This window comes from Coturnix japonica, chromosome 2 (assembly GCF_054131305.1).
Source record: "Coturnix japonica strain WE chromosome 2, WE-NBRP24, whole genome shotgun sequence".
In the NCBI taxonomy this organism is placed as follows: Eukaryota; Metazoa; Chordata; class Aves; order Galliformes; family Phasianidae; genus Coturnix; species Coturnix japonica.
The window spans coordinates 101,285,500-101,404,067 of NC_140664.1; the positions used below are offsets into that span (position 1 = coordinate 101,285,500).

The window sequence follows — 118,568 nt, forward strand, 5'->3', positions numbered from 1 at the left end:
ATTTATTTACTATTTATTTACTATTCTGCATCACCACATGAAGATTTCAAAGAATGAAAAGCTCAGTGTCCCACGCATGGAGGTCTGAAGCAAAGGATTTCATGAAGACTGAAATCAAAATGAAGATCCGGAGTGTGCTTCACAGATGTTATGTGCACAAAAATGTTGAGTCCTTCTGGCAGTAAATCATAGAAACTTATAAAAGGCTTGGGTTGGAAGGGATCTTAAAGATAATCTAGTTACAAACTCCCTGCCATTAAATTCTGGTGAGCTTCACTTTCCCCTAACTATAAAGGTAAGAATTTTTAGATCAAAAAACTCTATCTGTGAAAAACCCAAGGGAGTTAGTATCACCAGGCTTCTGGTACTACACACAAACTGTAGTTGCCGTTTTAGCAAGGAGCTTGATTTTCCTCTGTGAAGCAACAATTTTAGTTTTGTACCGCAGTCTCCATCTTACTGTTTCACAGTAAGAGACACATTTTCTGCCTTCATTTTCTCCTGACCTTAGTGTTCATGATGGTCCCCTTTTCATAGGGTCCATGCCTTAAATGCTTCTCTCACTCTACCTAAACAATGAGAGCAGAAGGGAACCAGCTTCCCACTTGCCCTTTATTTTCCCCTTCAGTAGCTCATACTGACATCACACTTCAGGTAGCTTCCTTAAATGCAGAGACACTGCAATTTAAAAAGACATACAGATGAATTTCCCTAATTTCACCATTTATTTTGCATAATTTTCATGAAACCACATGAACTTTCAGTCATACATTGCATACAGTATTTACGAAAGTACTTTATTCCTCCTTTATGCATTCTTCAACATTTGCTAAACAAGCAAAGAAGTATTAAAGCTCAGATACTACAGATCAAATCCTACATTACTCAGATACAGTGCCATGGAGCATTATCAGTTCTGCATACTAAATTAGCAATGATAATATGGAAATTTAGTTAATATAACACTGCAGATATGAAGCCCTATTGCAAGATACCTAATACACATATCAGTAGTTAATTACATAAAGATATATATAGATATAATATATGTGAATGCTAAGACAGCAATTCAAAAGGAAAAAAAAAAACCATATACTTTTAACTTTAAATTTTATTTTATTTTATGCTATTTTATGAAAATCTACTAATATTAAAGTTTTTAGAAACCAGTATAAAAAATACACATATTTTGTAGCACATTTCACCATTATTTTTTCTACTTGTTTGTTCCTAGAGACCCACCATTATATATACGCAAGAAATCTCAAATGAAGAAGCAAGAGCACTCCTGAATTCTTTAAACTCTTCATAGAGATTACTTGCAGTTATATTTTATTTCTCTTTCTGATGAGCTATTGTCCCAGTTTTATGTACTTCAACGTTTTGTGTTCTAAAGGAAAGCTATTCAGTAGATCCTTGCTAATACAGAAATGTCCAGAGTTAAATGCCAATGCTTCTGAAGTGCATTATAAAAAGCATAGGTAATTTGACACAACACTTATTTTACACCTATCATTTATAAGCATGCGGCGTGCAGAATTTCCCTTCACAACTTTGGGTGGGAACATTTTCCTGCTTCTTTATCCATATATTAAGAGAAAGAACACAATCTTTTTTGTGGCAAATTCCCATCTCCAACAGTGTGAAGTATGTGGTCATGCAGCTTTTTCTTACCTAATGAAGTACCTCAGTTAGATTTCTTCAGCTTTTACATCCTGATTTCATTTCTTCTGAAGTCTTTTGGGAAAACGAAAAAAAAGAGAGAGAAAATAAAAGAAAAAGCCCACAAAACTGAGTTCTGGCTCACAGAAAGGCTCGCCTCGCATGCCCTGGTTAGTTACTCCTTCCTCCCCATTCCTTTTCTCTCACTAAGGAGAATTTAAAGCCTAGATTCCATGTACGCAGGTTCGCAGTTTCACCAAACAGTGAAACTAGAATAAATCCATTCCGCCCCCGCACCTAACTACTGTCCTCATATGTTCAGATGCTGAACTTTCACCACTGAGACAGGAATGCCAAAAAAAGAATAAATGTGGCTGTAGAAGTTATGCAAAATATTTACAGTGAGCTGACATTCAGAAAACAAAGAAGTCCTTTTATCAATGATCTCCTCCCTACAGACTTTTTTTTCTTCAATTAGCACATTGTCTTTTGGTTATCACTGAAATGTCTCAGGAAGAAAGTTGCAGCTTCACCTTCTTCAGGTTTCTTAAAAGCAAGCAGACTCCTCTAATGACTGCAGGTATAATCACATGGCTAGACACTGAATCAAGCAAGGACACATTTAGTGACTTACCTGACTTTGGAGGTGAGTGTGATCAACAAAGTATTGCAGATATTCCAAAAGGTGCTTTCCAAAGGAAAAACCTAAGGGACCAGAAAACACACTTGCTACTGTGTTTTGTCTGTCTTCTCTACCTGTTCTGACTTTAGACTCACTTTTCCTGCGATACACAGTAGCATGGTAATACCAAGAGTCAAGTTTTCTTGCTTGCCAGGAAGAACATAATGGTTACCAATAAAAAACCAATAAAGCAGGAAACAAAACCCATTTGACAGGTATTGTAAGATAGAGCAGCTAAACACTGAGGATGACACAAATAATTTGTAATATCCTTACCAGTTCCTTTGAGTGGAAATCAGACAAAAGTGAAGAGCATAAATGCTGAAAATATCAACTTTTACCTACATGTGCTTCGCTGACTCGTTTAGTAAAGGATATCAAGCAACCTAAGCACAAACATTTCATTCATGAGAGCAGCTTCTCAGTGCCAAGAGTGCTAAAGAGAGCTAGCAGATGTGATTCACCAGTTCCTAGGAGTACTGAGTGGAAAAGCATCTTGTACACAAAACTAAGGATTCAAATCCAGATTCAGTTGAAAACAAACAACAAATTTACTTAAAAAATAAAAAAGAAGAAGAAGAAGAAGAAGAAGAAGAAAATCGTGCTTCAGAATAGCAATAATGCAAGTCACCTCACACTTAGCCATCACAAAGTGGGAAGTTCATTAGCTCAGTTTTAATTACAAACTGGATACAGAAGACTTTGAACTACTAGTATATCTAGTATAATCTTGTAAACTCAAAGGAAAAGAAAGGAACATAATTTCTTGAAGTATTCTTATTTCAAAGGAAATAAAGTTCTGCCTTGCTTTCTCCACTCAGGTCTAGTAATACTGTCTCAGTACTAGATATCCCTGACGCTGTGCAAGCTACTCTCTAAGAGTAATACAACAAAGACAACACAGTATTAGATCACTGTTTCTTAAAAGTAATACAGTGAGTCAGGGAAACAGAGAAAGCTCAAGTGCTGTCAAAGTTTCTGAAAGAGATGAACTGATATGCCTGGAAGTAAAAATCCTCGGGAAAGAGCATACCCCACCATTTTCTTCTGGAGATACAACCTCTGCACTTCTCTCTGCATGACCTCACACAGACTCACAGCTGTCAAAGTTAGAAAACTAAAGAAATAACAGATCCCTCCACAGATTTCATGAGTAAAGATATGTTCTGTTCAGGTTTGTTCCATTGACGTATACTTGGCAGACTCTGACTGCACCATAGGATCTGACCCCAAATCTTGTAAATAAGAAGAAAAAGTAGAGAAAGTCATAGCCAAGAAGCTGCTGGTAGACCTCAGCAGAAGGTCAGAGTCAGTAGGAGCAAGAGTGCAACTTAAAGCAGAGATGCACACCAAATTTCAGTTGCTTGGAACTCCCTCTGACTTCTTTTCAAAGTTCAAAAGAGTTTTAAAACTGGCTTCCAGGAAGCAGGAAAAGGCCTTTTCAGTGCTCAGGCAAACCTGAGCCAGGCCTTCTGACTTCAGAAATAAACTGATATGTGAAGTGGCCTAAAGTTGCAGCAGGGGAGGTTTAGGCTGAATATAAGGAAAAACAACTTTACAGAAAGGGTTGTCAGGCACTGCAATAGCATTCCTGGGAGGTGGTTGAGTCACCATCCCTGGATGCGTCTAAAAACCACTTGGATGTGGTGATCAGGAACAGAATTGAGAGGAGGAATGTTAGAGTTAGTGTAGCATGGTTAGGTTGCAGTTGGACTTGATGATGTCTAAGGCCTTTTCCAACCTGAGAAATTTCATGATTCTATAATTCCCATGACAGCATTTCCTTGATGATGCAGTACTCTGCTAATGATATGGGGATTAGTTAGACAACACTCCAGGCTTGCTATAACTGCAAATAAAGAAACAATACAGTACTAATGTAACTGAGTTTTGTCATGGTTGGAAATTCCCACTGGCTGTCACAAATGTGAGGGTCTGAACAGCAAATAGTAAAATTATTCTAATGACTGAACGTTACATAAGGAAGCTAACTTGCGGAAATGTGTGATGTAGGTAATTTATGAGCTGTTCTAATCTGTTGTAGTTTCACAGTGCCTGATTACTTAACACTGAAAGCTTAATTCAGTATCTCTCTGCTATTTTGTTTAGAATCTAATGGCTCTGCACTAAACTTTTTCATTAAAATATTTAGGCTTTCATTTGACAGAGCACTTCATTGCTTGGGACTATCTACCCAGCTCATATGCAATAGACCTCCCTATTTGTATGTTATAAACTGCATTCCAGAACCCTGAACACAATTTTCCTTGCGCTGTAGTTGAGGTGCAGACTCCTCTAAGGTCAAAGGTTTTGGACATGCAATTGCAAGACTGCCATAGAGTTTTGTTAACACCAAACCATATATCTAGATATTTCTGTTCTTGTCATACTCAAGAAGGATTCTTCCGCATGACTTAGACATAAAGAATACACTGTAAAATATAATATGCACACAGAATTTGCCAGACTGAATTGTACTTTTTTCAGAGGTTATAACACAGAAGCCTATACAGGATGTCTCCTAGCTGGAAGATAATACATAATACAGAAAGACTGATGCAAAATCTTTTCTTGCAAGTAATTTACAATAAACATCTGAACAACTAACCAAAGACTGCTTCACCTTACACTGACAACAAAACACAGCAAATAAGTCCCAAACTCTTCTCAAGGAATAAGCATTTTCTGTATGCCAGCCCCATTTTATTTAATTTACTTTTATTCTAAGAATTCTTCGTACTCCTAGTTTTGGTTAGGGAATACTTACATCTAGGATATAGAAGGACCATGGGTACAGAAGTCTTATGTGTGAGAGTAGATGAATGCCTATTCCAAAATATATATATATATTATATATATATATATATTCAAAAAGCACCTCGAGCTTTTCAAAAATTTGAGGAAAGTTGTGTTTACTTAAGAGAACAATCAGATGAGGTTGCTTCAGTTGGCTTGTGGAGAGAAAAGTTATTAACTAGTATTTGTTACAATGCTCATAAAGAAGCATTTTCTCTTCACACAGTCCTTACTTAATTCAAGAAAGCTCACATAGCTTATGCAGAGTTGCCCAGCATGAACTTTACATTTATGTATCATTTCCATCTATGCCAGTTTTGAACCTTTTCTGTATGGCACTTCCAGGTGTTTTTCCTTAAAACTATACTATGTATAAGGGATCATACCAACCACAGCATTACATCAGATTCCAGAATGATTATTTGTAGGAAGCAATATTCTTTTTATTGAAGTAAGGCTGGCAGAAGAAGAACAAAATATGCTAATGCAATCAGAACTTCAGCTAGATCACACAGTGGTGTCTCATATTTCCGAAGAGGCTGATCTGACTAGAATTAGTATTAGATAAAACATATTGGTTATAAACATGTATGTGTTTGTATTGTAGGGAATAAGGGGGAGGAAGGGACTTGCATTCTGCAGTATACAATAGCCAACATGATGGTGTTTTCTCTGCGTGTCTTCTTGCTTCTAGCCATTAGTGTCATTAACAAAACTAACCAATATGAGCACATTCTTAATCCAATTGTTTTAATTAACAATTCATGGAAGTATAGAAAGTATCTGAAGGTGATCATGTCTGTAGCCAGTTTCAAATGCATATCTAGAAAGCATTAAACTGATTACTCTTACACTCTCTCCTTCTCTCATTTAGTCTTACCAAAATCTTTAAACTGACAATTGGATAAAAGCTTGGGTGACAAACTTGCCAAGTACCTCTCCTACCATTACTGCAATAACAACATTCATAATTGTACTATCATCTTCTGAAGTTTGGGGCTCTTATACGGTCCTTTAGAAGTATCTTAATTCAATTATGACATCAACTGGTGACAGAATTTCTTGTCAATAATTTTTAAGTTCCCCACTTTTGAACATAACTGAATGTGCTGCTGTATTACTCCTAAGGGGTAGTAATTTCCTTTATCACTACTTGCCTTCCCCAGACAACTTAGTTTCTAGATCTTTCATTGTCTCCTACCCTATTCACTTCTTTCAACCCTCAGCATCCCTTCACTGAAAACTTCCCTTCATCTTTGCCAAACCTTTCCCTGATGCTTTTATATTACTCAATGATTACATGCCAATGAATCTACAAAAGCTTTAAATGAGAACAAGACATATTTCTAGATAATGAAAAGAGAATGGCGTAAAAAAGGTAATGGTTACTGTTGAGCAAAGCAAAATAATTAATTCAGCTCAAAAGGTAACAAAGTAACAGGAGGGATGTTACTTTTAAACTAGATTGATCTCTTATCAGACAGAATCTAATGAATACTTTAAGGAAGGTGAGGGGAAATGTATCAAATACAGGCCATGTCAGCTGCTCCATATCAGCAAAACACTTTTGTGATTCTAAGAAACTGGTTGTTTACCTCAGCTAAAGCTATACATAAACACTGACTCATACCTCCTCTGCAGCAGGATCAGGAGGTCGCAACTTTAATATTGTCCAGGAAAATCACATCTTCTGTAGGTAGAAACATTCATATAAAAAAATTATCATTAGTTCTGCACTATATTGACTACTTGGTATCTGTCCTTACTAGCAACACAATTCTGACATGTACTAGTTCTTTCATGGAAAATACGTGCTGCCATGATGGGGAAAATGGTAGAGATGGAGTGGAGAAGCCTCTCTTAGTCCACCTGGACCTCTGTCTAAACTTGTGAAGTTAGTTAATTTGTGATAGTCTCTTTAATGGCTTGATCACTAGTTCTGCAAGATCCTTGATCTCACTGTGTACTTACAAAAGGCAAAACTAGATTTTTCAGAAGTTTTTCAAAATTTTACCTTCATTCTCCAGTGGCTTTAGACACCTAGAACACAATTGATGACTACCTGAGAAATCTGTCATATGATTTGTCAGTGTTTCACAGGAATAACTTTGTGTACAGAAGAACATTATTTTAGTCACTAAATTAGCATCCAAGATGCTGAACTCTGCTTTACAGTCCCTTCTCTATCAGCAAAATAAATGCAGCAAGAATAAGCACATAACTCCTTTTTACTACATTTTTCTGTAAATCCACAAAGAAAAACGTTTATGCGCAGTGAAATACCTATGTATGAAAAATACTTTGACATTGTAGTGAGCAATTAAATGCTACATTTGCAATTCATACTGCATATGTACAGGGAGTCAGTCATGGAATTTGGCCTCTATAACACCATCTAAAAAAAAACCAAACTTTTTCTTAGGACCACACAAAAGAGTACAACAAATTTAGCATCACAATTTTCCCCTGAGCCCTATTAAGTTTTTCTGGTTTAAATTTACCATTTGTCTTTGTTTATTTACTGATTAGATCTCTTAAATTTTTAGCACCACTGCAAGCATGTTTATTCCAGAGTCAAGGAAACCCTGATTTGAAGCATCTGTTCTAAGGAACAATCTGGGGAAGATCTGTTCATCTTGCTCCTGGAATAATAGGCAGCAAGGATAAACTGCCCCTATAGCATCTCTCAGTAATAAACATACACAATCCTTTTGAAACTACTTACTGAATGCAAAGAACAGACAAATCTCACTGCAGACCTTTCCTTCATACTCCCAGGCTGCTCTGTACCATAAAATGTAAAAATACAACACGTTTACAGCTTTCACATTAGCTGAAGAAAACCCTTGCAAACAGAATGTTCTCTGAAACTCCTTTTCAACACTTAACAGTTCTAAGAACACAAGAAACACTTTGCACAGCTAAGGAACAAACCAACTGTGGTAGCTATGCTATTGCTTATAGTTTTCTTGAGCATTTATGATTCCACTAACTCATGATGAATCATAAGCCTGATTATCAGGGCCAAAGGAACACAAAGATTTGTGTTCATTCAGTGTCCTGAGTCTCAGACCACCACATCTGTATCCACTGGAGCCCAGTGTTAGGCTCAGTATTGGAAACTGTAATGTTATATAGGATGATTGAAGAGTGAACTTTCAGCCTCAGATCTGCATTTACTAAGCTACAAAAACTGAGTTTAATCTAACACCGTCATATATAAAGATCTAGTTGATTTTTATTAATGGAATGTATTTTCTACTCCACTATGACACACATATATGTTTATTATAATAACTATGCAAATATTCACACTATTTACTTGTAAAATAAGTTGTTGCCAAAATACAGTGCAGATATCAAAAACGCAATGCTAAGACAATCAAGCCTTTCCATATACTTTTCCAATGTAGTTTATCTTTGTGTTCTCCCTGGTACCTATGAAGCTCAGAAAGAATAGGGACAGCTTTAACTTTCAGCTCTCTTGAATTACTATTCACATACTGGCAGAATCGTAGGGGTTAGAGGGGACCTCTGTAGATTAACCTCTGTGCTAAAGCAGGTTTACTAGAGTATGTTACAAAAGGAAAGCATCCAAGCAGGTTTTGGGTATCTCCAGAGGAGACTCCACAACTTTTCTGGGTAGCCCATAACATTCCAGAGGATTACAAATTCTAGAAGATTATCAATGAAATCATGTTTTCAAGGAAGCATCATGAAACATCATCAAGAAAATCAGAGTTTCCATGGCCTCTGACATCAATGATGCTCTCATTTCAACTAACAACCTGCCAGACCTTAGGCCTGTCAACTTTGACTTGAAAGGATGGGAGTGTAGAGCTGTATCACAGTAGTTTTGCAATGAAAAATCACCTGCTTTTTTTCCTGTGCAAGTATTTCTCAGCTTTGTTTCCTCTTTAAGACAGTTCATCTCTGTGGTGAAAAATGTGTTTGTATCTGATAGGGACAACCTACAGAACAAAAGCAGACTGACAAAGGCAATCAGGCTTGGTGAAAAGAGCCTACTTAAAACAGCAAAAAGAGAAAACATGATACTACTAACAACTCACAGCCCCTGGAAGGAAGAAAAGGAAAAGGAAAAGGAAAAGGAAAAGGAAAAGGAAAAGGAAAAGGAAAAGGAAGAGGAAGAGGAAGAGGAAGAGGAAGAGGAAGAGGAAGAGGAAGAGGAAGAGGAAGAGGAAGAGGAAGAGGAAGAGGAAGAGGAAGAGGAAGAGGAAGAGGAAGAGGAAAAGGGAAAGGGAAAGGAAAAGGAAAAGGAAAAGGAAAAGGAAAAGGAAAAGGAAAAGGAAAAGGAAAAGGAAAAGGAAAAGGAAAAGGAAAAGGAAAAGGAAAAGGAAAAGGAAAAGGAAAAGGAAAAGGAAAAGGAAAAGGAAAAGGAAAAAGAACTATATATTTTGAGTAAGGCAGAGTTCTACATGCACTCACAGAGCTCTTCCCCTACCTCCCTCATTCACTGAACTATCTGGGGTATGGCTTGCAACTCTCTCCAAAACTAAAATCCTATCAACTGATCTTATAGTTGTAATGACACTTTCCAGTCACACAGGTATTTTCATTTTGCTCTAAGTACAAATCAATATACTTATCACTGCCCCAGAGACAAAGAAGAAGGGAACCATGGGCACTTATGAAGAAAAGGAAGCTTTTTTTATAAAACATAATCCTGCCAAAAGTATCTCCCTCTAAAGTAAAATAGTCTGCAGCAAAAACTATCAAAGCTTTACTTATGTGGAACTTCCTACTTGTCACCATAAGACTGAGACAGACTTTTTGAAAGAACACTGTAAAATCTTGCAACAGTTTGACAACAAGATCGTTTACACTTTGCAACTCTTTAGAAGGAAATAGCCCTTCCATACCCTTTTATATGTTCCACTTCCTGAACAAATACATACATCAAGTTGCTTGTGGTAAAGGTTCTCAAATCTGACAAATCTAGTGTTTTTACCACTATATGTTTTGAAGGATGTAATACTTTTCTGTGCTGAGATATAAAGCTATTTGAATGCCATAAATAAGCTTGACTAATACATTCATAAGACTGCTTATCTGAGAACTCTGATTTTGAAATTGCACCAAAAATCAGACTATGCTGTCTGAACATAGCTTTTATATAATGTATGGAAGAAGGCTGGAAGAACTTTGGCTTTATCTCTGTGGTTTTTCTTTTTATTTTCAACTTGTTTTAACCTACAGCTGTATCATCTTTTTTTCCAGGAAGCATCTTCTGTGTATCATACAATCTCAAAACCCACACACATCTTGTTCTATTCTATTTTATGGCAATCAGCTGTCTGGGGAAAGATCAGCAGCAATTTATTAGTTTTTTCCCCCTGCAATTTATTCCTTATCCAACATATCCATGGGGATATGAATCAGCAAAGCACCATTGACTTTTATACCACAGTTTATAGATGAGGATCTGGTTTTCAGATGGGGCTTTAATTCTTTCCTTTCCAGTAATCCTTTCTTGGAATGTCAAAGAACTATTGTACTTTGTACTGCCTGGCCACTGACAATGAGCAACTACTGCACAAGGGACTCTGCTGCTCACAGTTCTTCAAGGTATGAGAGAGAACTTAGTTCATTTCCAATGTAAGAGAGATTTATTAGAGCAGTCCATCCCTGCTGAATGCAGTAAATGAAAAAGGTGTAATTTTAAGAATGCAGAGAGAGGAGTAACTGACAGCAAGCAGACAATATGTTTGACTGAAACATCCTTCTCATGGCTGCACAATGCTGGACACCTGTTTTTTCGTTAGGCTGAGCAGTACTCAAATGAAAACAGCTTTTGAGGTAAATGTGCAAAGACTTGCACACATACTCAAGGAAGTATATTTAAGCTTTTTTTATGTGTGTGTGTGTGTGTGTGCTTTCTGCATGGTGTTTGTTTGTTTTATAATGAAAAATAGGTCACCAAAAACAAGGTACAGGAAAGAGCAAAGAAATGAAATTTTAGATTTAAGGAACACTGAAGTTGTCCAACACTGTTTGAGATGTGCATGAAAAAGTTTAGTCCTAGAGTATCCTTCTAAAGGCATTCTTTCTTTTCTAATCAAGGTACAGAATGAAAGCAGCAATCCAGTGGCTGGAGGCAACAAATCAGGAAAAAATCAAGTCCAATAGAAATTGTCTCCAATTGTCTGACAAGAAGTACAGACTTAAAACAAAATTTCTGTTGTTTATTAACTACATTTGTCTGTTAAGGCAGCTTTTTTGCATGCATATGTACCACATACAGTGCAAGTGCATGAAAAGTGCCATACTTGCTTTTTTTAAGACAGCTCAACCTGAACTTAACCTGAATTCAAAATATCTCAAAGAACATTGGCTTAATAGTCAGATTTGAATCATTAAGCTTGCCTAATAAATTCTGTGTTATATAGCTCCTTCTATAGTTTCATATCATTTCAGAAATTCCATATACGAAAGAGAGAAAATTAAGAATAAACTAATGGATAACTGAAAAAAACTCCTTATTTTTCCCCTCCTCTTAAGATTACAAGATACCGGTGTATCAGAGGTGCCCGTCCATGGAGGTGTTCAAGGCCAGGTTGAATGGGGCCCTGGGTAGCCTGGTGTAGCATTAAATGGGGAGGTTAGTGGCTCTGCCTGTGGCAAGGTGGTTGGAGACTCATGATCCTTGACGTCCCTTCCAACCTGGGCCGTTCTGTGATTCTGTAAGAAGCAAACCTATATGAAAGACATTAAATGCTGTATTAGTTTCTAGAAAACTGTGGTCCTCTGGTACAAACACAGTGTGACAATACACAGCTTATGCCTCAAGCACCCACACGCAAGAAATTCTCAATCCTTATGCAAATGGCATATAATAAGTTAGCAAGGGAAGGTGAGATTTCTTTGTAAAAACATAACTGTAAACATCTAAAAGTGAGGCATTTAAAATGTCACTGTTTCAGTTTTCAACCCTGCAGTGACATCTCATGGCCCAATGGCAGTGCCAGCTGTGAATACATGTCAAAGAGCAGGGAGAAAACAGGGGAACATGTAGAACATCAGGTAGTGTAGTATATGTAGAACACCACTGACGTGAGATGAAGTAACTTCATTTGCAAATTAAATGCAATACATTTATCCTCCCAAATAAAGCTACTACAATACAAAACCCCTGTTACAAGGCAGTTAAGGCTGTGCATAGACACAGGTCAAGAATGAAAGTTTGCAATTAAAAAAGAGGATTGGTGGGGAGAATGAAAATCATTTCACTGTACCTTGTCCACTTACTTCTAAGGATTAGGGCCAGAGGATCAGCATTAGCTGAAAAGCTGATTCCCACCTTTTCTAACATGAACAAGCTGCCATGCCAACAGTTTGGCTACCTAATTCAAGCAGAGGAAATGATACATGTCTTAGTTTTAGAGGACTGAATCCATCGTGAGTGTCATAACAGGGAGCTTTATATCTGCTTCATTTTTTTTTCAGCAAAAAGTAAAATAAAATTCTATTTTAATAGTTAACACGTTCTCTCCAAACAACTTGTCTAAATGCTCAGACAAAACTGAGTTCTAGGACTGAAACCATTCCAGCCTAACAAATCACTGCATCTGTATATCTTCCACAGCTAAATGCAAGATAAGTTTTTCTTCCATAATTTAATGAAACCTCAACATCCTGTTATAGGTCAGAAGTAAATAAATGTGTAATTGATTTTCTTATGAAGAGTAGCAAAGCTTCTAACTATCTAGGTATCTTGGGAGCCTGCTTTCCTTTTGCTCACATTGCTGCAAACATTATGACTCTTCATAAATAAAAGTAAACCAGGGAGAAAAGAAATAGGTAGGCTTAATTTTTTTTGTTGTTGTTGAGATTAGGTTCTGAGCCCAGTACAATTTTGTCTGATTATTTAGGAAGGAATCAAACTCATACTTAGGTGAAATCTCAACTGCCCATACCTGTGCACTGTCATACCACCCAAGTCCACAGAGGTCAATCTGCTGTAGTACATTTTCACTTTAGAGTCTTGGTCTGAATGTTGGCACACTGACTACAAGAATATAGTTTGGGAAAACAGTTTACTAGCTCATTTGACTAATTCTGAATTCTATTATATGTGTTGAAAAGAGAGTATTTCAAACCAGGATACGTAATAAGTAAATTTTACCTCAGTACAGAAAGGACATCGAGGTGCTGGAGCAGGTCCACAGAAGAGCAACAAGGATTGTGAAGGGCTTAGAGAATATGCCCTATGAAGAGTGACAAAGGTTGTTAAGTACTGGAATAGGTTCCCCAGGGAGGTGGTTGAGTCACCATCCCTGGATGCATTTAAAAAACTCTTGGATGTGGTGCTCAGGGACATGACTGAGTGAAGGGCTGTTAGAGTTAGGGTAACTTTGGTTAGATTGTGGTTGGACTTAATGGTCTTTTCCAACCTGAGCAATTCTATGATTCTATGATTAAAACCTCTACAGCTTCAATTGGGAGGAAATATGCTAATATTTAGTACTATACATTTTGTTTTATCTCTAAACTCTTCAAATGGAAGTAAGTAATTACTGACGCCAAACCTTGCTATAGCCACTTTCAGCATTTACTGAATGTCGTAGGGATTTTAACTGGAGGAGAAAAAAAATATATATCCTTAGAGATACCCCCATCTTTTATAGAAATATATTTTCCTCCTTTGTCAGTCACTAGTTTTAGTAGAAAAGAAAGGAAATTAGAACATCTGGAAGAATGACCTTTGCAACATTCCGAAGAATAGTGGATTTACTGAGCTTTCTTACATAAATAGAGTATTTCCCACTTGACTGCCACATAATGATGAGATCAGACCAAGTTAATATAACATTCAAAATTGCATATCCTTACTTGTATTTTTTTATTTCTGTTACTGCTGATATAACCCATATCAATCCAATTTATTTATTTATTTATTTATAACTCTTTCTTGTGATCAAATCCCCACATCTCTAGTGAAGTAAAGTAACAGTCGTTCAGGAGTACAGCAATAGTTCAGCAGATTCATTCATTCAATTAATCAAAATCTCCAATTCTAACCAAAATCTCTAATAGCTAATCAAAAGTAAGAAAAGATTCAAAGTGACTGTTCAACCCACTGGTAAAAAGCTCATAAGGCTGTGAACAATTTACAGACACTGCCTAATCCAAAAAAGAATAGGAATTAAGTAAAACTAGATGCTGGCAGATTGGCAGCAACCAGAATGGATAAGTACCATGTACTTAAGTTATGGAATACTTTGCACCATGATGTTGTTCAAATTGGCACAAAGGAAGAGAAGAAAAATTGAAAGTAAAATGTATCAGAGGTCATTAAATATAGAGATGTCTCCTTTTAGCTCTAGTAGTCCCTGTTCCTTGAGCTGCTGGAGGATGGGAAAAATCTGGAAGGGTATTACTACACTTCTCCTTTGTTCCTGTACTATTTATACAGCTGCATTTGTGCATTGTCAGACAACACAGTAGCTCAGAGGGAGATTGGTCTGATCAACTGTTGCCATTCATACTTCTGTGGCCAGTTATCCAAATTCTAAAAGTAAAGCGCTATGTAAGTAAAAGCAAGCCATCCAACTCTACAGATGATGTGTAGGTCTGTTGTAGCTTTGTTCAATTTATTCCCTCTGAGAAACAAGAGATTATTAAAAAGCAATTCTAAATTTTAACCAAAAAGTGTAACCACCTATAGTTATACCTACCTAAGGACAAGAGTTCTTATAACAGCTTTTATCCCACATAGACTTCCAGGGATAGGAAAAATAATTTTAAAAGGTTTTTGCTCAGCCTTAGATCTTAGACAGATCTTAGACATTTGTCATCATGAAGAACATGTGGATTCCTCCTAAAACTCAGGCTAAAGAAGATTGCTACAAAGAGACTGAAGTTAAGCTCTCTCCAGCATTAGGATCCACTTTATAAAAGCTCGTGTAGGCAAGTCACTTAAAAAAAGCAGAGCAGAGAGACAATTTCCTGTAATGAACACTGGGGGATTTTGTCCTTAAGTTATAACTTCCAGACTGCTCTGGTTCCAGTTCTAAACTGATCCTTCGACTGTTTCTAAGCAGGAAAAGAAAGAACAGGCAAAAAAAAATGTTCATCTACCAATACTGCTGGGGGTTCTAGTTCTGGTTTTCAGACCACAGTCAGAGCTACCTTCTTGCCTGCCGTGTAAAAAGAACCCCAAAATTTAAGAATTGTCTGAGTCTAGAAGGACATTTTCAGATCCCTGTTTTGTTCATTCAGTCTTCCAAGGTAGACTTACTTCTCTGAAAATGAAACAGATGTCCTCTCGGGTTCAAACTTTAAAACATTCAATGCATAAAGGATGTCATTTGCAAAGCCACTTCCTGGTAAAAAGTTCATAGAGTGATGACAGCCTCACTGGAAATAACATTTCCAGGAAATATTTTTGTGTCATTGACTCCTTCAGACAGAATTCATCCATTTCACATTGAAGAGACAAAACATCTATAACTCAAGAGTCGATATGAATTTTTTTTTCATAGGTCAGAGTAAATAACTTGTAATGACAAGGAAGATAAAATCCACTCCATACTAGATTCTACCTACCTAGTGTTACTTTACCTTTTACTTTATACGGCACAATGGTCCCACAGGACTAAAGGGAGACTCTGGCTACTTACTTCTGGGAAGAATAATAACTAGCTTTTCATTTGAAGTAAGGAGGGTGTTGGGTGTTTTTTTTTCATGCTTGTTTTAGCAACAGCTGGAAAATTAGGGGAAATACATGGTGCACAAATAATTTTTTTTTTCCAGCTGTGTAAACTCTTATGCACATGAACAACTTTATCCTTGAAGACATCAGTGATAGGACTAAAGGGAATGACCTCAAGCTCTGCCAGGGGAGATTCAGGTTGGATGTTAGGAAAAACTTCTTCGAAAGAGTGGTCAGGTGCTGGAATAGGCTGCCCACAGAGGTGGTGGAGTCACTGTCCCTGGAGGTGTTCAAGGAACTTTTAGATGTTGCACTGAGGGACACAGCTTAGTGTGAAACATCGGTAACAGGAGGATGGTTGGACCGGGTGATCTTTTGAAGCCTTGGTAATTCTATGATTCTATGATCATCGGGATTAAGTAAAAATGTAGAATATACAATAAATATCTGCAGCACAAGCAGCTGACTGTTCTTTTCTACTGCACTCTTATGCAGTGCAAGTGGCATTCTTTTAGTGGACATTGTGAGGTCCACCTGCTGCCTATCTACTAACTTGCTAACAAATGTGCAGTTACTCAGTGTGTTTTCATTGCAGGTATTCTGGGCAGTTTCTTTCCTCATTCCTTTACATACATTTGTTCTTCCCACTTATTTGTTCTTCCCACTCAGATCTTACAGTGCAAGGACTTTGATGAACCTAGCAAACAAGATGTGTCAGAAGAATACAAAAAAAAAGGGGTCAAGAAAAATAGTCATACATCTGAAGGGCTCTCATTTAACCGTACTATATGCAAACAAAATTACTGTTTGGGAAGGTCTAGTATAAACTCAGTTAGCAGCTGCCTCAACCACATTACATTCCTGAAGACAGCATGCACAAAACAATTTTTCTTTCTCACTGATCTCACTATTTAGTATTGTGGAGCAAAAGCATTCACACTGTACTTGGAACAGAGCAGCAGAAGCTCACATCACAGCTTTGCTGGTGAAAACACATTATAACTGGAACACCCTTCCAACAGCAGAAGTCAACACTTGTAATATCAAAACCTTCACAGGAGCATGCAGCCTCTATGGGAGGGGCAAAGAAATGGAGGGTTCCAGTGGTTCTAACTTATGCCTTCTTGATAAACAATAGGTTTCAACTGGGTCTTCTACAGGGGCCACCTATATATGATTCAGCAACATCAGATTCTGCTGTGTAAATTCTTTCTGCAATTATGGTTTTATTTATTTAGTTTAATCCACAAATTTCACTTTGAGGCATGCCTGTTTACAGTAGTATAAGGTAACCCCAGGCTATAACCTGACCTCCATGTTCCATGTCTACCCTCCAAGGAGTACCTCATCTTCAGTCATGCCTTAAGTGCATAATATATTCTGGGATACAAAATTCTGATTGTTTAGTTTGGAGAAGAGGAGGCACAGCAGGAGATCTTATCACTCTCTACGGCTACCTGAATGGAGGCTGTGATGAGGTAGGGAAAAGGTGGAGGGCAGGGACAGGGCAAATGCTTAAACTTCCCATCAGTCTGGACACTGGATATTTGATCATGAAAACAAAGTCTAAATCTCTTTAAGTCCAATAAAATATCAACATCAAAATGAACCAAAGTAACTTAAGACACATCTGTATTTGTAAAATCTGTTACAGATGTGTCTAAAGTTCTTTTGGCTGTTTTTTTTAACCATGTAATAACTTCTATCTCCAATCTAATAGTAGATGGACATCTAGTGGTACAATGTAGCTGACTTCTTTTATCAAACAGTTTTGTATATTCAAAGATCTATCAATAGTAATGCTTTCTAGCAGTGCTTTCCAGCATACTAATAATTATAATACTATACGGTCATGTAAAGGTTTCATGTTCAGCTATGTTTTACTTGGCTTCTTAACTTCATAAAGGTACCAATAAGTAAAAATAGAAGGTTTACTTTCTGGTTCTGAAGCTCCCAATCAAGAAAAATTTCCTTTTAAAGTGGAAAGTATTCAGTGGAACAGATAAGGCTTCAGCCCTTAAAATGCAGTACTCAGGCCTATGTTCCAATAATTTGGTGGTTGCTTACAATAAAAATAAGTCAACAGATATTCTACTTAAAATGACAGTTTATACATCAGAGGAACATAAACTCATCCCTTCCACGTACAGGAGATGCACCAGGCCCCTAGTCATCTCTGTGGCACTCCACTGGGCTCTCCCTAGAAGTTCTCTATCTTTCTTGAACTGAGGAGCCCAAAACTGGACACAGTACTTCAGATGTGGCCTCACCAGGGCAGAGTAGAAAGGTTTTTAATGCACCCTAGGATACCATTGGCCTAAAAAGAGAAAAAAGAAAAAAAAGAAAAAAAAAAAAAAAATGGCCTCCAAAATTAGTCAAAGCCTACTACAGAAAGATGTATAAGGATTTCATATCACTGTGCTTGTGAGATTCAACGCTGATGAAACACCAGGGAGAAACACCACATTAAATACATAATAGCTGAAGCAAAACTACCTATTCCTTCTCAGGAAAGATGAGTCATTTGGAGAGGTTTTTGAAATTCAGTCAATGCTCAGCAGTGGCTAAAAAGGCAAGTACAACATTTGGAGTGATTATGGAAAAAAAGAGAATAGTACAGAAAACAGTACATCAGGATACAAAAATCAGTGCCTCATTTACTACTTCAATACTGCACACCACTCTGGTCACACCATCTCAAAGGAAACATAGGGGAAATACAAAATAAAGTCCATAAAGATAAATCAAAAACACTAAGAGGATTCTGTTCAAGGTGAGATTAAATGTATGAAGAGCTATCAAAGAATACCAAGTTGGTAGGAGCCATCGCCAACATGCAAATGTCTATCCCATCAGTGTATGCATGGAAGACGAGGAAGAGGCAGAGAGACAAGGAAGCCAGAAGGAGAGCTGGGGGACAGCAAATCACAGCATTATGAAGATGAAAGAAAAGAGGGATGAAAGCATCTCAAAGAGCAAGGACATATGAGAATTATCTGATTCTGTCTAACCAGCAGCAAAGGAGTATTAAAGGAAAAATGACACCTTAATTCCTTCATGTGATGTTGCTTCTGCAAAAGGACAAGACCCAGAGGGAACAAGATCAAGAAAATAGACACAGCTATGATCTTCTCAGAGCACATTAATGGGAAAGAGAAAAAGAAGTAAAAAAAGACAGTAAGCAGAGATAAAACATCAAAAAGGATATAGCAAGAAAGGGTGTCAGGAGGCCTACAAGGATGTTGGAACAGCAACTGTCACAACAGGGAAATGGAATAAATGTGTGTGGTGGACACTACACTGCAGAAATGGAGTTTTGAGAAGGACTAGCAGGTTTAAATGCATACAAACTGAATGAAACACAATGTTCCTCACTATCTGTACAGCAAGCCCTTGTCAGGTAGCTGGAAGATGACTCCTGAAGAAAGAAATCAGAGAGAGCAGTAAGTGTCACTGGCAATTATCAGATTTTCCTTCTCCCAAGGGATACTTTTAGAAAATATTGCTCCTGCTTAAGGCTGAAAAGAAAGAAGAGCCAATTACAGTATGTGGCTCCAAAATTAAAATAAAACAAAAATGAAACAAACAAAAGGCAACCATCAATACCTATAAAGTCTTAGCTATAGACAAGACATCACTGTCGTACTCTACTTTTTTATACTAAAAACAGCTTCTTATTTAATTTTACAGTGGATGAAAATTAAACACACAGGCTGTTGTAGAACGGCGGGAGAAAAGCAAACGACCACACCTGTCATTGACATATGATCAGCTAATCTCATTTATTCCTTGGCTACGTGTACATTTATAATACGGATAATTAGCTCATACATATTGCAAAAGCGGAGCTCATCATTGGTTCCCAATTACATACCATCCCCAAGTATCTTTGCAACTTGTTGTTATCATCCTGAAAGTAACTCCCTTGCTGAGTTCACAAAACCATGGCTAGTTTCTCACCATCACAGGGCATCCCGTTGTTCTTGCTGTCCTTGCAGGTGGTATGGCTGCTTGCTTGGCTGCACTGTGTTTACAACCCTTCTCAGCTAACCAGCTGTAAATAATACTCTCTACAGAGCTCTGCGCAAATCACAAATGCCGCCCTTACACATACAGGAAAAAATGCACATCTCTTTCAGCATTTATTTCTCTAAGGAAAAAAAAAAGAAAAACGTAAAAAGTCCTCAAAAAATGTATATCCAAGTAGAACCCCAGATTTACTGTGTTAGTAAGGAAAGCAGTGCCAAGACTTGCAGAAAACCGGTGTTTAACAAGATGCTTTAATGACTGCTAGTCACGTAATGCCAAAGCAGATGATTCAAATTGGTTATTTACAAGAAAGCCTCCTGAGCACTAAAACAAGCAGCATAAACTCAGGGGTGCTGGGGGTGGGAAATGGGATTGCTGGGAGCCTTGTGGTACCGCAGAGCTCCCATGCTCTTCTGGTGCCAATGTCAGCCCTTCCCAGTTCCCAAGAAACTTGGGCTTGCTGCAGCTCCCACCTACATGCACCTTGTACCCCACCAGCCCCAGGAGGAGCATCTCAACCAAAATGTTGCTAACGATGGGTTTGAGGTCTTACGACTCTCTGTCTCATCAGTTCGGGGTTAAATGTCTTTTGTCGTCGTTGCAAAGGTACCAGCTCATAATTGATGGTTTCTTGAATCGTCGGTTTGGGGTTTGGGTGCTCAGGGACAGAAAACTCAGAGCATCCAATGGCCTTGAATTCTTACATCAAAGAGCTAAAATACAGGAGAAGGATTTAATTCTGTAGCGAGTACAGAATATTAGCTTTCCTTTGCCTGTCCCACAAAGCAGCATCGTGTCCATGTGTGCAGGGAACAGCCTTCACTTTCTGAAACCAGGCAATGGCCAAAAATTGAGTTATTGTGGAGCCGGCCTGCAGCAAGGGCCCAGCTCCTTCTCACTGCTCCCCATGGATGGGAAGATGGCTCATCCTTGCATGCTGCTCATGGATTTCCTGAGAGGTTTGCTTTTTGGGCTGTATTTTGAGCCATGGATGGTTTCGAAGAGCTGCCTCAGAGATAGCTCTTATCCTTCATCAGCTTGGCTCACAACATGCCTGGCTCCATTTTGCTGCGTGGTGCTGAAGGTTTCACTTCCCTACGTGAGCGAGGCCTGGTCTGGCTTGGCAGGGCACAAAGAAGGCACAGGTAGGACCCTCAGTGTCCCTGCTTAGTCCTGGACACAACCACGGAGGCCAGCCCTCCTCCAAGGCAATCTTCAGGGTGCAGGAACGACGTCTGAAAGGACATACTAGATACTCCTCAGGAGACACTGGCTTATACAAGGATTTGGGACGAGGCAGGAACAACAGAGGAGACCAAATGGGTGCTGAGTGTGAGTGAGTTCCTCACCCGCCGCCGCCCCAGCATGGCAAAGGACCAGTTGGAGCTGTGGTCCTGGCTGTCACCCAAGGAGGAGCACTGCTCCTGGCCTCCAAGCCAGTAGCAGCCAGTGCTCCGCACCATCCTGGCCAGTGCCATCCTGAAGCGCTCCCCAGCAAAGACATAGAGGAAGGGGTTGAGGCAGCTGTGGAGGAAGGCGATGCTCTGGGTGACCTGCAGCCCAATGTCCAGCCCGTTGATGGTCTGGCAACTGTACACTGCCCCGGTGTACATGTTGATGGTCTTGATTTGCAAAACAATGTTGTATGGGCACTGAGAGAGGAGAAAGGCAGTGATGATCATGATGATGATCTTTAATGACTTCTGCTGTTGGCATCTTTTGGCTTGGAGGAGGGTGTGGATGATCAGGGTGTAGTAAATAACCATGACCAGAAGCGGGAGGAAGAAGCCTATAGTGACTTTCAGAGCCAGAACGGCAACTCTGAAGGCCATGCCAACGTTGGGCGGGTACGTCATTTTGCAGACCGTCACAGCACTGATCTGCTTGCTCTGGCTGTACATGATCTCAGGGAGGCACAGGCTGACAGATGCCAGCCAGGCAGCCATGCACACGAGTTTGCTGTGCAGGATCCGCCTTTTCTTGGAAGATTTAGCTTTTGTTGCTTGAACAATGGTGACGTACCTGTCAAAACTGATGCGTGTTAGAAACAAGATGCAGCTGTAGAAGTTGATCTTATACATGCTATTGACGACTTTGCACACTCCTTCCATATTCTGAACTGTTCTACAGAGCTGGCATGCACTAGAACATGCACTGAATTTTAGTTGCACTTGGGAAGTACTTAACAGTCCCTTAACTTCAGTTCCATCAGATGTAAACAGGGTTTCTGTGTACTTTTGTGATGAATTAGCTCTAAACACCTGCAACCCCTCAGAGAAGGCAGCTTCGCCAAAGGATCCCTTTGGCTGAGTTTCTTCTTTTATAAGACAAGGGCTTGTTGAATTCTGGTCCTTACTCCACAGTTTGCAGCGAGGCAGTATTTACTTCTGGCATTGCACTGCACCTGCTTAGCACGGAGCCTCCAACCTTTTGACCTCCCAAAGGCTTTGCAGATCCCATACAGTTTAGGAACTGAGAAGTACGTTCCAATTTATATCGCCTTCCAAGTGATCTCGGTTGCCTTTAATTTCTCAGCATCATTTGGTACCATTTTGGTACCTTATGGGAAAAGACGCAGTTCATTTCATATTCTGTACTGTGCTGTTGGCTCCTGTGAGCACCATCTTAAATCAATTTGTTAGGGAGAGCTCATCTTGCTCCATTTACAAAAAAGAAAATAAAAATAGTTAAGCTTCTGTTTTCTAAACATTTAAGACTCCATGGTGACAAGACAGATCTCAGACTTTCAATTCTGGTTGCATTTCTGATGACTTTGTACATACAGATGTATGGCTGTACTTTCTGTACTGGATGTTTGGTCCTTTCCTTTGTCTCTCGTACCTAAAACGATCAAGACACCAACCAGATGAAACGGACCTACTGTACACATCCAGAAAAGGAAATTTCAAGGACCATCTGATTAGTTAATATGAAAACTACTCTTGGATGCCCTCAGTTTGAGTCTCCTTCCTTGTAAAAAGTACATGAAAATCCCTGCACTTGCAGAAAAGACATCGGTATCAGCGTTAACTGCCAGATCAGTTATTCAGATGTCACTGGTTCCACTGTTAACATCACTTTAAAATGGAAAAAGTGGTTTATTACCTGGCTGGAGACCTACCTACACCATTAACTACTGCATTTCTACAGCAATGACAGCCTCTACTTCTCAGTGTTACCATGTTTTTGTTTACTTATTCACAAGCCATTAAGGAAACTTCATGGGATGATAACCAGCCGACTCATGTACAGCTTTCAAATGGGTGAGTCCAGGGTATTTCCTTAAGAGTCGACCACCAGGAACGAGCTGGGCTACGCGGCCTTCCAGGTGCTAGGGAAGTACTGACAGGACTTCCAGAAACACAAGGAGAGAATCTGCCTTCTTGGCCTTGTTAAATCACCATGGAGCAGAGCGAAAACTGTGGAAGAATGGTTAACAGATTTAAAGTGCCAGTTTCTTAGGTTTCATTTAAAGCACTAGTGGATTTTATTTTTTTTTTTAATATATTCTAGCAAGTCTGTGATGTACTTTCACTGGCTCTGTTTGTACATTGAGATTGTTTAACAATGCTTTCTATGTTCATATACTGTTTACCTTTTTCCATGGAGTCTCCTGGCAAAGAATAAAATATATTTATTTTAAAAAAGCACCCATGTGGCAGTCGGTCCCTCCGCCACAACGTTACACACACACACACAAGATGGAGACTTTTCCATTTTTTAATGATTAAACTTTATTTCAAAAAGCAAGTTTTTGGTGGTGATTTAGGTGCCTTCTTCCCATAGTTGTATTCACCTTCATTTTCTGTGTCAGAAACTTTCCTTTTCCTTGCCCCTCTCCCTTTTCCTAGGGGAGAGAACATAATTTCAATAAAACATCAGAGTTCGGCACGCTGGAAAAAACAGCAGGGACACTGCTACATCTTATCATATCTGCGTGTAAAGTTGAAGTTCATTTACAGCTCAAGCTTCTTCTCAACAGGCAGAAAATACAACAGAACAGTTGATTTTCTCAGTTTTATCTCTCTCTTTTATACTATTTCTGGAGTTACCATTCTCTCTAGCAATCTTTAAGCAATCTAAACTAAAAGGCTGAAATCTCTACATAGTAAGTATTGACATTATGGTAGAAAGAAGGAAATTAATATCATTAAGAAGCTGGAAGAAACTCACACCTTCTCCTGCAGTGCAACTGAATTAGAAATACATGAATGCTATTCCCACTTTTAAGATGATGATGGTGAAGAGATGATGCAAAGATGGAATTGAAGAACTTGAAAAAAAGGCTTGATTTAGAAGGTAATCCTACACTTACCTTTTTTAGCAGCTACTGCTTGACTTCGAATTTTCTCTGTTGGTTCTGTGTTGAAAAATGATGATAAGGGAGGAAGAGAATCCTCCTCGTCACTGTAGAATTCTGTTGTATCTAGAACCACAGAGAATGTTCAGAATAAGATTTGTTCACTGCATATTTTAAATCATCCTTATCGGTTACAGTCCAGATCAATCTCACAGATACACCTTTCTGATACTACAGCTAGGCTAAGCTTTTACCATGTGCCTACTATACAAGCCATGTTCCTCTAAGCATCAGAATCTATTATTTCTTTTCCCCTGCATAAATCTCAATTACATTACTCTTAAGACTACTGCATTTAGTTTCTATTTACGACATAAGACCCCATACATATTCTGTAGAAATTGCTAACGGTAATCAGATCAGTGAATACTATACATTTTTACACATTTCAGATTAGTTATGTTACTGCATAAATATAAGAAAGGGGTAGTTACTCAGCAGGGCCTGCCTCAGATTACAAAGGAACTTGAGAAAAGTCTTATTTGAGTCTAGAAGAATGGAGGCACATAATTGAAACTGCTACCAAACATCAGAAGTTGTGCGACCAGCAGGAGCAGGGAGGTGATGCCCCTGTACTCAGCTCTGGCCAGGCCACATCTTGAACACCATGTTCAGTTTTGGGTCTTTCACTACATGAAAGAATCCAGGCCCTGAAGCACGTCCAGAGAAGGACAACAATGCTGTAAGGAGACTGGGGCACAAATCTTATGGTTGGGAGAACTGGGATTGTACGCTGTAAGTAATACAGAATTGTTTTGAAGTATTTCTACACATCTCTTTAAGGAAGAAAATCAGATGAAATACTTATTGTGGTATATTTCCTTTCTCATTATGTGTTAAAAATACAATTAATGCAAAATTAGTTCTCATTCAAGCTTAATGATGACTGTGTAAGGATATCTCACCAGGCTCCTCTTTCTCTTTCTTCACTTTAGCAATGTTAACTGCTAATGCTGCTGTATTCAGTGCATTATCCCCACCACTCTCAGCTTGTATATCAAATTCTTCATCAAATTCCATTTTTATTACGACATTATCAGCATCATCCTAAAAATATTAGAAAATTGGTCAAAATAAAATTATACCTTTATATTTCAACAATAAACTGCAATACAATTTTTAGAAGAGAATAAATTAAAGTAGACTATTATATTGACAATTTTAATAGTATTGGAAAGGAAAAAAGAAAAAAAAAATCAACGAAAACACTCCAGCAATAAGTAGTCTTAATAGGCTTTCAAATATAAAATAAGTCCAGCATTAATTTCTTTACACAGTGAGTTAGCAAAACAGCATACATACATACAGTACTAATGGGGTCTAGTGGGGTCTAGTCTTTGGATCAGCATTATCAGCACAGAAAAATACAGCAGTTAAATAATGTAACTGTAGCAACAGTTGGTTTACCTTTTCCCTTTTCAGCGGTTTCCTGCTGGCATCACCAAATGGTGATGACATGGTCTCTTCCAACTGAACCTTCTTCATCTTGGGTTTAACAACTTCACTTTTTATTTGTTTGTCAATCATAGCAGCCAGAATGTCATCTCTTTCCTGCGCTTCTACTTTCTAACAAACAACCAGGGGCGGGAGGGAAACATGTTCATTTTCAGTAAAGGCAAAGTGGAACATGGTGCTTTTTCAGTATTTATTAACATGGAGCAGAAGACTGCCCTTAATTGACAGCTGAATTATAACGCACATTTTACTAATGGAAAATCTGTCACTTAATCTTGGTGAGTTCTCCCCTACTTCATGTGGTTAAAAACTACACTTTTTTTCAAGCTCAAACAAATGGAAACTTTTGGACACTTTGGAATATTTTCCTTTCATCAAGTTTCTCTTCCTCACTTGTATCCCCAGGTACTGATAGAACTTTTCAGTCCTTCAGTGTTTAAAGCAAGCAGTGAGCTTTAAGAGTAAGTTTTATAAGGCACTTTTTCCAGTCCTTTCCAGTTTTTTATTACAGAAGTTGAGGTTTCAGCACAGAATACTTCCAATTGCATCTTCACCATGAACATGCAGAGGAATAAACATTTGTATTATCCTGTGTTACTCCAAAAGATTACATCAGCCATTTTCAGGAAACTCTGAAGGTTGAGGCTCAGCAAGTTACCCACCAATACGCCTTTACCTTTTTGCCAGAGATACTAATGAGGCAAGGTAAAAGCCTTTTGTCTAGCACTTCTGGTCTACATGCTTTGTTCCCAGATTTGTGGCTTTAAATTTGATAATGCTTACTGCTTCCCAACTGGTTAGATCACTTAGAATTGCTAGTTCCTACTCCCAGTTCTTTTGTCATTTGAAAACAAATTTGTTCCTGGTAGTTTTTCTTTCACTGACTTGGAAAAAGAACTGTACTGTACAGATGCAAGAGACAGTCCCTGAGGACAACAAATAGGAAGTCAACTACCCAAAACAGATTTCCATCTGGCCCCTATATTTGGAGATCAATCTGGTTGGGTTTTTTGGGTTTTTTTTTCCTTCTTTTCTTCCTTTTTTGTTTGTTTGTTTATTTTGCTTATTTTTGATATATATTTTTAGAAAGATTTGTGAAACATACTTCAAGCTCCTCAACAAATGCTTCTAAGTCTTCTTTCCAGAGATCCGATGCAGATTTCCTTTTAAGGTCATTTAGTTCTCTCTCCTAAAATGTGAAAGTAGCGTAGAAATATAAGTTGATAAGTTACGTGTCAGCTGAATCATCAGTTACAAGTAACTTAGTACAGACTATCTGAACAGAACATTCACAATTGGGCACATCAGTAATTATTAAATCATTTCAGAATAAGCCTCTCACAGCACACCAACCTTTGAATCTCTCTGCTTCATGAGCTCTTCCACTTTCTCTTTTGTGAGTGACCACAGAGACATGTTTAAGATATAGTTAAAATCAGGGCCAGAAGCCGATCCAGAAGCAGAGGAAGCATCATCATTGGCATTTTGTGGCTCCTCCTCTTCCGCTGCCTGGAGTGAAATATTCAGAATTAGACATATGATTAATCTTAGCTCTGTAAATGAACAACAACAGTTCCCCAAAATACCCTGATGGAATACTAAGGTGTTTCCTCATGGATTCAGTAACAAGAAATTTTTACTTGTCTTTTCCAAAAAGCCATGTTCCTGTCAAAGTGCTAGAAAAACCCTGAACGTATGAACTTCTCATTCTCAACCTTTATATTATCTGGTTGTCTTTTTAGAATTATCTATGTGGAATACCACCATTATGCAACAATATTTGTATGAAAATTTGTGTTTGTATGAATGATAGCCGATGAAACGTAGCAATGAGTAATCTTGTTAAAGTGTCGTGTCATAAATTAATCAGACTACTATAAAAACATACATCTTGATAAATGAATATCATTTATAACAACAGCATCAAACGTATCCAGAGATTTCTGATCATCACCTTTTCCTGCGCTTCTTTCCAAGCTTTAACTGGATCGGATTCATAGCCCCTCTGAACCAACATTTGAATCACATCTCTTTTGGATCTATTCTCTACAACACAAACAAACAAACAAAATCAATGCTGTGAAAGTCCATGTCTTACATACAAATGCATTTTACTACATTTAAATCACTTCCAGATTTCCTCCCAGTTCTATTTTAGAGAGTGTTACTCACCTATGGTAATTTCCCCTAGCATCTTCTCTAGAATGAAGCGAGCCTGGTTGTTTAGCTTTGTAGATTCAGCACCCAACATTCCCGCAAGCCATTTCTTACGTAAACTATAATAATGTAATCGCAAATCAAAGAACTCCTTCAAAATGTCTTGAACAGTTTCATACTTATTTAAACATCCCATATGATCAAAAAGCACCTATAAAAGAGATAACATATGGCTTGAAAGAGATTTCATAACTCAAGATTTTTAATCTTTGTGTATGAGTTTATTTCTATTGCTCTCACATGCACACTATATGAAGAATAGCATTTTGAAGACTGACAGCTCAAACCTTCCTCAAGGACTATACAGCACATAGCTAGATAGGTTATATTTTTATTCACAAGTAAACTTAACATAAGATTTATGATTATATCTTCAAGCAAGAAAGCCAGTATATGGAGAGGACACCAACATTCAGTTGAAACGATAATTTTATCTAAATTCACAATAATATTAATAATAATAATAACAACAACAACAACAACAACAATAATAATAATAATAATCGTATAGCAGTTGAAGAGTATTTTTTATAATCTCTAACCTCCAATGTGAAAACTGCCACTTTAAACATCTCAGAAATCCTTCAAGTACAAAGAAATAAATCATTTTTACATCACAGGCAAAATCAGTTCTGCCTGACTTCTGACACGTCCAGTTCAGACGTTTATAGGTGGACTAGTCACGCTGGGCACCCCTTTCTAGTCAGCTGAAAGAAATAAATCCCTCTCTAGGGGAACTGATCTGTCTAAAGTATCTGTTTGGTAGGTGGATGCATAATAGACTCACATAGGTATCTAACTTTTTCACATGTTTACACTAGGACAGATTGCTTCCTACACAAATACAAGCCTTACAGAAAGATTCTAGCAGTAGTCCCTACGCTTATTCAAACCTGTGAAAATTACATTCACCTTGATATGGTGCATTTGCTTTTCAAAAATAATCTACACAATAGATTGAGCAAGGCCATTTTCAACACACGCATGTGTGTATTTTTGCTTTGTGACAATGTTTGAAAGTAGTACCTGCCATAAAAAGACTAGAATTCTAGACAGTTACAGTGAAGATTCAAAATTCAAGGAGCCCAACATGATCAAAAAAGCAAGACTTGCATTATCTCCAAGACAACTGAATTCAAACAGTTCAAAATTACTTTTTGTCAGCAGCAAATACGAAGATGAGATTTGTTCAGTCGTGCCAAATTCGCTACAAAAACATTCAAGTTTACAACAAGCAACTGTACGTATTCTAATAGTCAAACAGAAAAAAAAGTTACCATAGAATTACAAGTAAGACTTGTTTGAAGCTTAAAGACTTTGTGCAATCCAGCAGCTTCTGCCTGTGTCAGTTTTTCTTCTGTCATCTTCACAACAAATTTCACAGTCGTATCAGTGTGGTATTCCTTGTAGTCAGTAATTAATGCTGGAGTTTTTTTAGTTCCATTCAACATAGGTTCCAGAACCTGTTCTTTGTACAACTATTAAGAAGAAGATAGCAAAAAAACAGAAACACTTATTCCAACTTCTTTAAATTCCTAATTCTTTAAACCAAGCTCACAACCAAGCTAAGATTTCAACTTGTGTATCACAGCTGAAACCAGTGATAATTTACAAAATCAATATAACCTGTAAAATGAAAGCTGGGATTAGAAAAAACGTAAGAGCCATTCTACAAGGTCAAGAAAGTCTACTTAAAAAAAGGGTGGGGAAAGTGGGGTGTGGAGTTTGGGGGGAAGGGGATTATGTATTAACTCAGCAGAAGAAGCAGTTGTTCTTTGTAGTATGGACAGTAGATGAGATAGTACAAGTAGAACCCTCTTCTACAAAGGCAAAGAAAAGAATGAAACCATGTTTCTTTCCATGCATATAAAACCATCAGAAGTGGACTAAAATGTTCTCCTGCATGTAGGATAAAACTGTTTAATATAGAGCTTTTTATCTTCACTGTAACTTACCTGGGTCCATGTCCTTACAGGTAGCTCTGTAATTTCTACAGTGTTTCTGTCCACCACAGATATTTCACCACTGACCACATACTGCTTCTGACCAAGTTCCTGAATGGATCCTTTGAAGTTTTTGTAGTTTGGAAGCTGAAATTGTAACAGAAATCAGTGGAATGCTAAGAAACTCTGTAGTATGATAGAGAAGATTTTTTTATTATTATTTTTTTTCCCATGCACCCTACAGTTATCACTTTATACTGTGCTAATCTCAGTGACAGTACCTTCTCCTATTCTTACAGATGTGTTGAAGAGTACAATTTGGATAAGACGTTGGAAATTGCATATTTGGCTGAAGATAAATACTCGCACCCCATATAAGAAATAGCACAACTTTCTACTCTACTCCCATGCAAAATGACTATCTTTAGGACTTGAAACTTCAAAGTCTTACTGTCAACAGAGAACAGAAAGTCCTCTGAAATAACTGGAAATACACAAATTGTACTGTTTCTTTTCTTCAAGATGAGCTTCTCCACATCACTTTCCAACAGTCAAGTAAGGCTCCCATGCAAAATTACAAGGACAGTTCAACCTAGATACTTCAATAATCAAGCATTCATGGAGTTATATGACTACATTTCCTAAGCACAAAATTAGATTTGATTACCAAATGTATAAAACACTTGTGTATAATATTATTTTTACCATGGGATGGGGATCTAAGCCATCCAGCATTCGTCTGATGTTGTTTACAATCTCTCTGGTATCATAGCTTGGAAGTTTGCAAGCCCATCCAGTACCGATTCCTTCAGCTCCGTTTACTAAAACCATAGGAATGATGGGCAGATACCATTCAGGTTCTACACGCTGGTTGTTATCATAACGGAATTTCAGCAAGTTGTCATCCACTGGTGGAAAAAGAAGCCTGGCTAAAGGGCTTTAAAAAAGAAAGAAAATAAAAATCTGTTTAACTGGAGTCCCACTAGTTTCGCGTCTAAGTGCTTTAACCCTCAGTGTGCCCAAATATGACCTATTTTTTTCATGTCTTCTATTCTTTGCCATTCTGAAGCTGAAATTACAGTGTACACACCTCCTGAGAAAACAAAGTTCTTCCCAATGGAATGGCATACTAATAACAGATGATGTCTGCTTCCTTCCCAATTATACATGTATATAACACACTAACAACTGATCACACAGCACACAGACCTAAGTCTACAGCATTTTCAGTCTTCATCTTTATAATTCAGAGTTTAATTCCCTGAAAGCTACATTTTATACAGCAGTTCTATGCAGAGAAAATCTCTGCAGAAAACTCAAGATGAAAAACCACACTTACAAACATAAGGCCAAAATTGATCACTAACAGCTATCAAAACAGACTAATCCTCTCCTATTCCTTTCACATACAAAAATAAAAATAAAATAAAATAAATCCTTTACTGCTGTGAAAGGACTAATTTGATAATAAAGCTTTTCATAAGCTTAATGTAAACCGTTGACAATATGTTTACCTTAGCATAGTGGAAATACAGCGAGGGCTGTCAGCATCCTTTCCACCATGACGCCTGGTACCAAACTGACCAATAGGTTGTAGAAGATTAACATTGTTACTTCCAACAAAGTTCTGAGCCAAGTTGACAATAGTCATCATTAATGCTTGCTGCAAGAAAATACATGTTCACAGAAATAAACATTAGAAGTAACTCTTTCCTAATCAGTCAAGAATGTAGATTTTTAATGTCCAGGAATTCTGTGACTAACCTGACCTCAATTTCCAAGAAGTCAGCTTGAGAAAGGAACATAGCCTCTTACTAGAGCTACTGGCAAAGCATAAAGCTCCCTCTTTTGTAGCCACATTGCCTCCCTGAGTTAAATGTCCTTGTACTCAATGCATGGAAAAACCCAAAGTTTTCTCAGTTTTTTTAAAGCACTTTTCTGGAGTAATTAAAGGGGCAATAAATGATTGCGCCTGCTTTCTCTTGCACAAACTACTACTCACTACATTCAAAGGCAAAGATGAAAGGATGGAAAGAGAATGAACATGGCAACTCACGTTGATATTTCAGATAAACATAAACAAACAAGAGATAGAAGCAACCATTGTTTCAATATTGTATCAGGTACTGGAGAACACTGTACCCTTCTTACCTTAAAAGACTCTATTTTTTGTTCAACACCAAAAATTTCCATTGCACATAGTTACTATGATTGAGAATATGGAATAAGTTTACTATGTACTTATCTACTTACCATTTCTCCATAACCCATTAACTATTTGGTAATACCACCACGCATAAGGAATTGGACATAATGGAAATATATTTTCTTTTTAAAGTATTTACTGCTCGGCTCAAACTCTTTAAAATTAAATCTGTAATTAGTAGACTGAGTTTAAAGATTTGGAATTTTAATACAGTCAATATTGTACACAGGCTACAAATTCTCACAAATTTTCTACTCTTGTACTCACCTCCCCATGGTAATAAGCTGACATTTCAGCAACAGAACCAGCCAGCTGAGCAACCTTTACTTCACGTTTATCATTTCTCTTAAAGCAAGTGAACAAAACCTTGCGCTGCTCTGGTTTTAAACCTAGTAAGAAGAAGATCCCATTTTCAATACATAAAAAAGCATTGGTTTCTAAGAAAAAAAAAAAAAAATCTTGATTTTGCTTTATCTTCATTTCTAAACTCTGGAAAGAAACTTAAACTTTAGAGGGAAAAAATGCATACTGTAATTTTAACAAAATAAATTATTTTCAATTATTTTAAGGTAATAAAAATAATGGTAGAAAGGAATATTTTAACAAAAAGTTGTCCGAAAAATGGAAACTTCACCCTTTAAGCCAGTAGCACACACACACTATTCTAATAAGTATAATTTCATCCTAAATGTACCTCTGCAAGTCAAGAGTTTTTTCTTTCCAGTATAGTGAGCAAAATCTTTTTCCTAAGAATCAACACAAATCCAGCAGTGACAACTGTAATTGTAGCTTACACTTATTTTAAAGCACTCTGAAATTTAACTATTTCTGATAAAACAAAAATACATGCTATTTCTATCCCTTCTAGATCTCTTACAGTTTTAAGAAGCCATTCTCTTTGATCTTATCTTAACGTTTAGGTACACTTGATGTCCCTGTACACTTGAACTACACCATCTTTGTGGAAGAGACCTTGTTCTGATATGCAGAACTTGTCTGCATATCATCCAGTTTGGAAACTGGAGATAAATGCTTTTTCCTTTTTGTCTTATAAAACCTCAAGGTTTTTTTACAGTATCTTAGTAAGCATATTTATACTGACAAAAATACAGGCAGAAATTTCTTTTCATGCTGCCGGCAGACAGCTTTACACATGAAGAACAAACTGTGCAGTCAAAGCTGCTTCTTTTCATACTCACACCATTGCAAAGGAAGAGTTAGTAAATTTGATTTAGAGAACCATAGGATGACTGCATGAAGGATCAATTAGCATTAAAATAGTTTTCGTGCTACATGATGGGAGAAAACATTTCATCCTTTCATTTTTATCTAAATTCAGATACAACTTGAATTGTAATTATTAGAAGCACCTAAAAGACTTGCTTTTTCTGACTGTTTAAGCAGAAGCAAAGGACTTGTAATGTCCGGGGTAGAGTTCTGGTTAAGCTAAAAGGCTACAAAGCATCAGTTTAAACTTCTTCACAGAAGAACTGTCCTAACTCCTCAGCATAGAAATGACAACAACAAAAATACAGAAGTCTTCTAAACTCTACCTAAATATAATGGCTTTCAAACCAAATCACAAGTTTAAAAAAACAATAAAAGAGAATATTCCAACAAATCATCATAAACTGTCAGCTTACCATCAACAAGGGAGGGAATAGATCTTTCATCGTCTGAAGTAGAGAAAAGGATCAACTCCTTGTTAATTAAGTCCTTGTAGGTCAAATCTTTTGTCTCTGTACCATATAAACATTGCTGAAAAAAACCCACAGACATTATTCACTCAATACAAACACCTTGTTACATTTAAATCTCATCCACCAGATTTGTTACTATTGTTTAGGACTCACTTCAGGAAGGTCATGTAGTCGACGCTGTCGACTGTCCTCCATGACGTTTGTTAACCAGTCTTTTTGATCACCAAACTTCTTCTTACTGAACGCCTGAAAAAATTTCAGTTTCATAATATTATAAGCGTAGATATGTTTGTATAAACATATAAACAGATATGTTTGTATAAACATCTGGAAATTGGAGCACAGGAAGTTCCGCACAAATGTGCACAAGAACTTCTTTACAGTGAGGGTGACAGAGCACAGGACCAGGCTGCCCAGGGGGGTTGTGGAGTCTGGAGATATTCAAGACCTGCCTGCACGCCTACCTGTGCGACCTGGTGTAGAGAACTATCTGATCAAGTACTCAGTATTTAAATAGATAAACCAATGCAAGCACCTCAACAGCTACCTCAACACCTACCTGTCTGTGACAAATGGAACACAATGCCCCCGGTAACTAGGGTAAGCAGGAGTTACCCAACAAACAGCCGTTGCCCCGGTAACAGAAAGGATGCAATGGAGGTACCCCTCTGCCCAACTGCATATTAGTGAGATACCACTGACCAACTTGCTGCCTCCCTGCAGACCAACAAGATGCCGCTGGATCCCTGATGGGGACTATCCTTGCTCTGTAAATCATTGCCTAGAATTTTTCTCTTTTCTCGACAACTTTCCCATCTTCCCATCTGTTGCTTAGAACTTGTAATAAATGACTTGGAAAACATTGGCTTTGTTTGCTGCCTTCATCTTTTTCTGGGTGTATATATATGTGTATTGAACCATCTCCTCCAATAATTGGAGTGAGACACAGACCTCTGAAGGCTTCAGCTTAAGCTTTTGTAAAAACACGTCTAAAATCCTACAGTTTTATTCTGTGTCCTTTCCATGTGTCTATATAATTCCTAGACCAATTGAGTGACAAATGACCAGAAGCATTACTAGGAAAATAAGTCCTTAGGAACACTGAAGAATGTGAAATAATATTTTTCTTGTCATGAGACCTGGTAGGGCCTACAATCTTCAACCCCATTATGCTTAAAGTTGAGCTTGGGGCTTGGATTATAGCTTGCAGCAGCAAAAATATGGATGGGAATACAAATGAAGTTTCTCTTAACAGCATTAGGAGTAGTCAGCAGTTCTTTGCTGAGTAATAGATGACTAATTTCATACAGAATTGTCAGGATATCATTTTAGACAATATGAATCAGTCTTAACAGGTTGTTTGGCCTCAGACATAATTTGGAGTGGGGAGGGATCGTTTCCCAGGCCCTCATTTCCACCTTTTTCCCTGCAGGTGGAAGATCGGAAGGGGATTTTTTGAGCCTGCTGTGTGTGTTTGAAGGAGCTGTGTGTGTTCAAGGAAAGACTGGATGTTGTGCTGAGGGACATGGTTTAGTGGGAGCTATTAGTAATAAGTGAACGGTTGGACTGGATGATTGTTTCGGTCTTTTCCAACCTTGGTGATTCTATGATTCTATGAAGCTGAGGTGGTTTGTGTGTTGCTCTTGTGTGACATCTGATGGAGACAACTCAGGGACACCTGCTGTCTTTACCGCTCACCCTGTGTGCAGACCTCCCAGGGCAGGGCAGCTCCTGGGGCAGTGCTGGGCAGGAGCATGGATGTCCCCATGCCATTGCCCCCCATTTGGGCGAGTGGGTACTTCAGTGTTTGCCATGTGTCTGCTGTCAGTTACTGGGAATTGTAAACATAGGGTGGCTGCTTTTCCTCAGACACAGGAGGAAACAGATCGGGGGTATGGACATAAAGATGGAGCGGGCTTGTAGGCAAAGACATCACCAGTCCATCCCCAGGTGTACATGACAGTGCTTTACTGAAGGGAATTTCAGCTTCTGCTCCATTTGAGCTCCATTTGTTGTAGAATGGTGGGAGAAAAGCAAACGACCACACCTGTCATTGACATATGATCAGCTAATCTCATTTATTCCTTGGCTGCGTGTACATTTATAATACGGATAATTAGCTCATACATATTGCAAAAGCGGAGCTCATCATTGGTTCCCAATTACATACCATCCCCAAGTATCTTTGCAACTTGTTGTTATCATCCTGAAAGTTACTCCCTTGCTGAGTTCACAAAACCATGGCTAGTTTCTCACCATCACAGGGCATCCCGTGGTTCTTGCTGTCCTTGCAGGTGGTATGGCTGCTTGCTTGGCTGCACTGTGTTTACGACCCTTTTCAGCTAACCAGCTGTAAATAACACTCTCTACAACAGGCCACTTATTATTTGAAGAAAAGAGCTAATCATCAGTGACTGTTAGTGAAAAATTCTCCCAAGTGACATTTCTGAATCCAATTTAGGTAGATGAGATCTCAGTTTCCATTACTAAGTAAAGGTCTTTGACTTCCTATTTAAATAAGGAATAACATTATGCCTAAGTGGAGAGTATGAAGTACCACACATAGCAAAATGAAGATGATTCATGTTACAGCTAATAGTGATACAGAGTTTTTCTGTATACTTCAGTCTCCTCTTCACCATGTCTGTCACTCCGGATACTTCAGATTTTCATTTGGTTGAGTCTGAAGTAATGACACGCATAAATTCATTTTACACTACATGTTATGCCACTATGGCTGAATGTCAAATTGAGGTAAACTGAAATTCTTTGTTCATTTTCATGGTGTCATTAAGTAAATATTGAACCAGCATATCTTTATTTTAAAAAGTCCTTTAGTATAATCTCGGTCTTTCTTGTGCTCAATTAAGTACAATAAAACAAACTCTGAGAGAAAAAAAGTTATTAGAAGCACAACCAAAAGCAAAGCTATGAAAATTACAAGAATGGCCTCTACATTCCAGAAATAAGAGTTAAGTTGGAGGGAACCAACAAAGACCATCAAGTCCAACTGCCTGATCATCTCAGGGATAACAAAAGTTAAAGCATGTCCAAATGCCTCTTGAGCACTGGCAGGCATGGGGCAACAGTCACCTTTCTCAGCCACCTGTCTGATCATCCTCATGATACAGAAGGATTTCCTAATGCAAGGTGTGACTGTCTCCTGGCACAGCTCTACATTATCAGTTCCCAGGAGCAAAGCTGAGCACCTCCCTCTTCTTCCCCCCTTAGGAAGCTGCAGATAGCAGTGAGGTCACCTTTTGGCCTCCTCCAGACTGGGCAACTCAAGCATCCTTAGCCTCTCTTCACAGCACTGCTACCAGACTTTATTGCCCTCCTCTGGATGCTTTCAAAGACCTTAACATCCTTTTTGTATTGCAAAGCCCTGAACAGCACACAATATTTAAGGCAAGGCTACACCAATGCTAAGTACAGGAGGAGAGTCACCTCTTTGCCAGATGGCTACGTTTAGTGTTCCCCAAAGTACAGTTTACCCCTCTGGCTCATGCAGAGCACACTGCTGGCTCATGCTGATGCTGCTGTCACCAGCACCCTCAGATCCCTTGCTGCTGAGCTGCATTCCAGAGCCACTTATCTCCTACACTTTACCTGTGGCTGGCATTGCTCCATCCCAGGTGCAGAACCCAGCATTTTCTTTTGTTGAACTTCACGCAGTTGATGATTGCTCTGTGCTACAGTCTATCTAGATCCCTCTGCATGGCTCCTTGTCCTTTCAGGGTGTCAGCAGCATCTCCCGGTTTAATGTCACTGGCAAATTTGCTGAGGATGCAAACCCAGTCCTGCATCCAGATCACTGATGAAAGTGTTCAATAGGACTGGTCCCAGAACTGAGCCCTGGAGAACACCACGAGTGATACAACCAACTAAATCACAGGCTGGTGGTGTGGGAGGTGGTGCAGTCACCCTCCCTGGAGGCGTTTAAGACCCGTGTGGATGTGGCACTGAGGGACATGGGCAGTGGGCATGGTGGGGCTGGTTTGGCAGTTGGATGAGGTGATCTTAGAGGGCTTTTCCAACCTTAATGACTTTGCGATTCCATGTTGGAAAGTCACTGCTAGATAACACAACCACGGTACTGCTTTCAAATTAATAACACCCTTGAGGCACAGCTCGGGTCACCTCACGCCGACATCCCTACCACACACCGTCTGCCCCCACAGCCAGTCAGGCCGGCTCTGCCACCTCACAGCCCTAAATTCCCCTTCCGAGCATGAGCAGCGCTTTCCTCCATACCAACAGGGAGCGTGCTCTCGCTCGGTGCGCTTGCGTAGTTCGCCTCCATGGCTGCATGTAGGGCTCCGGTGGGCAGAGCCCTCGGGGATGAGGCGGAGCCGGGCGGGGCCAGGCCGGGAAGCGGGCGGGCAGCGCGCAGCCGGCGGTGGGGGGTAGCAGGAGGGGTTCGGTCATGGATGCCAACGCGTTGGAGTTGGATGCGGTGAAGTTCGCGCAGCTGGCGGTGCAGCGGGACCAGAGCGGGCGCTACCAGGAGGCCGTGTTCTACTACAAGGTGCGGCGGGGGAAGGCCCAGGGGCGGGTGCTTAAGGCGGAAGGCCGAGCGGAAAGTTTGTTCGCCCCCGGAGGAGCGGTGGGGTGAGGGTGGGGCCGGGCTGGGGGGCACTCGGCCTTCATCGGCGTTTGCTGGACGTGTCTGGAGCTCAAGAGGTGTCTGTGGGCACGATGAGGCAGTGTGTGGTGTGTTTCAGCAGTGGTGAAAGGCCTTACTTCAGGAGTGATCTGTATAGGAAAATCACACTTCTCTTGGGTTTCTGTGTGAAAAGGTGGGATCACAGAACAGCTTAGATTGAAAGGGACCTCAAAGATGATCTGTTTCCAACCCCCTGCGATGGGCAGGGCTGCCACCCACTGATCAGGCTGCCAGGGCCCCATCCAACCTGGCCTTCAGTGCCTCCTGATGGGGCACCACAGCTCCTGCGGGCAGCTGTGCCAGCACCTCACTGTGAAAAACTTCCCCCTGACATCTAATCTAAATATCCCCTTCTTTTGGAGAGATTCTTATGTAGGAAGAACATAATGCATTTAACCTATGCTGTTAACGTAGGTTATCTAAGTTTACTACGGGAATTGTGTGTGTACAGAAGTTATAATTAGCAGTAACAATGCTGATAAGGTCTGTGCTTCTCAGCAGCACTTGCATGGTGCCTGTTAGCTGTGCACACTCTGTGACTACACATTTCTGACATATCTGGAAGAACTTACCAGGTGCTCCTCAGAAGAAAAACATTTTTTTGTGTGTGTGCAAATAACCACTCTTCTGCTTTTTCACACAGCATACAGATAATTATTTTCCTATGCTGCACTCAGGTGATACTTCTAAAAGCAGAAAGGCACCCCTCAGGCTAAATGCAACCAGGAAAGTAGTGCAGAAAATGCTTCATAATTTGCACATGTGAAGGCACAAAGCAGTGTGAGTATGGGCAATGCTCTGTACAAGGAAAGCTTTGGATCATAGCCCTGCAGATACAGGTTTTAGTGCTCAGACAGGAGGTTCCTTCAGCACAAGGTCAGGTGTTGATTCTTGTACCAGGCTCTGTGTGAAGGTATCTGACCTGTCACCAACTAATTATTATTCACTTGTGCTTTTAGTAAGCACACAGATGACAAATTGGATTCTGCGAGAATTGGCCTGAGCATAAAGCATGGGAAATGTTATTTCTTGTTGCTGATAGGCAACAAACAGGATGTCTGAATGGATTTGCTGCGTCTGTTTGCTTGTAATGGATCAGAAATACCGGCTCTGAACCACACCTTCATCCTGTGACAGCTGGCATGATGGCACTGCTGCAGATTAGCACATAAGGGTGCCACAGATGTGCGTGCACTCCTGGAGCAAATGTCTGCAATGCATTTTTATCAGAACTAGTTGTATGTTAGACCTTAATGGTACTTAATTGCTACATTTAAATGAAACCGGAGCACTTCATGTGGTGTAATCCTTGAAAGGAGCTTACAAACAGGAGCGGAACTGGCTTTATGCAGGTTGAGAGTGATAGAACAAGGGGTAGTGGGTTTAAACTGAAAGAGGGGAGGTTTAGGTTAGGTGTTAGGAAGAAACTCTTCACTCAGAGGGCAGTGAGGCCCTGGCACAGCTGCTTAGAGGAGCTGTGGTGCCCCATCCCTGGAGGTGCTCAAGGCCAGGTTGATTGAGGCCCTGGGGAGCCTGAGCTGGTGGGTGGCAGCCCTGCCCATGGCAGGGAGTTGGCACTGGGTGGGCTTTGGGGTTCCTTTCAACCCAAATCATTCAGTGGTTCTATGGTTATGGTAATGGTTGTTGACAGGGTGTATTGCAATGCTTGCTTCTGTGAAGCTCAGCAGTAAAATAAGATAAATAAAGCAGGAGAGCCCCTCTGACCTCAGCTCTGTGCTTGCCCTGCACAGAGCCATCTTTCTGAACACCATGGCTGGAGAGCAGCACTGACAGTTATTGTTCTGCTTCCTACATACGTGCCTGCTACTTGACTGCCTCCCTCCCTCACCCACTGCTGCTGGGAAGGAGAGCACTGCTGTGCGAATGTGGGTTGTTGGGTTTTTTTCCCCCGTGCCAGTAACGAGGTCACAGGAAGGTTTTTAATCTTTGTTTTTGAGAGTGATAAATTTCAAGTTTTCCATACGCTTCTGAGACTGTCAGCTCTGGCTGTTGATTTCAACCCTGCCAAACCTTAACATGGCTCTTTAAAATAAATTTTAAAGGGAATATATTACAACTGAGGGCTTTTTTTTTTTTTTTTTTTTTTTTTTTTTTTTTTTTTTTCCTGATAGATTATTGTATTGCAGAAAAAGACTTCATGTGGATCACAGTGATCAAGTTTCAACCCCCTGCTATGTGCAGGATCAACAGCCACCAGACCAGGCTGCCCAGAGCCACATCCAACCTGGCCTTGAATGCCTCCAGGGATGGGGCATCCACAACCTCCTTGGGCAACCTGTTCCAGTGCATAGCCACCTTCTGTGTGAAAAACGTCCTCCTAATATCTAACCTAAATCACTTTGTGTGAGTGGCGCAAATAGAAAACTGTTTCTGAAATAGAACTCCATAATTCTGAATAATTCTATGAATCTCTGGTTTTGTGCATGTGACTGCACATGCAAGCCTAAGATATGGCCTTATGCCCTGTCCCAGGAGGTGCTCAAGACCAGGTTGGATGGGGCCTTGGGAAGCCTGGTCTGGTATTAAATGTAGAGGTTGGTGGCCCTGCCTATGGCAGGGGGATTGGAGCTTCATGATTCTTGAGGTCCCTTCCAACCCAGCCCACTCTGTGATTATATTAAAACTTCTGATGTTCTGCAGTCTTTCAGGTTGTCCTGTGTGGAATTGAACTTAGGAAATTGGATTTCATTTGTAACTTCTCTCTGGCAGGTTCTCTGTGCACCACTGAGCCTTGATGCAGGTGCAGGAGCCGGCTTTCATGCAGTCTCATTGTTGCTATAGCCTTCTGTTCATGGAAAGTAATTTCCAGTCACCAACTGTTAACTTTTGTTTCAAATTCCTTTCCCTGCAGGAAGCCGCACAAGCCTTGATTTATGCTGGCATGGCTGGGTCAAGCTTGGAAAATATTCAGGAAAAAATAAATGAGTATTTGGAGAGAGTTCAAGCTCTCCATTCAGCAGGTGGGTATGGAGCTTTCTAATTAAACCTTTGCGTAGAGTAGGAAGCCTTACAGTGCTGTGAAATATGTATCTGTGATGTTTGCTCTGCTTCTCACGGTTGTTTTTTGTGAGTCACTGTTTTGAATTCTGAAGTGAATCAGTAATGTAGCACAGTGCAGAAGACGTTTCTTAAGGAGTTGGGTGTGCATGTTCTTTCACTTTAGATATTCTTAGGAACTACATCTGCATAATATGAAAGAGATCTTATGTATGTTAGTTGACATATGACATCTTGAGAACATGTCTCAGCCTTGGGGGAAGAGTGTGTGTTTCTTTTTCCTTGTGAAGATGCGTTTGGCAAAGTCTGCCAACAAGAAAGACACTGAGGCCCTGGAACGCGTTCAGAGGAGGGCTACAAAGCTGGTGAGGGGTCTGGAGCACAGGCCTTACAAGGAGCGGCTGAGGGAGCTGGGATTGTTCAGCCTGGAGAAGAGGAGGCTCAGGGGAGACCTTGTAGCTCTCTATAACTTCCTGAAGGGAGGTTGTAGTGAGCTGGGGGTCGGCCTCTTCTCTTGTGTAATCAGTGATAGAACTAGAGGGAATGGCTTTAAGCTGTGCCAGGGGAGATTCAGGCTGGACATTAGGAAGTATTACTTCTCGGAAGGGGTAGTCAGGCATTGGAATGCACTGCCCAGGGAGGTGGTGGAGTCACCGACCATGGGAGTGTTCAAGAAACGTTTGGATGTTGTGTTGATGAATATGATTTAGCTGGGAAGTATTGGTGATGGCTGGACTAGATGATCTTCTAGGTCTTTTCCAATCTTGATAATTCTGTGATTCTGTGAACTACTTGCAGACAAAGAGTAGATGTTTCTCATCTGATAGAACTACTAGTGTTTCACTACTATGGGAAGGATGCTTTTACGTGTCTGCTGCTGTGGAGAGCTAAACACTTCTATTTTTCTTTTAGTTCAGTCTCAGAACACAGACCCTCTGAAGTCAAAACAGCAGTTGGACTTGGAGCGTGCTCACTTCCTAGTTACACAGGCTTTTGATGAAGACGATAAAGGCAACGTGGAAGAAGCTATAGAGCTGTACACGGAAGCGGTGGAGCTCTGTTTGAAAACAGTATGTTAAGCTAGAAGTTAACTTGGTGGAATTACGTGATGGTAAGGAATTCTTCCACTTGCACAAGTGACTGACCCCTAAAAGCTGGCTTAAAAATGGAGTACCTGTATTTCTAAAAACTGTTCTTGGTTCTTTCTTTTTTGTTTGTTTTCCATTGGCTGTTTTTGTAATGTTTCTTCCAGTTGTTACATCATTTAATGCTGTAAATTCACAGGGACTGGTCATTTGTGTGTTTTCGCCGAGCCACATTATACTAAGAAATACAAATATGCTGAAAATTTGTCTTGTTAACTTTTACGCTAGAATGAATGCAGTTTTAAAAGAGAAATCAAAAACTGTTCAAATTGAAGATGACTTGCTAATGTGTCAGCTATTTGATTTTCTGACTATACTAAAGGAAATAATTCTTGGAATTTTTTTTGTGTAGCATTTTCTGAAAGCATAGCAGTCTCCTGCTGCTGAAACTGGTAAAAAATGATTACTCAGTAGCTAACATTAAAGCTATTATGGATGAATTCATTTCACACTGAAGTTTATGGTAGAGTTAAATTGGCCATTGTGTGAATGATGACAAACGTAATTACAGGTACTACTTTTTTCTCTGAAGCCCAGTTGTCATAACTAACTCATTATAGGAAGAGCTCACCATCATAATGTAACTCCACCAAGTCTGTTTTTTTTTCTCCTCTTTCCTTTTTGTAGTGCGAATATATAAGGGTGGTTGGGAGGGAAATAGTAATATTGCTACATTCTAGAGTAAAACCTTTGCTACATACTAGGGTAAAACCTTTGCTCTGAATTCTACCTAACAGTTTCAGGTAGACTTAAAAACCCTAGTAATACAAGGTAACCAGATCAAGAGCTAGTAGAACTGCTCTGGTTTTTGTGCTTCATCTGTTTAATTGAAACTGCTTTTGTTTATTATAATAGCAGTATGCTGATGCAGTGTTGATGACTGCTCTTTCTCCTTCTGTTGTGTTAGTACGTGCACATACTGCTTACAAATATAGAAATTACTCTGAAATTATCTCATTAACAGTTGCTGTTACCTGACCTTTTATTAGACGCAGATACAGCTAACGTTTCTTTTCATATTGACAACACTTTGTTTTTGTGGTTTGTTTTTTTTTTAAATGACTGTAGGCTTTGTCCCTCAAGGGGGTATCAAAAGGTCCCTTCTTCTTCCCAGGATGAAAGATGGAAGGAACTCTGTCTTGAATCACTAATTCTGTCTTGCTTTCTGCTTGCTCTATTAGGCAGAGAGATCTGCTTCTTTCTTACCCTTGAAGCAGTAAGAGAGCAGCTGTGTCTATTCTTGGTATCTGTCTCCTAGATAGGTGTTCTGGTGTATTGCATCCACTGCTTCCCTTCATATGTCTTTCAAAGTCTTTTCTAACAAGGAACTCTGAAGTGTAACTTACTAGCAGATGGAAAAATGGTTGGAGTGTTTGTAGTTTCATTTCCTAGGATGAAAGTAGCTTGCCTTTTGTTTCCTCAAGTCACCTACATGACTCAGGTGAATCAGTCAAGGTACAAAGCTCAAACCTGAAACCTGCTATTGGGTGTGACAAGAGAAGCCAAAGCTCATGTTGTGCTTCCCGGAGATTACTTATCTCCAATAGCTGTAATTCACCTGTAAGGAAGAAAATATAAACTGGTTATATAAGTGAACTGTCGTGACCTACTTCCCAACTGGAAATAGAAGTTAGCACTCCTGTTGTGTTGAGGAATATGATTTAGCTGGGAAGTATTGGTAATGGTTGGACTAGATGATCTTCTAGGTCTTTTCCAACCTTGATAATTCTGTGATTCTGTGATAACAGTTTTGGTGCACAACACCACATGCATATCCATTCATTTCCAAGGAGGATTGGTGGGGGGTGGGGAGAAAAAATAGGTGGTAACTGTAATTTAAAAGCATGGAATTTTCTGAACAGCTTAAGATGTGAATTTTCTTTAGATGTATAGCTTTTTTGTTGTTTATGTGCTTTGAATTGAAGGCTGCAGAAACTTCAGAAGCAGGCCTGCAGTCAAAACTGAAACAACTGGCTCGGCAAGCATTAGATAGGTGAGTATTGCCACTGTTAGCACAGGTAATACTTGTTGATCATCAGTGCACTCTCTGAGTCCTGTCTGTGAATCACTCTAAAAGGGATTTTCTCTCTCTGGGTTTGTTGTCTTTTTCTGAGGTTCCAGATAATGAATGCTTACATAAATTCTGCTGTTACTGGAGTCTTAAAGGTGACTAAAACCTTATGAATTCTGCTGGAAGTGTCTTTTAATTGAATTTAAAATGCTATATTTTAATTGATTGTAGAATAAGGAAATAAAGAAACTCCAGCATTAGTACTGAATGATTTCTGATGCTTATCTTCTATTGATATTGTTCATGATTTGATTTTTCATAGGAAAAATGATATTGGTCAGCTTGAGCATCTGTTCATCCCTTTTAACAAATATGAGAGCATGAACAAGTTAATGAATGACTGACCCATAGCCATATTTTCATTATGATTGTAAACAGAATGCATTTTTATTTCCTTCAGAGCAGAAGCACTGAAAGTATCAACATCAAAGTCATCTCAGAAGGAGAAGTCAACTGCTGCTAAACCAAATCAGCCGGTCAGAACATTCTTTCCTCTGGGACCTGATTTTTCTTTAAATGATAAACCACAGACAATCAGAGCAGTACAAGCTAGTGAATCTCAAGGGCAGAGGTACACTGCAGAAGAGATTGAAGTACTCAGGTGAGCAGAGGCCAAGATTTTATAACATTTTATCATTTGTGTACGCATCCTTTGGGAGTCTTGGACAGTAAATAGTTATACACCTAAGCTTGAGTATAAATGGTGGCTTGGAAAACCACCACTTACAAACTCATTTGTTGCCATTACTCATGCTTTAATAAATTCTTGTATTCTCTATGGTAATGCAATCAGTGGTTTTTATTCACAGAGCATGTTTTCTAGAGCATGTTTAGTAGACAACGTGTAGTTGGCTGCCAGGAGTATTTTTCACAGCCATATTTTTGTATGTTTGTACCTGATTGAGTTCATGAAAGATCTGATTCTCAGGTGCCCAGATATGAAGGTGGTTTTACATATGATACAATTACTATTTCACAGGAAATCAAGGAAGCATAGTATAAAGAAAGAAAGGCACTGTAATCCTTACCTGACAACTTTCTTCCTTCTCCCTCCACAGTAAATAAGATTGTGACAGAGGTGATGTTCAATGCTGTCCAGGATTTGATCTTAAAACATTTAACCTGTTTATTTACTGAAGGGATTTAAATGGACTAAGGATATGCTCCTGAAGATAGAAATGTGTGTGAGTTTGAAAAGTTGGGGACTTTTCAGACTCAGCCTTTGAAGGATGATAGATAAGTTTGTAACTATGTTTTTCTCTTATGACTTGCAGAAAGACTTCAAAAATTAATGGCATTGAATATGTCCCTTTCATGAGCGTTGATCTGAGGGAACGTTTTGCCTTCCCTATGCCATTTTCGTAAGTGCTGTTCAACTACTGATGTTTCTTTGTTGTTATTTTGCATTCTTTCCAATAATCGGTATTGTTTTCTCTTAAAATTGTTTAAGCACATTTTTAAGCATAATTTTGGCTGAGGTACTTAAATACTGCAACCTCATTTCTGCAGTCTGATCTTGGGTCTGTTTAATGTAAGCTGATTCTGCTCTGCAGTGCCTTTACAGTTGTCTCTGCAAGCCTTCAAGAATATTCTGATTTGGCTTTTTGGAGTATGGGGCTGTGCTTGCAACTTGGCTCCATTTCCTGAGTCTGTTGCCTACTGTTTTTTGTGCTCTTTGTCTCAGTTGTCCCACCTGCAAAATGAAGGTGATAGCTATCTCCTCCATTAAGGGCTATTCAGAGAAGAGTTTATGTATTTATGTATTTATGTTTATGTATGAGTAGTGATATAGGTTCCTGTTACTTAGACATAAAAGACAAGTCATCAACTCTGTTCTCTGAATTTGTTTTCCAGCTGTGTAATTGTTCTGTGCACATTTTACACCATCTTTCAGATATATGTTTGACTTGTAATGTCATTAAAAGCTTTTCTATCAAAACTGTTATTTCTGCCCTTTCTCTCTTAATTCTAGTGATAAATGTGGGAAGTTGCCATTATCCCCCAAACAGAAAGCAATGTTTGCCAAGTGGGTGCGGCCGGATGACATAACAAATAACCCTACGATGATTTATACTGTATCAAGTTTCAGCATAAAGCAGGTAAGCTGTTCCTGAAGAGAAGCATGGGCCTAGAGCACATTGCAGGGTATGAGACTTTCCGAAAGAGGATTACTTTTTCAAAAAGAAACCCCTAAATACGAAAGAGCTTTTCATGGCTCTCTTGATGTTAATTTAACGATGGTACCGCCTCAGATTCCATGTGTACTTTAGCCATGAGAATAAGTGCGTTAACAGTGGAAACACCATGTGTTTTGAGAAGAGCTTAAGTGTGAGAAAATGACAAAATAGCTGCATTTACCTCTCATTGCATTCAATAAATGTTTTAACTTAGAGAGCAAGCTATGTTTCCTGCTTTTTTCTTTTTAGTAACTTGGCTTCTCTCCATTAAAATCCTTTCACTATTGAAAGGAATCACTAACTGACAGTTCCTTTCTTTCCCATTCAACCCATTTTTCCTTGGTATCTAAACATTGGTAAACATCTTCATTGTCACCTTTTCTTTACAGACAATAGTGTCAGATTGTTCCTTTGTGGCATCGCTAGCTATCAGTGCTGCATATGAAAGAAGATATAACAAAAAGTTGATTACAAGGTAAATAGCTATTATTTTCTAGGATCATCAGGCTTAATGCAGTTAAACTTCTGCAGTATGTTCTATTTAGATTGCTGTCTGTTATTACTTATTCATGAGTAATATGTAAAAAAAAATATTTAGAGTAGTTTGCTCTACTTTAATCAGTTTTAATTGACGTTCTCTATCGTACATTCGGGCACAGTAAAATTAGTGTTTGTTTTGCTTTTATCTCTCTGGGAATCCTGTGGCTTTACCACTCCTAAAAGTGAAACTACTTTAAATGTGCTTTGAGAAGAGCAAATAGTATAGAAGGCTTTGTTTTTAATAGAAATTTTACTTAGAATGCTTTGTAGGTTTGTTTCTTTGTTTGTTATGCCAGTTTGTACAACAAATAGTTGATATCAAATCTCACTGCAGAATGGTAACGACATTGTCTCATTCCAACTTAAAAAGCATTCTGTGATTAAATTTAGCATGCATTTGGCAGATTGTCTGCCAGGAGCCCATTGCCAGGCAAGCATGTGAATGTTACTTCTAGAATTCTATTTTAACCTGTACTCGCTAGAAGTGAATGTGTATTCTTCATGAGCAGAGAGTTCTGTACCACCACACTCTTAAAACCTTTGACTGTCATTCAGGCTAATGTTGTATTTAAGTAGAAGTTGCATAACTTTGATACATTTAAAAGTAAGACGAATCTGCTTGTGTTTTTTTCATTTAGATAATTTATTGTATTACTCATGGGTTTTGTTACTCCAATTAGGAGAGAACTGCATCAGGAGTAAGGTCTGAAAAAATCTACTTAGATGTCATTGCCGCTATTAATAAATTTGAGTGTATATTATAGAAATCCCACTTTTTCTATTATCAGTGTATGTACAGCAGAGTCACTTATGTCACAGTTTGTGTTGAATTTATTTATTTTTTTAACAGTATCATTTACCCTCAGAACAAGAAAGGAGAACCAGAGTATAATCCATGTGGGAAATACATGGTGAAACTTCATATCAATGGGGTACCTAGAAAGGTAAGTGGTTTGGGGAAAACTTAATACTGTTACTGCTAAAATCATATATTTTAAAAGCTGATGACCAAAGATTTTTCTGTAAAGAGAGGAGATGCCTGAAGACCAATGGTAGAACTTTATAAACTCACAAACATTGTTTTATTAGTGCAGTAAATAAGGGTATGAAATAAAATACTGTAGCAGTCGCTATTGCAGTTCATTCCCATTCTTTATGGGAATTCAAAAATCCAGTTCTTGTGTTCATAGAGTGGCTGTGTTCTACAAAAAGGATCATCCATTCTTGCACAAATAGGATTTGTCATGAAAATGTGCTGACTCAGTAGTGTATTGGTAATAGACTAACGGTGGAGTGAAATATTTGTGCTGGGAAATTATTTCAGACCATGATGGGTACTGCAGTAATAATCTATCATAACGGGAATTCACAGAATTGTAGGGGTTGGACGGGACTTCTAGAGATCATCGAGTCCAACCCCCCTGCCAAAGCAGGTTCCCTACACCATGTCGCACAGGTAGGCGTCCAGGAGGGTCTTAAATATCTCCAGAGAAGGAGACTCCACCACCTCCCTTGGCAGCCTGTTCCAGTGCTCTGTCAAATTATAGTTTATGCAAGAAATGTAAATGTTTTTATCACTGCTACTTTGATAGTTCTTCCTTTCTAGAAAAGAGAAACATAAATTTGGAACTAGGGACTATGAAAGTGACGTGACGTGCATTTTGGTCCTTTATAGATCAATGACTATAATTCCTCTACTGCGTACTGAGCACAACCTATGTTCTTATTCCTGATTAGGCGAAGGATATTGTTAGGCCTTTCTCTATATTTTCTAATATTGACAGCCACACTGAGCTTTTCTAGCTGGTGTTAAATACTTGACAAGCAAGTTGTGTCATAACCTCCATTTCCTAAAGAGCAAACCAAGGCACATGCTCATAGGTTACCCAGTGTGGTGTAAGAGAGAGCTACCAACAGAACTACCACAGGGCAAGCCTCTGATCAATATAGGTGCCCTCATCTGAAAAAGTGGTCAGATCTGCATCTTGGAAGCCCTGTATTAATATGAGTTAGGTTTTGTTACCTTTCTAAGTTATTCCAGAATACTTTATTAGCTAAAATATTTTTTTTAAATTTATTTTGCACAGGTGATCATAGATGACCAATTACCTGTTGATCATAATGGGGAGCTTCTCTGCTCTTATTCTAACAATAAGAATGAATTATGGGTATCGCTAATAGAAAAGGCTTACATGAAGGTCATGGGAGGATATGATTTTCCTGGATCAAATTCTGTAAGTACTAGATTATTTCTAATAAGGAAAAAGTTGGATAATCTCTGTTAAGTGTCTTCATTTCTTTTAGTGAAATGAGAATGAAATGCTTGGGGAGGTAAGCGTTGAATTTCCTCTGTTTTGTTTTAATTTTTCTTCCTATCACAAATATACTTAAGCACAGTTAAGTGCGTCAGACTTCATGGGCAGAGTTAAACTAGCTGTAGGACTGAGATTTATGGTTGGAAAGTATATGTTTTGTATTGACCCTAGATGAAAGTTTGGAGCAAACTCAAATTCTTAGCCTCTGACTTTATCAGTAATGCAGATTTTCTGTTTCTAGCTGTCATTCTATGAACAGCATGATTCTCTTCCCCTTGCTAGGCAGAGGAGCCAGCAAGAAAGGAGCAGGCTGAAATTCTCCATGTTTCTGGAGGGGATGAGTACTTTGATATACGAAAGCTTATCAGATTGTTCCACTCATTTATAAAATGAGTGTGTGTCAGGTTCCTATGGTGTGGTTACTTAATAGGCTGTCATAATGCAGCAGCCAGGTTGTTGACATGGAAACTATTCTTTCAAAGAGTCTGGACTATTTGAGCCCAAATAATCTTCATTCGTTACCTAGAACAGATTTTTTTTTTTTAATTTATTTTTTCATTCAAACTTATTAAATTTAACGTTGTCTTCATTCCATTCTAGTTGATGTCTTTAATTGTATTCTTTGTGGATGTGATGGATAGCTGTCACCTTCAGAAATGTGATTATTGAGATAAATGTGGTCTTGAATAAGGGCAAAATGTGGTATACATTTTTATGTATGTTTATGTTAGTGGAGAGCTGCTTTGTTCTGCAGAACAGTGCTGAAGAAACAGCATAGCTGTTTCACTTGCATTGTCCTCCTCTAACTTGCTGTCTGGAAAAACAGCTTGACGTTTGACATTTAATCTCCGCCCCCTCTGTTCTCCACTATATCACAGCTTCACTGTCTAATCAGGGTTACTTACTGTCTGTGTTGTATTTGAAGTTTGCAAAATTCCCACCCGCCAGTGCTGTTCATGACTCTTCAAGCCCTTACAGTCTCTGCTTTTTCCTTTGAGGAGTTCAGAACAGAAGGGGAGGAAGCAATATTTCAAGGAGATAAAATAAGGAGATAAAAGCCTCTCATTACTGAAAAGCATGACAGTGTCAGCCTTACCAAAATGAATATTAAAAAACTCTGAAATCCTGAGCCTTAGAAGTAAAGCATAAATAATTTGAAATGCGTATAATAATAGCAAGATTCCAAGTAGTTCTTCTGAGACTGTTCTTTAGAATTCTATGAATCAAAGAAATAAACAGAATGCATCATAGAACTGAGCAATTGATCCTTTTCTAATGCTTCCATAGCTCAGAAGTGTCAGTTCTTCATCAGTTCAATTTCCAAGTTCTTATTGTCTTACTCTTGGGTCTTTATATGTAGAGCTACTGTAATAAGTATCTTTGTTTTCTTTCAAGGCACTTTATGGTTATTTGTTATGATTTCTTTTGAATGCTTGTATTTCAGAACATCGACCTCCATGCGCTGACTGGTTGGATACCTGAAAGAATTGCTATGCACTCTGACAATCAAGCTTTTGATAGAGATAGCACTTTCAGAATGCTCTATCAGAGGTAGAAGTTTGTTCTTTCTTAACTAATTAAAATATTTGCTCTATAGTCAGTAATCCAACTACTTACAATCACCACAGATCCCTCAACAGAATCTTGGTACTACTACAAGTTGGGGCTTGTATATCTTCCACATGCTTTCTGGAAGAAGTAGTTAATGTACTGGTGACTTTAATCAAAGTGTAAGATACTGTGCAATTTTTTATTCCCATTGAATGAGGAACATTTAAAAAAATAAAAATATAACCACCCAATTTCTTCATGAAGAAAATAAACTGTAGAGTCAGAAAAGCAGATGAGAACCACTGTACAATTGAAGTCTTTAAAAAGTAGACCTGCTGTCCCTTGCAAGCAGATCAGTATGATATTCCTAATCATATCACAATATCTTGATTATTATTTTCCAGTTGTAAATCTGGAGGAGCAGCAGAAAACCTGTATCAAAACTGTGATCTTGATCTTCAGACCTACTGTAATACAATTCTACTTACAGTGAAAGATACAGCTGTAAAGTAAATGTCAGCTAACAAGTACTTAAATTTCTTTCACAACTGTTCTGTGCAACCAGTTCCTTTTGTATTCCAAGGCAGAAGAAATGGGATATTGTGTTGACTGAAAGACCCCCATTCATGATGGCAGAGTGGGATTATTTCTGTAGTGCTTTCCTCAGTAGTTTAGGAACTCACACTTGATTGTCAACAGCTTCTCAGACAGATGTTCTGACATTGCAGTTTGTAGGTGTGGCTGCAGTTAGAGTGAGATCTAGTCCTTATAGCTTCACTGTTGTTAATCTGTGCTAGACTTACAATCTGTAGTTCAGTGACCCTGTAAACTGTGTAGGGACTTTGAGTGTACTTGAATTTTATCGTGTTCTAGGAAACACACTAGCAGGTCTTCACAACAGTAATTACTGTGAAGCCAACAACTGCAATTCAGAACAATTGCAGAACTCAGCTGTCATTTGGCAGTTCAAACCCTGGTAGGCATAATACTGACTGACATGTAAGCTGGAATGTAAGTACATGCAGAAACCTAGAAGGATTGATATTTATTTATTTATTTCAAGTTTGGGAAGGCCTCTCAAAATCCTGGTGTCAGTAGAGTTAATTTGCTGTATTCAGTCATTTGAGTAAGTATTGATGAAAGCATTTCTGTGTTCAGCTGGAGATCTGTGAGGAGTATTTTTAATAAATGACAATGATTGAATTTTGGACTGACAAATGCTTATTTTTATGCTATAATGACAATCTTTTATATTACGTGCGGCCTGTACTTAAATGCCAGAAGAAAGTAGTCCTGTTTTCTGAAGTGTCTTCAGGTCTGATTTCTGCTTCCAATAAACAACCTGTATTCAAACAAAGTAGGATCATACTAACAGTGTGCAAACATACTATTACAGTATCTGTCAAATGTGAGTTTGCTGCTGTTAAAAATAGCTTAATTAAAATGTTTCCTCTTTCTTGTAAACAGATTTCATAAGGGAGATGTCCTTATCACAACAGCAACAGGTGTGATGTCTGAAGAGGAAGGAGAAAAGTGGGGTTTAGTTCCAACCCATGCCTACGCAGTCTTGGATATAAGAGAACATAAGGTAACAAGTAAAACTGAACATTTTTTTTCAGATACCAGCTTGAAACCTATGTTTAAGATGCGTTGCCACTGACTTTTAGTTTGTTTTGTCTTGAGCTTTATTGGGAAATTCTGTAAAGTTGAATGATGCTGTATTTCATAAAGATGCTGGTCTCTATTCCATGTTCGTGTAAATAGAAAAATAACCTTGATAAGGTGAACGCAGCAGTTTTATTCTGTGGTTTGTTTGTTTTTTTTTCAGGGGCTTAGATTCCTCCAGCTGAAAAATCCATGGAGTCATTTACGTTGGAAGGGACGGTACAGTGAAAATGACACAAGAAGTTGGACCCCAGATCTACAAAAATACTTGAACTTTGATCCAAGAACAGCTCAGAAAATAGACAATGGTAATAAGACATAAAGAGTCACCATATGTTCAAATAATGTAGACCTTGGTGGTTTATCCCTGCAGAAAGGTGGAAAGAAACACTTAAGCACAAAAAACAGGTGGAGTAAGTGAGGAAACCCTTTTGTTTAATGCCACTTCATTTTGACAACAGTGTGCATCCAAGTCCATTAGATTTTACTTCATTTCATTATGAACTTTGTGCAATATGTAAGAAATAGTGGTCCTGGCTTTTGGTAGGTAGGAGAGATTAACTCATCATTTACATAAATTCAGTCAGTAAGGAATTAGTGTATCTGTAGAGTCTAGTAGTTAAAATTTATATAACGTAGCATTAACAGTTTTAAGGAAGTTATTTTTCTGACTGGACTTATCTACTGATTTTATAGTCTAAGCATGTAGCTGTTCTGACTGTATCTTTCTAGTGCTGCAAGACCTGTGAGTGCCAGTATCGGAGACCTGTTTGAGAGTTCATTTCATCAGGAATCTGTCAGTTCGTAGATGATGCTGTTGGTTGGAATAGCAATTAAATGAGCTGTAGAATGTTAAAATAATTACACAAGAATTGTAAAGATGAAGCAGATGCGAGGTGCTAAAGCAAGTCCCATAATGAAGTGCCTTAACCATACACTTCAGGATACTCACATTAATTGAATACTTCACTGTGTTGCTAAAGTGATTTGTTGAACTGGGATAACCTGTCTTATTTTGTTTTTAAATTAGGGAAGAATAAGGCAGCTCAGTATCAATTCGTGATGTCTTTATCGGATAGAACAGAGGTTCTCTCATGCCTTCTGATTAGTGCTTGAGAATGAAAAATGTCTTGACAGCTTCAGGAAGTACCCAGTGTTAGAGATAAGCAGAGATTCTAACTAACTTGTTTTTCTTGGTTTAGCTTGTTTGCTTTGTGGGTTAAGTTTAACTTTAGGAATGTAGGCATTGTAGATGTTACTACTTTGTTTCATATAAATGTGGGGTATCATTTGCCTGAAAAGGGACTCTTGAAAAACGAGTAAATTCAGCGTTTCTGGTAAGCAAACAATAACAGCAGTTCCTCTTTTAGGTATTTTCTGGATTGCCTGGGAGGACCTGTGCCAGTACTATGATGTAATTTATTTGAGTTGGAACCCAGGTCTTTTTAAAGAATCCACATGTATTCACAGGTTGGTCCAAGGAAAAACCTTTTGTGTCAGTACAACGCTCAATGTCTTGATGTTATCTTGTCTCTGTTATCTTCTTTAGCCATCAATTTACGTGATACCTGTTTCTCCTAGTATTCATCTCATTCAATCTTTTTCTAACCCAATTAGAAGACAGGTGCTTCTGTTTTTCTGGAAGTGAGGGTTTATTTGTTTCCCTGCTGCAGTATACCAAGCTTCACCCCTGCTTCCACACGGCTTCTGTATATGTTAGCTCTGCATGAACTCCATCAATAGTACATCTTCTCATTTTGTCTGCAAAGGTTCCTTCCACCTTTGTGTTCAGATTATAAATGTGCTGACATGATGTAGCGAGATGATCTCTGAGATGAACATACACATTCCATCAACTTCTACTCTATATTTTCCTTGTATTCTTAACGATTGTCATACCTCTGTGTAGGCCAGTGCCTGGCACAGTGACAACTGCCATAAACAGTGGTGTAATAAGAGATAAATCGAAGCGTAGTTAATAATGCAGCCATTCACAAATGCTGTTCAGTTTAAGGGGGTGGGGAGAGTCAGTTACACAAATAGCTTTATCCATTTCTGTTCCTGGTGTGTCACACTGTGTTGTTATCTGCACATTCCCCCCCCCCTCCTCTACCCTCCCATGTTTTCTTTGTCTAGACAGTTGCTGAGGCAGGTTTTGTCATAGGGTACATCAAGGTACCAGGCACCTTTCCAAACATTAAGCAGATTAATTTTTATATAAGAGTTTACCTGAATAAAATTCTATAGGGAGGAGGAGCGGGGGAAGCAAGGTTTTGGATATAAAAGCTCATATAAAGCATCCTACAGTTAGAGAAGAATAAGTCTCTTTGTTTTCAAAACTGATCTGATGAAATGTCTGCACTGCTTCTAGTACTTGGGATGCAAAGCAAGGCCCAGTGAAGGATGCCTACAGCCTGGCCAACAACCCGCAGTACAAGCTGGAAGTGCAGTGCCCACAGGGTGGAGCTGTGGTCTGGGTGCTGCTGAGTAGGCACATCACGGATAAGGTGGGAGTTCTCTCCTTGTGCTTTCCATATTCTAAGCTCTGTAGCATCTGTCTGTGATGTAGTGTATAACTGCTTAGGTTTACGTGTTCAATGGTATGTGTGCATGTATGTGTATAAACTCTAAGTTCAGCAGTATGGATACCTGCTTACAAGATGGTTGAGATAGACCCACTTTAAAATTGAGCGAGGGGATTATATTCCACCATAAGAACACCAGAGTAATTCTGACTCCCACGGGCCTGAACTTTTTTTCAGTTAAATTACTGGTAGTTGGTTTAATTCAGACATTTATAAAGGATAAACACAACTATTGGACCATAGCATGTGGTGATCAGAAGAGTGGGAGAACGCGTGTTTGATTTAGATTAAATGTTGGTTATATTCCACAGAAGCTTATAACTCCATCTGTGTTTTTCTAATAGGATGACTTTGCACACAATAGGGAATTTATTACTATGGTTGTATACAAGACTGATGGCAAAAAAGTTTACTATCCAGGTTAGTATCCCATAACTGTCAAAAAAGATGATGCTTAAGAATGAATGGATGCTTGCAGAGAGTTTTGTGGGAAAGAGGGGCACAGTTTGTTTTAGTGCTGCAAAGCTCATTCTTTGAGGTCAGTCTTCTGATGCAGTCATTCAGCCCTTTGACCACCTTAACAGACTGCATGGAAGGAATAAACCAAGCTGTATGTGCTTCAGATCTTCATTCTACTTGATTTTTGGAGCTTAACTGCAGCTGCAAGAAGGCCATGTGTGTTTTATTCCAAAAGAGATAGTAGGTCTGAGATGCAGGAAGTAAAGGTAATGCTCATGTAACAGGTAATAAGAGCTTTTAAAGTTCTTCTGAACTAAGAGTGGAAGTTGTGCTTTTTATTTTTCTCATTTGAGTCTGTTTGATTTTTATTATTATTTTTTCTATTGAAATAGCTGATAATGGTTGTGGGGTTCATCTCTGGCCTTGTTCAGTGTGCTCTGTAGTTTGCCTAAATTCCAAGCTGTCTTTCGGTAGAAAACATCTACTGAGACCTTCCCAAAACACCAGGTTTTGCACCAGCTGATCTTGTTTAAGAACAAGCAGATTCTTTCTGCCCAAGACGTGCTTGTGATGCTGTTAGTCATAGCAGTGCTTATTTTATATGTGTTATACTGAAAGGATTCAGGTCAGCAAACAATACACTTTTGTACACAGGAGGGACGTGTTCTGCTGTGCTTGAAAAGGAGTTTTCCAGCAAGACCATTAAGGAGAGCTGGACAAATTGTTCGTTTTTGTCTTGATAACCAGACTCTTTCATAAACTTTTAATCTCACGAGCTCAAACTCATTTGAAACCTTTTTCCATGGAAATAGATTTGCCAAGCTGCAGTATTATTTTTGCCATCTGTTAAAATGAGATCAGAACGAAACAGGTTAATCCTTTGGCACTGAGACAGGGATTTCCCACTCCTAAGCTTCTTGTTGTTTTATAATAATCCTTTCCCTTCTCCCATGTTGCTGTGTGGAAGAAAACAAAGGATGCGATCTTGGGTCTATTGAAGTAATTGGCTAGTAAATAGTCTCTGCTTCACTAAAATTAACAGAATTCTGGAAATAACCAATTAGAGACCAGATAACAAATTGCATTGTGTAATCGTAATAGAAAAATGTTTGGGATGCTGATAATGAATACTGCATTTGTATTGTGTAGCAATCCTAAGAGAGGGAAAGAGATGAAGATGTTTTTGTTTCTTTAAGACATTAACATACAGCAAATTCTTGTCTACCAACTGCAGCTGCCCTGCCAACAGAGAAGGGAGCTTCTAACAGACTTCTCATAGATTTTTTTTCTTATAGAGGGCTCAAATGTTCCTTATCTTTTTCTTTAAATTTAAACATAATCACAGTAGGACTCCTTTGAACAGAGATGTTGGTAAGAGCTGGACAAGTAGTTCTCTCAAGTCATTTAAGCTGTACTTCCAAGTGCAGAATTTGTCCTGTCATGTGTGATGCACATCTTCAGAAAATGATAGTTGCTCTTATCTGTCCTTGCTTCCTATGAGCAAAGCTTGAGGCTCCTTTCTTCTGAAAGCACTCAAGACTGCTTATAGATTAAACATAGTGCCAACAGTCTGATTTTCTGGGCAGAATTCACTGATTATAAATGGCTGCGGGGTTTCTTTGACTGGCAGAAGTGTTCATTCTTTTCTTTTTCAGCTGATCCTCTTCCATATATTGACGGCATTCGGATCAACAGTCCTCATTATCTGACCAAGATAAAGCTGACCTCTCCAGGGACCCATACATTTACATTAGTGGTGTCTCAGTACGAGAAACAAAACACTATCCATTACACCATCAGGGTATGTACCGTTGGTTTCATAATGAATGTGAATAATATACTGTAACGTGTCCTTTATTTGTAAATGTGATGAGTGAGCACACTTCTGGGTCCATATTGTTACTTTGAGGAGGGAGGCTATGAATGGAGTGGAACCACTGGATGATGTGCTTGATAATGTTCTCCATTGTAGCTGAGATGATATAAGGTATCAGTACAATACAGTGGTGGTGGGGAGCTCCTCTTCTTTTGCCATCAACCACTACTTTTCCTCTGAAATGCCCTCTGATAAGAGGTAGGTAAGACAGAAAGAGTTCTCTGGAGCCCAAGTTCTAAAGCTGCATTTCCTTTGTGGTTATTTTTAAAGCAAGTAAATAGAGCGAGTATCTAAAACATGTTTGTAGGCAGTTCTGTTTTTGTTTCTTTTTCTTTGTTTATTCCCCTCTTAATATGTCTTGAGAAATGCCAGATGAATGTGTGACCAACTCCTGCTTTTACCACACAGGTGTATTCCTTGTGCAAGTTTACCTTTTCCAAGATTCCTACACCTTACACCATTTCCAAACGGGTAAAGTATTTTTTTTTAGTTACTAAGTAATTATTCTGTTGTGGTCTTTCCATGATTGAGATGTACAAGGTTTCTAAATATAATTTTCCACTAATGTCCAGAAATGCCAGCTTCTTAAAAACCAAACTTCCTTAATTAAGGAGGTCAACTTGAGCTTAATCTAAGCATACCTAGTGCAAGACCAACCCTGTGCTTAGGTTGCATATAACTTGCCAAACAGCTGCTTTAAGCATTGTTCGTAACAACAAAAAAGCCTTTGGTAGCTGGTTAACTCTTTATACTAGTAAGGAGAGTGGCATAACTTCTATCATCATGAAAGTCCTATTCAGTATGTAAGCTCTGTCTTCATCATAGAGTGTTACTGATGCAGATACAAAATAAATCCTTTGGTGTTGGCTTTGGAGTAACAGCCTGTGCTCTAATATGTAATGAGTGGGCCGAGTGTTGCTCACTTCTGAGAAAATGCATTATTTTCATCTAAAGTTCTTGGTGTGATGGGACATAGGCAGCAGTGGCAAAGCAAAGGCACCATTACTAAGGCTGTGACAAATGGACTTCTTAATCACAATGGTCACAATACCTTACAGGTCTTAAATTTACTAAGATATCTCAAAGTCTGTAATTACTTTGGTAAGCACTCACACTGTCAAATAGGAATAAGACAGTATGCAGATGGTATATTTCATATAGAGATGCTCCCTGAGAGTAAAGCAGCAGCAGTGGCAAGAGCAAATACTTGCCCAAGTGGTCCAGAGGCCACGTGCTGCTGTTATTATTGTCCTTGAATCCCACCAGCTCAGGAGCACAGTAAGTTGCTAGAGAGATTCCTGGGAACAATGTAACATTGTTCCAGAGAGCACTGTCACTTTTAGCTCTAAAAACTGAGCTTAGTTTGGAAGACTGGTAGAAAAGAAGAGGTAGAAAAGGCCTGGAAATTCACAGCAGCCTCAGGTTGTGTGGTGGGGGAAGAAATCCCCCTTGCTTTCCTGACTTGTCACATTTTGAAAGCTTTGGATACTGAGTAGAGAAACTTATATCACAGGAAAAAATGTTGATCCCTGCTTGCTTGACAGAGAAGGGGGGAAGTAACATACAGGGACTGCCGCTCAGCTATAGCTGTGTGAACGCCTGGCATGTCTTATAACTTTCATTTAATGACTAGCAGGAGGAACTTGCAAACAGATGGCCTGGTTCTTAAAACCTGAGCAACATTCTGTCTCTTGTATTTTCTTGTCCTTTTGGAGTCTGTCCTTGTGGACATCTTTGTCTTTGTAGCACTGCTTCTCAGAGTGCACAGTGGTGAATGGGCAGCGCTGGAGGGAGAAATTTCCCAAGCAAAGGCTACAACACCAGTATTGTTGTACTTCTTGTGCTGTTTTTGTTTCTCATTTAGTGCAACAAAGGTTTGTTGTTTTGTTTTCTGGAGGAAAGGTCAGGAAAAACGGCAACAAAAAAACCTGCACAGTTCAGCAACCCCAGGACAGGTGGGGAGTACAGATCCTTCATTAGATGCAATCTTTAGCAGTCACAAGCAGCTACCTGGTATTTATGAGCTAAACAATATTGCCTTTACAAGGGATCTAAAGCTCTGAGTCAGGTACTTAAACCTTCTGAATCTGGTCACATTCTGACTTTCACTTACCCTTTAAGGATTCTAAGATTACTGTAGTGACAACTGAAGTGAGAGATGCTTCAAGTCTTATATTGTTTATCTATACACAAATTCTCAGGATATAAAATATTTTCTGTATTTTTTCCTTTTTCTTTTTTTTAGGTTAATGGACAATGGAAAGGTCACAGTGCTGGAGGATGTGGAAACTTCAGAGACAGCTACAAAAATAACCCCATCTATCAATTCCAGCTGGACAAGAGTGGGCCGTTACTAATTGAACTGCGTGGACCAAGGTTTGTCATACATGGTTCTCTACACAGTGAGAGTATCATGCACCAAGGATAAGTTGTCAGAGTCCTCCAAGGGATGGGTGAGAAGATCCCAGAAAAGAGAGAGATAAGATATGGGAAGTAGCTATGTTAAGCTTTATATTACAGAATCACAGAATGACCCGGGTTGGAAGGGACCTCAAGGATCATGTAGTTCCAACCCCCCTGCCTGGCAGGGCCACCAAACATACACATTTACTAGATCAGGTTGCCCAGGGCCCTGTCCAACCTGGCCTTGAACACCTCCAAGGATGGGGCATCCACAACCTCCCTGGGCAGCCTGTTCCAGGGCCTAACCACTCTCCTAGTGAAGAACTTCCCCCTAACATCCATCCTAAATCTTGCCTCTTTTAACTTAAAACCATTTCCCCTAGTCCTGCTATATTAAGCAGGTATATCACTATTTCTTTCTAATGTTGCCATCAGTAGTGATTTAAACCTGCATGCTTTCTACTGAGGAAGTCCTTGACAAGGACCCTTGATGAGGGAAGCAGGAGCCTTCTTTTATATTAGTTTTGGAGTGCAGGTGGAGCTACGTATTGTGAAGCAGGGAAGAGGCTACAAAGGACTAATTTTCCTCTTAAAAGTAGTCACAGTCATGATACCTTTTCTTTTGTAGTAGAGCTAATGCGCAGGATGCTAAACACAGGTTCTTAAATAACAGCCTGTGCAGTACTTTCAGCTCTGACAATGCATCTACACTCTAACTGGCAGATCAGGAGGAAGAATTGGATGTCAGTGCCCTATGGAGTGTCTTTCATAGTGAAAGCTTTTTCCCAGAGTTGCCAGTAATACTTATGGGCTCTCAGCTGTTACTGTGGTAAAGAGGACCTTTATTAAATGACTGTTTATCAGCTCTGGAGAGGGCTCAGGAGGGCAAGGATTTGGAGGGGTTTTAAAGAAAGTAGAATATAAAATAGCTCTAATTTAAGATGTGGTTTAAGTGGCATGATCCTCTCAACTCCTTTGCAATACATTTCAGTATGCTTGATGATAACTAATAAGGGTTAAGATGAAGCACTTTCTCACTTCTTGTAGTCCTGTACTAAAGTTATGTAGGTCAGATTCCTTCAGCAAAATTTATCTGCCTCAAGATATCAGTATACAGCACTTCTAAATAGCAACATCTCCTGCCATGCACTCATCACTTGCACAGCTGCACAGTGTCGCCATAAAATGGCAACTCGTCTCTATGTAACTTCTCTATGTACCTTCTCTTTGAGGAAGCTCTCTTGTGAAAGTTTCCTTGAAGGTGCAATTTTTCCACTCCACTGATTTAGCATTTCTTTTTCTGCATTTGTAGATCATACGTGAGTAGTTTGACTGACAGGGGCAGCGGTGCCTGTCACATTTAGGAAGGGAGAGTAGACAAATTGTCCCGGGTTGCAGTGAAACATGAGAACTGTGCTGAGATCACCAACTTGCATGTTCCAATGACAGTGATCAGATCGCAGCCCAAAACCTGTGCTGCTCAGCCCAGGAACATGTCACTGCAAGTTTAACCACTCGGGCTCTGCTTTGGTGCTGAGGCAGAAAGCTAGTAGAGATTTTCCTGTTTTGAAACCAAAATGCATCTTCCTTTGCTCTGTACGTTCATGTCACACAGTAAGGTTCGCTCACATTTCAGTCACAAATATGATGAAACTTAAGGGTATTCCAGCTATACAGTTCTCAAACACTTGCTTTCCTCCTGCTAGCCCCGATTCCCCAAATAATTAAAGTAATGGTCTGTCGTTTGACTTGCAGGCAGTACAGTGTTGGCTTTGAAATTGTCACTGTCTCAACAGTAGGAGATCCTGGTTCCTATGGCTTTCAGAAGAAGAGCAGTGGGGACTACAGGTAAGAAATAGTTGATTCGGTGCAGTCTTCGCTGCTTGAAGAGTTTCAGACCTTGGTTGTAAGACTTCTTTTATAATAGGTGTGGATTTTGCTACCTGGAAGTGGAGAACATCCTGGCTGGAGTCTACAACATTATCCCCACCACGTTCCTGCCTCAACAAGAAGGTCCTTTTTTCTTAGATTTTAATAGCACTTCTCCTCTTAGGGTATCACAGCTTCAGTGAGGAGACAGACGGGATACATGGCGTTTTAAGGATGTACTATTGAACTGCTCTGCAGTCTCAGAAAGGTGAATAACTTACTGCAGATCTGCATAAAATAAGATCTCACTCCAAGTTATAGCCAAGAGCACAGAGTCACCAATTTGGCAATTGATCATGATGGAAAATTAGATGTGGTTTTTGCTGCTATAGTATTGGCGTGAGCACTGTTGAGCAGGCTTGTGAACAAGCTAAAGTGTTACACTCAGACAAACTGGAAGAATGTAATTTGCTGCAGTTTTTCTACACTTCAAATCAAAATCTAATGAGTTCAGAGAAAAACTAACACCAGAATTCTCTTCTCCTAAAGTACAGGGTCGGTGGGTTGAAGATTTTATTCTGAAATGTAAAAATGTAAGAAAAGTATTCTTGTGTATTCTGCTTATTCATTCTCAGGCCCAAATCTGTAGTAAATGCCATTTGTACCGCTGCCTTGAAAGTTTACAGCATTGAAGCACTTCTCGCATTTAAGTGTGAGTTCACTACTGCTGAGCACATATTCCAGACTGCCATTATCCTGTTCAGCTTATCTCAAGTATGTACACAGGAGTAAAAGATAAGAAAGACCCCAGGTTTAGCTACTTCTAAAAAAGCGAAGGATTTACCCTTACTACCTGCACTTTGAGAGCTATTATTTTGTATTACTTTAATATACATCGTAGCACAAGGTAGATACAGCTTCCTTACTGTTTTTAAAGCTACCAGAGAAAGCTCTTTGCCCTTCTTTGTCTGCCAAATTTTCAAGTGAAAAGGTGGCATTTTCAGAGCACTGGTGCCACCTGTTTGTTAGGAAACCAAGTATGTGCTACGGGAGAACTAGAAATACCTGGGGGTAAAATTACTCCCCCAGAAGTCTCTGCCTTCTCCAGATAGTCTGAGCTCCTTTTTACTTCATCTCCACCATCAGGCAGCTGGTTCATAAATGTCAGGCTTACAAAGGACAGTGAGTACACATGCCTTTTTGGACTGCAGCTCTCTTAGAGACCATGTGGGCCTTGTGCTGAGCATGTCACAGTGTGGCTTACCTTCTCTGGCAGCATATCAACATAGGGAACAGCAGGGGCACAAGCTGAGCAAAAACCCATTAGGTTCTTTGTGGCTCTCCTGGGTGCAGTCAGTTGTGCCAAGGACTGTTCCTCCCTACAAAATTTAAACTTCATTTGCTTACGTGTTCCCTGTGTTTTGCTCAGGTTAAACAGAGGTATTTTATCACCTGTGACATCTAAACTTACAAGAGGCAGATGCCAGAACTGCCAACCTTCAGAACTAAACGAAGCTGTTGCCTCTCCCCAGCTGTTGAGATCAAGCTGGTAGGCCACGGTAAAATCAAGTTCCCTTCTGTACCAGGGTTCTGTTCTAGGGGAAGAGTTTCTTCTATTTATTTCTTTAGGCTTTTTTTTTTTTTTTTTTTTTTCCCTCCACAAATCTGGTAAAATAAGTGAAATAAGTGGTGTGAACTGCTCCTTAAATTACAGCACAGCCTCAGGTGAAGACGTCGATTACGTTGTTCTTTCCTTTACCTCATTGCTATAATTACACCATGGCATTTCTTATCTCTAAGGACAGAATATTAGATACTGAGTTAAGATCAGAAAGCAAGACTTCCAGAAAAGAGTACAGGCTTTAGGGAGGGGAACTGAAGGAGCTCACAGCCGCAGCTTAAACTGGAGTGAGGGAACACTGCCCACATCACTTCCAGCATGACAGCTATGACCCTCAGCTCTTAGCCTTTTAAACATGAAAATACAAGACCTCATTACACTTACCAACAAGCAATACTTCACTCTACGAGTGCACAGTATGTGACAACTGAAAACTGTCCAAGCTGCAGAACAAGGCAGCCAAATACCAATGAAAGCTGGTTGTTGTGAGGAGCTTTAAGAGGATTTGCGCTTTCCTTGATTCACTGAGGGAAGATGACAACAAACAGATGATTTTTAATTCTCTGTCATTGGTGCTGAGGGACAACTGGAGAGCCCTCTTCAGAAGTCTTAACATTCTCCATTCTTATACACTGAGAAAGCTTTTCTGTATTTTGGTATGGGGTTTTTGTTTGTTTAAAGTCCTACCTTAAGCCTCCATACAACACCCTGTGTGCTGCTGTTGATAGCTCAGGGTGAGCCACCCCCTCCCAGCACACACATCACTGGTTGTTATGTTGGGAATGTGTGGGATGAGTCCTTCCTAATCAGACCCATCAGTTTTCCAAGGCTTTCTGCAGTGAGTCTGAGTTTCAGTCCTACTTTCCTGATGCAAGTCTTACTGAACTGTCTTCTTGTAATTACACAGTTAGTTGACCGTACAACCTATAAGGTGTCGTACCAATCAGCTGCTTTGAGTTAAATCTATGTACAGAACCATAGAGGTTTTCATCACTTAGGCAAACAAGGACATATTAAATTGTGTGATAATGCCAAAGAGTAGAAGAATTCCTACATTAACTGTTGCTTTATACATTCGTGCTGCTCATAAATACTTTGATACACCAGAGGCTTATTTTTATATCCATGAAGGCAGCTACTATCACGTTACACATCAGGATATATAAAGATTCCAACAGAAAAGGAACTGGAAAAAGCTCGTTGATTTGCCTGTACTCCCCGGTGATGTATGTTCATTTAAGTTTGTCATATTTATAATTACAGCTTTTACAGAATTTAAAATAAAATGAGTTTTCCATTAATTTAATAGACACACGGTTGTGCCCGTTTACTTGTACATCTGAAGTGTGGTTTACCTGCCGAGCATTGGCGCTGCCAAAGGAAGAGTGGTGCAGTGAGATCCTCACACAGACCCTGTATGGACACGCTGCTTCCATACCCTTCCCTACCTCCATAGCGATGGCTTCAAGCTGCTGGGAGCTGAATCCAGCAATCCCAGCACGCACAAGGCATCACACGCAACTTTCTTTGATCCTGCTGAACATAACATCACTCATTACACAGCAGCAGAGGTCTCTGGTCAGAAGCAGCACTGTGAGAGGAATGTTGATAGCAAAAGGTTTAAAAAACAACAACAAAAAAAACCAGAAAAGAGCAATAGATACTGACTGACAAGAATAGATAAGCCTGATACCAAGGTGAGAGACTCTGCGCTGCGGTCTTCAGCTGAAAGTGATATTTAGAGCCTCACCTTGCCTATGGTTTGAGACACACTGAGCTCAAACAGACTCAAAAGGTGGAAAACAAAAAGGTTTACTGTAGTGTGAAGAATTTTACATTAAGTTTGAGAATCAATACACAAGCTGTGGCAAGGACGAAATACAACAGGACTGCAAAAACATAGAATAGAAAATACTTCGGGCAATACTAAAATTCCCATGAAATTAACAATATAAACCGACGTTTTAGATAAAATGGTGCTTTCAGAAATGCTTAGCCACCAAAACTGAAGAGTCCTAGGATTTTTACTACCACTTATAATGACCAGACACTACTACTGCCTAACAGCGGCCGGCAAACATGCCGGTGCCCTTTCTAGTTTTATCAAACAATTCTCTAGGGCATCCTAAACCTCAGTCCCTCTTACAGTTATAAAATCCCACACAGTACAACCTACGGAGAAATTGAAGAACACATTGTCAATCTACACTGGCAGTTCCTTTTCTTCATGCATATTTTAAGGGCGATCCCCTTAATCGTAACTGTCCTGAATACATCTATCATTCCCATTTTGGAGCAATAACACTTTAAAGTGCTGAAAATAATACTTCACTTCTCAGGGGAGGGGAAGGGCAAGGACCAATCAACTCTTCTTGGTCAGTGGAACCACCCTTAAGAGTGCCAGCCAGACTCAGGAAGGGAGCAAAAAAGGGCCCATGGCTGCTGAGTGATACCGTCCTGCTCCTGTCTCTCTTGGGCCAGTTCTTAGAGGCATGACTCATCTTCATCCTTTCTGTGAGCACCAAGGGAAGAGTGAAGGCTTTTAGACCCCCACGTGCAGCTTTCCTGTATACAAAATATTTCTACAGTTTCAGCATAATACAGACAAATACGGATGTTTAAAGAATACGCCACTTATACTCAAGAGATCCAGTGTATCTAAAGAGCGTCTCGATCTACAAAACCAAAGCCAAACTGCTCTCTGCAAACGTCTGGCTTGAATTTCAGACCTCCCCCCGCCATGAATTTGCACGGGAACGTTACTGGTTATTGCTTCAGCCAGGCTGCTACAAAACGAGTTACAAAGTCCGTGACATGGGAGCACAGCTTACCAGCTGATGACTCGTCTGGCCTACAAAGGATTTACTCAATAAAAACTTCAGCCCTCGACATCAATTAGACTTCTTAGTGCAGTTTTAAATTCTTAGAGTAAACGCTTAAGATTTGGCATATATTATTGGCACAATGTTCTTCAAACACTTAGAAGTTCATATATAAATATTTATATTCCCATTAATCAGGACGGGTACAAGGAGGACTCAGCCAATCTGGGCAGCCTTTCTGCCTGCGCATATTCCCTCTTTGATTTTCATGCATTGAATGGAGAGCTGCTTCATCCGGTTATCCAGAGCCAGCCCCTCAGCAGAGCCGCTCCTGTTGCTGCTCCTATTCTTGCTCACTCTGTCGCTTGCTTTGTTCTCAGCCCCTTCCGCCCTGTCCCCTGCAAAGAGAAGATGAGGCTCAATATTAAACCCAGATATCAGAAGGTAACTGTGGGCCCTTCATGGACTGCCCACCCCAAGGAAGCAGCAGCAGCTCAGCAGCCTGTCACACACCTAGGGGAGTTGAGAGGATTTTCCCCACTCCCTTTGTAAAGCTAAACAGCATTGGCCCAGGGTGTATCGAGCTGTTCGTACCTCTTTCAGCTTCACATTCAGGAGATGAAGCCCCACTGCATTCACTTCGGGGGCCAAGGACGGGGAAGATCACTCCAAACTCAGAGAGGGACACAGGGCTGGGCAGATCCAGGGTGCCAGGGCGAGTCGTGGGGGGAAATGGAGTGGGCACCTCACTGGGGCTTGTAGGCCCAGAGCTGAAGCTGGACACTGACTGAGTTTCTGAGTCTTCCTCAGATACAAAGCTGCTGCCGTTGTCATCCTCAAACACTTCAGAGGCCACTGCAATGTTTGAAGATACATTCTCATTAACAAACCTACCCCCTCGTCACCTTTCTGGGTAACAGTTCCTCAGTTCTGCACCTCCTGTCCACTGGCTCCACACTCCTGGCTGATGGTGTTTTATCAAACTCCAAAAGACAGAAACTAAGACTGAAAAGGGTCTTGGTGCAAGCTCCCCACATTGCAACACGTTTATTTTTCCCCATACAGCACTACATAAAGAACAGGAGGGAACAACTGATGCATTTTAATTCACCCCCCCTCCCCTTCAGGATATAATAAACTCCTGCAATAACCAGAAACATAACAAGTTAACTGGTCCCACAACAGCCACTGAAATTCAATCTGCACAATATACAGATTATCTTCATCTCAGCATTTCCTTTCTATTCCGCAGCCCATGAGATATTCCCAGGCAAAGAAATGCTCTGCACTCACTTGAGACAGTGTCCAGCTCTGGTTTGCTGGTAGACAAGTCTTCCACAGAGGTGTTGCTCCCTTCAGCACCCACACCGCATCCCCGGGGCCCCATGGCAGTGGACCGTCTCCTCTCATGAATCTCATCTGAGATCATCTCCAGGTTTTTCAAGGCAGTCTTATACTCTCCCTTCGCCAGGGAGAGTTTTGCCTGCAGGTCATCCACTGTTTTCTTCAGTTGCTAACAAGAAAGACAGATGTTAGAGGTACTTTGACTACAAACAACACGGACACGCAGCATGCGGTTTGTTATGTTCCCCCTTAGCAGGTCCTGCTAAGCTGTCACCCCACCGAAGCCATGGCTGATGGCACAGAACAACACAGCCCACACCCTCCAGCACCGAGCTCAGGGGCAACCAGCTCCCCATTTCTTCCCTCCATTGTAGTGTATTGACACTTCAGACTACAAGAAGCACAGACAGACAAAATGCATCAGCTCAGTCCTCAAAATGAGGAGCAGGGTTCAAACAGGGGTGTGAACTTACTGCACACAAGGAAACACGGCCTCTTATCTTTAAAGTGTGCTTAGCAAATTGCTCATGATAAGAGGGTTGGAACAAAATTGGCTTTGTACAGTCCACAGTTACTCCGATAGCATGTCCCATGTAATTTCAGTATTTACCATAAGGAGTAAAGAGTCTCGGGGCGATGTGAACTCTGCACTTACCTCTAGCTGGACGTAGTACTTTGCCTTGAGTTCAAAATAAGGTCTGTGGAAAAAACAAACAACTGTTTACAGCCATCAGGACTAAATGCAGAGTGCTGGAGCGGGCATTGCTCTCTCAATAGCATTAACAGAGCTACTTTGTGTCTCAGCGTAATCCTGAGAGACCTCTGTAGAGATGACAGAACACCTACAGGCGCTCTCCTCTACTCTTTTTTCTCCTCTAACCCATTTATTTCTCCTGGGTCTTTTGACCTAAATACAAATTGCAACATTCCAGTTGTTGGAGCTGATGATACAACTCCCTCAGGCCTAGATTCTGCAAGATATTGAAATGATGTTCAGCCTACCGCACAGGCATCCTCTCAGCAACCAAGAACAGTTTCCTTCTGCAGCTGCATTTTGGACAAGAACAAGCAGCCTTATGTACATCTCTAGCTTGCAAGCAAGGGCCCAGAAACAAAATTTAAAGCAAAACCAATGCAAAACAATCCTGTAATCATCCAGTCATCAGTCTCACAAGGCGAATCATCCAAACAACTTTCCTTTAGGTCATCCCAGTCTTACTTCAGAACAGTAATGCTTTAAGCATCTTAATCCAGCCTGAAGCATGCAGCAAACACAAATCACTGTTTGCAGGGAAAGCAGCAACACTTCCAGCACATCTGCCAACCCTGGGGGTTTGAGGGGAGGACTCTGGACAACGTGGTCCTGCAATGCCCCAGAGACCATGCTCAAAGACAGTAGATTTAGGTTAGATATAAGGAAAAAGCCTGACACAGTGAGGTTGGTGAGACAATGGCATAGGTTGCCTTGTGATGTGGTTAATCCACATCCCAGGAGACTTTTGAGATGAGGCTGGATCAGGCCCTGGACACCCTGATCTAGCTGTGGTGCCCCTGCTCATGGCAGGGGAGTTGGACTAGATGGCCTTCAGAGGTCCATTTCAACCCTAAGGATTCTAAGATCACATGAATCTATCATTCAACAAGCTGACTGTGTTTTTGCTCAGGCCCTGAGCAGTGCCAGACAAACAGCACAGCTCATTCTACAAAGCCACGCTGCCACACTGTTATAGCAAACATGCCTGCATCTTCCTTGAGAAGTGCTAAACCTTTCCCAAACTGAGCAAACGCCAATCAAAACAGGCTTTTAGTTGACCAATTTCCCGATCAAATCATTTTTAGATGGTGGGATTAAAAGCTAAACACAGCAAGCAGATTGTTTAGGCAAGCTACAGTCTGGAAATATAAGGAAAGGCTGTGGAATAGAAAGAAGATTAAGAACTGGTTGTCAACAGGGCCAACATTTTAAACAGGTTCTGAGAAAAAGCTGCTCTATTTCTCTGCAACTGAGCAGAACTGCTCATCAAATGCACACACGTTTCTCAGTGAAGCTGCTCAGCTGTGCTCCCCGAAGCATTTCTTTCCCCACGAACAGCTCTTGCACAGCTTTGCTAAGGCAGCATTAGGAAGTAAACAAGTCTGATGTACAGCACGCTGCCCTGATGCAGTCTCACACCTTCCACGTTTCTGTCACTTGCTTTGCAGTCTTCCCAACTAAACATAAGAATTTCACAGAGATGCTGCCTATGGAGCTGCAAAAAGCTTTGCTGTGGTGGTTTTGCAGCTTCAGGGTTTTGTTTTGTTGTGTTTTTTCTTCTGTTTAATCCCATATGCCTCGTTCTCAAGTCACTCATTACGAAAGATTTCAGTGCACTAAAACACAACTAAGAATACACCCAGGAAACTTCTCTAGTACAATTTGTGCTGTAAAGGACAACATCTTTTCACAGATTTCCAAAATCCCACAGAATCCCCTGTCCCATGAACAGACTTGACCACTAAACTCATCTCCAAGTGTGAAACCTACTTTGATTTATTGATGGCTCTTTTCAGCTTCTTTTCCAGCTGCTTCATCCTCCCCATGGCGGCATTGTATTTGGCTGCGGTCTCCTTGTGAACCAACTCACTTCTTGTCTTGGTTTGTTCTGCCTCCATGACCTGTAAGAAGGAAAACAGAGGTTGAGGGGCAAGACCCAAGCATCCATTTCTTACCATTTTATTAACAGTATATCTACAATCTCTCAAATTAGGAGGGGGCTGAAGACGAACCAGGGGGATAAGAAGACAGCACGCAGTTCAGCCTGTCCCCTCTATCTGAAGCACCAGCTACCAGAAAGCAGCCCATCCAATGAGACAGCCTTTGTCATAGAACCCATGAAGGCTGGAAAGACCACTTAGATCATCTAGTCCAGCCATCAACCCATCACCACCATACCACACTACTCAGTGTTATATCTATCCTTTCCTTGAGCACCTATAGGGGCAGTGACTCCACCAACTCCCCTATAGCCTGTTTTGCAGAAGACAAGGAAGCTGCCTTTCCTCTTGAAAGAGCCAGCCAGCCTCAAATCGTGACTTCAACATCAAAAAAGGTTTGGGCCATGAACTGGTCCACTACAGTGCAGGTGGGGAGCATTATGCTGAAGATCAGCCCCTAACCAGGGTAGGCAGATGCCTAAGGCACAGCAGTCCCATTGGCTGCCCTGCCAGCATCCTACAGTCATGTTTTCCCAGTAATTCTGCCTACGGTACTTTCATTTTGCAGATTTGAGCTGCCTGAGGCATCAGAAAATCTGTTTTCTCTAATGCACTGGCAGACAGGATTTAGCAAGAGACAGAACTGATTTGTTTAAAGGAATAGAAGTGGTGACACCTCTCCATTGGTCTGACAGTAAGCAGAAAGCAGGCGGTTTTCAGGCATCCCTTGTTTCAACCCTGAAAGTATTCACAGAAAAATGCCATGGGCCAAATCTGCACTACATCCCCATCAGCTGGAAGGTCGGCTGCCAAACTGGAGGCCACAGTTACTCCTCTGCACTCACCACTTGTTATTACACCAAAGTTGCTATCTGTGAACTAAAAGATCTGATTACACATATAATATACTACGACAACCTTCAACTGCTTCACATGTGAATAAGGCATCCACATCTGAAGTTTAAAAAATAAGAAAGAAATCTGATTGATAGCAGACATTCCCCTGAATCCCAGAAACAAGTTATAGCCTCTCATCTTGAAGTCTCAGAAAGCAAGGTTGATGCAAAGACTTTCCCTGGTGAAATATGCCAGCCAAGGCTGGTTTTAGCATGGAACTGACATAAATTAGAATGCGGTCTCCAAGGATTGCACAAAACCTGGTTTGCTCCTTTGTAGTGTGGCAAGGCAACCGCAATTTACAAATGCTGGAAGCTACAGAATAATAGAGCAACTGAAACGTGCTGATTCTTAATTAAATGCCAATCCTTGCCATCCATTCTTGGGGTGAAATCAGCACGGGATCAACCACTTCAGCACTATCAGCACCATGGTCTTCTAACAGGTGAGGTGTTCTGCCTCTCGTGGACTTCACACATCTTTCATATCAAGCACCATAAAAATGCTTCATCCTGCAAGACAGACTTGGGGATGACAGATTGTAAACACCTCAAACTATGTGACAAAATACGGAATTCGCAGCCAGATATCTACGCCCACATTTGTTACCCTTTTTGGAAGGGAAAAAAAGCTGCATACTTAATCTCCCTGGGGAATCAGCATTGGGAGGCAAGCTTCTCCTCCTGCTGTGTGGCTCTTATACGGTCATGCTACCAGCCTGCTCACATTACCCAAGTGCTCTGCCCAAGGGAGTACAGCTCACGGTGTGTTCGCTAGGCTGAAGACATGGACATGATCCTACAGCACCTGGAAGGCTGTTCCACATCAGTATCACCACAGAGAGCTGCCTGCTGTCAGGATGTATTTAAGCCTTTCACCCAGTCAAGAAGAAACAAAAAGGTCATCTGCTTCTTCACGGAAGCAGAACAGCCCCTTAACATAGAATCTGTCTGCCAGGACATGTGGATAGAAACAGCCTAGGTTCTACTCTAGGCAAGTCAGTGAAAACCCTCAGCTTTTAAAAAGGTCTTAGTAGAGGACAGATGAAGTTTGTGTGGGGGAAAAGCATCAAACAAGTTTTTGGTCACACTATCTGAATACGCTTCTTTCCAATGTAAGACACAGTGCTTCTACCAACAAACCTTGCCAAGGCCATCACAGATGCAAGATCATCTCCTCCAAAAAGCCAGAGACAAGAGTGAAGATGACACCTGCTCATAGGTATCAATCACTTCCTCTTTCCTCATCTACCCTCTGTTTCCAACCCAGATGCCATGGAAAGGAGGGTCAGTACAAAATATATATGTCTAGCAAATAGGTCTGCGCAAGAGGCTTTGTCCCCCTCAGCCAAGAAATCTTCATCAGCTGAGGTAAAAGATGGACTTCAGGCAAATTTCAGCAATAGCAGCTGCAAAAGAAATGTTTGTCAGTGAGATTTAACAAACCTGATCATCTGAGCCAGAGAATTACTCTGGACATCTGTTTCTTTCTCTAAAAAATTAAATGGGCGACTCTTCTATAAGAAGAAATAAAAGAGGTAAGACAGATAACGCAACACCAGTAAACCAGAAGGGCAGAATCAATAACACGAGGGATAAAGATAGTAGAGGGAAGAATGTAAACACTGTTTGACTTCCATGGTGAGAGGATGGAGAGATAAGAACAGAGAAAGTTGTGGGTATCCCTGTTGCTTATTCCACAGCTTTCTTCCCCCCTTTTTCTCCAAGTGGTTCTACCTGCAGGAAGTCTCTTTTCTCTCCACATCATGAAAGCTCCCACGCATTTTACACCAACAGATGGTACTTCACGGTATAATAGCAAAAGGAGCTTTGCAAGCCAAATTAAAGCAAGAGGGAGCAAGCCTTCTCCCTCCTTGCTTCCCCCCCCACCCTTTCCTTTTTAAAACGTCTAGTGATCAAGAGCCAAAACATGTCTTCTCCCTGCCAGAATTTTTCAATGGAACATACCTCACAAAAGACTGCAGATTGCTCTGGCAATTAGAAATCAGCAACATCTCACGCAGGATCTTCTTTTCTGCTCCAGTTAGTCTCAAACTTCAGGTAATATTCTGTCAGCTCTTTTCTTTTGGATGCATTTATATCCAAGAATGATCTTTACAGAATTATAAATGCAAAGATCTCTGCCCCTCATCCCTCCTTTCACTGGCCACCTGTGCCACCAACTCCAGGTACCGACAGACAGGGAAGACTCCCACACCCAAAATCCAAATACCGACTGACACCCTGTACTCCCGGTACCTACTCATGCTGGTTGTCTGCTCTGCATATAGACACATCTCCCACATGTTATGCTTCTGACCCATCCTGGAAATGAAGATCTTCAGCAACACTTGCATTTCTAATCAGTTACACAGATGATTTCTCTATTTCAGTGGCTACAAAAGGCTTGTTGACATTATCCTGTTATATCAGTAGTGCTTATTTTCAATGTGACAGTATCTTTTCAAACCATGGAGAAATCAAAAGGCAGTTACACTGTGCAGCCCTCAGCTCCATTTCTTTTCAACCAAGATCTGCAAACAGCATTTCCTAATAGGTACTTTGCAGTTCAAGTCTTCATTCGCATCCATTAGGTTAAGTGGAAAAGCAACCAGGATTTATTTCCATACAAGACTATACAAATAAAGATGTGTCTGATTTGTCCTCTTGCCTATCCCTTTTCCTTATGTTCTCTGCACTGTCTGTCAGCTACCAAGCTGCTTTAGGGCTCGGATTTGTTCCAAATTTTGAATTAATTCAATAGAGTCTGCTACTGCTGCCTAGGAAGGGCAAATAAAAACACTCCGCTCTTGCCTCTCGTTTCTACCAATATAGAAACAAATGAATTAGTAACTCACTTCTGACATTTGGCCCAGAGATGCTGTTTGGCACTTGATTCATTGCTGTACAAGGCACAGTGCAAGATTATGCTCTGTCCAATAGATGTAATTTACAGTTATAGGCAAAAAAAATAAAGGAAAAAAAAAAAGCTAATCCAAAAAAGAGCAGCCCAACGGCTGCAAAAAGCTTCTCCAAGAGTGACTTTCCACATGGAAACAGAGTGCTGGTTGACTGATGGTAGTTTGTGTACCTCAATGAACCCTAAGAACCTCACTAATTGCATGCACTGAAATGAAGAACATATTCACTCCACTTTTAAAGAAGACTGAAACTCAGACAGTATTCCAAACAAACCACTGCCAGGCTTTTCCAGTCAAGACATTTTTGTTTATTGTTGTTTTCTTTACCCTTGTTGGCTCTGGCTCTATCCTCAACATTGCTAAAAGGGTTAATGAAAATCAGGAGGCAAACTTCCATGTACTTCTTTCCAAACATGCAGTATCCTGGAAAGGCAAAGATATGTGCTTTCTGGGATCTGAGTTTACCCAGACTATTTTCAGTACCAGAAAGAGTAGGGTAACACACTGCCTATCCAGTAAGTCCTCAGCTGCTCTACACAAATCAATCTGTGCCTAGGAGATTTTACATCAGAGTAAACACAAAGCTCCTATGTTCTGTTCAGCTGCAACCATCAGAGATGCCACTGTTTCAGTCACTCCTCGGACAAGGAGATCTCTTGCATTCAGTGACAATACATGCAAACACCATCAGCTCCACCAAACATTGTGAGAAGTCCTCTTCTGCTCTAAGTCACCAAGTCTGGAAATCTCAGGCATGCTCGTCTTGGCTGCAGGATGTCTGAGAACAATTAAGGGCTGCAGAAGGACACAGGAATTCCTTAAGGATATCCAAGGAAAGGAGGAATCCATTTAAACCCTGAAAATTGCCAGCATTTCTTCCCTCCTGCCTGCTAGAGGGAGCCAGCTGATTGGCTGCTCTCAATCATCTCAGCAACTCCTTAGAGAAACTCTAAGCAACTCCTTAGAAGCTTCTATTTCTTCCTCATCTATCTACTCTGAGGATAAAAAAAAAAAAATAGCGTATGCATTTCTGGACCTTGCTCACATGAAACAGGGATAACAGCCAAGGAAAAAACAACAGCTGTTGGTGTCTTGGCAAACACACTGCAAAGCTGGGTTCAGAAACGCAGAGGTTACCAGATCTGCAAATACTTAATGACAGGGACAGTAACACCAACTACTCCCCAGCGGATTTCTGTGCGTTTTTTAGTTATTCATGTTTTAGTTTATACCGGGTTTTCCATCTCTCCCCAACACAGCCAACATCCTTTTTGTTCTCTGTTTCATCATCTGGCAGCTGGTTTCAGAATTCAGTCTGAAATAGAGGTTTTCTTATAACCAAGAAGCTTCTGCAACAGAACAAAGCTACTGCATTGAAGACTGCAAGACAACGCCAGCATTGTACGACACGCTCCCCACGCTTGGAATAGCAAGTTCAGCTTCACTGACATATCAGGGGAACTCTGACAGAACAAAGGATTTCAACTTAGATTTTTGGTTCTTTCATGCTAAAAAGAAAGAGAAGAAAACCACAACACCTTTCTGCATTTTTAACAGGTAAGGAAAAAGAGAGAAGGCAAATGACAGGAAAATTCTTGACAGCTGCTAAAAATGAATACTGCCTTTCACTGTTGCTGCATCTTCTCTGTAGACTTAAAAAGACCTTACCAGGAAGGTAAGATCCTTTCTAAATTTGAAAGTAAATTTATAACAGAATTGTGCAAGCTTAAAATGCAACACACGTTTAGTAATTCTACATGCAGATACACTCCAGACAAAAATGCCTTGCTGAAACTAACGTCGTGCTGAAAATAGGAGACACTACATTGGAACACATCCCTGGTACTCCATGGTCAGCTTCAGCAACACATACACTTAGGAATAGCCATCCCCATGCAATTAAGCCATCCCAATGCAATTATTTTTGCATGGCTTTAAATGCTGATATTCCCAGGGATGCTGTTCACCCCTATTAAACTAATGGTGATTTTTTATTATTATTCTTTTTTTTAAGCAAGAGCCACTCCCCTACCTACTAGCAAGGTCAGATAGAAAGCTATAGTTTGTGCCAGTAGGAGCCCATGGCCCAAATCATTTAACCTCAGGCTTGATAATTTTCTGTAGATTCATTTCCTACAGGTCATATGTCTGGACCGATATAAAAAAAAATGTGCTTCACAAACTTGCATCACATCTCAAAGAAGAAAACTGAACATGGAAAAGCATCCCGGTGTTTCTATTACCCTCTGCGTAGCATGGTTGAGCATCTCTTGCCAGGCAGAGTCAAACTGACGTTTGTCATCCTCCAGAAGCCTCTGCTCAGCAAGTGAAATAGTCTCCTTTGCGGCACGCAGCACTTCAGTCGCCCTCTGAAAATCCTGAGTCGCTCTCTGGGCTTCCAGCTGTGCCTAAAAATGGAAATATAAGGATTAGAGACAAAGGATCTACCACGTTAATCCCAAGACTTTAAAAACACCTACTCCAGCATTACTGTTTCCCAACTGTTTGCTTAGAACTGACACATATTTGCTCACTGGGGTAAATACTGCTAAGACATTACCTGTTCCACCCAAACAGGTAATTTGCAAGGAACTGCCTCATGACGTTCACAGTCAAAACTGCAGAGCTGCTGGCCTACAAACAAGCACCCAGCTGAGAGATTAATAACTGATGCAATAGGCTTAATCACTGAGAAACAAAAGAAAAAGAAGAATGCAGTAAACTTGTAGCATGTCACGAATGTGTTGAGAAAGGCACTCCCTCACTTCAGTCAGGGTAGATTTTTATCAGTGCACCATTAATCACACTGAGGAAATGTTTTGGAGTTTCACACTGCTGTAAAGCATACACAGCTTTTCCAAGAAGGTGGCAGCTAGTTTGCTGAGTGTTCCTCTCCAGAGTGGTCCTCACTCTGGACCAAAAAATTAAACCATCGAATCATAGAATGGTTTGGAATGGACCTTTAAGATCATCTAGTTCCAACCCCCATGCTATAGGCAGGGACACCTCCCTCTGAACCACAGAATCACAGAATGACCCGAGTTGGAAGGGACCTCAAGGATCATGTAGTTCCAACCCCCCTGCCTGGCAGGGCCACCAAACATACACCATTAAGAACAAGTTGCCCAGGGCCCTGTCCAACTTGGTCTTGAACACATCCAAGGACGGGGCATCCACAACCTCCCTGGGCAGCCTGTTCCAGGGCCTAACCACTCTCCTAGAGAAGAACTTCCCCCTAACATCCAACCTAAATCTTCCCTCTTTTAACTTAGAACCATTTCCCCGTGTCCTGCTATTGTCAGCCCTTTCCAAGAGTTTACTCCCCTCCTGGGTTTAAGTTCCCTTCAGGTATTGAAAGGCTGCAATGAGGTCACCCCGCAACCTTCTCTACTCCAGACTGAACAAGCCCAACTCCCTCAGCCTGTCCTCATAGGGGAGGTGCTCCAGCCCCCTGATCATCTTTGTGGCCCTCCTATGGACCCTTTCCAAAATCTCCATATCTTTTTTGTACTGAGGGCTCCACACCTGGACACAGTACTCCAGATGGGGCCTCACAAGAGCCGAGTAGAGAGGGACAATCACCTCCCTATCCCTGCTGACCACCCCTCTCCTGATGGAGCCCAGGATCCCATTTGCTTTACCAGTGGCAGACCAGCTTACAGAACACCAGCATCACGCCCTACATGTTTGAAAGAGGAGCCTCTATGATATGCAAACAAAGAATCTCTGTAAACAAGTTATCAGCATTGGTGGTTTCTGGTTTGTTTTTGTTTCACACATTTACAAGCAGTGGGTTAGTTCTGTTCTACACTGAAGTAAAGGCCTTCAAATGTAAGCTTCACATTCAATTAGTTGAGTGCTGAGCTTGGTGAAGACAGTTATCATTTACATTTCAATTATATACTTTTTTAAACCAAGTGGGAATTACCAAGTTTATACCTATGGGAAACATCTCTGACCAGATATCAGTGAGAGAACAAAAAGACTAAACCTTGATATGCCATGATACACAGAGAAAGAAGCTGAGGCTGAAACAGAGGAAAGGACTATTGCATGGAGAATACAAGCTTGAGGAAGATGAATTCATGAACAAAGAAAGAGGTTTCATTGTGAAGAAATGGCGGTCGCTTGGGAAATAGCCAAATTCCCTGTGACAAAAAGGGAAACGAGTAGAACAACACACTTCTCCAAGCTAACAGCAGGCTACACATCCTCAACACCAATTGCATCAAATACCTTCACGTGAGAGACACCACAATTACTTGTAAAAGCAATTGACAAAGCCTTCCTTCCCTCCCTGATCTCATGGCAGGGTGGAGTCGGAGACAAAATTTAAACACAAGTCTCAGAAGGAAATTAAGCTTCCCATTTCTCCTCACAGTGCCCTGAAATAGCAGCAAGCTCTTCTTATGCCCTTCCCCTTACCACACAGAGAGGTATTTTGCCCCACAGCGACCACAGTAAAATATGAGTTATGCGTCAGAGGTCCCTCAGCTATTAGGTGTGGAGGGAAATCCAAGTTGTTACAGTCAGAGGAGGGATTTCCTTCCAACCGAGGTCCTTGCAGCATTTCCTCCTGAAGTGGTTGTTGTTGTTTTCCACAGCCAAGTAATTCCTCCAGTTGCATCCTTTGCTGATTCACCACCTTATCTAAAGCTTTCACTAAGAGACAGAACATTTAAGCTTTCAGTTCCATGCAGCTCTGCACATCCTAAAGCAGAATGGTGCTTTGCGCCAATTAATGTCATCCCAGTTTTGCTAAACCAGCCATACGTGGCATCTCAACACTCCAGTCAGCAGTTGCCTCCTTCTTATAAAATGTAATGGTGTTTTTAAACAACTCTGAGAACACCAGGTTAAAGAATGTATTGTTTAGCCACTAACCTGAACCACGGTACCCACTGAGCACAGAAGATCTTAGAATGAGGCTCAACTAATGAGGCTCAACCAAAGCTTTCAACAGAGGACACAGAAGAAGCCTAAATCTAAGCCCTCAAAATATCCTCAACTGAATACTCTGAAAATTTACAGTAGTTTGAGGTAGGACGTTAAGAAGTGAAATAAAACACGGGATTCCAGGAATAACCTGACCCAAGTGTAACAGAACAGCACTGAGGACACAAGGAAGAAGTGTGCCAAAATAGGGCTGATTTTCACAGCAGATCACCCAGGAGAGAGCCAGGACCCAATGTCTCCCACGCAGCGAGGCTACTGGAGCCCAGTCCCAGCTCAGGCCTCAGCTCTGTGGCTTCCCCACTGCAGGAGAGGGTCTGCCAGCACTAAGAATTCCCAGCAAACACAGGAAAACAGATGGGTGACCCATTCCCAGCTCAGGCAGAACCACACCAAGTCTGCTTTCAAAACTCCAGTAAAAGCAGATCCCAGGGGCATTGGGAAGTACAGTTTTCTCACCGTAACTGCATCAGCACTTGGATGTTTCTGTTGGCACAGATACCCAGGTCAGGGATCAACACATCTAAGCCAGCAAAGACTCAGCTGAACGTCAGGAGCTGAGTTTCTAAATCCCCAAGGAAGATGGCACTTATTGGAAACCTGTGCTACTGGTAGCTCTTTTAATGAAGCCTCTAGAGCACAACTGGCTACGCAGCAAGAAAATTCTTTGTGATAAGAAAACCAGATGCTATGGTTACAGTTCAGCTGGACTTCTAGTTGTTTGGGATCTCCAGTACCTGGATTTGAGGGCACTGAAGAGCCAATGATGGAAATAGGCAGGTCTGTTCTAGTCACCACTATTGCACACCCCAGAACTGCCTGGGTAAATAGAAAGCTCAGACAAAACCAGATACAAACACTTTCAGCTGCATTTGTTGAATGATCATCAACAAGGGCAGTTTGAAAACACTGGGCTGGAAGGCAAAATGTTTTTTACTTAAGCAGAAGAGTTGGTCCAAATAATTTAGCTTCACCTGTCTAGCAGTCTAATTTTAAACAACTTATTGAGAGCCTGGCAAAGAAAAAAGCTAAACGCTAGAGTAAAGAAAGATCCATTAGTCATTAGAGAAACATCAACAGGTCTGTGGTTTGCCGATGTGAAAAAGGATACCCAACTTAAAAGTACTTCAGTTGCAGGATTACTCAATAATTAGCCTTCATTTAGAACTCCCTCCAGCAGGTACAAGCTGTTCTACAACGTTACCAGCTGATTCCTCTCATGCTCTCAGCCTTGAGCCTACAAGTCATTTGGTCTGATTGAAGAGGTCACAGCCACCATCCTTTGCCTTTAAAACTACAGAGGAAAGGAGCTCATGCTTCCATTCAGCTTTCCAACACTGTGACTAAAACCCCCAAAGGGTTCATAATTACAAGCTATTAATGTATTGCTGTAATAAGCTCCCACTGGGGAGTCAGAAGCTGTGTCCTCATGGGAAATTCCCCACCTCTTCTGCATAGAGCCCTGCTCAGCAGGGAGCCACACTCATCAGCAGTTCTTGTTTCAGCTAAAGATAGCTAAAACTCCATCTAACTCACTCCATCTAACTTTGCAGTTTCTGTTGCTGCCCATGTGGTTACACAGAACTGACTGCTATCAACCAGCCTCCAGAGGACCGGATCATAAGTAAAATGTAAACGCATGAGAAAAGCACCACCAAAATGACTGACAGATTTCCTGTTTGAAGGAGTGCTCAGAAAAGAGGAGTTCTTTCACTGCTCTACAGAACAGGTTCACCAGCCTTGTTCAAAATGAGAAGCTATCTCACTGCTTGCTGCCAAGGTCTTGACATCTGCTTTACTTCAGCATTTCTGTGCACAGCCAAAAAAAGATACTATTTTTTTTTAATACAATTATTATGTTCCCTTTATAATCCAACTTATATTTGCTGCTCAGAACAAGACAACCGGCAAATCACATGTTGACCCAAGGCTTTTACACTTAGAGGCTCTTAATGTGAAATCAACACCTCTACCATTCACTGTTCTTTAAAATAACAGTTTAATTGACGCCATTAAAACCTGCTTAGTGCAAAACAGATAATGACTGACTGGCTGCCAGTCATGTTCTTCAGAAGCAATTTTCAGATATTTCCATTCTCACTCTCCTTCTTTTAACAATATCCCTTGGTGAACTGGTGTGTAAATATAACAGTGAGCACGCTTTCAAGTAGAGCAGCACATCCTTGGTGATCATCCTAATCCTGGAGGCTGCCATACTCCGCACAAACCTCCCGCAAGGACAACAGGATCACTCCTCTACCACAACATAGCCTTGTGATATCACACTGTGATACCACAGTGAGCTCAGTAACTCAGAAGTCCACAAGGTAAAGGTGTATGTGCTCACTGCAACAGAGCAAGTGCCACCAAGTGCTGATGGAGCTGCCAGACCATGAGAGGTCACCACTTCCCTCTACTCTGCTTTGGTGTGGTTGAAAACTGAATGCTACATCCAGCTTTGGGGCCTTCAGTTCAAGAGGAACATCAAGACATCGTTCAGTCCAGCAAAGGTCTATCAAAATGGTCAGAGTCTATAAAATACTCCTATAAAAAGTGATGAGGGATGGGATTGGCCTCTTTCCTGCTAGATTAAACTAAGAAGCAATCAAATTAGCTGCCAGCTAAAATTTGAAGGGCAGTTAGAAAGAGTTGAATGAACACTTCTCAATGGCAGTATGAAGTATAATACGAACAACATAAACTGTGGCTTGGAGATTCAGACTGCACAGTGAAATTTTTTCTACCAGAAAGAAGGGAAGCATGACACTCAGTCAGGTTATCCAGGGAGGTTGTAAATCTCAGTCTCTGGAGGTTTTCAAGACTTGGCACAGCCACGGCTGATGTAATCCTGAGATGGTGACAGATCTGCTTGGAGGAGGTTGGATCAGATGGCCTCCAGAGGTCTTGTACAACAGCACTTCTAGCAAATGCTAGAATTTCTTTCCTACAGTTTGTCACATGCACAAAAAAAGAAAGCCAACAACACAAGGAATACATCTACAAAAATTGACACTGATGCTGAATGTTCTCCTAAATTCTCAAGCCCACACATCTTGTTTTTTTTAATAACTGGAATAGCAATGGAGCTGGGGGCCTTTATGTAAGACCACAACTCTCATTCCTCTCTCCCCACAAAAAAAACTCTGAGCCAAACCAGAACTGAGAGTTAGTAAAGACCAAAACCCCTTCTTGTTGTAAGCTATGTACAGATGCTTATAAACAACTTACAAAAGCCTCTGGAGTGACCTCATTTTGGCAGATCTGAGGTATTTTGTGAACTATGTATTAATCTGACTGCATTACTGACAGAAAATGCAGTCTCTCAAAGAGTCTGAAACACCCTTGTATTCTTCAGGCTTTTTCACTGAAAAAGCTATAAAACCTTCCTGGGTTAGAAATTGCTTTTTCAAGAGTAGATCTGAAGAATTTTATTTGGGTGGAGGAAGGCAAGTGCTGAGGGTAGGGAGGAAATGAGACTCACTAAAGCTTTTTGTAGCAAAACCCATTTTCTCCCTGCTGCACAACTAATGAAATGCCTGTGGAATACGATGACCAGATGTCACTTAGTCTCTGCTGTCAATCAGGTATCTTGTTCTTGTGCTGGGCTTTCTGGTCCCACTTACGCATCCACTCCTCTTCTTCCAACAGCTTAAGCTACAGAACTGACCTGACTTCCAGTTCTAGTTGTTTTCCTGGTAAACCTTTAAACTATTAAAAGGCCCGGGAAATCAGAGTAGACCTATAAAGCATGATCTGAGATACCTAACTCTGTGCTAAAGTTAGCTGATATATTTGGCACCCCTAAGACAGTCACAAGCCATATTCCATGAAATTAGAGGCTCAGGACACAACCAGCCACTCACTTATTAGCAGTTCTGTTAGCAGCATACACACAGTTGGTCTCAAAGACAAAATCCTCCCTCCCTTTGGAACTATGGAAGGAAAGAAAAAAGGAAATATCTAAGCATGCAATATCAAGCCTTTTTCAAGAGCTTGTTTCAAGAACTTGGCCTGCCTGGAGTTGCTTAACCTAGTTAACGAGTCTATGGCAGCAGAATAAGCCAAACTGTTCATGCCAATACCATCCAGACACAGTTTTCTTGGGCACATATCACCATCTGCTTGTTAGCTGTGCAAAATTTAAAGCTGCTGCCTTCTGGAAGATGGGATCATAGAACGTGTCCAGGTTTTTATCTCCAATGTAAATCACTCTATTAAGAGAAGGGGGAAAAAAAATCAAAATACAGCAGCCCTTCTCTCAACATTCACCTACACCAGGGGCTTAGGCAATGACTCAGTGAGCCCAGAGTTTACAGACAGTCACTCTGCATGCTCATCTGCACCTGGCAGCAGCCTTCTTTGCTGAAATTAAATATAGAAGCAAGGAATAAACTCCCACCAATGCACACTGCTAGATTTACACAGCCTGCCTTCATGGATTTTGCCAGTCATCCAAGCTAATCCATGCTCAGCAGATACAGGAGATATACAAAGGAGAAACACTGGATCGTTGTCTCACCTAATTGCCACCAAAGAAGTAAATGTTTGTAGAGGTTTCCAGAGAGTTGGCAAAAGACTGGCAGCCTGCTTGTAGTAGCACACCTTGTGCATGCACAGCTCCCAGTATAAGCAAGGAAAAGACAAACAGACAGAAGTTTCACTGGGGCAAGGGGCTGCTCTGGTCTTGTTGTTCCCCCCCCCTCCAGCCTTAGGAAGCATTAAGCAGCCCAGCAACATCCCAGCCTCCATAACAGGGATGATACTGAAAGGTCCAGACTGACCATGGACATCTTCAGCAGAGTACAAGGTGCTTAGAGAACTCCTGAGAGGTTCATGGAATATCCCTAAGGGTCCCATTAAAGATAATTCATCCACTGACCCTTCAAAATTTCTCCTAATATAATTAAATACATCGCCACAGTACATATGAACAACAGGCCTGCTTGGCTTTAGGAGAAAAGTTCTGAATGGTGACCTGGATATATAAAAGGCTAAGACCATTCCTTAAAAGGAAGAAATCTAAGGAGCAGCAGGGACAGGATTTCAATTCCCCTTCACCGTGCTAAAATCCTCTTGTAAGAACAAACCCTCAGCACCTTCTCTAACTGAAAAACAAGCACGAGAAGCAGACACAGCTGAAGAAGATAGATATTACTTCCAAACCTTCCAGTGACATTTGTCTACTAACATAAGGACTACAAGTTGGCTGCAATTAAAAGAGATGTTTCTTACTTAAACTGGGAAAATACAGAGCCACTAGGCTCTAGAGACAGTATTTTTCAAACTCATACTGGTTTACTACAAGTCCTAATGAAACACATCCAGAAGACTGTAACCAATAACCATATTTGATTTGTTCTGGCAGCAACTCCTAGCATAAGCATTTATGATTTCATAATGAACTCTACCTATTTAAGCCACTGTATGTAATAAAGATTGGGGCAATTGAACAACTTCCCAAAGCTACAATACTTGTGCTGCCTGCAAGTCAACAGTCAACATGCAAAACTGGTATGAAGGATAACAACCTGACCTCACATTATCCATCTCAAATGCCGGCTACTATTTTTAACAGATGAGCGTGTCTGTGGCTTGAAACAGCCATCAATAATGGCCATAGGAGACTGACAGGGAAGAAGGGGAGAGAAAACAAAGCAGGGGCGTCTTTCCTTTAAATTAACAGCAGGTATCTGACACAGAAACAAAACTACCTCCCTGTTACTTCAAAGAAGACACTTCTCCATCAACTTACCCTCCCCAGTATTCCATTACTCCAGACTTATGTACACAAGGCTTACATTTCACAACAGGAAAAGTGCAAGAAAAGCTATTCTTGAAGAGCAGGAAAATATTTATCTCACTGTATCGTTGGCAACTACTGGAGGTTGAACAGCCAGCTGGCTTTGTACCACTGCCATCCAGAAGACGACTCCTGGATGCTTTAGAGAAAATGGAACAGAAGACACAAATACAAAGAATTTGTTTCATTTTGTCTATGGAGAAACTCATCAAAACACTCTGATGGAAGAACAGCATTTTCTTTTACTTCTGGAAGGAAGCACTGAAGAGAAAATGATCTTTAATTTACAGTCCTCCAAGGCACATCTAATAATGATGAAACCAACCATGGTTTTTGCATCAGCAGCTAATACAAATATTTATCCATCAACAGAAGAGCATGCTTAAATAAAACAAAGATGCAGGATGTATAGTATCAACCCAGAACAACCTCTTCAACGAGGCACAGGAAGGACAGACAGATGCAGGAGCTCTAGCTTACAGAGAGAACATACTGTGTGCACAGAACTTATCAGTACAGGCATTTCATCAATAGAGTGGCTAAAAATTAGTCCCCACATCCCAAAGACAACAAGAACATGGCATTTGCAGTAAAACCACCTGCAAATGCTATCTAGCCTGAAGGAAATATAGGTAACAGAGCACTAAATATGAATCAGGTAAGGATATATGGAAGTTTTTTTTTAGTTAACATGAAGCAGCAGCTGCTCACATTCCCAAACATGAGGTAGATTTGCAGCTGTCTGGGACTGAAATGGCAGAAACCTGCCTGTCATTCTGACCTACTGTCCCACTTTAGCAGGATGGGAAGGTAAATGCTTTTGGGAGCTCTCCTTTGCAGATCTCATCTTTGGAATAACCTTCCAAAACCCACCAGGCAGCATCTGCCACTTTAGTTGTTGGAAGGCACTGTATGAGACTCCTGAATGCCACACTGCTCAACCAGAACACAACCCTAAGATTGAGGACTTAAACTAAACAAATAGTATCACTGATACGTCAGCTGGGCAAACTCCAACTGGCTGACCCAGGTTAAATCCCTCAGGTCTCATTTCCCTTCTTCCTAGGCATATTCACAATTTTGGCCTGAACGAAAATGCAACAGAGCTATGAATGCAGTTTGGAGGTTTATGGCCTTCAGGTGGACACACCAAGCATAGTGTCATCCAGCAGCAGTGAAACACTGATCCAAGCATACCCAAATACCAGGTAATAACTCACAGGGTGTCAATAACAATTGTGAAAACACAGCATGAGTGCACAGAGCACTCCCACAAATCTGGAGTGTGGCAAAACATTTTCTTTGCTTAACCTAAAGTGCATCCTGCTTTAGTAATAAAGTTTTCGTAATTCAGTGGGTTCTATGGTTCAAGTCCGGGAAATGACTCCTCTCCCCCAACAATAACAACAGTAATAAAATGACTGATGTATGAGCCTTTTGCTTGGCTTATTTCCTCTTCAGATGGGCACCCAGTCCCACAGCCAGCCACATGCCTATGAAAAGATGAATATACTGTGAAAACACCCTAGGGATCAAAGCAACGGGAACTACATGTTTCATAGGAGGGCTGATTTCATGACGTGTTTCATAAAAAAAAAGAAGAAGAAAGTGTATGTGGGAAAAAGGGGGGTTCAGGTTTAGAGCAGGTCCACAGGGAACAGGAAAAGGATACATAAAAGCTTCTTGGATCATTGAGTATAACTCTCAGCCTCCACGCTTCATCCCTCAACATCTTTCTTTTTACAGAGCTCATGTAAGATTTTTTTTTTTCTCCTTACCACTTACTTACCATGCTGAGATCCTTGATTACCCATACAGCAAGTTCTGAGTCTCCTCCTCCACAGTATCCCAGCCATAGCAATCCCCTACAGGTCTTCAAGATCAGGTTGGATGGGACTTTGGGTAACCTGGTCTACTGGAAGAAGTTCCTGCCCATGGCAAGGGGTTTGGGACTAGGTGGTCTTCACAGTCCCTTCTACCCAAACCATGCTATGGTTCTATTCTATCAGCTTAGGACAGAATACTGCAACTGGCCAAAGAAGATTCGAAGAGTACCTTCTGCTGGCTACAACAGCAGCAATACAGCTGGAAATGCTCTTAGAAGCCCTTACAGTTACTGGCTCTGTGTTAACAGCACTGTTCTCTTTGATGAAAAAGGCACTTCTGTACACACACCACTTTCTCTTTGTGTTTGCTCATCTCAAACAGGGAGAGACCAGAACTGGAGGTCCATTAGTAGTGCTGCACAGAGCAGCAATAGTGCAGTGCTACAGTCACAGAAAGCAGCCACATGCTTTGGACATTGGGCTTCTTTCCCCCTCAGACACTTGAAAGGGTTTGTAGAAGGTTTGTCACAGTCCCTTTTCAAGTCTCTGCAGCCTTGCTTTGAAAATTTCAATCCACCACCCAGATTTCTGGTATCTAAACAGTTAACCAGAAACACTCCTTCAGCCAGGAAGGGTCAGTTGTTTGCCTCACTGCAACTGTGCCAATAATTTTTGCTTTTTACAACTACTCCATGGCAAGCTGCCAAGCAAGAATTCAAGTTTGTCGCAGTTCTGCTGACATTTTAATTTGTACTTCTCAAATTCCCCTTCTCTCCATCTTTTTTTTGCCAAGATAAGCTTACCAGATAACACGAACCATTCTTAACTCCTTGTTCTCTTATGTACAAGCATCATGTCCTCAGCCCAAAAAGTAGCCATAAGAAGCCTCTTTTCAACCCTACCTCCAAAACACCCATGCACAGCACACCTAGGAATCAGAGGGGATGACCAGGACTGCTGTGGGATCTGGAACTGGGAGCTGTCACTCACACCCAGTGATGTTCCCTCCTTGTTCACAGCCAAGAAAGCTAATACTGTGATCCAGTCAGCTTTCCTTCATTGAACAGATTTAGATGGGAAACTTGAATGCTGCAAGAAACACTAGGAAGACAACACTTTCCAATTCCTAATTAATTTTAAGGATATGATTGGCAGTTTTGAACCTCCAAGTTATGTTTACATAAAAAACCTTCATCTCCAGAGATAAGCAAGTTACCATCTGTAGTACCATACTGCTTTCAGACATTTCAAGCTGAACACCTAGAAACCGAGATGCAATGGCCATTTTGGAAAGATCTGTTCATTTATAGATGCTGCAATCTTCCACACAGAACAGTATCAGGATCATCAGCTGAGGAAGAGTCTTCCCACAAGGTAAGTGTGCTCTTACCTGCTAACACTCTTCCCACTTTCACCATCAAGAGGCTAAGCTACTCCTCAGTTCCTTTTCTGCAAGATTACAGATGCTGCTTTTCATCCTAATTCACTTTAAGATTTGTACAATTGCTCACTGCAGGATTCAGCTGACAACTGATCAATGGTCAAGCAACCAAAGATGAGATGCCTATACTTCCCCTCTGTACCCAAGGAAGAGGGACATATCTTAGAAGACTTTTCAAATGCAGCTGTTTCTCACCTCTGACTAGAGCCAGAAGGGAACCAAGTGACTACCTTCAATGAGACTCTAAACCCTTCAGTAGGTACAACTAATCAAGGTGACTGCTATTTACCCACCTTGGTCTACTGGTGTCCACTGTGAACGTTTGATCCTCCCAGTCAAATCCAACTAAAATCATATTTGAAAGAGGAAATGATTGCTCAGTGATAACTGTTCCCAGAGGTTTAGTGAAGACAGGTTGAACAGAGACTCAAGGTATGAGCTCATCCTTAATAATTATTTACCCTGCCAGCTGATTCTTCAAACTGATGTGTCAGTCCAGTATAAAGTATTACAAGACAGAAAGGATGCTACTGAAGCGAGGAGAAGATGCTGGACTACATACAAAGAGATGAAGAAATCTGCCCCTGCTATGCACAATCCAGTTATCCATCCAATCCAAACTATTTGATTTTTGGTATAGCCAGCCTGCAGCAGGGAAGACAACATTGCACATGTTGATTCCAGTGCATTTTTTCAAGTTTTCTGTGATACAAGAGTTTTTTTGTTTGCTTTTGGTTTTGGGTGTTTTGTTGATTTTATTTTAAGGAAGTTCACCAACAACATGGAAAGCAGAATTGGCTGTAAAGCAGAATCAGTGCAGGTGACCTAAGGGGGGATGAACACACATATATCCTTCAGTGTACTACTGATTTCTGAACACTTGTTAGAGATGGATCCTTGAGTGAGAGAAACATAGAGATAGGACCTAGCATTGATCTTTCACCTCTTTATGTCTGAATCAGGCTTTCCAATGCCCTTTTTATTAAAGCTGAACAGGGCAGGGAGCATGGGGAATATCACTAAGCATAACCACATCCCTCCCAGATAGATTCAGTACTAAAGCTAAGCAAAGCATCCACACCTACTCCCATGTGAGCCAGTACTGGGGGACTAAAACATAACTTCTCACTTTGCATACAGAGCTCAGTAACAGCAGATAAGGCTTGCTTAAAAGCAACACTCCCAAGGCTTTCGTTCTGACTAGGGTCACTACAAACACGTGGATTTTCGTACTTATGGGGGTGAGGGAATACATTTTTATCAGATCTTTTTTTCGTCCCCATCAGAAGCAAAACAGAAAAGTTCTCCTGTTTGGTTTGTCTCTGGGTTCATGAGAGATGACGTACTAACAGCAGTGTTTTAAAGGCACCTTTTACCCTATAACCCCAAAGTGCTTTCACTTCCCTTAATGAACTCAGCTTCGCAGCAGCCTGACAGCTCCATTTCACATGGGATCTAAGGGAAAGATGAAGTAATTTCTCTAAGCCATGCAGCAGAACAAAACTGACTCTGAACAGCCCAATGATTTATGCAATAGACCACACTTGCTTTTGCACAGCATCCTGTCCCAGAGCATGCTGCCACTGATGAAGTAACACTTCTCTAATTCCCGCTGCTTTCTTGGATACTATTGCACAGGAGTTTTGCAGTCCCAACCCCACAAAATGCTAAGTCAACAGTGGCTTAGGACACTCCTTACCTCAGAGGCTCAGGACCTGTGCTATTGTTTATATTACTAATGTTTCCCGGTATTGCCCTCCTTCTTTCCCATTACCGTTGGGCAAAAATGAAATAGTATTTTCAGACTAGTCACAGAGAAAAGCAGATTAGTAAGTAAAGAAAAAAAAAGTAATAAAGACATGGGGAAGGAAAATAAATATAATAAAATAAAAAATTAAAAAAATCTGTCTTCCCAATGCCTGGAACCCAGACCACCTTCTGGATTAGATGAACTTCAGATTGCTGCAATGTGATCACTGCTTGCACATGTATGTGAGCCCCAGTGAGCCCACACAAGCATTATGGCATAAGTCAAAGACAGCACCATAAAAAAATCTCAGCAAAAACATATTAAAAGCCAATTAAGCAAATAATTTGAATCAAAACGCTCTATTCCCACCACGAAAACAAAAGGCACAACACAATACCAAATAAAGAACCACAACAAGTTATCTTTGCATAAGTGGCATAAAACCTGCAGGGTCAAGAGCATTATCTTTTTGCTTGCAGCCTCAGCAAAGCTGAATATCAAAACCTTGGTGTCAATGGGCAATATTCTGATTCCCTGTGCCACCACTTTGGAAGACAAAGCTCTCAAGCACTAAGGCACCATTGGTCTATAGCAAAGTTTGGCTCTGAAATAGACTAAGCTGAAATTCTCTTGGCATACATTACACAAACAAGATGTTACAGGAATCTTGCACAGGAGGATTCGTTTTGAATTCCCCATCTTCTGCCAATACAGGATTGCACAAGATGTGGATAAGGGTGAGGAGACAAAAGAACTCATGGTCCTAAAGCTTCTCCGTGGTGTACTTGATTCAGGGGCCTGTTTTTTGCTGACCCTACATCAATGCATTTTATCTCAATAAGAGTTATCTCTACAAGAGAATCATGCTGGTGCAATGTGAAAGCACACTCTTTAGCATGATTAAATACAGCTTTTATAAGATAACTTGCCCTACAACTGGCATCTTAAACTCAAGTAAGACTAGACAACTCCTGCACTTCTTCCAAGCTAGGTTTCTTTAATCACTCAGCTCCTTGTTTCCAGCAGACTTCAATTTATTGCTCATATTTTTACTTCCCTTTATAGAGAACAAGAATTTACACTTCCCCTTCCCTTATGCACAGTCATGCATTTTGTCACTTATTGTCTACTCAAGCTCTTTCCACCACTGAGAACCTTGCGCCTATGTTTTCAAAAGCAGCGTACTGGCTCCAGAATACTTGAAAAGACAAAAGGTAGAAAGAAAAAACTTGATGAGCTCAATGGTTTTTCTAAACACAAATGGAAAGAGAAAGTTATTCCCACAGTTTCTTTAAAACTTTAGAAATTAAAGTGTAAAAGAAAGGTGTTGGACTGCCACCTCACCACATTAATATTCTGGTACATTCCTTCAGTTTCATATCCTATCCTGCTTTATACAGGAAATTTGTTCCCAATTAAACTGAAGTTTCCCAGACTAAGCGAAGACTAGAAAAACTCTTTGGGCAGATGCCGTACTGACACTGCCATCAATCTTTCCTATCCCCCATTTTCCAACACATGCCCCGTTCACAATACTAACATTCCTCTTTCCCTTAATATTTTGTATTTCAAGATTGAAGCTAGACAAGGAGCCAAAAGATAACTAGAAACAACCCTCCAGCTTCATCTCCTCAGCAGATAGAGAGGAAGCTCAGTTCCATGACTCAGTACTAAAAAAGAGTCAAATGAATGATAAGTAGGGGAATCTCCACATTAATAAATAAAAAAATAAGAATTTTTTAAAAAGGGTTATGCTGTCAAGTATTAAGGAATTAAAAGATTTGTGTAGCCAATTAGCAGATCCGGGATAAGTAGCAGTTAAACCCAGCTAATGATAAAATGAATCAGAAGAAAAATACAGTATTTCCTAATAAGCCCAATGCAAGAGGAGCGATTTTGCAAATCTCAGGACTTCAGGCAGTTTGGGTTGGTTTTTTTTTTTTAAGAGTTCTCACAGAGCACCTCTGAACAATTGCAACTGAATGAAGTTTGGTTGCAGGAAAAACGTAGGATCAAGAAATTCCATTTCAGGACATAATCTGCTGCCAGCTTCTGGACAGAGGACAAAGTTCACTGCTCTCAGTGTGTGACATTACAAACCTCAAAGTCATCTGAATTGTTGGTACTGCAAATGTACTTGTTTTCATCATTGACTTTTCCAGGCATAATTCCTGAAATCCTACGCATTCTGCAGTTATTCTGTAGCTGTTTATAGTGAGAGAGATATGGGATCACATTAGAGGCAGGGCCTTTTTATTTATTTATTGATATTAGGCACATTAGTTAGCACAAGATCAGAGAGCTAACTGTTCATGTTATTTTATTACTAACTTTCTCTTTCTCTAGGTCAAAACTGGTTTACCTCTACCACACATCACAGTCCCTGTGATTGGGCTGCTTTCAGAGCAGCAGCCACAACACTTACTGTGTTCAGAAGCAGAGTTTACCTCTTTACTTTACTGTTTTTACTCTCAATGATTAAGTTTAATAATCCCCACACATCTCCACTCACTGAGACAATGGCTCAGCACCAGCAGAACCCACCACAGACATTAAGCAGAAGCATTCCCTAAGCCACTACATACTCAGTTCTGGGCTAATCCTCCTGTAAGGTGAAAAAGATGCCTACATCCCAAAAGATTTCTTGCTTCCCTTGCAGCAAGTGGAGCACATCCTTACCTTCACTCCTCATCCTTTCCTACCTCAGTCACATGCGGCCTTTCCAGCAAAGAAAAACATTAACACCAAAAACAGTTTCCAGGGCCTATCAATAATAAAGTTAGCTTTGGTACTTGAAGTGAGGCTGGTAAGGTCCACATAATCATACAAAAAGCAAAGCTCAATTTCTGCCAATACCAACAAATTTTAGACCTGCACTTAGCACGATCCTGCTTCAGCACAACCTCATCAGCACCAAACCATGCAGGCCTCTCCAGGTTTGTCAACTTGAGCCTCTTCACCAGCAGCTTTGAGTTGCAGCCCTTCATCTGCTCAGCATTTTGCTTTAAGATGAAAAAGCAGATATACAAGGCATACACTATGTTCTCAAACAATTACAACTGCCAAGAGGAAGGCTCTGAAAGGCCATCGGTAATGAAGGGAGAACAGCACTGGTCCTCTTGTTGTTCATAGTTCTTGTCTGTTGGAGCTGCTTGTGGACTGAAGAACATGTGCAGCTGTGACTGTGAATAAGCAGCACACTTTGCCATCACTTCATATGGCTGACACGCAACCCAAGACAAAAACCAGTGTCAGCCGAGAGCGTACACTTATGATGTTATTAATAGCAGAGAAGTGATGCGGTCACTATGTGCTTTCTAGCATAAGCTTATAAGGCAGAAAGTTCTTACCTGCCTGGCCACCCTCCGAGCCTCCCAGTAAGGTTTAGAATCTTCTACAGCTTTCCCAATCTTCTTTACCAGTTCATCCAGTTTTACTGTTGCTTCAACCAGCACAGATCGGAACTTCTGGCGTGCATCCTTCAAAATGTTGCAAAGCAGGAAAAAAGGGGAAAAAAAAATCCAAAGATTAGAGCTTTAAAATTTATGTCTGGTTTGTCCTCTGTAATGCTATAATGCAACAGAAAGCACAGCAATGATAGCAGGATAGCAAAGCCCTAGGCTGAAACAAGTGAGCATTCGCTCAAATACAGCAGCTGCGGACACAGAAACAGAGGGAAAAATCTGCTTACCCTTGTAAGGCCTCAAGTAGGCAAGGATCTCCAGTGAGATACCCTCGCCTCCACTGCCAACCCTTAAATGAGGTCTAGGAAGGGACGGATCCTGGCTCCACCACTTCCAGTCACTTAGGAGCACTGCAAGCAGCTGAGCTCCCCTGGGTTGGCTCTGCCTTCCCACCAGGTGCTCAGTGACTGATTCGGGCTGTGACTTCGCATTTCCACCGCACTCTTTCCAAAGGGACACTTGCCAGAAGGCTCCCTGATCTTGCTTCACCAATTTTGATGGCTGGATTTTTACTAAAGATTTTTCAACACAATTTTTAGCATCCTACTCACTCCATGTGCCTTTCCTTTCACTAACCAAGCTGGGTTAGCAGACAGGCCTAATCCCACAGCAAGTTGGCACTCAAACAGGATCAGCATCTCCTACACTTCAGCACATGTCCCACCCCAATAAGCGTCATCAGTAGAGGCACCATTTCATAGTGCAGATGAGGACAGAAAGGATTTGCTTTCTGCGGGAGGAAGAATCAGATTCTTCCCACATGGCAGTGGTGTATTTTCAAGTCAGCTCCTCCTTCAGTTTTATAAACACTTCAAGAGAGACAAAAAAAAAACAAACCTTCCAGGCCATTGAAGAAAGATTATCCATCATTAAAGCCTGTCTTTTCAGACAAGGTTTGTACCGCCTGATACAGGTTTAACTTTCCATTTGATCACTAATTGTTATATTTAAGAACCGTAAATTCCACCTTCTTCCATATGAGAAGAGTTGCCCTTTATGTGATTAGCTGAAGAGGTTACATTTCTTCTTCTTTTCCGCTCCACTGAAACTTCCACACCATTAAGCAGAGCAATCCTGATTTCAATCTCAGTATCCAACCCGGACTCTAAATCAATGGTTCCGTTGCAGAGAGATGCAAATATAGGCTGAGATCTGGCCCAGGGTTTAAAGAGTCTGAGAGGAAGGGCCATGTGAGCTACTGACAAGCCTTGTAATTCTAATTAGAGACCAGGATTTAGGCAGACTGCTAGAGGGATGTGCTGATAAATCAGGAAGCAGCTGGCTTGAAGATGTGCTCTAATTGAGGAAGGTTTCATCATTACTGCTGAGGATCTCTAGAATGCACCACTGTTTATTCATTGAAAGAATTAATATACATTGGAGCCTGCAACCACGCTCACAGAAGTGGAAAAATCTGCAACAGTACATTAGTTTCATAGAAAAGGAAACATACTTCAATAAAAGCTGATTTGGTTCCTTTTCAGGGTTATTCAAAACCTTAAACAGCACCAGTAGTATTTTTTCCTCTGGTGCAAAAAAGCCTTTCTTTTTTAAGGTGCTCCAGTTTATTCTAAGGAAATACATGGGTGGCAGAGCCAAAACAGAGACATTATTGTAAAAACTTGAATCTAGTCAATAATCCAAGGATGAAGTGATGAAGTGAAAGGATGAAGTGTATCACTCAAACAATATGTATAGAGTCAATGAGTTCCTCAGTGAGAAGAGGTTGAATCATTTCTAAGGTCTGGTTTTCAACTTGTGCAAGCTGTGTATCTGGATGCCAGGTATGGAAAATGAATAAAGGAAAAACAAACATAAATGCATCAAGCTTAAAAAAAAAATAAGCCCTCATGTAGCACATCATCAAAAAATTCAGTTCCCATGTCAGTAAGATAAGCACTTGGAACAAAGCAATCTGACAACAGCAACTTAGTACTACCGCTAGCAAATCTGTGCTTACAGACCAGGGCTTCATCTCCTACGAGCAGGGCACAGCTCCCCTGAAACACATGGCTATATCAGTGTGCTGGCAGGACATCTATAGATGTCAGCAGCCAAGGGACAGCAGAAATCTTCCCTGGCAGGCAATCCAGAGAAGTTCAAATAAGAAATACAGCCATACCAGCTGGTTTTACTCTTCATGCAAAGGACCATAATCACCCCACATAGAGAAACTGTGGCTCCCCATCCCAGGAGGCAATCAAGGTCAGGTTGGATGGGGCCCTAGCCAACCTGATCCAGTGGGTGGCAGCCCTGCCCATGGCAGGGGGTAGGCAGTGCATGGGCTTTAAGGTCCCTTCCAACTTAAGCCATTCCATGTCTATAAACACTCACTCCAAAAATGTACGAGCTCACCATCAGCACGGTGATGCAATATCCCCATGGTTCCAAGCACTGGTGAAGCCTTCCACACCATCCTCATTGCTCATCGAGTCCTGCAGTGTGTTGAGCACCCTGTGAGTGTTACTACTGAGCTGCAGACTTGCTACACTCAGTCTTCCACCCAGCGCCACAAATACCAGAGAAAGAAAACTCCTGCAGTTCCCTGCCATCAGAAGAACCAAGACAGCACAGCATATGTTGTGCAGCTTTTCTAGCACAATCCTCAGCTTCTAGCTTCTGTACTTCTTGAACTTACAGCCTTCCTAACTAGACTCCCACTCCACATCTTTATTTCATTCACAAAGGCTGCCCTATGCCCATCCTGACAATTTGGTGTGTAGAACCTCTGACAACCCATTATACCAGCCTGGAGGTGCATGTGCAGTGAGGATTCTTCAGAGAAGAGCTTTGTGCTTTCATGACATAAGCTCAGAAAACTACCACTAGAAGTAAAGGAAGAAGCCCTTCCTTACTCATCCAAAGACAAAAGCAGACGGCAAAATAAGTACCGTAACACCAATCCCCATGTAGAAGCCATTTCCTACGGAAACAAACAGATAATACAGACAGGGAAAGAGATCTTAGTGCTGGACAAATCCAACACACGCAAATATCACGCTCTCAAAGACAACAGGAAGAAGGGCTGCTGAGCTGCTCCTCCCTCTGCTGAGCACTCTTTGCTGGGATGCCGAAAAACACTGCATGGGGTGGCTGATGGCCCTACAGATAAATTTCCCCAGCCCACTCAGGTATGCACAGAATGAGATTCCCAATGCTGACAGGCCGTTTTTCTAAAACCCGGACTTGGATCTTTGCTTTAAAAATAAAAAGAAGATTCTTACATGGGACGTGGTCTAAATATGAAGCTTCAGCCCTATAAACCAAACATATGAAGGGGGAAGTGGAAAGGACAGCCCTTCCTCTTTTGCAAGGGGTTCCCATGCTGACAGGGCTTACAAGTGACAGCACCACGGCAGACGCAACTCTTTCCTGTGATACTGTTCAACATCAACCCAGAGTAACCTTTAGGACAAATGTGGGACTAAAAGGAGCACAAAGCCTCACAGATTGGGACTAGAGGATCTAGACAAGCATACAAGAAGGATCCTAAACAAATCCCACTTAAAGAAACACGGCTGGAAGTAGCACTGCTTAACTCTAGTTTTTGTGTGCAATCGTTGTCCCTTAATAAACACTAGCAGGCTTGAAGTTCCAGCAACACAAAAGCTGTAACAAAAACCACATTGGGATTGCTAGGATTCCAGTGGTAATTTTAATGGTATGTGCTGCATTTTTCCCCCTGCAATGCTGCCAGAGGTTCCCTTGATTGATCTGCTGCAGCTGAATCGTACCTCTAGGAGCTGGTCAACAATACACAGGGGTTAGATGGATGGGCACGTCGTGTACATTTGCTAAGTGCATTTCCAGGCTCCCGATGAGAGCTCCCATGCAGATGTGTTCCCAGTAAACAGGAAAAATACTGAAATAGCAAGGCACTGCTCAAACTTGTATGTGGTCAAAACCTGCTTCTATTTCCACTGCAAGATGTTTCCGACACCTCTTCAGAGAGGCTTCCAACACAATCAGGGACACGGAGAAAGCCAAGTGTTCAATCCTCTGGAGGGCCTTTATCATCCCTTTGTTGTGTCAGTAACGCTCAGTGTTGCACTTAGTAAGAGTGGCTTGAGGGGTTTTAAATGAAGCCAATCAAAGATTCATTAACAGGCAATACATTAAGGGAACACAACTACCAGCCACTCGGTGCCCTTTATTGGCTCTGCAAGTCCTGAACAGGCTGTGAGTACTGTAAGGTCAGGGCAGTCCTTCAGGTTTTAGTGGGATAGGCCAAAAGAGCAAAAAATGAGCGATTATACCAACTAAAAGAATAGATTTAGCCAACTTCTACATTTCTCAAGTCATGCCACGCATGTAAAATCACACCTCTCACAGGGTGATTCGGGTACAGATTTTTATTATTATTATTGTTATTTGTTTTAAGAAGGTAGGCTGATCAACTCCAAATGGGATCCCTCATTTTGTCACCTCTGTGAGCGGCCAACTCCAATAGCTCTGACATCATTAAAACACAGACACGCCTGTGGCTGCACTGGGAGAGTGCAACGTCACAATCCTAGAGGCATTTACTGATGTTAGCCCCAGTTTTCTATCGGGTAAACATGACCATTTTGCAGATGTAGACCTGAGGCACAGTGAAAATGAAAGCAAGGGATTTACAAACACATAATGCCTACAGCATTTTTCCTGTTATTGGGATCTGGAAAGAGCCAGCGTGCACAGCAATCCAGCTGGAGAAGCTATGCAAAGCTGCAGGAAGTCCAAAGCAGACTCAGATGCCACAAGGTTACTCTTCCTGCTTATTAGAGAGCACTTCAAGTCATGAAAACATGAGGGTTTTTTCCTGATCTTCCTTCAAAGAAATGTACCCTCCATTCGCTTTTTCAGATCATCGAAGAAATATCCAACAGTGGGAATGAATGGACCACAAAGTAATACCATGAGATGTACTATATCAGCTTCCTGTAACGTAAATAGCCTAATGATGCTGTGCTCCCATTAACGTCAACTATTATAAAGTCAACTACCACATTATTCACTCCGTATTTTCAATAACGGAAGAACAGGATAAATATAACTCCATTGTTCGTAAGGAATAAAAAAAAAAGCTCATCATCTAATGAACCATCTCGCAACAGCAGCAACAACACAGACAAGAAATAGGCAACACGAGGGGCAAGCAGCCAAAATTTCAAAGGCAAATCCAGCACAGCTCTCCCAGAAGCCCATGTTCTTCAGCAGCACTCAAGGATTTCAGAACTGGGATCACTGTTTCAAAGACTCGGCTCCTCCTTCCCAACTGTGGATTTATCCTGTAAGAGAGCTGGGCCAAAGCAGCCTTTTCTGTCTGCAGAATAACAGCAAGGCCTTATACTTTGCAAAAAACATAATCTAGAAATGTCCATTTAAATTGCATCTATCAACAGCTACATATATACATATACATAGTAATACATGGATATATATAGTACTACTCCTGAGGGGAGCTGGAATGCATTTAATTGGTAGTGCTGCACTTAAAAAGATCAACTAGCATACTGCTTTTTTAAGTTCACTCTTAAAATACAAATGAAGCCAGTAGCACAGAGTGCTTTCCACAGCTGAAATATAGTTTAATTCTGCATAACAAATAGTCCTCAGCTCCACCAAGTCTATTTGCCAATAAATTCACGATCTACACGCCAGAAACAGAAAATAAAGAAGAAAATTGCCACACAACAAGCTCAGAGATCACTGCACCCTGTCCAGCTGAATGGAACAGCTGGATATAGTATTCAAAATACTGTTATGCTATCGAAATTATTTAGGAACTAAAGTAAAACATTGTGCCAGCTTTCCTCTAACAGCGTTTTCAACCCACAGTACCACAGGTTTTATCTTTTGTTTTGCAGATAACAAAAGAAAACTTAGATGTACAAGTGGGCCAATTAATTCATATTAGATCCACGGTGCTGAGCCTTCCAGAACGGATGAGCAGCTGAAACTCAAATCAACCACTCCAGAACACACCACTGGATTTTTAAACAGCCTAGAACACCCCTTTCTCCCCTGAGTAGGAAGTCTTTTCTTTCAGCTCCTCAACTTTCCATCTTGGCAGGCGTTTTTATACCAAAGATCTTTTAACCAACCAAACTTTCACTGCTGATAATCGCAAGAAGCCAAACCCAAGGGAGCCACTTGTGAAAGCAGAACTTGTCTTAGTTTCGTTTCAAAACCTAAAAATAGGGTTTCGCAGTGGAAGAGGCTGGGTGTTCCACTTAGGGCTTCCACTCCGTCAGCATCACTCACACCTTTCAAATCTACCATCAGTTCCTTGCTGCCAAATAACCTCTTGGGATAACCATACAGGAGGGAACCTGCTCAAAAACCTCTTTTGGTTGTTTACAAACCCCAACAAGCACAGAAGGAAAATGCAAGGATGAAGCTCCTACCTCCAGTTCCGTCTCCCTCCGATTGATTACATCTGTAGATTGATTCAGCTTTTCCAGCTCCCCCTGAAAAGAAAGGAAGAAAATGTTGAATGTGTATGAAGAAATCTGAGGGAAATGTTTCTGAGAACGACCGTTCAGCATACCCACAGAAAGCTCACAAGGGCCGTGGGCTTATATATGTAATGAAAACAGGAAAACCTGAGACACTTGGAACAACTTTGCCACTGGTCTTCTATTCTGCAACCTAAAAGAAAAATAATCAGAGCAGCTCTACAGCTTTATTTTAAGGCAGTATGTTTCCTGTTCTGGCCTATTCCTCACAAGTAAAAATAAACATCAAGTAGAGTCATTTCTGTTCCTGTTAAAGGGAGCCAGCATCTGCTACCTGGAACAGGCACCCCCAAATATATCAGCATCACATTAGTCCTATCACAGGAGATACAACAGAAGGAATAGACAGCCAGCCCTGTGCTCTGGATTTTGGCAAGCCGCTCTATAACACAAGCAGTCAGCGGGACAGATGACGATGTTTCTTAAGCCTGCCTTCCAGCCAACATTTTGATCTCGAACAGCAAAAGCAAAGGTGTTAAACCCTCTGAATAAATACGTACTAGAGGCAAAACTAGAGGAGCCCTCCCCCACTCGGCAGGGACTCCTCACGGCCAGCAGAGACGAAACGCGGACCCGGACCCAAAAATACACAGGCAGCAGGTCACGGCTTGGTTAAGGGGAGAGAAAAAATCGCTTGTATAAAACGCGACGGAATCCAAAGCCTTCCGAACGGCACCGGCACAAGGGAAACGGCAGCTGCCATTACAGCTCCTTCGGAACAAGAATTAAAACACTACGCCATCTCCTACCCCACCCCGTTCCCATCCCCGCATTTCGGGGTGCCGGCCCCGCTCCGCAGCCAAGGTCACGGCCGACGGCAGCCGGGGAGGGGTCCGCACAGCGACAAAGCGCAGCCCCGGGCCGCTCGTGAAGAGAACCGTCCGTCTCCGTACGCGGGGAGGGATCGGCCGGAGGTCCCTCACCTGGATGCGGGGATCCACCTCCTCCTCCTCGGGCCGCGGGGCCTCCTCGGCGGCACGGCCGCGCCTGCCCCCCGGCTCCATGGCGGCTCCCGCCCGCCGCTGCCCGCTCGGCTCCGGCTGCCGCTCAGCGGCCACCTCGGCGCGGCCCCGCCTCCGGGGAAACCCCTCCCTGCCCGCGGCCCCCCCGGCCCTTTGTGCCTGGAGAAGGAAAAGAGGGTAAAATTTCCCCGCTCTTTCCTTCCCCTTTATTTTTTAGCCTCTTTTTTCTTCTGTTCTTTTGTCGTTCCTCCCGGCCCCGCCGGGCACGGCAGGCCCACGCACGTCCACTGCGCGGAGCCGAGGTGAGCGATTTCAGGTGCTGGGGAAAGCCAACCACACCTCACACCGCTCCTTTTGCCTCCTTTTCTGTCTCTCCTATTCCTACAGGCTCTGCTGGTGAGCTTGTAGCAAAGAAAAGGGAAGGAAAGTAGTATTCAAGCTCGTCCAAATAGCTTAAATCCTGAGAGATGGGATGCCACACAGACTGGTTTGAGCAGTGGGCACACGTGAACCCTATGAGGTTCAACAAGTCCAAGTCTTGCACCTGGGTTGTGGCAACCCACACTATGAATGCAAGCTGGGGAATGTAAGGATGGAGCGCAGCCCTCCTAGATAGTACCTGGGGGTACTGGTGGATGGGAAGTTAGACATGAGCCAACAGTGTGCCCTCACAGCCCAGAAAGTCAACTGTATCCTGGACTGAATCAAAAGAAACGTGGACAGCAGGGTAAGGAAGGTGATCTGGCCCCACTGATCTGCACTGGTGAGGCCTCACGTGGTGTACAGTGTCCATATGTGGAGTCCTCAGTACAGGAGAGACATGGACCTGTTGGAGCACATCCACAGGAGAGCCACGAAGATGAGATCAACCACCTCCCCTGCGAAGACAGGCTGAGAGAGATGGGACTGTTCAGCCTGGAGAAGAGAAGACTGTGGGGAGACCTGAGAGTGGCCATTTGGTATCTAAAGGGGCCTGTAAGAAGGCAGGGGACAGGCTCTTTAATACAGTCTGTTGTGATAGGACAAAAGGGAAATGGTTTCAAACTAAAAGAGTGGAGATTTAGATTGGATGTAAGGAAGTTTTTCACAATAAGGGTGTTGAGGCACTGGTACAGGTTGTCCAGAGAGGTGGTAGATGTGCCATCCCTGATGACACTCAAGGTCAGGCTGTACAGGGCTCTGAGCTCCTGATTCAGCTGTAGGTATCTCTGCTCATTGCAGATGACCTCCAAGGGTCCCTTTCCAGCTCAATGATTCTTTGATTCTGTGTTCTATGAAAGAAACTGGAAAAATCAAAACAATGTGGGAAGAAAGAAAATGGCACAAACATTTGAACAGTGTATAAACATGCAAAGTTATACCATCAATCCAAACTAATCAAGGAACAGAGGTGTTGCAAAACGCAGATGGGCTGTTCACATCTTCATTTCTCACAGCAAGAGAAACTGTGTAAAGAAAAAGAAAACATCACCACACAAAAGTGGTTTGTTCCTGTTGATTGCCATTAAGGGAATTCAATGTGTGCAAACAATACAGAGCTCCAGAGTCTCCAGGTCTCTCATGTGGCTCATGTGTTTCAACATCCAAAGCTCTGGTCATCCTAAAAACCACAAAGCAGCTTCTGGAAGGGTTAATGCTGGCAATCCTACTGTAGAGAACACAGCCGTGTAGAAGAGCTAGGGTAGCTTTGTCCTATTTCTCCAGGACCTGGGTGGTCTGAACCATTACACAAAAAGCGCTACTTGCTACTTGGGGTACCAAAATGTTATGACATGGACTGTGCTCTTCCCAAGGGATTTATCATGTCTGAGAGAGAACCCCATTCTTCCACTGCCACTGTGACAGCCCCAGAGATTACCAGAACTCAGAATCAAGCCAAATCCATCAATCTGCCACCATCGTGTCAGAGCAAGCTGTTTCTCTCCTCGTTTGTGCTTGGAGTTAGTGTACTGGGAGAGCTGCCCGCACAGCTTGGCTCTGTGCAAGAGATGGTACGAATGCACATCCCCTTTCCCCACAGCTCCAAAGGCTCACGCACAGCCCCCAAGGCTTCTGAGATCAATTTGAATTAAGCCAGTGCATCAGGGAGGTTTATTTTCAAGAAATTGCTGAAGAATGAACAGATCACAAGTCTGACATCACTAAGGCACAAACAGAAAAATAGCCTTGAGGGGGGAATTTGAAGAGAAAGGGAGACCACTCAGAGTGCATGAATATCGATAAAAGACTCAAGAATATTATTTGCATCATCGGTTTTCTCTGTTTCCCATGAATTAGTTTTGACTGAAACCACTGTCACATGCAATGGGGCAGAGGGCCCCAGGAGTGCATGAGCAGCCCTACTGCACAGCACGTAGGCAGGGCCCATGCTCTGCTTATGGCAATACGGCACAAGACATCAACGGCAGATGATGACATTTGGGTATTGCTTTCACAAAGTCATGAGTCATCTCATCCCAGCAAATCTCCTACATGATGTGTCAAAAGTAAGAAACTTCGCCCAAAAAAGACAGCCAGTCATGCTGACCTTTTTCGATTCCCTTACATGCACAAAGGCAGCTGAGTAAAGCCTGCACGGGGTTTGACCAAGGCAGCCTGTGCACTTTCTCCTACATCAATATTTCAAGTCCTGGTCTGAAGCACTCAGTGTTCAACTATCAAGCGAGGTTCAGGCAGGAAAGAACAGGGCTCTCTGTTGTTAATGGTATTCTGGAGTGGCCACAGCAGGGGATTAGCACCGAGTGATGGGGCCAAGCTGTGGCTCAACACAAGTTACTCTGGAGGTGGTACAGCTCATCTGAAAAGCACCAGTACAGGGAGAGTCATGGTCCAACTCACTTTAACAACTGTTTTAATCACACCAGACAATGCATCTGTGTTGTGCAATGTGACAGCTGCTGTTTGGGGTACAATCTTTACCATTATTGCCAGATGTGGAGTATAGAAACCTCTGGGCAAGGGCCATGCTCTGGCCAAGCAGCAGTCTTACCTTCAAGAGTAGATAACCCCATTTTTTGGCCCCACAGAAATTCTCAGTGTATAGGCAGCAGTTGGCAGGGAAAAGCAGGCAAGGGAGGAGTACAGAGAGAATTTTCTCCCTTGTTCTGGAGGGTGTTTCATGGACTAAGTATTACATTGTCTGATTAGACACTGGGGAAATAGAAGTTGCATTTTAAGTAAAATCAGCCAGGATGTGTCAGTGAGGGACCACTTAGGGAAACATACCAATGACTGCAGTTAATTTAGCAGAGGAAAAAAAAATATCCAAGTGAATGGATAGTGCAATTCTACATGTATCTGATGTTTGGTACATCTTGAATGGATTCAAAAGAAAGGCTGGGTTGGGCTGTTCTGTTGTTTTGATGTGTGGTGTTTTTCAAGTCTATCTTACATTCAGATTTGTGCTTGTACTGTTCCAAAAGCTTGATTCTGCCCAAGCACTAGAGGGAAGAGCTTAAAATACAAATCAAAGCTGCATCTCCTTCCTCAGAAACAAGTTTTACTATCTCCTTTTTGAATGCTGATAACATATTGAGCAGAGTTCAGGACTAATTGGCACATATCTGATTACTGAAGACACATTCATGGTTCCTGGAAAACCTTGTGGAGAAAATTGACCGAGACACCGCCTTGCTTACAGAATATTGCCTCTCTTTCCTCAAGGGGACCAGAAAAATAGTTCTGCTCTGAAAATTCTTCAGCTTTTGTTGATTATGATGCCAGAGGCTAATTTCCCATTGGCCTCAAATATTGAAGCGTTATAGCAATTTAAGTAAATTACCATCAAATAAACACAGAAGTATAAACAGTCCAATTCTAACCAAGTACATAAAACTTGGCTCTCAAAATACACTTATGGGCGTAAAATCCTCTAAATAATTGCTATAACTGAACTAATCCTGAAGACCGCTTTAGTGATTTTACACGCTAACTTTGACAACATTACACCATGTATTAGTTCAGCCCAGAGAGTTCTTGTGTTAAACCAAGTCACCATCTCTCTCTTCTAAACTGCAGCAAAGACACTGCTCTTCCAGCATTCAAGCCCCATATGCTTTGCTGCTTCTCAGAAGTATACTGTGCGTGTTGGAAACATTTTTAAGCACTAAGATTTCGCCCACAAACCCAGTACATTTAAAGATCCAATCCTTCAAGTCTTAAATCTTACAGATAAGAGGCCAAGCCCTTGCTTTATATTTGGAGATACAGACTGCATTTACTGAAGGCTTTAATACTCTGTGTATCCCAGGAATTTGAACACTTCTGAAGTGATCAGAATCAAACTTTCTCTGGCTTTTTCTCAGTCTATATCTGAGAACTGTTATCACAGTTCTATATTCCTGATGTTAGCAGCATGATCTCTCTCTGTGTTTTAGGAAGCACTAAAAATCAAGCATTCTTTTTTACGGCACCACATTATGATGCTATCACCTTACGAACTTGCACACAAGCAGGGAACACAAAGATACGTTAATGGGCCTTGAGCATCTATGGAACAAAAAAAAAGTGATGTGCTATTCCACCTACAAGGAATATATTTAAAGAAAATGCTACATCCCAAAATACCATTTAGTTCATTTCTTTTTAACAAACATCGCTTAAGGATGAATAAAAATACCCTCTAGTCTTTCAAGGCTACAAAGAAGGGAGGCTTATTTAAAGAAGTACAGTCTACTTTCTAGCCATGCTTAGCCTAGATACTTTCAAAAAAAGCTAAATATATATTAGCAAAATTACCTTCTTGGCCAGTTGATACTTTCTATCCCATTATATATTTCTATCCCAGTTGATACCTTTCTATCCCATTAACTACTTTTCTAACTGTGACGAAACCTCATCTGGATGATGCTTTGTACAGATAGTGTAAGTATATGTATTTATATAAAATTTGCATAAGCGTTACTAAATATACAGTACATGACTAATAGCTCGATCGATGCTTGCTGCTGTTTCATACAGAGAGAATCACCACCACCACCACAGGACTTTCTTCTCACACAGTCTGTCCATGGCAAGGTGGGTGGTGTGGAATTTCCCACTGGAAACCACCATCACAACAATGCTGTGTCTCCAGAGAAGAAACAGAGGCCCCCCGCCCATCTGCACAAAGTACTAAGTGTGTTGCTTTTGCAGATTTAGGAGATAGCACAGTAACATGAGACACCCTTACTTGTATCTGGTTCTGAATGATAAGAAAAAATCCCCTTTACAGTGCCTGATGCTTTAACAGGGAATACTCTACACTGCATCCCTTTCAGTTGAACAAATTCACTGCTCTGCCATCTGTATTCTCGATAAGTAGTCTCCCATCAGTTTCAGTGGGGACAGATCAAATGCAAAGGTGTAAATTTATACACAGAAAAAGACCTTAGACAAGAGGTGTCTTGTGAGAGCCAACATGAGACACGAGAGCCAACATGAGATGCAAGAGCCATTCTCCTAAGCCCAGCCCAATAACCTGGTAATGCTTCTTCAGTGAGCCAGATACAACATTGCTATTCAGTACAAAAACACCCACACTCATCTTTTATTTCTTGTGCTCAGACATATATGCAAGCCACATTTAAAACACTGATTTAAAGAATAACCTATACTGACAGATTAATAAAGAAACCCCTGCAGCAGGGCAATATGAAAATGCAAGGGCAAAAGTAAAATGCTAAGTAAGAAAGATCAGATGGTCGGGTTCTGTGTATTCACATGGCTAGTGTATGGCAGCAAGAGGCACAAATGGTTGCTGACAGTTTTGTCAACCCTGCCCTTACATGGAATGGCCACTTCATGCACTCAGCACAGAGTAGTCTTCCTGCCCAGCAGTAAGAATTCATTCAAGCATCAGCTATCCAAGGAAGCTTTCCCTTTGTTTTTCTTTACAAATCCCACATCTTTGTGGTGCTAATTGTTTAAATATAGGGAAGGAGTAGAGATATTTCAAGAACAGGATGGCCTAGATAACCGCAGAAATATTGAAAATAAACTTTTGAACAGGGAGCCAAGTAGCCCAGACAGCTACAGAAAGGCAGTGGGATTTGGGACCTCATCAGCCAACTGATAAGCAAAAAGAAAAGGAAGAAACCAAGGTTTGTCTATAGAAATAGAAGTCAAGGACCAGCAACCAAACAGGGGAACTCCTGCTTCTGAATTGTGGGAAACGGCTGGCAGCCAAGAGGAAAGCAACTGGCACAGCCCTTCCACAGCCAAGCCCAATTAAGATATCATGAGGTCTTTGCACAGTCTCTTTGCTTCCTAACCCAATTGGACTGACCCATAAGCAGTGATATGAGAAAAAAGAGATGTTTTTCCTACCCTCCTCCTTAGCATTCCTCTTAGGCTCATTGTAGCCTAATTTTATGAAGTATCTAGATGCAGAAACAGTTGTCAGTGTAACCAATTTGATTTTCAGGTCTGCAAGATTCCCAGGGTCCCCCCCTCAAGTGTCTCTTTCCTTCTAGATATGTATGGAAATCCAAGAACCACTAAAATACTAAGATATAACAGTCCCTATCAGCTTCATAACAGTAAATGGCTTCTTGTGCACCAAGAGTCTTTGCCCTCTCTCCTATCATTAATAGTGAGATTTTAGCCTTCAGCCTACCACCTGACAGAATCACAGTCTTCAGTGCTTCTCATTACATAAAAATCAAGCAGTTGAGCACATTGTGTGTAGGAGTGAAGCAGATTCTGTTTTAGCACCTAACACTATACTTCAGGATAAGAGGCAACGATGATCTGCATTCTGTCTCGCAGAATATCCCAAGTTGGAAGGGACCAACAAGGAACAACAGGTCCAACCCATGGCTCCACGCAGGACCACCAAAATTAAACCCAGTGTCTGAGAGCACTGTCCAAATGTTCCTTGAACTCTATCAGCTTGGGGCTGTGCCCAGTGTCCTCTGGGGAAGAGCCTTTTCCTAACACTCTCCAACCCTGCCTTGATGCATCTCCATGAGGTTACCACTTTCCCCTGTTCCCACCACCTCAAGTATCATCAAAATGCTTTCCCTGTCCTTCCCTTCTCTTTCCCTTCCCTCTTCTGACCTCCTCAACTTTACATCTTGGTAACCCCTCTTTTAGAGGCAGAATTTTCTGTTCACTCTTCCAAGCTGAGATTTTTCCTGCCATACTCTTGTTCACTTTCACACACCTCAGCCTTCCACCATAACATGGTCTCAGCAGTGCCCTATGAGCATGGCAACTCAGTCTTCAAGCTGACCTTCCTCAATCAGACACAGATCTCTCCACTGCCTCCCAGCAGGACAGCCTTAAACCAGAGGCTGTTGGACTGCCCCAGTAACCCACAGGGAAAGGGAGGCAGCAGAAAGAAGACATACCATAGGCTCTGCCAAAGTGAAAGCAAAACTGCCCACTGCTTTGGGGACTTCTGAGGACTACTACCACTGTAGCCTGACATTATGTTCTTCCTTGGGAAGAATAAAACTCATTTCTCCTGAAATCTCTCCAATACGAGGGCAGCTTTACAAACTCAGTAAAAAAGAGCTTGTAGGGCCAGTAGTGAAGCGTTTCACCTTTAGAGTCCTTGCAGCCCACTCATTGGTCACAAAACTTTATTATTATTATTATTATTGTTATTATTGTGTTATTTTCAGACATACTGAGTTTCATTAACACATGGATGAGCACAGATAACTCCCAGCTGAAGATGTTGCTTCTCTCCTCTACAGTGTGAGCCTTCCCCTGAGTCACTCTTACAGTCACAGAGTCATGGAGTCATAGAATGGTATGGGTTGGAAGGGACTATTAAGACCATCTCATTTCAAACCCCCTGCTACAGATAGGGACCCATTTAAACCAGGTTGCTCAAAGCCCCATCCAGCCTGGCCTTGATCTCCTCCTGAGAGGGGGCATCCACAGCCTCATTAGGCAACCTCTTTCAGTGTCTCACCACACTCACATTAAAGAATCTCTTCCTAATACCTAGTGTAAAGATATTCTCTTCCAGTTTAAAGCCATTTCCCCTTTTTTGGTCACTATATGTGCTCATAAAGAGTTCCTCCCTAACTTTCCTGTAGGCCTCTTTGGGTATTAGAAAACCACTACAAGGTCCCTCCAGAACCTTCTCCAGGCTGAAGAGCCCCAACTAAACAATGTTTAGCAAAGGAAGGGTGCCCGGGTGCTTTGTTGCCAGGACTGTTTCAGTGAACAGACTGAATGGCTCAGGAAATCAGCACGAAAGAATGCGGGTATGGAGAAAAGTAGTTGAAGGTTTTTGCATTGGACAGGTGTATGAGCATCATCCAGCCCTCGCTTGCAGATGGAATCACATATCACAAAATATTCTGAGAATATATTTAACATGCAGCTCTTCTCAGGAGCAAGTCAACCAGAAAGAAAATTGATCTCCCTTCCTGGGCTCGATCACAGGAGAGAATTCAGTGCACTGAGCACCCTGGAGACCCAGAAGGCCTATCTCTGAGATCTCTGAAGCAGAACTGCTGTCAAGAGTGTAAAGGCAGTCCTGATGCAAGGGGATGAAATTTATTCTCATTTAGTCTGGTATCTGTGCTGCTGCCCAGAAAGTGGAATGGAGTGGAGCCCCTATAATTGCAACTGCAGCAGTGCATCAGTATTCATTTGCCCCCTTGCAAGCACCCTTCTGGAGCAGTAATTCTTTCAAGGGAGCAGGAGGGAAAAACAGATAGCCAGCAGCGTGCTAATCCTCACAGACAGAGCAGTTTTAACGCAGTGTAATCTTACAGAAGGAGGAAACAGCATTTCCTTTGTGCCAAAGGTATCAGAATGGTCCAAGATGGCAAGCTCCACTGATATTAACTTTATTAAAGGAGCAGTGATCCCACAAGCCCTGAGGAGGCTTGGAGGGAGCCAGCCAGAAACAGAGAAGCATCCACTTGTAATGACAGAAAATAATAGACAGCTGGGACCTCTTGAAAGGACATATAGGCAAATGTACACACAAACTGGAAACTGCAAATCACAGCAACAAATTTACAGCTATCATACAGTAGCACAGCAGCAGCAATGTGCTCAGCTAAATAACTGCCTCTGATTCTTCTTGAATTCGGCACCTGTATTATTTTGCAGTTGTACAATTTACCAAAGGGGGAAGTGGTGCCCTGGGGTTATTATTACAAGAGTGCCAAACCTTCTCCAGTCAGTTCCTCAGCAGAGAAAGGTTTTTCCATGTAAATTGGATTGAGAAGTGAAAGAAAAGAGACTGGCATTCTCTATAAAGTTCTGAGCAAGAGGAGCCTACTTTTAATTAAGCCTTACTTTAAATAACAGTAGGATTCACATTTTTTTCACAGATGCTCTCCTGCATCTAAATATCAGAAAAGAATGCACAGTAGTGCTGAATGTAAAATCAGTTCCTGAACACCTTAAGTTAACACACAGGAGATGCCCTCCTGATGGCATGTCAGTACATCTCTTGCATGAACACCTTAGAAACAGCAGCTTGCACTATACGACACTGCTCAGACATTCAGAATCTCCTTGCAGAAATCAGCAGAAGCCTATGTTGTTTGTTAGGATGAGATACTTTTGTTACGTATATTTGGTTATACAGAATCTTTGAAGCGTTCAAAAGAGTTGAGAGCCTTGCCTCCTCCTCATGCAAAATGGGAAGTGAAATGTGAATCAAGGTTCTGAAACACAAAACTGTAGTATTGCAACAGAAGCAGAGAATACCAATGCATTCGCCTCCCCCTCCCTGCAAACAGTTCAATTATCATCATGTCCCCGAGCAGATTCCACACAATCACTGTGACATCTGTTAGGGAAGTGAACACAAATCTATATCTGAACGCAGAAAACACACTGGCGAGGTTGCAGCAGGGGGAGGGAGATTAGGTGTCACTTATCACACAAACTAGAAAATGACAGCTTGTCACATCCCTGAGTAAATACCAGCAGAAGCAAGACGATGCAAGATGCTGCTTCACCTTTTTACCCCAGCACAGCGTTACAGAGATACAGATTAAGGACAGTACTGCAGCTTCCTATCCTCTGCCTGCAGTTATAGCATCTGGATGCCCATCGCCCCCCTGGGAGCACTAGCAGTAATGGATTAGATCCGCCGCTCATGCACGTCAGCAAAGCTGACTGAACTGGAGGGAGCTGAGCCCCTTTCCTAGCTGGAGCCAGAAGGGCTGTAGAGGGTGAGTGTGCAATAACCTCTTTTTGAGTCACTCATGGATGGCAAGGAACTGCCCAGAGCCTTGTCAGCAGCAGGACAGTGCTGTGATATAGAAGCAAGGGGCTTAGCCATGACGTGCTGACGTGTGAAAAATCACAATATCATATAGTACAATCCTCTTTGCTCACTCACCTTAATGAAGGGAAAAGTGAAAATCTCAAATTCCTGTGTTTCCCCAAGCACAGCTGTGCACCCATGGACAGCTGCAGAGCCCCTCACACACTGTCTGAGCCCACAGGCAGGAGGCCAAAGGCATCTTAGAATCAGATGGAAAAGACCTCTGAGATCACCTAGTCCAGCTGTCCACCTACCACCAATATCACCCGCTAAACCATGTCCCTGGGTAGCCTGTGGCAGAGCCCAGACACTCTTTCAGAGAAGTTTTGCCTAATATCCAATCTGGGAGTCATATTGGCAAGCCTTCAGTCATCTGGGACCTCTCTGTTTGATCAGGACTGCAGATAGATGGTGGAAAACAGCTTGGAAATTGCATCCACCAGCTTCCCGAGCACCCTCAGGTGGATCTTCCACCACCCTGCAGTCCAACATGCAATACTTCAATGGCTGCATCATGTGGCTAGGCACAAGGCCTCTCCTAGCTCCAAGATGGAGGAAGGGCTGCAGAACAAAGCTACTGACAAAGAAAAAAATCACCATCTAACAAGAGTTCCTTTAGCTCCAAAAGCTATTCCCAACAAGATAGCTTTAGTTCCAAAAGCTATCCCCAAGGCCTCCCACCTCTACCTTCAGGCAACACAATGGAGTGTGCTCGAGACATATCACACCTCCATCTGCAAGAAATACATTGCACTAACAGTTAATGGTATCTCATATCGGTGCAGTGCCCTTTCACTGATGATGGGCTCTTCTCTGGCATTTTCCCCACACCCAGAAGCCTGCATTCAAGGCACTGTATATTCTGATTCATACGGTGTTAACACAACTGTGAAAAAGATACTATTCCAGCTCCCTTCTACATTTAGACACACAGCCTCCCACCCCCTCTTCATTGTGCTTTTGCAGAGAGAGTTTGTTCCTAACTGGTACCCAAGTGCTCATAATCAGATTAACTCCTCCACAAATAAAGTGTTCCTTTTTATCCTGCTGAGAACAGATAACTTAGACTTCACCTACATAATCTGATTCTTAAAATCATCATAATCAGGCTTTGGTGGAACCACTGTTTTAACAGACGTGTGGCTGATGCGTTTCCTAGTTTTATGATAATTGGGCTGCAGGCATAACAAATAATTGGTTTGAGAATAAGCAAAACTTTAGGATCTTGGACAGTGGAGATGAATACCAAAATCAGAGCTCAGAATTCTCCTTGGGACTTCTATTGGTTCATAATCTGCTTCTCCACAATCCTAACCTGAAGCTTTAAGTATAAAAACACATAGAGAAGACTTTGGCAATTGGACTCCTGACCTGAATTTGTTTTCTCATGCAAAAGATAAACTTTAAGCTTTCAAGAGTTACACATTTACAGCCTGATTTCACAACAAGGAACACCGATTCTTCTACTCAGTAGAAAAACAGCACCATTATCTCTAAGAAAGCTGTATTCAGTAGTTAACAGTGAGAAGCTACTTGAAAACAAAATGTAGGACAGGAACAGGAAGGGGTTTTAAGCTATCTAAAGGAAGGTTATTCTTAGAACTACAAGAATACTTTACATCAGAATCATTTAGTAAGCACACTGAAATGGTTCCCTATTAATCACATTTTTGGCCAGGCATTTTAAATTCATGGCTGCAGCAACCCTACTACCTGTTTCAAAGCAGAGGTGAGAGGCCTGTGCTTGTTCTTGCTGCAGCTTGACCCAGAACCACACTGCTGTTGATGTGCTCCTGCCCCAAGCAGTGAAATGCAAGGATGCAATGGGAGTGTGCACAGGAACACCACAGAAACACCTGTATGCCCTGAAGGGGAAATATAAATGAAGAAAAAGAAGCTGCAGAGAAAGAAACAGCAGAGAAAATCTGAGTTTTAAAACTACTTTTTCTTTTAAAAGTTTTAGTTAAAAGGTTACTTCACTGCTTTACATGCAGTAAAAATAAAAGGGAAGTTCAAAAGACTCTGCTTCTAGCTGCCACGCAGTTTGCTTTCAAGTTTGCAGCCCTGTGTGGTTTCTGGGATGAGCAGATACCTCTTCTGGGTGTTTCTAACACACCTACTGACTTAGATCCCTATCCTGCAAATGCTAATGTACTTGCTCTTGTCTGCAATATCCAAGATACGCTTTATGTGCATTATATCTAGGACACCTTAGAAACTATGAGTGAAGACAGACATTCAACATGGCACATTTTAGTGGAATATCACTGTTGTAGTAAAAAAAGGGAGCCCAGTAGTCTTAAATCAAGAAATCCTGGACAGCTTTAAGCTAATTAGGCAAGAGCAAATTGGATCAGTGCACACCCAGTAACAGCACTGATGCTGTCAAGCACTGCTGTTGCCTTTTGTCTGTATTCATATTATAGTACAGACCTCCACCTGAAGCAGCTTCACAGGTAATAATTAGTTGTACCCACAGTTTTCTGTCAGCCACAAGTTTCCATAGTTTAGGTCTTTTGGAACCAAAGCAGAAGCCCATCAGCTCATGCACCTCTTCTCTGATATGCAGGAGCCACAGATTCAGACAGGCTCTTCCTCTGCTCTCCCTGGTGAGAAGGCAGATCTTTCAGTTCCCTCCTTCAGCTGGGCTGCTCCTCTTTTCACCCATACTTTCTAAAGGGAACATGACCCAAAACTGGAAAATGATGGCTCACCCTACAGAGAGCTGTGCTTTTCTTTGCACAGATGTCTGCAAGCACCTGTTGGCTGAAAGGAATTAGAACATCAGTGTATACTGAATGAGGTGTTTTCTGTTTCTGTGCAGCCTTGCCAACCTGGCTGCTTTACATGCACATTCACAGACCAGTTAATGCAATTTATGATCTCTAGTAGCTTGCTGAGCTGGGAACAAACAACTGAAGGGAAGAGGCTGAATGGCATAGTCTCTATCTTCGCATGTGAAGAGTGATAGAACTACTATCTCCACTCTTCACATGTGGAGATCTTCACACAGAGTTCTACTACTTCCCAAGTAGTCATTTTGGTGTATGAAGTATAAAACTTTGCTTCTCTTAACATTTGTTGTCCTTTATGTTTTCCAATAACATTGCTCAGGAGCAAGGAAATCTCAAATGATAAACTGAGGCTATCAGAACTAGGATATTCTGTAACACAGTCACTTGGGAGCACCTATGGGCATCCTTCTGCCTTCCCTCCCTGCCTATGAAGCTATGCTCCTTTCTAAGCAACACTAGGGTTTCAAGAGAAGAAAAGAAAATGGTGCACAAGTGAGCTTATCCCAACATTCAATCATTTTGGAGCCAGCATTGAATCATACAACTGTTTGAGTTGGAAGGGACCCTAAAGACCATCTAGTCCAACTCCCCTACATTGAGCAGGGACACCTACAGAGAAATCAAACTACTTAGAGCCCCATGCAGTCTGATCATAAATGTCTCCAGGGATGGGGCAGCCACCACCCCTCTGAGCAACCAGTTCCAGTGCTTCACTGACAGGTAGGAGTCCCACAGTGTATCTACAAGCTGAGATAGCATTGCCACAAGAATGCAAGAGGATTGGATACGTGCATCCACCATGTTCATGCTAGGTGTGCTTTGCAGAACTTTTTCTGGGGCAACAAAGCAGAGAAATATTTGATGTCTTAAAGTATTCTATGGCATAGAAAAATGCTCCCTTTAAAATTCTTGTTAAGTTTCACTGGGTTTGTATATGAAGTGAATGACCTGGGGGTTCTACCCTCTCCCACAGTAATTAACATATGGGCATCTGTTCAACAGCTCCCCTGTTAATTCCCAGGAGTAATCAGTTTACTCATCCCTACCAAGACTTCAACCCCAGGTTAAGGAGATCTTTACTGACTCTTAAGTTGTTTGTTTTTTTTAACAGACTGGTCCTTCAAAAACATCCTTAAATTCTTTTATCACTGTTTTTTGCCCCATCTCTCTAGCAAGCATACCCATTTGAGGTCAACTATTAGATGAGTCCCAGACTCATTAGCAATTACTGCCCTCCTCCCTCTCACCCCCAAGAAAACTGTAACATTGCCAAATCCCATTTTATCTAGATACTCATTTCACATGTCTTACCATTATCACTAAGGCTTTATCTGTTTCTATTCTGGCTTATCAGTACTCTCAGTGTTGATATTCCCATTTATGATGTTATACTGGTCTGTGGCCCACAAGCTAACTCTCTGTTAATACATCCTATTTGTTTTAGAGAGGGTAGTTTGCACAGCTCTGGCTGCAGCATTATTTACCTTTCCTTCCTTTCTGAAGCTCCCAACTCTGCAGTCCATGCCACATGCACTGTTGGCACTAGAAAGTAATACAGCCCACCAGTGTACTTGTATTCTTTCAAAAGCTGTGTTGCCTTGGATTACAGTGTTCACCACATTTTGTTTCATGAAAATCCAGTTTTGAGTTCTGACACACCTGTCTACATTAGATCTCATTCCTTATAGTACTTGTTTTACTTCTCTACTGCATCCAGTGTTGGAGATTCATCCAGTGTCATCCTTCTTATATTTCATAATTCGGCACTTTGCTCCACCTTGCAAATTACAGCTGATCTACATAATTGTTTGGTTTTGCGTTCTCTAGTAATCTTTCTCAGGTTGATTTGTCTCAGGTCCCAATCAATGTATCAGGGTCTATATCAACTACCCCAGTTGGAAAAACTGGTTTCTCAGTTTCTATTTTAAGTCTGCATTCCCATAGTACTTCTAGTACTTGAAGGGAGCTTACAAGCAGGAAGGAAAGCAACTTTTTATGCTGTATGATATTGATAGGACAAGGGGGAATGGCTTTAAGCTAAAAGAGGGGAGTCTTGGATTTAGGTTAGAAATTAGGAAGAAATTCTTTACTCTGATGGTGATGAAGCCCTGGCACATCTGCTCAGAGAAGCTGTGGTGCCCCAACCCTGGAGTGCTCAAGGCCAGGATGAATGGGGCCATGGCCTGAGCTGGTGGGTGGCAGCCCTGCCCATGGCAGAGCATTGGAGCTGGGTGGGCTTTAAGGTCCCTTCCAAACAAAGTCACTCAATGATTCTACACTAAAAATACAAATATCCTTCCCTCTTATATTTATTTATTCTTAGAGAGTGAAGCATGCCTCAAAATTTTTGAGACATGTCAAATGATTCAGAATTATTGCCAGAAGAAAATATATATATATGTCTCATGACTGTCTTTGTTTTGGCTGGTACCCACCGCCTGCATGAAAGACCCTGTCAGTTTCTCTTCCAGAAAATGCTATCTGTGGTGGCATTTTTAACTGTGATATTTTTCCCATTCAGAACATTTTCTTAATCCATTACACTCCAGGTACCATCTGCTGAACAAGTCACACGTGGCCAAGATGCCTGGCCGTACCCATCTTTACTTAGTGGATGAGCCCTAATTGCTTAGCCTGGAACAATGCAAGCCACTGCACTGCACAGCATCCAGCTCCAACAGCTTGTGTCACGGTTTCTCAAGGGTACAATGCCCCAACACAGCCTCAGAGGCAGCTGCAACCACTGATTAGTTACAACACAGAACAGTCATGCTTCCATTCATCTTCTGTGAAAAGAGGAGGGAGCAACCACTCTGTAGGCCTCCAGTTGCCTTTTGTTTCCACTTTCATGCTAGGAACATGACCATCCCTTCTCTGGTGCTGCTTCAGAGCCTACCAAAAAGAGATGCCAAGGCTGAACACAAGCCTGTTCCAAACAAGGAAGTACCACAGATCTGTGCCACTCAAGCAGCCCAAGTTAACCTGAACAGGAATATCTCAAGACCAACCCAACTACACCAGCACCCTCTCAGCTGTCTTAACCTCTTGGTCTGCTGTTCTCTCAGCCTGTACATGAATGGGCATAGGCTTCAGTTGGAAGGGACCTCAAAAATCATCTAGTTCCAGCCCCCTCTGGCATAGGCAGGATTGCCAACCACTAAATCAGTCACTGCATCAGGCTGCCCAGGGTCCCATCCAACCCGGCCTTGAGCACCTCCAGGGATGGGGCACCACAGTGAAAATATTTCCCCTGACATCTAACCTAAATATTCCCCTTTCTAGTTTAAAACCACTCACCCTTATCTTATCACTGTCTACCCATGAATGTTGCAAGACAAGCGCAGAGAGGATCCTCTTCTCTCTCATTTTTATTTCTGTGTTTAAACAATTAGGTTTTTGCAGTGGCAGATTGTTAGTGTTATCAATAGTTCAGATATTCAATACCCAGAAGAATTACTGTTGCTTAAAATGTGGGTTAGGCAGCATTACATGTAGTTTATTTGTGCTGCCTGGTAACGATTACACTAAACAAACAGTGTTTAAAATGAGATGTAAAGCCAGCAAGAGGTAAATGACATTTTATTCCATTCTTCCTTTTAAGTAAGGAGGCAAAATAGGGATTACTACAGTAGTGGAAACTGCAAAACGGCAAATGAAACTATAGCTGAGTTCAACACAGTAAGGAAGGAAAGAGGTACAACCTCTCTGGTCTCCTGCGTCGTATGCAGCTCTGAAAGTGATAGGAAGAAAACAGGAACAATTCATACAGAGATTTGTCTAACATCTTTGAGGAGCTGATAAAACATCACATTAAGGCACTGCATTTCAAAGCTTCGAAAGCTGTTATCTTAAATCGCTGCAGTTTCCACGGTAACAGTTTAGCAGGAATCAGATCCTACAAAAACAGCCCGCAAGTTGTCAATGCAACAAATTACTGCCTCATAGGTAGAGGTAATGAGGATCCCAGGTGCCATTACAAGCTGATAGTATTGCACTTTAGCCTCCCTCACGTTCTAAGAACATTCTCAATAACAAGCATTGCTAAGATACTACTATATTTTCTTTAAACACCTTTTGCTTTCCTTCTTAGAGACCTGAGAGCTATTTAAGTAGAGAAAAAGATGAGTTAACGACATGTAAGAAAAGACTCGGGCTGTCTAGTTCTTGTATAACCATTACCAGCTCTTCCTACCACTGCGTTAAATGCCAGGCCAGCAGCAGGGCGCGTATTAAAAGGAAGGTAGCGCTGTGGTTAGTGGCTACTGCCATCTTGCGATCAAAATTCCTAACGCCATCCCTTTGCTCTTAGTCGAACTGCATCTGACATAGCAGAGCAGGGGGAAAAAAACACAAAAGCTCAACTTTTGCACAACTAAGTAACTTAGTGATGACATCTCCACATTTTGGCATATTTATGAGAGTTTCTGCCCAGTCCAGATAGGAATTCAACAAAACAGAGATAACCTACAGAGAAGGAAGGTGTTTC

At 41.2% G+C, this 118,568-nt stretch overlaps 3 protein-coding genes and 1 pseudogene across 7 annotated transcripts; 1 reads left to right on the top strand and 3 right to left on the bottom strand.

Annotated features, from left to right (window-relative positions):
* Window positions 1-21,115: 21,115 nt before the first annotated feature.
* LOC146762090 (C-C chemokine receptor type 9 pseudogene) lies at window positions 21,116-21,952 on the bottom strand (annotated as a pseudogene).
* Window positions 21,953-23,557: 1,605 nt separating this feature from the next.
* LOC107309329 (DNA topoisomerase 2-beta-like) lies at window positions 23,558-38,150 on the bottom strand. The gene is made up of 16 exons (XM_085539260.1): window positions 37,977-38,150; window positions 33,876-33,968; window positions 33,666-33,780; window positions 32,290-32,411; window positions 31,331-31,479; window positions 30,522-30,753; window positions 29,829-29,963; window positions 29,151-29,351; window positions 27,829-28,024; window positions 27,611-27,702; window positions 27,010-27,165; window positions 26,762-26,845; window positions 25,609-25,767; window positions 25,107-25,248; window positions 24,157-24,267; window positions 23,558-23,688 (listed from the first exon to the last, which is right to left on the bottom strand). The coding sequence occupies exons 1-16, from the start codon at window positions 38,148-38,150 to the stop codon at window positions 23,576-23,578; spliced, it is 2,274 nt and encodes a 757-aa protein (XP_085395386.1). The 3' UTR covers window positions 23,558-23,575.
* CAPN7 (calpain 7) lies at window positions 38,060-64,989 on the top strand. Of its 5 annotated transcripts, none has more exons than XM_015854065.3 (21): window positions 38,060-38,250; window positions 41,261-41,369; window positions 42,319-42,517; window positions 44,477-44,544; window positions 45,023-45,223; window positions 45,897-45,983; window positions 46,595-46,721; window positions 47,189-47,274; window positions 48,190-48,283; window positions 49,427-49,573; window positions 51,099-51,205; window positions 52,673-52,793; window positions 53,034-53,178; window positions 54,241-54,340; window positions 55,242-55,377; window positions 55,800-55,875; window positions 57,570-57,715; window positions 58,199-58,261; window positions 60,036-60,166; window positions 61,949-62,041; window positions 62,121-64,989. In XM_015854065.3, the coding sequence occupies exons 3-21, from the start codon at window positions 42,515-42,517 to the stop codon at window positions 62,263-62,265; spliced, it is 2,076 nt and encodes a 691-aa protein (XP_015709551.2). In that variant the 5' UTR covers window positions 38,060-38,250; window positions 41,261-41,369; window positions 42,319-42,514; the 3' UTR covers window positions 62,266-64,989. The 5 variants fall into 5 exon arrangements, 3 of the variants coding, with proteins under 3 accessions (XP_015709551.2, XP_015709550.2, XP_085394400.1); XM_015854064.3 differs by having other exon boundaries at window positions 42,319-42,476; XR_014942932.1 differs by lacking the exon at window positions 55,800-55,875 and having other exon boundaries at window positions 42,319-42,476; window positions 62,121-62,422.
* Window positions 64,990-65,479: 490 nt separating this feature from the next.
* On the bottom strand, window positions 65,480-101,118 carry SH3BP5 (SH3 domain binding protein 5). Its single transcript, XM_015854066.2, has 9 exons — window positions 101,018-101,118; window positions 99,984-100,046; window positions 93,481-93,609; window positions 76,604-76,768; window positions 70,374-70,504; window positions 68,505-68,547; window positions 67,799-68,018; window positions 67,100-67,360; window positions 65,480-66,903 (listed from the first exon to the last, which is right to left on the bottom strand). The coding sequence occupies exons 1-9, from the start codon at window positions 101,096-101,098 to the stop codon at window positions 66,722-66,724; spliced, it is 1,275 nt and encodes a 424-aa protein (XP_015709552.2). The 5' UTR covers window positions 101,099-101,118; the 3' UTR covers window positions 65,480-66,721.
* Between the last annotated feature and the right edge of the window lie 17,450 nt (window positions 101,119-118,568).

Coding starts and splice junctions, on each gene's coding strand:
- CAPN7 (XM_015854064.3), top strand. CDS start 38,149: ATGGATGCCAACGCGTTGGAGTTGGATGCGGTGAAGTTCGCGCAGCTG. Junction 44,545..45,022: donor GCTCGGCAAGCATTAGATAG/GTGAGTATTGCC, acceptor TATTTCCTTCAG/AGCAGAAGCACTGAAAGTAT. Junction 47,275..48,189: donor AACAAAAAGTTGATTACAAG/GTAAATAGCTAT, acceptor TTTTTTTAACAG/TATCATTTACCCTCAGAACA.
- LOC107309329 (XM_085539260.1), bottom strand. CDS start 38,150: ATGACCGAACCCCTCCTGCTACCCCCCACCGCCGGCTGCGCGCTGCCC. Junction 29,352..29,828: donor CTGTAAGGACATGGACCCAG/GTAAGTTACAGT, acceptor TCTTCTTAATAG/TTGTACAAAGAACAGGTTCT. Junction 25,768..26,761: donor CATTTGTTGAGGAGCTTGAA/GTATGTTTCACA, acceptor GTTGTTTGTTAG/AAAGTAGAAGCGCAGGAAAG.
- SH3BP5 (XM_015854066.2), bottom strand. CDS start 101,098: ATGGAGCCGGGGGGCAGGCGCGGCCGTGCCGCCGAGGAGGCCCCGCGG. Junction 68,019..68,504: donor AGTACTACGTCCAGCTAGAG/GTAAGTGCAGAG, acceptor CTTTCTTGTTAG/CAACTGAAGAAAACAGTGGA. Junction 67,361..67,798: donor AGAGCTGGACACTGTCTCAA/GTGAGTGCAGAG, acceptor CAAACATTGCAG/TGGCCTCTGAAGTGTTTGAG.